The sequence below is a fragment of the Macrotis lagotis genome, chromosome 1, assembly GCF_037893015.1.
Source record: "Macrotis lagotis isolate mMagLag1 chromosome 1, bilby.v1.9.chrom.fasta, whole genome shotgun sequence".
Taxonomy (NCBI): Eukaryota; Metazoa; Chordata; class Mammalia; order Peramelemorphia; family Peramelidae; genus Macrotis; species Macrotis lagotis.
This window is the reverse complement of record NC_133658.1, coordinates 719,124,137-719,268,315: the sequence shown is the minus strand read 5'-3', so window position 1 is coordinate 719,268,315 and position 144,179 is coordinate 719,124,137. Positions and strand designations below refer to the sequence as shown.

The following is a 144,179-nucleotide window of genomic DNA, read 5'->3' as shown; positions in this document are numbered from 1 at the left end:
GCAGATAGCACAATAACTAAATGCTTTATGAGTCCACTCAGGATATCACTATATCAATAGTTGCCTTAACTGTAATAGCATCTTAACTGACAACTATATTAGAGATTTTTTTTAATTGGTCTAATATGATGGAACTCTCACAGGTACATATTGCATGACTTTAGACAAGTCACTTTCCACATCAAAAACTTGGTTTCTTCAACTGTAAATTAAATGTTCTGACCAAGATTTGAACAAATGTTCTGACATTTCTATGATTTTTTATTTATCCCTCTAGTAAAGAAAAAGCTAGTTTAACATGAACTCCTAAGAGCAAACAGCATCTTAATCTAGGTTTTTAACACTCAGCTCCATTTCTTAAACACCTATTCCATTTCTAGTTCTCATAAATATCTAAGAATTAGCCTTCATCCTTATGAATACATATATGGTTTAAGCTTGGGATTTTCATCTTTATATTATTGGGACCATCTGGAAACAGAGGTGACAAAATTCTAAGAGACAGGCTGCTTGCTTGTTCACAATTTTCTTAATTCAGCCTGAAGCTAAAAGGGATATAAATTTTTCAAGACAGTCTTTCCTTATGGGACTTTCAGTTCACAAGAAACTTAAGTTAAATACCTTGATGTGGAGGAATAGTTTTGAAACTCTCAGTTTGCTTTTTGGTTTGTCTATTAAGCAGAAACTCAAATGTAAAATTTAACATGGAGGAAAAGATTTTCTTGTTATTGACCTTAAAAAAGAATTTTCATATTTTAAAATCTAAAAGTTCTGTATATATGTGTATGCATATGTATATGCACACTTTTGTATGGGCATATGTACACATGTATTTATGATACATACATTTATATTATATATATTCTATCAGAAGGTAAGGAAGACTCTAAACTGATTTCTTTTTATGGACTATAAATCACTAATTCTAATATAGGTATATATATATACTTATAGACATTAATCATTTTTATGAATATTAATACTTGGAGGAAATGTAGTATAGTATAGAAGCTTTTAATCAAATTTCAACTAGTCCACTGTTACACAATAATTCTTTTATTCTTTCATGATTGCCTTTGTTTTACACTCCATGCTACAGCAGTTTTAAATTTTATATTCTCTTCCCTAAATTCCCAATGACTTGTTTCTTTCTTCTCAATAAACCTCATTTACTACTTTAGTAATAAAATGAGACCATCCATCTACCATGATCGCCATCTTTCTTTTTAATCTCCATTTCAAATCTCTAAAGCTAGATCCAATCACTTCCCCAAATTCTAGCCCTTAATTCTCAAGTTCTTGCTGGACATCTCCATTTGGATTTTTAGTGGCATGTCAAACTCAACAGAACAATAATGAATTCATTAGTTTCCCCCACTAAACTTGTCCATATTTTAATCATTCAACCAGTATTTAATAGGTGCTAGGCACTGTGCTAAGGCCTGGGAAAGAAAATCAATACCAGTCCCTGTCCACAGTCAATTGTGGAAAAGAAGACATAAATAACTATATGTGTATGTGTATTATATATTGAAATCAAATAATAATAATTAGTGATGAGAATGAAGATGATGCTGATGATGCTAATAGCATGTGTGTGTGTGTGTGTGTGTGTGTGTGTGTGTGTGTGTGTATGTATGAGTGCCTTAGGGAAAAGTCTGAGAAAAGCCTTTGTATCAGGGTCTCATGTTTATTCCCACAGTTTAGATTGGTCTCTCAATAGGATTTGGATTGGAGTGAGAAGGGACTTAAGGCAGCAGGCCCAATTAGAAGGCTATTAGAAAGTTCTAGTGAAGAAATGATGAGAATCTAACCTACTCTGAGAGTTGTGTGAGTCAGGAGATTAGGAAAGTTAGAATTGACATGATTTGTAGATATAAAATCTGAGAGTAAGTGTTTGAGGATGATACCAAAGTTGAAGTCCTGAATAACTAGGTCAATAATGATGACTTTGATAATAACAAGAAATCTGGGAAAAAGGAAAAAAGTTTGGAGGAGAAAGACAAATAAGAAAATATTCTTTAAACATGCTGAATTTGAAATTCCTCTGGAATATTTACTTTGACACATCAAAAAGAATCTGATTATTTGAGATTGCAACTCAATTAAGAGTTGGATTTATAAATTAGGCTCTCTCTCTCTCTGTGTGTGTGTGTGTGTGTGTGTGTGTGTGTGTGTGTGTGTGTGTGTGTGTGTATAACAATTAAACCCAAGGCAACTAATGAAATCTAAATAAGTTAGTGTAGAGTAAAATGTGAAAAAAGCTTGATACAGAGCCATGGGGGGATCCCATGTTAACAATTAAGACATAGGTGAAGAACCAACAAAGGGAATTGAAAAGGAATAATAAGACCGTTAGATGGAATACTTGGAGAGGGTATTTTGTATTGAAAGGCACCTAGCTGGGCAACTAATGACCTCAAAGGACTTTAGAAGGTTGGCTTCAGACTCAGTGAAAAATAAGAATGTATTGTGATTTGACTTCCCTGTATCTCACCTCCCTTTACTCCATTTCTAATGAATTCCTAAATATTATTGATTCTACTCTCATTCCTTCTTTCATATCTAATCTATTTTCTCAATGAACAGAATTGCTACTATGCAAATTCAAGTCCCCAACACATCTAGCTACAATTCATTGTTTGATTTCTCTGCTTCTAGTCTCTTCTCCCTAGTTCACACAGGTGCAAAAATTCATCTTTTTTTGTTACCTAAGTATTTTTCTAGGGTGAAATAAAATAGAGATAGGGGAGTAGGGATAGATTGCTATAGGAATCTAGAAGGTCATAAACCTAACATAGGTAGGTTATTGTCCTCAGCTTCCCAGAAAATGTTGACAGTCCCTGTCCCTATCCCTGCCCCGATTCACCCCAGGCATAAAAGGAAATAAAGATAATTTGAATCCATTCTGTTTCACTATTTTACTTTTCCCCAATATGTTGTTATCAGTTCTAACACATGCCATTGACTTATGACACCGAGTCAGTGGTCATGAACTGAAACCTTATACTTGGATTAAAAGCTCTGCATTTTGTCTTGTTGCTTTATAAACCAAGTAAAGAGCAACTGAATTTTTGATCTCACAAAAGTAGTCCTGTTCCACAGTGGATCAAATGCAGTCAAACTGCAATCACTTTGTATACAATGCTGTATATCACTTTCATTCACTGAGCTCATTTCACCCTCTAATAGGGGAAAAGACCCTCTAAGCATTAAAGGCAAATGTTACATTCCGGGACTTTTTCTTTTTCCTTCTTTTTTTTTTAAACCCCATGTTGTTTATGGGCAAGATTAAGATTCTTGGCTCTTGAGTAAAGGCTTCTCTCACATTTATTTGTTTTAGGAACATGTGCACTACATTTGTTTCCTAGGATGCAAATGGCTTGGACATGTGGTGACTAAAACTCTTTGCACCAAGAGAATTTAGTAAGATTCAGATTCCTTGGTATTGTGTTTTTACAGCATCATGGGAAAGAATATAATAATTAATGACTTGATCTTTTTCTTTGTTTCAAATCTTATTTTGGGGGTAGCTTCTCCTGGTTCTTTCTGAAACGTTGTTCTAATTGACATACTACATGGAAATGATCAAGAAAAATAGTAAATGCCCAGTTAATATCTTTGCAATGGATCTGTATTGACATGGCATAAGCAATTTTGGCATATTATTCAATGAAGTTATGAGATTGTTCTGTCTTTCCTGGTTGCTTCATCAACTACTAAACACAATTGAGACTCCTGAGTATGCTATCAGCCATGAATATTCAGCCGAAGCCAAGGTCTGTTTTCTCTGGTGACTGCCAAACCTTGGCAGTCAATCTATCTTAAGAATTGTCTCTGAAGCCCCAGAGAGACCAAGATAAGAAGAACCAGGTCCATTCCTTGAAAAAAAGTGGTGAGGGGGAAGAATGCCTGGCCCACAGATGCCGCAGAATAAAGGTCCATGTTAGAATTAATCCAAATAGTGCTTTTCTAGAAATTGTATTTCAGTGTTCTTCACCACTGCCAGTGGTCTGTAGTAGGAATCAGTATTTTTCTTAACAACCTTTCAGTATTTTGTTCTGTTTTAGATACTTGCCACATCACCAAACTTCCCTTGCTGTAGGCACAGTATGTGACCCCCAGTGGGCAGCATTGGTGACTATTCCCTAGTTCCTCAGCTGCTTCTGGCTTTACTGGTCTCTCCTGCAGCTGCCTGGAGGCCAACTAGAGACAGTACAGCTGTCACTATCAGCAGCAACATAAAATGAGCAAGATGGGTTTCCAGAAGTTTTCTTCTCATGTTCATTTTGTATAACATTTAAAACACACACAAACACAAACAAATCACTGCTTGTATTATTATAGAACTATTTACTTTTTTAAATACTTTGACTCAGTACTAGCAAGTAGATAATCAGTTCCCTTGAAGGCCAACTGTCAATCTCAAATTTTTAAAGATCAGACTTAAGATGTGGGCCACAAAAAAGACAGTGTTCATGATAGTTCTATGTTCCATCATCCAGAATGAAGTCTAAAAAAGACTTTGCAAAACTGGTTATAAGTAGAGAGTGAGAAATGACCATTGGATATTACCTTTAAACTAATCCACCTAATTAAGATGGAAGTTCTTTAAATAGGATCTGGAGATTTCTTATCCATTGATTTTTTTTATGATTTTGCTCATGAACATTAATTTCAAATTTGTGGATTTCATTTGTATTATTCTATTTTATTTTCCTTCCCTTTCAGAAGTAGAATAGGGTTAGAGGTAGAAAAATCAGAATGTCTATTTACAATGCATCCCTGCACATAGATCAAGTGTTCTGTGCATATTATGACAGAACTGTGAGCTATAGGTATCTATCATATCATCCCTTTATCATAACTTTATTAAACTGAATTAATGAAAAATTGTGATATATTTAATAATACATTATAGACAACTAGAAGCACAATGGATAGAATGTTGTACCTGGAGCCAGGAGAACTTGAATTCATATCCAACCTAATATACTAACTCATTTGTTTGACCATGGGCAAGTCACTCAATCTCCACCTGCCTCGGTTTTTTAATCTGTAAAATGGGAACAATAATAACATCACCCATGTTTGTTAGGAAGATAAAAGGATTTTGTAATCTTAAAGATGGGAATTCAATAAACATTTGTTAAGTGTCAGACACTGTGTTAAGTGAAAGATGTTAGTTATTTTGGCATAAGAAACTCCTAGAGAATGAATTTCCCCTAACCAATATAAGTTGGCACCTTCTTTACAATTAAAATCTTAGAGAATTTCCCAGAGTTCTTAAGGCTTAAGCGATTTTGCCCAGGATCACACAGATGGAATGTATCACATAGTCCCAAAAAGTTCACATTGATACAGCACCTTATACTTAGCCAGTTCAACAAAAGCAAACTATTTTTTTATCCTTAAAATTTAATGACACTGATTATATTGAACAAAAACTGTATAAACTTCATAGGGATAGATATTTTAGATCCTCAACAATTGTTGGAGATGCTTAGAATGATATGCTAAATATATAGACCATGACAAGTTGCTTTATAAGAATGAGTTCATACTTCATTCTATTAGAAACCAGGAGGGATGGGAATTCAGGGAAACCTGGAAGGATTTGCATGAATTGATGCTGAGTGAAATGAGCAGAACCAGAAAAGCACTGTATACCCTAACAGCAACATGGGGGTGATGATCAACCTTGATGGACTTGCTCATTCCATCAGTGCAACAATCATAGAAAATTTAAGGCTATCTGTGATGGAGAATACCATCTGTATCCAGAGAAAGAATTGTGGAATTTGAACAAAAAACAAAGAATATTACTTTTAATTTAGAAAAAAAAACTATCTTATTATGTAATTTTCCTATCTCTTATACTTTATTTTTCTTCCTTAAGGATATGATTCCTCTATCATCACATTCAACTTAGATCAATGTATAACACAGAAACAATGTAAAGACTAACAGATTGCCTTCTGTGTGGGGTAGGGGGAGGGAAGAAAGATTAGGGGAAAAATTGTAAAATTCAAAATAAATAAATAAATAAATGAAAAGTAAGCTATGTGAAGAATAATGGAAGGACCACAAGGAAAATGATAAATCAGAAGACCTGAAGATCATTGATGATGAGGAAAACAAGGTCAAGTGTTGAATATTAGGGTGTACAATGTTATTTTGAGTTTTACAAATCTATAATCCATTGAGTGAGCAGAACAGGAACTATATACCTTTAGAATGGAAGGAATTCTAGAAATCATTAAATACAATACCTTCATTTTACAGGAAGCAAAGTTTCAGAGAGAAGTTTCTTGATAGCTAGTGTAAAACAGGATTCCAACTCAAGTTTTCTTGAAATCAAAACTAATGCTATCCCAGTCCAGATCCAATTATACCTAGATGTTCTATGACCCCAGTCTCCTTCAGAATTAGGTATGATCCTTGTCTCACTGAGCACAGTAGTCTGCCACCTTTCTTGTTTATGTCTCTTGGTCAAAGTTAAACCAAACAGAGAAGAAAAGTTGGGAGTTTACTGATGGGGCTGGTAAAACCTAGCAGAAGAAAAGAAGTCAGAGAAAAACACTTTAGAAGTTCATGGTAGAGAAAAGAAATTCCACTCCAAGATAAATTTCTGGGAAATGAAGCCAAGGATAAACCTCACTACTCAGGGATAAAAAAGATGGAAGCAGGACATGCTTAAAGGTTATGGATACCACCATCTAATACACACACACACACACACACACATACACACACACAGACAAATAGTTAAACACAATCATCTAGACTCAATCTTCCTTTCTCTACACAATTCATATTCTTGCTCTCACAAACATACATCAAAAAGAAATCACAATCATAAAATCCACAGAGACAAGTGGGACTAAAAACTTTCTCATGTAAGACAGAATCATGTTTCTTGAGCTTTTTAGTTATTCATTATTAAAATTATTTCTCCTTTCCATACCTTAGGAGAAGATTTTCATGTATTTCAAATATAAGTTCTTGGCATTCATAACCCTTTTCCCCAACTCCAATCCTGTCCCACAGCATTTTTCACACAGTGCATTTAATAAATGCTTGTGGGGCAGCTAGGTGGCACAGTGGATAGAGCACTGGCCCTGGAGTCAGGAGTACCTGAGTTCAAATCTGGCCTCAGACATTTAATAATTACTTAGCCATGTGGCCTTGGGCAAGCCACTTAACCCCATTGCAAAAAATAAATAAATAAATGAATGAATGAATGAATGAATGAATGAATAAATGAATAAATATAAATGCTTGTGGATTAATTTATTGTGGTACTAACCAAAATAGATACAAACATAGAAAAGTAGACAAACAACAAGTAAGCAAATAGATAAATGCACAAATATAAAGAATGAATAAACAAATCAATAGATGAGTAAAAAAGTAAACAAAAAATGGACAAATACATGAATGAATGAATTCATCACCTGGTAGCCCACTTCTATTAACAAAACTCTATGAAGTTGGGTGGCCCTCAATAGGATAGAAAGGATGGCTGAGTGAAACAGTGCATTAGGTTTGCTGTCCAAAGCCTGGGTTTACTCTATCATAATCATAGACTCTTCTGACCTTAATTTCTATATGAATAAGATTAATATAACTAAGATTCTTTTTTTTCTCTGAACCTAATATCATAGGATAGAAATAAAATGTCTATGTGTCCGTGTCACATGATTTCAGATGTAGATTTGTATTGCTGAGACATAATATATACATGATTAATATTAACTAATTGCCAAATGAGGGGTCCAATGAGGCCTACCATAACTTCATAAAAATCATAGAATCCATTGAGTCTCTAAAATTGGAGCTGTTCCAGTTCCCCGAAGTCAGTGGGTTTTGTTATATAAATATGATTTCAAAGATTATTTGACCCAATTAAATCAAAATGTGATCTCTTGAGGATAGGTAATACTTTTAGGTTCCATGTGATTAGTTGGAAATAAGCCCCCAAAGATGAGTGACATTCCAAAAGAACACCCCAAAATTAAGCTAGTACTGAATTTCTCAATCATTTTGGCCTCAGAATAATTACATGGTCCCTTCTTTACATTGTGGGACAACGTAACTGTCAAATTTACTGGTATGTCTTTTCTCAAGGAGATTTAAAACATGAGCATTGAATATTAATTTTTTGTTCATCTTTTCACATTCAATTATCTGATGTGAATCTAGGAAAAAACTAATTCAATGCACATTTTAGCAGAGGATATCATTGTTATTATTATTATGTAAAATGATACAGATGATCCTAAACTAGCATATTTTTAAACTAAAATAGAATATCTTCTCCAAATGATAATCTGTTAGTAAAACCAACATGTACATTTAGCAGAATCCAATCTTCTTTACACCAAATGTATATTTATCTCAAAGCTAGTATATTTTTAGTCAAACCAAAAAAAATGTTTATCTTAACCACTGTTACTGTATTTTAACTAGTAGGTTTTCTCCAAATGTTTTCTTCCAACTATTCTAGTTATAAGTTGATTTTACCAGCAAATAGAGTATTTTTAATTAAAGTGGTTTGAAATCAGCAAGATTAGAATCTTATAAAAATAGAACTATTTCAAAAGAAAAAAACAGAAGCAATAAAACACAGAAAATAGCACCACTCAATAAAAGAACTAAATGAAATACTACATTTAGCACCACCCTAAATCAACTTGAAATGTGGCAAAATATTTCTTTAGGTTCCCCTAAGAATTCAAAGGCCCCTAGAATATCACTCCTCCTTTTTTTTCTATCCTTTTCTCTATGGTCATGATCTCAAAACAATGTAAACAATGCAAGATGAGAGGAGAGGACTAAATAATTTATGATTTTTAATAACAATATTTTTCTTTTATTTATTAATAATAAACTTTTTAGTAGAATTACCTGGGGTAGGAGCAATAGGGAAGGCAAAAGAAAGAAAAGCAAGAGGATAAATATTTATTAAGCATCTATTGTGTACTAGACATTGTACTAAGTATTTTGAAAATAATATCTCACTTGATCTCCACACCACTCTCATTTTATGGTTGAGGAAACTGAGGCAAAACAAGGCTAATGATTAGAGTGAATTTATAATTTTTATTTCAAAGATCTCTTTTCTGATCCTCTTCTCAATTTCTTATATATACTATCTTCCATCCCTATTACTCAACTAAAACTGCTCTTAAAGGTCATCAATGATATCTTTAAAAAAATCAAGAAAAGGAAGTTTAACTATGGCATGGGGAAAAATATTCAACAAAGATACAGCATTGATTCAGTTGGTCATAGTTTCTCTACCTTGAAGTTAACAATGTTGCCACAATGGTCAGTCTGAATGAGGAAACTTTGATTATTCTTTTTTGATTTTTCTGGTGTCTAGACCACCAGAATGCTACATTTATAGTGCAGAGCTTAATCCTCTGGACCAATCAAGTATCAAGATTCCAATAACTTTAAAGGAAAAATAAGGTTAACTTGTATACCAGTTTCTTTGAAAAAGCTAGGCCAGCCTATGTGATAGAGACCCTAGATAATTAGTACTCCTACTAAATGCCTACATCCAGATCTGTGTTTTAACAAAATATACTAGCCCCCAGGCAGGTCTCCCTTCATATTCAGTAGCTAAGTCTTCCTCTCTACCTCAATTCCTATTCCAAACTGGAAGTCTGCAGTTTGCATATTGATGAACCACCAAGGTTCTCTTCATTGTTAAATACAATGGATTTTTTTTTTCAGTTCTCATCCTTTTAGAATCACCATTTTGAGCCATCTTTCCTTTTCTGGACCTTATTAACATTCCTCAACTACCTTCTCCCTAGTCCTTTTGACCTCCTTCTGCAGTTGGTGAGTTCCTCTTAGAAAGGTCGTTTTAAGAAATGACCCAGACTAGCAATGCTTCATTTGCATGGATGCCACCCCTCTTTCATCCCTCCATTTTTTAAGTTCCATTGTAGAATGTTAGTTCCTTAAGCACTTAATAAATGTTTGGATGGCCCTATAGCATTTGACATTGCAAATTGCTCCCCTTTATTGGATGCTCCATCCTCCACTTTTTTTTTATTTACACTGATATTCTGCGATCTTTCTTCTGCCTGTCTGATCAATCCTTTTCATTATCTATGTTCATTATCTATCATTATCTATGTTCCTTTCCTTATAGCTAATTGTATCCTCAAGGATCTCTCCTTGGTCCATTTTTCTCCGTTTCCCTTACCTCATTACCTTATCATGAGATCATTTATCATCTCTACATCAACTACAAATGACTCAATAATCTTTATATCTAATCCGCATCACTCTCCATCTTTTGCAACACCAGTTACCTAGTGAACTTCTCTCTGGATATCACCTTTTTGAAATTATTCTGGCTTGGATTCAGCTAAATTCTAGTTTACATCATAATAACAAAGATATAGTAATTTAGAAATACTAGTTCAACTTCTACCTGTATACAACATAAGTATCTCAAATTTATTATGTCAAGAATTGAACTAATCTTAATTCCTCCTAGGATCTTTCCTCCTCTGTACTTACCTATTTCTGCCAAGAATTTTTCTAGGAACTCAGTCTCACAATCTAGGAGCCATTTTTGATTCTTCCTTTTCCTTCATCACATTTCCCCCCTTCCTATAGCTTATCTGTTTCAAGAATATCAATCTATTTTCACAATTTCTATTATCCATCTCCTTGCCAATTCTGTAATACCTACAATTTAGGGCCCCATAACCTACTATCTGGTCTCTAAACTAGCCTCATTTCCTTGTCTGAAAGTTTTCCCCTCTTAAATCAATCATCCATACCGTTAAAAACCAGCATTCCTTTTTTTTTCCAATTGAAATTTTATTTTATTGTTCCATATTCCACTACCCTGCTTTTCCTGTCCAATCCCTGTGACAGTGAACAATCTGGTAAAAGTTGTACATGTATAATTGTGTCTAATATATTTCTATGTTAGTCATGAGGCTAAAGAGGAATTAGAACTAAAGGGAGAGGAAAAAAAAACATGAGAAAGAAAGGGAAAAAATCACAAAAAAGTAGCTTTAAAAAAATAAACATAGTATGTTTTGCTTTGCACCCATACCTCACAGTTTTTTCCCTCTGCATGTTAATGGCATTGTTCATAGCAGGTCTGCCAGGATTGTTCTTATCTTGAACTGTTGAAAGGAGCTGTATCCATCCTAGTTCATCATCTCATAATGTTGTTATTAATGTGCATGATGCTTTCTTGGTTCTGTTCATTTCACCCAGAAATAATTGTGCAAGTCTTTCAGTGTTTCTCTAAAGTCCAACCTCTCCTGACTTCTTACAGAATAATAGTTCTACATAATTTTTTATTGATGGAAATCTCAATTTTCATCCATCCATTGTCCCACTACAAAAAGATCTGTTATAAATATTTGGGAGATGTGGGACTTCTCATTTTTTATGATTTCTTTGGGATATAATCCAAGTATTGGAACTGCTGGAACAAATGAGCCTGATCCCTTTTCTATATGACAGATTTTCTTCCTCTCTTTTTCTACATGGACAGTTTTCTTCCTCTTTGTATATAGTTTCAGATTGATCACCAGAATGCTGGTCACAACTCTACCAACACTACATTAATGTCCCAATTTTCCTACATTCTCTCCAATATAGATCATTTTCCTTTTTTGCCATCTTAGTTAATCTGATAGCTGTTTTAATTTGCATTGCTCTAATCAATAATGATTTGGAGTGCTTTTTCAAATGACTATAAGAAGTTTTAATTTCTTCATCTGAAAATTGCCTATTCATATCCTTTGACTATCAATTGGGGAATGACTTTTGATTCTGTTCTCTACAAATTTTAAAAATGAATCCTTTCACATTACCTGTAAAAATTGTTTCTCATCTTTCTACATTCATTCTAATCTTGACAGCATTAGTTTTATTTGTGCAAAGCTATTTAATTTAATATAGTAAAAATTCTCCATTTTATAATTTATAATTTTCTGTATTTCTTGTTTAATCATAAATTTCTCCCCTCTCCATAGATTCAAGAGATAAAATATTTCTTGTTCTCTAAATCAATCTATGGTATCACCCTTTATGTCTAAATCGTGTATCCATTTTGAGCTTATTTTGGTATAGGGTGTGCGTGGGGGGGTTATACCTAGTTTTTGCTATACTGTTTTCCAGTTTTCCCAGAAGTTTTTGTTAAATGGTGAATTCTTTTTCCAGAAGCTAATGTCTTTGCGTTTATCAAACAATAGATTACTATAGTCATTTACTACTGTTTCTTTTATACCTACTCTAATCCAATAGCCCATTATTCTATTTCTTAACCAATACCAGGGAGTCTGTTGCATTATAATAAGTTTTATATCTGGTACAAGTAAGTAACCTTCCTTTGCAGTTTTTTCATCAATTTCTTTGATATTTTTGATAAAAATAGGGAGTTTTTTGTAGTTTGATTCACATGGCACTAACTAAGCAATTTAATTTGGGTAGAATTATCATTTTTATCGTATTAGCTCTGTCTAACCATGAACAATTGACATTTTCCCCAGTTATTTAGAATTGATCATATAAAACTAATCAATCAGTCAAACAAACAAGAAAAACAATTCTACCCTTGTCACTCCTTGCTCAAAATGCTTCAATGATGGAAGTATAAGTCAAACAGTTCTTAATCACAAGCTTATCACGAATCAATTATTTCATATATCTTATATAGTAATAAATGTTAGAATGAATGCTACTCTTTTTTGAAATTCAAATAATCTGAAATAGTATTAATAGTGTCACAACACTGTATACTCTATATGTACTGCATATAATACTACATCCATATGATAGGGAAAGATGTTTCAATTTCACTCAGGTCAGAATCTATTTAGTGTATTGTGTCCAGCTCTAGTCTTCTCATTTTAAAGGAAGTATTGATATTCTATAATCAGTTATGACAAGATGGTCATTCCCTACAAGGAATGGTTAAAAGGGATGTGTATGCTAATGAGTCAAAGGCTAGAAAGTAGATCTGTCATGTAGAAAAGGGATCAGGCTTATTGTATGTATCGACTGAAAGTTAGAATGGAACAGATTAAAAAATTAGGAAACTACAAATTTTAATTCAAAATTACATGTTTATAATGAAATATATTATATATTTACATACAAATGCATATACATATAATATAATATATATATATATATATATATATATACAACCCCACCAGAAAGATATTCATAGTAACTGAGAGGTAATATCCATTGAATAAAATATATTTTTTCAAACATTATTTATATGGAACACATAGTAGATGGTTGTTTTTAACTTCAAAATCTATAATATTCTCCAAGTACTTTTGCATATATTTCTTCACACCCACACTCCAATCAAATGCTATTTCCCTTCAACCCCAACTTCTGAGTCATCACTTTTAATTTCTTTTGAAATCGAGAAGAACCACATATTCCTCTGCTGGATGTGAACAGTGAACAGCATTACTAAGTATATCAATTGAAAAAATAGGTGATGCTTATAAACATGATACATAAATACTTTCAAAGTAAAATGACTTGAACACTTAAAATATAACAGTTCAGAATATAAAGAAGTTTTCATTCTCAACATTATTTTTCTAGGCTAGTCATTCTAGAAACTCCATTTTCCAGAGTTCCAAAATAAAGAAGAACTTGAAGATACTGTCCTGTAACTCACATGTAAAATGATAGCAAGGATGCTGTTAAGATTTGTGTACTCAAATGTATGCATATAGGAATAAGTATAGGTTTGTATGCTTTAACTGTTAAATTATTAGAACACTAATAAATCTCCATTATATAGCATATGCAGAGTATTGTACTTGGTACTATAGGAAAAGAAGTGAAACATCATATATATATATATATATATATATGTATATATATATATATATATACATAATTACTTTAAAACATTTAACAAGTGACATTTCACAGAATGTAAATTAATATCATAGATGTGACATTCCCTATTCTGACTGCTCCCTGCTCTGAAGTGGAAAATGCGGGTGGGATGGCAGAAGGGGTTGTTTTTCATCCTTCATTGGCAGAGGTCTGCTACATAGAAATTATATGCAAACACAAAAAAACTAACAAATTTGAGATTTTTATCAGAAAAGTGTCCTGAAGGAGTTGGCAACTGGAACTCAGTTGTGAAGGATTTGAGGAATATAAGTTTGATGAAGAGATTGAGAAGGGCTTCCTAGAAGAAAATGTACTAAGGTATGGATTTGTGAATGAACAAGTCTGAAATGCTCAACAAGTTGAGTTTGACTACAGTCAAAGAAAACAAGTTAGAGGTGTGTTACAATCCAGGTCTGATTCAGACTGTTCCAGTTTGTTCAAGCTTAGGATGGGAAAGAAATGAGATAATTGTTACTATTTCACATTTACCAAAAGTCTAACAGAACATGGGGGAAAATGGTAGAGAAAAGCCAAAAAGTTGCCTGAGTTCGCCTCAGTTTCCTCAGAAACAACATTAAATCAAGCCCCCAAATGATTTCTGGAATAGAATCCACAACTCACAAAAGGAGAGAGGGATAATTTAAAGGAAAGATCTGCTTCACATGGGTAAAAGGAGAGTACAGCCTAGCCCAGGCAGGGTCTGGGCAAGCCAGCAAGAATTTCTTAGTCATGGCAAAATCAGCAAGCAAGACTCCATCATCCTGATGTCATAGCAGAAGAGGTCAGCCACGATTCATCAGGCAAATTGGCAATTCCAGATAGCCTAGAATAATAACACTAAACATGGCACACTGACACAATGGGCAAATCACCAGTCCCACACAGAAATCAGTGACCAGGTGCCTGGCCCCCACTCCAAGAAGTTTGGGAAAATGCTACCTGTACCCAAGGAGCAGAGTTCAACTCTAAAAGTAATGAAATAGGCAAGAACATGAGCAAAAAACAAAAAGACCTCTGAGTACAGAAAACAACTATGAGAACATATATCAAAATCTAAACTCAGAAGAGGTCAAGCAAAGTCTCAACTCCACCAATAGTGCAATAGTGACCCAGTTGTCTCATTTCTCAACATTTTCCTTTTTGTCCTATTAACCAATCTATCAGATCAGGTGTGAGGTTGCTCCTCAGAGTTTTTATTAAATTTGCATTTCTCTAAATTATTATTTTTTTCAAAAGACTATAGATGGGGGCAGCTAGGTGGCACAGTGGATAAAGCACCGGCCCTGGAGTCAGGAGTACCTGAGTTCAAATCCAGCCTTAGACACTTAATAATTACCTATCTGTGTGGCCTTGGGCAAGCCACTTAACCTCATTGCCTTGCAAAAACTAAAAAAAAAACAAGATTATATATGGTATTTTTAAAATTTCTTTGTTTATATCCTTTGATTTATCATTTGAGGACATTTATCAGTTGGGGAATGACATATCTATTTTAATTTGATTAAGTTTTCTAAATATTTGTGATATTTATTGCAAATAATCCCCCCCCCAGTTTTCTAGTACAATATATTAGGCACACAAAATGACTATAATAGTGTATTATTTGATAGACACAAAGACTTCAGTTTCTGGAATAAGAACTCACTATTTGACAAAAACTGCCAGGGAAAATTGAAAATTAGTAAGGTGGAAAATAATAAGCATAGAGCAGTATCTCATACCACATATCAAGATAAGGTCAAGATGGGTACATGATTTAGACATAAAGGGTGATACTATAAGCAAATTAGGAGAAGAAAGAATAGTTAGTTTACTAGTCAAATCTATGGAGAAGGGAAGAATTTATGATCAAAGAAGAGACAGAGGACATTATGAAATGCAAAATTGATAATTTTGATTACTTTAAATTAAAAAGATTTTCCACAAACCAAAGCAATGCAATGCAAGATTAAAAGGGAAACAGAAACCTGGGAAACAATTTTTACAGCGTGTTTCTGATGAAGATGTCTTTTCTCAAATATATAGAGAACTGAGTCAAATTGATAAAAATACAAATTAATCCCCAATGGATGAATACTCAAAGGATATGAAGAAATTAAAAATATTTAAAGTGATATAAAATGATCCAAATTATTATTATTAAAGGCATGCAATTTAAAAGAACTCTGAGCTTCCAGCTCACAGATATCAGATTGGTTAAAATGACAGAAAAGGGAAATGATAAATGTTGGAGGAAATGTGAAAAAATTAGAATAATATTACATTGCTGTTGGAGTTGTGAACTGACCTAACTCTTCAGGAGAGGAATTTGGAACCATGCCCATTGGACAATCAAATAACATGTCCTTTGATCCACCAGTACCACTACTAGGTCTAACCCAGAGAGATCATAAAAATGGATAAAAACATGTACAAAGTATTTATAGCTGCTCTTTTTTTTGTGGTAGTAAAGAATTGAAAATTGAGGGAATGTCCATCAATTGGGGAATGGCTAAACAAATTTTGGTATATTAATTTAATGGAAAACTATTTTGCTGTAAGAAATGATGAGTTCATGAATTTCAGAAAAACCTGGACTTACATGAAGTGATGCTGAATGAAGTGAACAGAACCAGGAGAACATTGTATAAAATATATAAAATAATAGCAATATTGTGCAATGATCAGTTGTGATAGACTTAGCTCTTCTTAGCAATAAAATGACCCAAGACAATTACCAAAGTTTCATAAGGGAAACTGCCATCTACATGCAGAGAAAGAGTTTGAATGCAAGTTGAAATTATTTTCACATTTTTTTCTTTTTTTCATGATCTTTCCATTTTTTCTGTTTCTTATTTCTCAAAATGACTAATGTGGAGGTATATTTAGCAAAATTGTACACATGCAACCTATATCAGATTGCTTACCATCTTAAGGAGGGGTGAACTGAGGAGGCAGGGAGGTACAATCTTTCCATGTAATAAAAGTATAACTATATTTAAAAATCTATTAATATCCTAATAAGCTTATCATAAATAGATATTCATCAAGAATATATATTTAGAAGCTTTAGCCAGGGGCATGCTAGTAAATGTTTAGCACTGTCTTTCAGGGAGGGAAGGGAAGTACTTCTGAGTTTAATCTGCATTATTAGTATTTTCTCCATCAGGTTCTTAAGCATAGACAATCAACAAAACAGCAAATCAAAAACTGTGTGTGGTCTGCTGATTTCTGAGGTATAAATTTAATAATCTAGAAATTTAACAATTGCATCTCTGAAGATAGTTTGAACTGGCTCTGGCAACCATTTTGATACATTTGTCATCAAGGCATACTTTATCATAAGAGTGGGCCAGTCTTTAATAGCGCCCGGAACTTAATAAATGCATGTTAAATTGAATTTTTATTATTCACTTACTGTTTCTGAAAGCTGTTAAAAATTTGAGTCCACTGAGGGAATGATTGCAGAAGTAGAGGATAAAAGGTCAAGAAATGAGACCTGAGAATATTCATGGTAATAATCAAGGGGTGAAGTGAGTGGGAAAATAAATAGATAAATTAGACTTAAAAATTTAAAAAAAAGTTTCATAGGAGAGAAAGAAAATTCATGATTTCCATAATTGTATCAGGAATTCTTCAAAACTAATGACTTTATTTTAAAATTAATTTGAATCTTCCTACAACCTATCATAGTGTTCTATAAATAATAGGTAGTAACTAGGCTAATGAGATATAATTGGAAATATTTCATTAAACAAACAAGTATTGTGTCTGCTATATTCTTGGGATTTGGCTCCATGCTGGAGATGCAAAGACAAAAGCCAAATATCTCAAATACTCTATGGAGAGAAAACAGGCACAAAGGGTCCACTTATCCTAGGAATGAAAATGGTTTTCTGTTGGTAGAGATAACTGGCCCCTCTCCACTGTACCTTCCCATGTCCTGCATCTAGGTGGAGATGCACTACAGGCAATAAGCAACTAGAGCTCAGTAAAGAGATGAAATGTGGAATTTCCTACACAGATGGCATAGTAGAATATAGAAGGTGCTGAATAAATGCTAGTTGACTGAATAAATGCAAGAGAAGTACAAAGTAATTGAAAAGATTTCATTTATAACTGGATGATCAATACAGGGCTTATAAAGGAGGCAGTCCTTGAAATGAGACTTGAAGGTAACTAGGGATTCATAGAGGGAGAGGGGAAAGGATAGAATCAGCATGTATCTAGCACCTACTGTAGGCTATGCATTGTGCTACAATTTCAAGCATGGAGAAAAGCCTTTACAAAAGCATGAAGGTGAGAGATAAGAATGTCATGTGGAGGAACCAATAAGTAAGTCATATTGGCTAGAATGTAGAGTAAATTAAAAGTGAGTAATGTGAAATCAGTCTTCAAAGAGAAGTTGAAAGAAGATTGCAAGCAGGTTTAAATGTTAGAAGAAATTGTATTTTATTTTAGAGGTAACAGGGAGTCATTCATTGAAGCATCTTGAGGAGAATGACATGATCAGACCTTGCGTTAGGAAGATGAATGAGTAAACAAAGCATTTGTTATGTGCTAAGCTCTGGGGACACAAATAGAAAAATAAGACAATATTTGTTCTCAATTAGTCTAATGAAAGAGACAACATATATTGAAAGTTTTTTTTTTATTTGATTTTGGCAAGGCAGTGGAATGAAGTGACTTGCCCAAGGTCACACAGCTAAGTAAGTATTAAGTGTCTGAGGTCAGATTTTAACCCAGGTCCTCCTGACTCCAAGACCAGTACTCTATCCACTGGGCCACCTAGCTGCCCCTACATATTGAAAGCTTCAGCTACAAGTCAGAGGGAAATGTTCTATAATACCTCTTCTTTAATGTCATTTCTATTTATAAAATCATCTAAATTTCTGATGTTGTATCATTTGATAGTGCCAAAGTTTTTGGTGAACGGAACTTTCTTTTCTAGGTCTTTACAAATTGTGGCTGTAGCATCTGCATCTATAGGCTACATATCCATCATGGTTGCTTCCAAAGATGGTGCCTGCTGCTTATTCCTTCAGGGTGCCAAATATTTCAGTTAGTCCGGTTTTCCTTTCCTATGAATGAAATTGGTTTTCTGTTGATAAGGATAACTGTCCCCTCTCTACTATACCTTCCCATCTCCTGTGACTAGGTGAAGATACACTACAGGCAACTGGAGTTCAATAAAGAGATGAAGTATGCAATTGCCTACAAAGAAAATGATACATAACCCTTTGGAAGCTAATGATATCACCAGGGCAATATAGTATTTAAAAGGAGAGAAAAGGAACAGAATCCTGAGGTTTCTCTCAAGCAAAAATGGTCTGAGAAATAGGTAATAATGTAGGGAAAAAAAATTGAAATGGAGTATCAGACAAATAGGATGGAAATTAGGAGAGGCATATCATGAAGATATGAGAAAAGAAAATCTAGGAGAGAGGGTTCTCAAAATTGTGAAGACCTAGAAAAAAAGGTTAAAAAGGTTGAGAACTGAGAAGAGTCTTTAAATCGTTTAATGATTAAGAAATCATGGGTAATTGTCAAAAGAGTAATTTTAGTCATATCCGAGGTAAGAAACCAGATTTCAAGGAACTGAGAAGTAAGAGTAGTATGAAGAAGTGGAGGAAACAGTTATAGATAACTTTTTTTTAAATAATGGTTTAGCAGTGAAATAGGAACCACAAAAAAAAAAGATATGGTGAAGGACATTGAGAGTTCAAGGAAAGAATTTTATTAAGAATAGAATGTGTTGGGGCGGCTAGGTGGTGCAGTGGATAAAGCACCAGCCCTGGAATCAGGAGGACCTGAGTTCAAATCTGGGCTCAGACACTTAATAATTACCTAGCTGTGTGGCCTTGGGCAAGCCACTTAACCCTGTTTGCCTTGTAAAAAAACCTAAAAATAAAGAGAATAGAATATGTTTATAGGGGAGCAGGAAAGGAGGTAGCAGGAAAAAAAATTGGGCAGTTGGATGGTGCTGTGGTTAGAGCACCAGTTCTGGAGTCAGGAGGACCTGAACTCAAAACTGACTTCAGACACTTGACATTTATAAGTTATGAAACCTTGAGCAATTCACTTAGCCCTGATTGCCTCACACCCAGGACTACCTCCAGTCATCCTGATTTATATCTGAGCATTGGACTCAGATAACTCTAGAGGAGAAAGTGAGGCTGGTGTATTAGCACAGCACCCCTTAGCACTCAAATCCAATTTGCAGTCTTGTTATGGTATCACCTCCTTGATGCTGTGATCTTTTTTGAGAATGAAGAACAAACATCAGCAGCAGCAGCAGCAGCAGGAATCAAAGATTACAAGGAGTAAAGGAGTGATCATAAGGGAAAATTTATGGAGGAGATGGGAAGGTACAGTGTTGAAAGAATAAGCAGAAGAATGAACCTTCGCAAGAATGAAGATTGCTTTTACCTCTGTGATGAGTAAATCAAGATAGAAGGTAGGAGATATTAAAGTAATATCTCATATAAAATAAAGGAAATGAAGCTCATGATGGATGACCTCAATTTTCTTGGACAAGTATGATGTCAAGGTCCTGTTTTAAAAAAATATTTTTTCGTATTACTACAATTTTCATGTAAAAGTAAATATAATTCTCCCTTCCCCCACAAATGGAGAGAAACCCCAAGAAAAAATAAAGTGACAGAAAAAGAGTGTAATTCAGTCTGTTTTCAGATACTGTCTTTGGGATGAATTGCATTCTTTATCATAAGTCCATTAGAGAAGTTGCTTCAATATTTTTTTATCTACAGTTGCTATTGCTAACTATATTTCCTTCCAACCTATTTCTTCCCTCCCCATTTATTCTATTCTCTCTCTCTCTCTCTTTTCATCTTGTCTCCCCTTAAAAGTGTATTGTGTCTGATTGGCCTCTCCATTCATTTTCCTTCTCTTCTATCACCTACATCTCCCTCCCAACTCCTGTCCCTTTTCTCCCATCCCTTTCCTCTCTTTTTTTCCTCTAGGGTAAGATAGATTTCTGTTCCTTATTGAGTGTGCATGTTATTGAGCCACTTCTGATGAGAATGAAGACACAGTCATTCCTCCTCACCTTCCCCCTTCCACTCCATTTCTTGACTCTTTTATGTAAAATTTCTTAGCCCTTTCTACCTCTCTTTTCCCTTTCTCCCAGTATATTTCTTTCTCACCCATTAATGCCATCTTTATAATATAGTATACCTTCATGTTCAGCTCCCTCCTGTGCATTGTCTATATATGCTCCTTCTAACTGCCCAAATAAATGAGAAGGTTCATATTAGTTATCAGTATCATCTTCCCATGCAAGAATATGAGCAGTTCAGTATCGTTAAATCCTTCATGATTTGTCCACCCTCTCTATGCTTCCCCTGAGTCCTGTACTTGAAGATCATACAACAGGAAAATTTTGAAAGTCCCCCATTTCATTGAATGTCCATCTTTTCCTCTGAAATATTATGTTCATTTTTGCTGGGTAGTTGATTCTCAGTTGTTATCCAAGCTCTTTTGCCTTTTGGAATATCACATTCCAAACCCTATGAGCCCTTAACATAGAAGTTGCTAAGACCTATGTAATAGCTTCATGATATTTGAATTGTTTCTTTCTGGCTGCTCGAAATATTTTCTCCTTGACTTGTGAGTTCTGGAATTTGGCTATAATATTACTGGGAGTTTTTATTTTGGGAACTTTTTCAGGAGATGAACAGTGGATTCCTCAATTTCTATTTTTTCCCTGTGCTTCTCAGATATCAGGACAATTTTCCTTCAAAATTTCTCTAAAAAAAAGACTAGGATCTTTTCCTAATCAAAACTTTCAGGTAGCTCAATAATTTTAAATTATCCCTTATAGATCTGTTTTCCAAGTCAGTTGTGTTTCCAATGAGATATTTCACATTTTCCTCTAGTTTTTCATTCTTTTGATTTTGTTTCTTGATTTCTCACAAAATCATTAACTTCCCTTAGCCCCATTCTACATTTGAAGAAATTATTTTCTTCAGGGAGCTTTTTTAATCTCCTTTTCCATCTGGACAATTCTGCTTTTTAGGGCATTAGAGCATTCTCCTCCTCCTTGACCTTTTGAACTGCTGTCTCCATTTGACTTAAACTGGTTTTTAAGATGTTATTTTGTTCATTTTATCTTATTTATTTTTCCAATTTTTCTTCTACCTCCCTTACTTGATTTTCAGAATCTTTTTTAATCTCTTCCACAGCCTAAGACCAAATGTTATTTTTTTGGAGGTTTGGGAAATGACTTTGTCATCTTCTGAGTGTATTTTCATCACAATTGTGACCAAAGTAATAGTCTATGGTCATATTCTTTTTCTTCTGTTGTTTGCTCATTTCCTCACCCTATAACTTGATTTTAATCTTTTTTTTAAAGGTAGAGCTCTGTTTACAGGGTGGAGGACCCACTTACCCAAGCTTTTGAGGGTTTTATAACTGTTTTCAGGGATACCCCCCACAGGAACCTCAATTCCTTCAAGGTCTTATGAAAGACTCTGACTGCTCTTCTGACCCTAAAACTGTGAGGAGGGTCTCTGCTCCACTCTGGCAGCGTTGGAGTCTCAGTGGGGTCCCAGACTGTGACCTGGACCTGAGTATGGGCAAAACAATAGAGTTCTATACCAGGGAGATCAGATGAGACCTCTGCTGTCTCCCCCCACTCCAATATATGGGCTGAGCTCTCTGGAGGCAACTGCTGGGTGGCTCCACAGGTCTGTTTCTGGTTCCCAGGTTGGGTCTTCACTAAGGCCTGCACTAATCTGGGCTCTGAGCTCATCCTGGGGTGACAGAGTTTTCTTTCTGATCTCCCAAGTTGGCCTTGGCAAGCCTTGGACTCAGAGGTCTGGAAACAGCCCTCACTGCCATGGACCCAAGCACCTCCAGGGACTCTGGTACCCATAGACTGTTCCTGGATAACTGACACTGCCTGGACTGTGCTGGGGCCCTTTTTAACCCCAGTGGAACAGACCCTTCCCAGAGATCTTTCAAGTTGCCTTGGGCCAGAAAATTGTTTCACTTAGTCTTTCTGTGGGTTCTGCCCATCTAGAATTTGGTTAGTTACAATTTAAAGGCATCTAGAAGGGTCTGAAAGAGAATTTCTGGTATTTCCTGCCATCACTCTGCCATTTTGGCTTGCCTCCCTCCCCCCAGTTTCTCAAGCTCTACTTTTGACATAGAAGGGACAGGATTTGATAAAGGTAGATAATGAAAAATGGAGAAGTGTTAGAATTGACATTATAAGAAAGACTATAAGCAACTTGCCAGGGAAGAGTGAAAGGCTGTTTTCCCAATTTTTTAAAATTTCCTCTAGAAGTGCTTAGCAGTGCAGAAAAAAAAATAATATGGGATTAATTCAGTTCTGAGGTTTGGAAAGGGAAGACTGATGATAGCACAAGGAAGAACAGGATTATAGAGCAGAGGATGATGTAAACTTTGATTGGTTAGCTATAGCATCAAGATTTCAGAGAGAAGAAAGTAAAATCATTGTAGAGGCAGAGGGTATAGGATGACTGCAATGATGACACTAAATCAGAAGAGAAGCACAAGGGGAAATGAAAGTATAACTCGAGCTTCCTAGATTGAGGCATTTTGGATGCTAGCTTTTGTCCTTTGTTACTACTGACGAGGACTGAAACAACATCACTGTGTTAGAGACAAGTACAATGTGTCAGACTATGACTGACCAGACCAATATAAGCTTGGAATGGTCTCCCACAGGTCAGGCACAAATAGTCCATATGAACAACTGGGATTGATTCTCTCAACTTGCACAGCTCACATTTCCTTTGAGCTGCTTCCATTTCATCTGGCTCATAGAGCACAGTACCTTCTCTGATGAGGGCACCCTGGCAGTCCTATGCCACTACCTCCCATGCTGCTCAATCAATTTCAAAGTTCTTAAGAGGGCCCTTGAGAGTGTCCTTGAATCACTTTTTCTGACACTTACCAACCCTGTAAACATGCCCTGTTTGAGTTTTCCATAAAAGTTTCTCTCCATAATAATGTTTGAATGCTTGGCTGGTTAGTTCAAGAAAGGACTTCAGTGTCTGGTATTTGCTACATATATGTAGGAAAAGGCTCCTGTTTGGTGGTTACAGAAGGGGAGTAAATTGTGATCAAATAGAGAATTTTCATACTCAGGCTTAGTCATAGACTTAGGAGTAATGATGGGATCAAGAATATGAACATCCTTGAGTGTGATCCATGGAGAGTAATAACATAGGCCATAGGTATTGATGGGTTGGTGAACTAAAAAGTTAGATGCTTGAATAAATATCAAAATGTCCATTAAAATTCCCAAAGTTAAAAGTGGGATTTGGACTGAAAAGAGAGATAAATCTGTAACTGAGCTTTTTTGAGAAAAGAAAAGCCACTTGGAGGCTGGTAGATAATATATTAGAATCGGGGCAAAGTTATATATATGTATGTAATGGATCAGAAAAAAAGAGATGCTGCTAAATGTTGGCAGAAGGTAGGGATGACAGAGATGGGTCTAGAAATATTACTGTGGAACACAGAATGTGGATATTCCTCCTGGTCCAGTATCTGTGCATGTATGAGTGAGTAGTCAGGTCAGTTTTTTAGAGACTGTGTCCTCACAATAAAATGGAGCAATACATGCTTATATATCCTATTTCCTAGAGCTGTTGTAAATGCTTTACAAACTATAAATGTAAATTGTAATTGTGTTAGAATTAAGAGCAGTTCTACATTTGACTTGTCAGTTGCTTTCTTGTTATCATTGATTTTCCTCCATTATTTAATTAATTTATTATCTCCCATAGCTTTCAAACCAAAATCTGCCAGTCTAGGTCTAAATTCTGAAGGTTTGCTAACAACAGGATTCTTAATTTGGTAATACAGTAAATAATCATGTCTCCCAATTTTGAGTCTGAACTAGTTTTTAATCATTGTAGGACACTTCAATAAAAGTGTCTCATCTCTATTATTTGCCCTGCTCTAATCTCATCTTTTGGATGCGAATTATAACTACACTCAAGAGATTCCCCTTCCAGGAACCACTTTTATCCAGAAGGACAAGATTTTAGATTTTAATGGGTGTCTGTGTGTGTGTGTGTGTAAAGGATTAAGACAACATTGCCAAGGATCATAAAAAATATAGAATATTTCTTCAAACCAACAGTTGCTTGAAGCCATTATCAAAATTCTATCTATTCATCATTTACATTTTAGGGAAGGAAGGAAGGAAGGAAGGAAGGAAGGAAGGAAGGAAGGAAGGAAGGAAGGAAGGAAGGAAGGAAAGAAGGAAGGAAGGAAGGAAGGAAGAGAGGGAGGGAGGGAGGAACAGATATAAAAAAGTCAGGAGATTAAGAATGCAGAGAACTTGGTTTGGAGAGTAAAGAAAAAGTTCAAAGGTAAAATTAAGGCTTTGAAAATGTAGTGCTTCTAGCATGACTTCCATTTGTGTGATTTTTCAAAGATCATTAAGGGAAATTTTTTGAGAGAACATCAAAATACATACAAAAATTTTTTTGTTTGTTTTTTAGTACCCTTGTTTATGGTTGGTCTTACTCTGGTCACTTGAGCTTATTAGAGAAGCTATGTGTTTACTTAATTATGTCTTTTCAAATAACCTGGAAATCAATCTGCTAGTATACATTTTTGTTTTAAATTTTATAGCTTGAAGATCGCTGTTCTGGCTATTGGGCTGCCTTTCCACTGAGACCTCAATGAATGAAGATAAAGAAAAGTGTGAGATGTGGAGGAAAGAATTTAAATTAAATCATACTAGAAGGCTTCAAACTTTTCAGAATCATAACTCAGTATATCAGAACTCTAAGATGGGGAAATAGAAGCTTTATCCAAAGGAAAGAAACAATAAAGCTTAGCATCTAATCACTAAGAAAAAATTAAAATAGAAAGTTGCTAAATAGAAGACTGGGGTAGGCTTATTCTTAGCTCCATATTTCAATGTTTCTGCCCTCTTTACTGACCTTTCACTAATGTCCCAGGGTCTCAATGTCCTCTCAACAGAAGAGGGTATATTTGTGCTTCTTCCAATAGGTACAGTTCATGATATTTGTTCAAGGCACAAGATTGCTGAATTACATGGTTGTATTCAAATATCCATTGCTGTAAATAGTAAGGGTAGTTCCGATTCCATTACTGTGAAATGAAAAATGGAGCTGATGGTTTAAAAAGACTGGGAAAGATTTGAGCACTGCAGACTTGAGCTCAGGAATGAGTAAAAGAGGGGTGGCTAGGTGGCATAGTGGATAAACCATAGGCCTTGGAGTCAGGAGTACCTGGGTTCAAATCCGGTCTCAGACACTTAATAATTACCTAGCTGTGTGGCCTTGGGCAAGCCATTTAACCCCATTTGCCTTGCAAAACCCTAAAAAGAAAAAAAAGGAATGAGTAAAAGAATTGCTGAGCATCCTCATGGTAAATAACTTAAATAAGCATGAAATTATTCACTTAACCAGCTTTTAGTAGCATTGTAAAGTGGGTGAAAGGGAGGGAAAATATGACCCTCACAAAAGATATCCTTAGTCAATCTTTTCTTCACCTTTGTGAGACAGGCTTACTGTTTTCTTGTATCTCTGTGTTTCCTTGTCTATAGCTCTGTGTGAGCCATATCTATATATGTTATATATGTTGCAATCAAATCAGGAATGAATGAATGTAAATAGCTTAAAATACTGTACATATCTTAAACCAAGAAAATTTGAATAGAAAATTATTGCAATAGTATGCTACTGGTCATTTTGAAATGTTATCTTATGTAATCATGCTCAGAAGACATGGTTTATTATAAATATAAATATATATAATTGCATTTTACATAATCATGATTGATAAATAAATTTTTAAAATTATACATTTTTATCCCTTTATTTTTTTAGAGTAACAAACTGGTACCTTCCCACTTTTTTGTTACTGTTTTTCTGAAAATTAATTGTAGCCTAATTGGAAATCAGAAGTATGTAGTAGCTAGTTTATAAGGATTGGAGAGAGCCAATTGTTAATTTTTCATTGTATTTATGCCTTAGAAATCAGCAAACATTTTGAATCTGAACTAGACTTAAGAAAGTAATGAAGAGACAATAATAATGCAGATTAAACTTAAAAGTGTGTCCTAAGTTTTCTGAGAGCTAGTTGTTAAATATTTGCTGTTCCTTGGAAATTCATCTATATTTGTTTATTTGATTTTCAAGACTGTCTTTTACTTACAGTAATCTAGAAGTTATAACTGATAGAGTGCCAAGCAAGAAAAAGAAAAAAGAGAAAGGAAAAAAGAAAGGAAAAAGAAAGAAAAGGAAGGAAGGAAGGAAGGAAGGAAGGAAGGAAGGAAGGAAGGAAGGAAGGAAGGAAGGAAGGAAGGAAGGAAGGGAGGAAGAAAGAGAGAGAGAGAGAGAGAAAGAAAACCCACGTCTGAAATTCTATATAATAAAAAAAAAAGCCTCCAAGAGGTGAGAGTGGCCCCTCAAAAGTTAACTATTGATAATTGTTTCCAGGAAGCTTCAATTCATCTTGAGTAGATGAACACTTGACCTCAAGGCCAAAGGAGCCTTTCACTCAACCTGGATCACCAGAGAATTAAGCCCAAATTATTAGTTTAATCGCTCCATACATGGAATGTTTCAAGATCAAAAACTTCCATTTAAATAGCATCTGTTAAGATGCAAATCTAATAACAGACTCTGGGTAGAGTGTTCAAGGAGGAGGAATGTTGGCTACAAGTTCTACTCCAATCCTAGAATTAGAGCTGGCATGAAGCACATGTATTTGTATTTCAAATTAAAACACATTATAACATGGAAATGCTTAAACCCATTTAAGCAGTAAACCTGCATAATATTAGTATTCATGCCATTGAAAATTTTTAAAAAGATGAACAAGTTCAAAAAAGATGCAAGTTTTTTCTTTTTTTTAAAGCCCTTTTTCTATGACATGATTTTATAGGTAACACTTTTAAATTGTTCTTATTGAACATTGCCTCCCATAACACATGATGAGCTAAATAAATGGTGTGATACATATTCTCCATACACTTTCAGAAAAGAAAATAAAAGACCGCTAGAACACAAAGCCCTTCCCATCTCAAACTTCCCATGAATTGTGTTCCTTAGAACAAGCTATGTCAGGTTACCCCAGTGTTATGACATTTCTGTGTTTGACATGACGGTGTCACAGGGTGAAATAATGAGGCAGAAATCCATGTTATGTAATTGTTTTGACTTCTGACAATGACTACATTTTGTACCGAGGTGTTTAGCACACAAAGTATTTTCAAGGAGATTATAATTAAGGTGGGGAACTCCAAAGCCTTCATCAGCCTGTAAGCTACTGAATGCTGGGGGATCGGTCTACATAGTCTGCTGACCAATTTAGCACAGTCAAAACAACAATTGTTTAAACATATGGTTACAATTTTAGAACCTGCAAACTAAAATTCAGGATAAACTCAAATGGAAAGCCTCAAAGCAACAAGCCTTTAACTATGAGGAAAGATGATATATTATGGCTTATTTTTTATAATGATTTTAAACTGGCCAAGGGCAGATTTCATCTTAATCAAATGACAGGAGAATTTTTCCTTATGTAATATTAGGAGAGGAAGTTCCTCAACTCTCTTCCCCCTATAAAATCACTGGTCCAATCATAAACCTGATCCTGAAACACAGAACACAGGAGTGAGTTTTGAAAATACAGTAACAGTGGATTTGCTATTTATTTTAGAGTGAAATTACTAATTTCATTCTAGAGATAGAGGATGAAGTTGATTACTTTTTTTTCAGATGAGTCATTTCATCAGGGTAGGGGATTCTTGAGAAGGAAATTCCTTCTACTATTGCAGCTTGGCATCTCTTCATCAATTTAGTAACTTAATGAGTTGCTGGGTATTGAGAGGTCACATAGCCATTGGCAAGACTTCAACTCAGATCTTTCTGTAGTTGAGGCTGGTTCTCCATCCACTCTACAATTTTTTAAATTGAACCTAAGTTGTGGAAAATTTTGAAAAAGTATTTAGGAGCAGGAGAGAGAAGTGAATTAAATGAAAATGTAACATATTAAATATACGTGGAGAAGAAACACTTTCTGTTTAGGGCATTAGTATTTTAATATCACCTTTAGAAATTCTACTGATATGTTCATACAATAATATTCCCCCACTAGTTCCTTTAGACTTTTTATAGTAATAGTTTACAGGAAAGAATGCCTTTTTGCAAGACTTCTAGGAGATAGATGATTGAGGTTTCAGGGGATTCTGACCTTTCTGTGACATCCATCCCAGGCCAGATAAAATACTTAATTGGTACATTCAGGTTTCCAAACAAGGACTTGTTATAAATGATCTCCCCCTTGCTTTTAGTCTCAAAATTGAAATATACCATGAACAAATATATATATATATATATATATATATATATATATATGTCACTTTTAGCATCTTTTTTGGTCCATAATAACAATAGTTAACTTATTATGAAGCACTTTATAATTGTCTATTTTATCCTTACAATAGCCCTTATTATCTATACTTTGCATATGAGAACACCATGGTAGAAAAATTAAATGACTTTCCCAAACTCAGAAAATTATCAAGTATCTGAGGTTGGATTTGAACTCTGATCTTCTTGATTCTAGGTTCAGTGATCTAACTCTTGAACCATCTAGATGCCCATATAATTAATCATGTAATGATAATCATTCTTTTGTAGAAAGAACACCAGACTTATAGCCAAAGACTTTGAGTTTGATCCTATTTCTTCAAATTACTATCTCAGTCTTTTCTATTGTATGTTTAAAAGGCAGTCATGATTTCATTTTTTGTTTCTGAGTCTCACACAAACAGTGACTGAATGAGTTTGGACTCTAACTTCCTCGAGAAAAGGTATACTTTCTGCACTCACTTTTTATTTCAAATGTATCTGGGTTTCACATAGGATTTTTCAGCTCCCCAAGCTGATCTTTTGAAATATTGCTACTTTCCCATTACCCTTTACCTAGAAAGTCAGAAATAAACTTATTGTAAAGTATAAATACTTGACAAAGCTTACACTTCACAGGTTCCCTTCTTGTTGTCAAGCCTTCGATGAAGTGCTAGGTTTTAGAGACTATGTCTTCAGAGTAGGAGAGATGGACAGCTGATTTAACTTGGTGGTGATTTTTCATCATACCATCTGTTTCTATTTGGGGTTTTCTTTCTTCCCTTATTATTTGTCAGTCTCCAGAAGTTATTTCAATTGCCTCTTTGCCCTTTATCCCTCCTCCTCCTTCCCTCCTTTCCTCCTTTCCTCTTTTCCTCCCATCTTCCTTCCTCTCTTTTTACTCTCTTCCTTTTTCACTTTTTCTTTTACTACCTTCCTTCCTTTCTCTCCTTCTTCCTTTTTTCTTCCTTCTTTATTACTACTTTCCTTCCTCCCTCCCTCCCTCCTTCTTTCTTCCTTCCCTTCGTTCCTTCCTTTTTTCTTTTACTACCTTCCTTCTTTCCTCTTCTTTCATTTCTTTCTCTCTCCCTTTCTTCCTTCCTTCCCCTTTTCCCTTTTCCCCTCATACCTTTACTTCAACTGAGCCAGAAAGTATGTTTATGGTGATATCGTGACCATTTACCTGAGCTATTATAGGAAGAGGTCCCTAAGGCAGGCCTGGGATCTTTCAGATATTTATTATCTCTCCCCAGTGACTACCCTGGCATCAAGAATTACATTCCTGTGGCTGGGGTAGGGATATCAATTTTTTCCCCAGCTCATGATAACAACCATGTGTTCCTAAAGAATTAATATGACACATGTGCAACAGAACACATGCAATAGCAAAGCTCCTTAAGTCAAGGATTGGCAAGCCATTGATCCATGGGCGAAATTTGGCCTCTAAAATAGCTCTGATCTTTTGGGTGGCTGAAGCAAGGTAGTACAGGGTACTTGGCCATATCATGAAACTAGATTTCTGTTTCTGGCAGAATCAAAGATCCATTCAAATGCTTTCTAAGAGATGAAACATGCTGCTAGACTTTGCTCTCAGGAAAAAAAACTGAATGATAGGTTTTGATTCATTTTTGTGTTCCTTCTTCATTTGTGTCTAACTTTTTGTGACATTGTAGGCTATAACATGCTAATACTACCCATTGGTTTTTCTTGGAAAAATTACTGGAGTGATTGACTGTTCCCCTCCCCCAGGGGTTAAGATAAATGAAGGTTAAGTGACTTGCCCAGGTAAGAAAGCTATCACGTCTCTGAGGCTGACTGAACTCATTTGCCTGACTCCAGCCCTTGTTCTCCAGATCCACTGGGCCACCTGGCTGCTCTGTTTTCATTAACTAGCAGTGTGGCTATTAACCAGCTTCCTCACCATTCTGTACCACAGTATCTTCTCCCCCAAAATGAGAGTGGTCCAAAGTTGCTTTCAAAATTCCTTTTCAACTCCAAAATTCTACAATTCTCTGACAAGTGAAAAGTCTAATTTAGCCTGGTCACAGTCTATCTTCAACCCATCCTTTAAATTGGACAGCTAGAATTAAGTCCACAGACTGGCATTGCTAAGATTTCCATAATAAAAGAGCAAACTGATGATAACACATTTTCCTAGAACCCTTACAACTTACTATATGAAGTCATAATTTCCACTTTTAACTCCTTAACCCTCTATGTCTCCCCTTCTCTTCCTCCCTCATGCAAATGTCCTTTGTGTACTATTTCCAACATTGTGCTGGAAAAATTTAATAAAATTGTATATAGACCAAGTTTGACTCCAAAGAAGAAACATGAGTGGTTATTTTCTCACCATTTTTGCAGAAGTAGAAGACAAAAGGTATGAAAAACCCATATAATGTCAGACATTCCTTGTGTTGTTTAATTTTACTGAACTGTTTTTTCTTCTGTTTTATTATAAGTTATAGAAGATGGTGCTCTGAGAGAAAGAGAAGAGAGGGAATATATTAGGAAATGGTAGAAATTGATAGAAAGTCAAAAGATATCAATAGAGTTTTTTAAATTAAGTGGAAATGAATGGGGACAGATTCTACTCCTATGTTTGATAATTTTGTACTGCTCAATCACCTGCACCTAATAGCTCCACTAACTTCAAGGTCATTATCAAAAGCAACAGTCCATCAAGAACAGAGATGAGTTTGTAAAACCACTTTAGGAGCCAGGACTTAAAGAACTGCATCTTCTAACATTGCTTCAATACTTCAGGGAGCCATGATTTTGTCAGCATCAGAAATCCCTTCTTTAGTTCAAACCACAATCCTACTTCCATCTGGTCTTTAGAAGTCACTGGTAACCAAACATTTCATTAGATGTGGTCAGCCTGAAGAGAAGGCTCTGTAACACTGGCCAGATTGGCAACCAGATGACAGATAACAGTCTGTCTTTCAGCCCAGGAGGGTCTGCCAGAGCTTGTGTTGACAGGGATAGACTTTGAGAACCCAGAGACACTTCCATGCCAAGGCTAGGATCTGAGAGTAGAACAGTCCTTGGTCTGGTGGTTGGGAAATCTTCGAGTGAGCAATTCCTTTTTGTGTGTAAAGAAATGGGAAAGTTTCTAATCAGTCATTGAAATATTAAATTTAAAAGCTCATATATGAAACTTAGGGAACTTATTTTTATAAAATATTCACTAGTCACTGGTTTGGGAAATTATGTGAATTCTTGAACTCTGCAATGTGCTAAGATATCACAATAACTTATTGAACAGTTTAGAGGTCCAAAATGGAATGACTATTTTTTAAGTGAAAAGAACATGTGAACCATGAGGCAAAACAAGAACTAAGAAGATCACTAGTCTCACTAGCATGTAGAAAACTTGGGGATTGGACTAAATGACCTCAAAGGTCCTTTCTGGCTCTAAATCTGTGACCCTATGATCCTAAGCAACAGTTCATAGCCATAGATGTCCACCATGAAAAACACCACTGATCTTGTTTTGTTTTGTTTTTTTAGCTTACCCTGCACACTTGGATAATCATGCTTTTAGTATACCTCTGGATACAAGAAACAATAATGTAAAGATTTAACAAGTAAAGGCACAATGCTGTATGCCTCAAGCTAGGTCCTCATTAGAACAATTAATGAATTCTATTAAGTGACTGCATTATTTGAATGCACATTGAATATTTCCATTAGGCTAAAATCAATTCCCATATTTTACACATTTATCATTTTTGAATAAGGTGAATTCAAATATTATACTGCTTCATGAAAATATGTTGTTAATCAGAAGATCTAAGTTATAAGTCTGTCTCCAATGTTTACTGCCTATGAGACCTAGTGGAAGTCATTTAGCTTCCCTAGGTTTCGGATTTCTCATCTGTCAGCTGAGGGATTTGGATTAAAGTGTCCTTTACAGTTATTTTGCATTTTAAATCCATAAAGGAATCATTTTGTTTGGCTTATGCTGAGATACATTGGTACAGGGAATCCACAATGTAGAAACTGCCTCTATCAATGAAAACTTAAGCTCTACAACTTATGTTGTTGTCATTCAATTGGTTCAGTCATGTCCAACTCTTGTGATCCCACTTGAGTTTTTTTCTTGACAAAGATAAAAAGTGATTTGTCATTTCCTTCTCCAACTCATTTTACAGATGATAAACTGAGAGAAAGAAGGTTAAGTGATTTGCCCAAGATCACACATCTAGAAAGTATCAGTGGTTAGATTTGAAGTCAGTAAGATGAGTCTTTCTGACTCCCCCTCCCAATCTAGCCACTGCACCATCTGGATGTTCCATCTACACTTTATGGCTTTAAAGAATTGTCTGAGATGCTGAGAGATTAAGAAATTTGATCAAAGTCATACAGTCAATATATGTCAGAAGTAGGATTTGAACCTAGGGCTCTCTATAACCTTATATTGCTGAGAAGAAAACAGGTGAGCCAGATGTATTGTCTGCAACCTAATGGTAGCTTATTTTGTACTCTCTCTTTCCACGTATGTCTTTGTATGTGTGTCTTTGTGTGTGTGTGTGTGTTACTCTACAAACTCTAGTTTGCTCTCCAAATAACTGATGCTGTTAAACATGCCAAGAATTATATGATAGGTAAAAACACCAGGGATACTGTTCAGAATTGTTAGATCAATAAAATGCATAAAATGTTGTACTTCTCACAAAGACCCTCTCAGTCTTTCGTGCTCTAATACAGAAGTGAGACTAATGAAAAAATTGAAATAGAGATCAAAAAAGCTTTTTATAGATTTTACATTTTCCCCCTGTTCCCTCTTTGTTTCACAAATCTATATAGATGTTTCATCTTCTATTTTGAGCATTAGCAATCTGTTTATTAATATTAGTAATTATTCCCTATAGGCACTTAAAGCATATTTAGGATTTTACATGCTGTAACCATATAGGATTTTATATTGTGCAGATGGTTGATTATTTAAAAAGGAGGGTGTGTTTGTGTGTGTGTGTGTGTGTGTATTTGTGTGTGTGTGCGTGTGTGTGTGTGAATAGAAGAAGGTCAGGATACATGGTAGAAATAAATAAAGGAACTGGTTAAAAGGAACATACATCAGTCCATCTGGTAAGTGGGAGCATATATTGAAAACAATTCATTATGTGCACATCTGGTTTGATAATATATGCAACTTTGGGTCATTTGGAACATCATTTCTATAATTATTCCACTCAGAGTAAAGAATTTCCTCTCTTTATTCTAGCCTATAGCTCTTGACAGAAATAAAAATGGGAGGGGGAGCAAACATGATTTTTAAGAGAATTTTAATTTTCAATGTCTTAAAGCATATCTTGATAACATATGAATGTTCCACTAATATATTCATAATACCATGCTAAAATGCCAGGAATGAAAAAAATGAATTTGAGTCTTTGATTTATGAACATATTATTTGAAGTTATTAATCCAAGGTTTGAGCTCTTAACACATTTTTTCCATAAAATTAGAATTGTTTTGAACTCCAAAGAATTCCATGAAACTGCACTCATTTTGTGATATAGAACTCTAAATTTTGTTACTGCATTATCTAATTTTGACACTGCCTCAGATGAACAGACTAGATAGTACAGACTTCATGTCTGCAATATATTGCTATATTGAGTTGTAGGAACTTCCTTGCTGTGGGGTGCTCTTCCCCAGGCACTAGGTGTAGGGCTTTTGTCTCTAACAGTTTTTCTGTGAAGGCTTTTGATTTCATTTTTAGCTTGTATGAAGTAGATAAGCTAATTTTTTTAAAGAAAGCCAACTTGGATAATTAGCAAGCTTCTTTTCTCTGGGAAGAAGAATTTTTCCTTCTTGTTCCTTCTTTATGACTCTCATTTGGCCTAAATTCAAGTTAGAAGCTGCCAACAGTGGAAATATTTTGGAAACATTTTTTAAGATCTAGATAAATGTGGCGTTTAGAATAGTAATGATAAAGATCCCCGAGCTCACTTCACCTTAAAGACTCCATCTTCTAAGATTAGAGATACAAGTCATTATTGTTGGGAATATGGAAATAACTATTACTCTACCAGAGAAGGTAAAAGAGACAATTCCTGTGTAATTTGAGAGCAGTTTTAAGCTTCCCCCTTTCTTCTCTCACATCTTTAAAAATATCATATTCCTTTTTCACTGAAAGGTCAAAATCTCACCCATGAGAGTTTACTTCTTTAGGTTAAGATATTGCCTTTCAGGAATCAGAGACAGATTCCCTACAATAAGAGGCATAATGGGCACATTCCTAAATTCCTCAATTTTAACAGAAATTAAGAGGTTACAAGGTTTCATGTGTAATCTGAATATATTTAGGTACAGTCGGGCTATATATCATAAGTTCATAGGTTTTAGAGTCATAAAGGATAATGGAGATTCACCCTCTTATTTTACAGTTGACCTGAATGGGACCCAAAATGTTTAAGTGACCTCCACAGTTACATAGACCTGATAGTAAAGGCATGTCTCCAGTCCAAGGATTCTCAGTTCATATTCAGTACTCTTTCTACAACACTATACCAATGATATAAGTAAAAAAGCTATGTGTTTTCTGGTGTTATCAAAATATTATAGAGTCCCACTTTCAAAAGTCATTCAACCTGAAATATGAAAGCTCCCTTGTTGCCAAAATATCTGTATTTAAGCAGCATCTGTGCTGAACAGTTATAAAGAATGATTCAATAGAGCATTTGTACTTTAGAATATTCCCTCCCATAAGTCAGGTGGGACAGTAAAATCATCTCTCTAACTGATATAGAAAGCTAAGCAGCTAGGCTGAAACTACTAAAGGGATAATTATTTGTTTCATTAATTCCACAATTGCGGTACCAACATCCATTCATCTACCCATACATATATACAGCATACGTGTAAAGGGACAGCTGGGGGTGGGGAGAAGAGTGTATAAGTGATGAACTTGGAATCAGGAAGATAAGTACAATCCTTCCTCAGATAATTACATGATTCTAGTTGAGTCACTTAATCATTCTCTTAATCTTTCCTCATCTATAAAATGGGGATAATAGCACCTGCCTCATAAGAATTTTGTGAGGATCAAATGAGATCATTATGTCATGAAGCACTTTTCAAATTTTATAATGCTATATAAATGATAGCCAGTGTTTCTATTCACATATTGTTAGTTATCAATAAGACAAGCAGCTAAATCATGGAATAGGGAAAATATAAGACTTGGGAATCAAGAGAAGTTAGTTTTTGTACTCTGTGACAATGGCAAAAATCATTTAGTTTCTCTCCTAATGATGATGAAGAACATGCAATAAATCTGTGAGGCAGAAAGGTGGAAGTTCTTGTCTATCACTATGAGGAGGGCACCAGCCTCTCTCTCTTTCCAAGAGTACCTATTGCCAACACCAACAAGCAGAAATTACCTAGACTTCTGGGAAAGAAACATTGCAGAGTTGACAATGCTTACAGGATGAGGAGTGAGACAGTCAAATGAGACCTTTATGGAGCAAAGTAATGCCACCCTAGGAAGTCTATTTCTCCTGTGAGTCTATGTTTCCATTGGGTTCCATTGTAATCTGTTGGTAACATTAGATGAGAAGTGAAAATTCACAAGATAAAACTATGGCGAAGTGTGGTGATAGGGCAGCAGTCCCTAATTGGGCAAGTTTATACACATGGCAATAAGAGGTGAGGTTCTGCTCTGCATCTCCTCCCTGCACTTCCCTGACCAGGTATAGGTAGAAGTCAACAGAAGTCAGAATTAAAGCTAAAGCTAGTCCAGATTGTTTACAAGTTTGGTATTCCTCTTCTTAGTCCCAATAGAAGGCTTCTTGTCAGTCTGCCCCCCTGGAATCAGTAAGGCTGGTGCCCTCCTCATATTCAAAGTCTTTTTTAAATCAAGTTTTGTACTAACAAGCTTAACTTCTGGCATATCCTTTAAAAGATTGTTTATGCTCTGGCTTATCATATATGGCTTCACAATGTGATTGACAAGATGGAACTTTGGCTTATTCCCAGTGAATTTTAGTACTTATTTTGCTTCAAAAAATCAAAAAACATTAGCAGAAATATTTAAAGCATATAATAAACTTTTGGGGTTTGTAATATATATATATATATATATAAATGTAAGACACGTAATTTCATGGATATGGGCATTCTGCCAATGCTAATAATCACCTACTGGTACCTTCCCAGACTGGACAATTCTTGTTTGTCTGTTCCTATGGCTTCTCCATAACTGTCTACTATGCCAGAATATATATTCCCCTATATCTTGAATAGTTCATCAATTCTGATATATATGTTTGAGCCATCTGTTAAGCCTCATTTTCACTATATGATTTATTTCCTTTTTTTGTCTTATATATTGCTAATGATGTCTCCTAGAAACAATATTTATATTTATCTACATGATGATTTTACTGATCTTCAGGTATAATAACTAACCCTTGTAAAAGATAAATTAGGTCAAATGTTATGATTTAATAGACTAAACCTAATTTGCCTAATAATCATTATTTCCTTTCTGCTCCTCTCTTCTTTGGTTGTGCTATTAAACTTAATATGTATTTTTAAAATGTTTTATTTTGTCAAGGTTTTAATTTTACTTGATAATTGTAAAATAGAAGTGATGGTGTACTGAATTTATCAATCCTTAAAAGATTGCAGAACTTCCTAAATGGGAATCACTCGGCTAATGCCCAAACTATCCAGAGGCAGAAAACCAAGTAGTCAAAAATGTCTTTTTATAGTTATAGATATGGCTATGGATATATATATATATATATATATATGTATATATATATATACATATATATATATATATATATATATAGTTATAGATCAGATTTAGATATAACAGGCTGGCTCATCTTTGTTGCTTTTAATGATCACAGGTTTCTCCCTGAAACAAAGTTCCATCATTTTAAATATAATCTTCTTGTAATGATTGTGATGTTACTTTCTTCAGTCTCCAAAATAATTAAAGTTCAGTATCACCCAAAGGATAATCAAAAAGTTCACAGTTGGTACTAATAAACTACATCACATTATTAGCAAAAAAGAGTAAGCCACAAAAGTGGCTTAAATAATATCAATCCAGAATTATATGATCTGATAAATTGGATTGTCATACAACCAAAGCAAAGGACATTGGATGGAAAACCTATCTGTTCTATAACACATAATATTAAACACATAATGTTAAAAAAAACTCAAGGAAACCTCCCCCCAGTTCATTAGGTGGACCCCTTATGTGGAAGATTCAGAAAAAATAAATGAAAAGAGTTATATTGAGTTAGAAGCCATGATTGAGCTCTATCTAGTATCACTGATAAGAATAAGTAAATTGTGGAGAGTGGAAGAATTGAAGAAATGATTAGCAGCTTTTCTCAAATTGCTTTTATTTCATGCTATATTTATTTTTTAAACAAGAAAGAATACAATGAGAAAGAAAAAAGGAAAATTTCCCATGGGGATATTTTCAGAAAGTCATTAAGAAGCATATATCTAAATGGAAATTATAGCCAGAACATGGAAATGACTACAGAAAGGTATCAAAATATAATGTTTCTCAAAAGTTTAATCTTGGCAAAAAGGATATCTTAAGAGAGTACTCAAAACTGCATATCAGTCACTTTGTCAACTAAGAAAGAAATTAAGACTCCTAGGTATCTCCCCCTATGTAAATTACAAACTTAGGAAAATGTTGATCAGGATATTGGAAAATTTGTTCTACCAGAAAGAGATCAGATACAATTGTACAAGGATGATAGACTTTCAGGAACATTTGGGCAATTTAATATTATGCAGCCTTTATGGATAGGTCATAAAGAGGTTAATAATTTTCCCTATTCTCTGTTTTTACATTAAAGTTTCAACTCTTTCCCAATTCAACTGTGGTCACTACCTTAATGGTCACCACCTATAGGATAGAGGTAAGATATTAGATAATAAAACTCAAAAATGTCTAATCTATATTTTCTGTCAATTTATTTAACCCTATATTTTAAGTTTTTTTATAGTTTTAGGGTTCACAAAGGGCATATATAAAAATGCGCATAATTTTTCCATTGTATGATTGATTTGGGGGGAAAGTTAGCTGTCACACAGGCTTAGCAACTCCTCAAAATTTGGCCAATTTGCAGTTTTCTCGATGAATGTTAAGTCTGTTATAAAACCTAAGTGGCGGACAATTTGCATTTACAACTGGCAAGGGAAAGGCAACTTAATACTTTTCACAAGCAAGGGATATTTGTCAAAGACCAAAACATGAACTCTATTGGCATGAAGCAGAACTATTTTTCAAACCTCGTGGTAGCTGAACTACAAAAGATTTTAGATTCGATAGTAGCCAAAGACTAGCTTTTTTACGAAATAGAGTCTATAAACATTGGCTTCAAATCTCCTAGAATGATCCCTCATCCTACATATTGAATCCCTTTAAAGTGATTTGATAGATGCCAGGAAATTCTATGAGCCGGACCTAATGACATGTGGATTAAAGAAAATAATATCAGCACGGAACAGTGGAAAGAACATTGATTCTGGAACCTGAGTATGCGGATTCAAATCTCAACTATGCTGCTTCCTACCTGTATGAACTTGGGTAAGTTGCTCCATCTTCTTAGAGATTAGAAACAAAAATCTCTCTCTACTCCAAGTCTATATTGTTATTATATAATGCTTTCTCAGTTTTAGAACTGAGGTAATCTGGGTCAATATACTCAGACCTTTCTAAGCTCATACTGAACCCTAACTAGGTATTGGATTTCAGTGCCAATAACTCATAAAACTGATCTCCACCCCACCATGACTGATAAACATTTGTAGGTATTTATCAGAGTTCTTGTTGTTTGAGAAAGCTGAGATTCATCTGTAAAATGAGTCTACAGATGCCAGTTATGTGACCGAAGAAAAATGAATCCCCACAGAGAGATCTCCTAAAAGGCCATTGAAGACCCTAGATCTCCTAATCCAAAATGCTCCACTATTAACAACCTGGATGACCTTGAGTAAAAATAGTTAGCATTACTATAAAATATTTTAATAGTTTAAAAATATTTAACATAAACAAACTCATTTAACCTGTTCAACAATTCTGTAAGGAAAGTATTATAGGCATCTGCAATTATCCTCTTTTTTCAGATAAGGAAACTGAACCATAAGGTGATTAAATGACTGAATGATGGTCATGGGTAATAAATATCAGGGGTCGATTTGAACCCTAATCTTTTTTAATTAAAATGTCAAACTCTGGGCAGCTATGTGGTACAGTGGATAGAGCACCAGCCCTGGAGTCAGGAAGACCCAAGTTCAAATCCAGCCTCACACACTTAGCCTAGCTGTGTGACCTTTGTCAAGTCACTCTTAACCCCATTGCTTTAAATAATTTTTTTAAATGTCAAACTTATTGATTTCAATATAGTTCTGTTCTCTGCTTCAGTTTTATATAAAATGATGATGATGATTGCATTAGATGGCCTTTAAGTGCTTTCCAGATCTAATGCCATGATATTATGAGCTATATACTATGTTTGGAAATGCAAAAATGAACAAAACACAAAAATGTTCCCCTCCCCCCAAAAAAAGAAATGTATCAAATTTAATGTACCAATAGGATTCAAAAGAATAAGGCCATCTACTCAAACAGAATAAAACTTTTATTGGTACCAGAGGACTTAGATTCAGCAAAGCTAGTTAAAGCCATTGACTCTCTCCTTTATTATAATATAAAACTATTCTCTGTAATGTACTCTGCTGTTCTCTCAGAATAATTTCCATTTACTGCAATTATTCTCCATTAAACACAATTCCTTAAAAATGAAAACATCAAAGGAGAAATATTTTTTTCTGACCTCAGTCAATGATTAGTGGAAATATTGAGGTTAAGCCCATCTGTTTCTGTAAGTCCTTCTTTCTATTCCTCTTCTTTATTCTCTTTCTTTCATTTCATCCCCCCTATCTTTTAAATCCTTTTCCTCCCTAAGGCAATCAGAGCATTTTGGGAAAGGACATCCCATAATGATTTGCTCAAAGCTTTGAAAGGAATTTGCATGCAGAGTTTAAGAGAGTGGATGCCACTTCTCAGTGGGAGGCACCCTTCCTTGGGGCATTTTGGAATGGCCCCAGATGCTGAGGGGCTCAGATAATGACAATTTCTCAGAAGACCCAATAGTTTATTGAAAGTTCTTTTCTCTAATTGTTCTTCTCTAGACCTAGACCTTGGATGATTGCCCAGTAGGCAAATTAGAGTCTACATACTATTTCTTACTTATTTAGATATTTAGTGAAGAATAATAGTATCCTCTATATTAAATAACAAAGGTAAAAGCATATGAAAATCTTAATTCTTTCCTTGAGCTAAGTAAAAAGAAGTTGATGTATTCCAAGGTTTATTCAAAACACCTCAGAGCAGAGTCTAAGGGTTTCATTAACATATTTCTTAACAGCCTTGCATTAACATTATCACCCACATACTGATCATGGCAAAATAAATACAAATACTCCCTAACAAATGTTCCTCTAAGGAATACATGGTTTGAAATTATGTAACTTTGTCAGAATAGTAAAAAACAAACTTTACTTTTTATTTTTTAAATTTTTACTTTTAGAATTGTCTTTGCTAATAATATAGCTAACGAAAGCAGATAGGTAGTTCAATGGCTAGAGCAGCCAGGCCTAGAATCAGGAATATCGAATCAGCTTTGTGACACTGGACAAATCACTTGACCCTCTGTTTCCTCATCTGTAAAATGAACTGGAGAAAAAGATAGAAAAATACCCTAGTGTCTTTGTTCAGAAAATCTAAAATGAGGTTACAGAATTGGGCATGACTGAACAACTAAAAATCTGTTAAACTGAAATGGGAGGTAATAGTAGAGGTACTCCATGGAATAGGAAAAGAACTAGATATGAACTTAGATGCTTTCAAAATATCTGGTTCTGCTTTTTACCACTTATGTAAATTTGAGCAATGTAGTCACTATCTCTGAACGTGTCTTCTTATCATTAAATTTAAGAAAATTGATTCAGTGATCTTTAAGATCTCTTCTAATTCCTATGGATATTTAGAGAAATTATGGGAATTTTGGTTGGAGGTAAAAAAGGCAAGGTTTCCAGATTCATCAGATCTAAATCAGTCATTTTTAAACTTGAATTCATTTAACATAGCACCTAGGAGCATTCTTCAAAAGTATGATCTTGCTCCCATTCCATTTAGGCACCTTGGAATTTTTACTATGTAAAATCTCTGGAAAGATTTTTAAAATTTTTAAACAGTATTTGTATTTATTTTGTTAATCATTTCCCAAATACATATTTTAATTTGACATTCCTTTTGTTAAAAAAGGATTGAGTTCCAAATTACCTTTCTACCTTCAATGCTTGCTGCATCCCTTGGCAAGGTAAAAAAAATATGATAACCACTATACATGTGAAATCATACAAAACATATTTCCATATTACCCATATTGCAAAAGAAAACACAGGTGGGGAAAGAAAAATGAAGAAAGTGAAAAAAAATATGCTTCCATTGCATTCAGAGGTCTGCTTTCTCTCCTGAAGGTGGATAACATTTTTAAACTCAGGTCTTTTCTTTCACAGTTGTTCATTAATTACAATATTGCAATTTTTCTATAAGAAATTCTCCTGGCTCTGCTCCCTTCACCTTATATCAGTTCTTGACTTACCAGACCTTTGTGAAACCCTTCTGCTTATAATTCTTAAAGCACAGTCATCTACCAAAATTGGTTCAGTCTTCCCCAATTGCCATGTGTCCCTTCGGTTTCCAATTTTTTTGTCACTACAAAAGAGCTGCTAAAAAATATTTTAGTAAAAGTAATCATTTCCACTTTTCTTTTATCTCTTTGAGATAAAGACGTAAGAGTGATATTAATGAGGAAAAGATTACACACCATTTTATTGACTTTTGTACATAGTTCCAAGTTCTGATTGGAACAGTTAACAACTCCACCAACAATTAACTAATTTTTGTATACCTCCATATCACTCTCATAATAGCATTGGTACTCTTTAAGAATGAAGAACAACAACTTTAGTAGTAGTAGTAGTAGTAGTAGTAGTAGTAGTAGTAGTAGTAGTAGTAGTGGTAGATAGGTAGTAGTAGGAATATATTAGTTTCTTTTTAAACTTTACATTATACTTTAAGAGATATGAAAACTGTCCTCTTCAGATCTTATATAAGATATTATTTCTTTGTTAAGTATTGTACATTATTTTATTGAAATCACAAGTCTAGGCTAGAGTTAAAGTAACATCAGAGTCCATAGAGCCCAATTTTTTAATTTTACAATTGAAAAAATGAGGTCAAGGAAATATAAGTTACCCAAGGCAACACAAAGTTTTTTTTTTATGACTTATCCTTCTACTAGACCTTAAACTTATGACGTCAGGGATCATGTCATCAAATTTTATGTCTTTCCTACTGCCTTGTGTTCTGTTAGCAAGAAAAATGCTGAAGTGACTATGGAGAAAGGAAGATCATTGTGAGGGAGGTTAGGGGCAGGGAAATAAGAACTAACAAGTTTAGGACAGAATTTTTGTCATTGTTAAGGTTACGATCTGATAATTAACAAATATTTCTTAAACATCTATTATATCAAATATTGTTCTGGGTATTAAAGATACATTTTTTTAAAAAAAAGGAAAAGAAACAGAGAGAGAGAGAGAAAGAAAGAAGGGAATTCTGCTCTGAAAGAGTTTACATTTAGTTAGGTGAGATTATGTATATATCTGTGTGTGTGTTTATGTGTACATATATGGATGAACATATATAAATATGACTTGCAAGAAAGCAGAAAAGAATATTTCTAGAATTTCTTTAGTCAATTGTTCTCCAAGGGAGACTTTGACTCCTAACTAAGAATGAAGTAGAAAATTGAAGCCATGAGTCTGACCACTCAGTTATCAGAAATGGTATACCAACTAGTCTAAAGGAATAAATTTAAGTTCAAGCTATATTCTTGATCACTATCTCTTTGATGAGAAAAAATGTACCAAACTCTATAGCCAAATGTTTGACTCCCTTTCCTCCCCAATACCAAGAACACAGAAACATTCACACAAAGTGATTATCTTCTTTTATTATTTTGATTTTTCCAATTACATGTTAGGAAATTTTTCAACATTTCATGTACTTGAATAATTATAAGTTGCACATTTTCCAACCAACCTCCCTTCCCACCTCCCTGCCCTCATTAAGAAAGTCTGATATAAATTGTTCATGTACATATATATTATATATTAACCATTTTGTGTTTGAGTAATTAGTACTAAGGAGAAAGATGGAAAACCATGGAATAGAAAGGCAAAACATGAAAAGCTTTTTTTTAAATCATAGTATCCATTCAGATTTTGTGGAGTTTGTTTTTTTTTGTTTGTTTGTTTTTTGCTTCGATTTTTCTCTGGATGTGGATGGTGTTGTCCATAATAGGTCTTTCCAGTGTTGATCCTGCTCTCTGAACTGCTGAGAGAAGCTCCATCCATCATAGTTGATCAATTCACAATGTTGTTAATGTATACAATGCTCTTTTGGTTCTGCTCCTTTAACTCAGCACCAGGTCATGTAATTCTTTCCATGCTTCTCTAAAGTTTGACCAACCATGGTTTCTTATAGAGCACCAGTACTCCATAAAATCCATATACCATAACTTGGATAGTCATTCCTCAAAGACTAGACAACCCCTCAATTTCTAATTCTTTACCACTACAAAAAGAGCTGCTATATTTTTATATATGTGGGATCTTTCCCCACTTTATTATTTCTTTGTATGTAGGCTGGATATTGACATCCTAGATCAAAGGATATGATTGGTTTTATTGCTCTTTGGGTATAGTTCTATATTGCTCTCCAGAAAAGCTGGATTAGTTTACAACTCCACCAGTAGTGTATTAATGACCCAATCTTCTCACAACCTCTACAACATTGATCATTTTTCCTTTTAGCCATTTTAGCCAATCTGATACGGGTGAAGTGGTACCTCATAGTTGTTTTAATTTGCATTTCTCTAATCAATAATGATTTGAAACAATTTTTCATATAATTATATATATATATATTTAGGTATAGATAGATAGATAGATAGATAGATAGATAGATAGATAGATAGATGATAGATAGTGCTTTAATTTCTTCATTTGAAAACTGCCTGTTAATATGCTTTGATTATTTTTCCATTGGGGAATGATTGTAGTGTTATGAATTTTATTTAATTCTCTATATATTTTAGAAGTGAGACCTTTATCAGAACCTCTAACTGTGAACATTGTTTCACAGTTTTCTGTTTTTCTTCTACTCATGGTTGCATTGATTTTATTAGTATGAAAACTTTTTAATTCAATAAGTCTAAATTATCCATTTTGTAATTTATAATTCACTGTTTCTTGTTTTTAATAAATTTCCTCCCCTTTCCCTAGATCTGACAGATACAATATTTCTTTTTTTTTAAGGTTTTTTGCAAAGCAAATGGAGTTAAGTGGCTTGCCCAAGGCCACACAGCTAGGTAAGTGTCTGAGGTCAGAATTGAACACAGGTACTCCTGACTCCAGGGCCAGTGCTCTATCCACTGAGCCACCTAGCTGCCCCAGATACAGTATTTCTGGATCTGTTAATTGGCCTATGGTTCCTTTATGTCTAAATCCCTGTACCCATTTTGACTTAATTTTGATTGAGGGTTTGAAATGTTGGTCTAAATTTTGCCATACTATTTTCTAGATTTTTTTTTGCAGTTTTTCTTCAATAGTCAGTTCTTATCCCAGAAGCTAATATCTTTGGGTTTGTCAAATTATAGATTGTTATACTCAATTACTGCTGTATCTTTTGTAGCTATTCAAATGCCTTGGTACATTACTCTATTTCTTAACCAGTACTGGGCAGTTTTGATGACTATTGCTTTATAGTATAGTTTTCAGTCTAGTACAGCTAAGCCATCTTCCTTTGCATTTTTTTCCATCAATTTCTCTGATATTCTTGACTTTTTGGTGTTCTAGATGAATTTTGTCACTATTTTTTTCTAGTTCTGTAAAATAGTTGTTTGGTAGTTTGGTATGACACTGAATAAATAATTTAATTTGGATAGAATTGCCATTTTTTTTTTATAATAGCTTGACCTAACCAGGAGTAACTGACATTTTTTCAGTTCTTTGGAACTGATTTTATTTGTGTGAAAACTGTTTTATAATTGTGTTCATATAGATTCTGTGTTTGTCTTGAGAGGTAGATTTCTAAGTATTTTTACATGCTCTAGTTACTTTAAGTGGAATGTCTCTTTTTATCTCTTGCCCTTGGATTTTATTGTTCATTTATAGAAATGCTGATGATTTATGTGGGTTTATTTTAGAACCTGCTACTTTGCAGAATTTGTTAATTGTTTCAAGTAGTTTTTTAAGTTGATTTCTAAGGTTCTCAAATTTTACCATATCATCTGGAAAGAGTAAAACTTTTGCTTCTTCATTGCTAATTCTAATTACTACAATTTCTTTATCTTGTCTCATTGCTAAAGCTAGCATTTCTAATACTATTTTGAATAGTAGTGATGATAATGGGCATCCTTGTTCCACCCCTGATCTTATTGGAAATATTCCTATTTTATCCCCATTGCATATAATGTTTGTTGATGGTTCCAAATAGATACTGCTTATTATTTTTAAGGAAAATTTCAATTATTTCTATACTCTCTAGTGTTTTTATTAGGAATAGATGTTATATGCAGTCAAAGATTTTTTCAACATCTATTGAGATAATCATATGCTTTTTTATATATATGTTCAATTATGCTTAATGTTTTTCTAATATTGAAGCATCCATGCCTGGTATAACCTGATCATGATGCATTAACCTAGAAAGAAATTATATATTCTCTTTGCTAAAATTTTATTTAAGATTTGTGCATCAATGTTCATTAGGGACATTGTTCTATAATTTTCTTTGTTTTGGTTCTTCCTGCTTTAGATATCAGCACTATATGGGTAGTATAAAAGGAACTTGACAGAACTCTTATTTTTTAAATGTAGTTTATGTAGAATTGGAATTAATTGTTCCTTAAATGTTTGGTAGAATTCACTTGTAAATCCATCTGGACCTGAAGTTTTTTTCTTAGAGAGTTTATTGATGGTATCTTCAATTTCTTTTTTCTGAAATGGAGTTATTTAAATAATTTATTTCTTCTATTAATCTAGATACTTTATGTTTTTTGTAAACCTTCGTCCATTTCATTCAGTTTGTCATATTTGTTGGCATATAATTGAGCAAAATAGTTATGCCATATTGGTTGTGATTTCACCCTTTTCATTTTTTAAAAAAATTTATTTAAAGTATTGGAGTTAAATAAAGGCAAATGGGGTAATGTGGCTTGCCCAAGGTCACACAGCTATACAATTATTAAGTATCTGAGACTGGATTTGAAGTTAGGTCCTCCTGACTCCAGGGTTGGTGCTCTATCCACTGCACCACCTAGCTGCCCCATAGCCTTTTCATTTTTGATATTGGTAATTTATTTCTTTTTTTTAAATCAAATTAATCAAAGGTGTATCTATTTTATTTTTTCATAAAACAAACACTTAGTTTTATTCACTACATCAATAGTATTCTTGTATTACATTTTATTACCCTCTTTTGACTTTTCAAAATTTCTAATTTGGTAATTGGGAATTTTTAATTTGTTCTTTTTCTAATTATTTTAGTTTCATGATTCAATTTATTGATCTCCTTTTTCTCTTTTATTTATATAAGCATTTATAGAGATGTAAAATATTCCCTAAAAACTACTTTTGCTGTATCCCATAAATTTTGCTATGATGTCTCATTGTTATAATTTTTTGCATGAAATAGTTGATTATATCTATGATGTATTGTTTGATTCATTCTTTAAAATAAGGTCATTTAGTTTGCAATTAATTTTATATGTAATATTTATAGCAACATGATCTGAAAAGTGGGAATTTCTTATTTCTGCATTTGATTCTAAAGATTTTATGCCCTCATACATAGTCAGTTTTGATATTGGTGCCAGGTACTAGAGAGAAAATGGTAAATTCTTTTCAATCCCCATTCAAGTTTCTTCAGAAGTCTATCATATCATCAAAACTGCCTGGCACTGGGGGGTTTTTTTTGTCTTTTTTTTTAGGTTTTTGCAAGGCAAATGGGGTTAAGTGGCTTGCCCAAGGCCACACAGCTAGGTAATTATTAAGTGTCTGAGACCTGATTTGAACCCAGGTACTCCTGACTCCAGGGCCGGTGCTTATCCACTACACCACCTAACTGCCCCTTGGCACTGGTTAAGAAATAGAGTAATCGTGGCAGCTAGGTGGAACAGTGAATAGAGCACCATCCCTGGATTCAGAAGGACCTGAGTTCAAATTTGGCCTCAGACACTTAATAATTATCTAGCATTATGACCTATGTCAAGTCACCTAACCCTGTTATTTTGCCAAAAAAAAAAAAAAAAACAGCAACAAATAAAAAGGAATAGGGTAATGTATCAATGGATTAGGATAGGTTCAAAAGAAACTGTAGTAAATGACTACAACAATCTACTATTTGACAAACCCAAAGACATCAGCCTCTGGGATATGAACTCACTATTTAACAAAAATTGTTGGGAAACTGAAAAATAGAATGGTAAAAACTAGGCATAGATCCACATCTCACACCCTATACCAAAATAAGGTCAAAATGGGTACAGAATTTAGATATAAAGAGTGATACCATAGAAAAATTAATAGACCAAAAAATACTCTATATATCTGATCTATGGAAAAGGGATAAATTTATGACTAAACAAGAATTAGAGCATATAATAAACTGCAAAAATGAATGAGTTTGACTACATTAAATTAAAAAGATTTTGAATTAATACAATCAATGCTGCCAAAATTAGAAGAAAAGCAGAAAGCTGGGAAACAATCTTCACAACCAGGGTTATGATAAAGATCTCATTTCTGAAATATGTAGAGAATGCATCAAATTTAGAAGGTTACAAGTCATTCCCCATTTGATAGATGGTCAAAGGATGAACAGACAGCTTTCAAATGAAGAAATTAAAGCTATATATATTCATATGAAAAAAATGTTCCAAATGACTATTGATTAGAGAAATTCAAATTAAAACAACAATGAGGAATCATCTCACACCTATTAGAGTAGCCCAGATGAGAAAAAGAGAAAATGATCAATGTTGGAGAGGTGGTGGGAGGATTGGGTTATTGATGGAGAGTTGTGAATGGGTCCAACCTTTCTGGAGAGCAATATGGAACTATATCCAAAGATCAATAAAACTGTTCATACCCTTTGACCCAACAATTTCATTTCTAGGATTATACCAGAAGAAATTGCAAAAATTGGGGCAAGTCCTACATGCTCCAAAATATTCATAGCAGCTCTTTTGTATTGGCAAAGGCTTGGAAATTGACAGAATGCCCGTCAACTGGGGAATGGCTAAACAAGTTATGGTACATAAATACTATGTAATATTACTGTTCTATGAGAAACCATAAATGGTTGGACTCTAGAGAAACATGGAATGACTTACAAGATCTGATGCTGAGCAAAGGGAGAAGAGCCAAAAGAACAACATACACATCAATAACATTATGAGATGAATAACCTTGATGAAAGCAACTCCTCTCAATAGTCTAGAGAGCTGCTGTATTAGACTGGTAATGGTCTACATTATCCCCCAAACAAAACAAAACACACAGAATAAAAACACCCCTACAAAATCTGATGAACACTTTATAAAAATTATCTCTTAAGTATTTCTTTCATTTCATCCTAATTCCTCATGCCAAAAATTACTAATTTGCAAATATGTTTAAGAAAATATGTATGTAACATACTAACTTGACTTTTCTCTACTGAGGGGAAGGGGGTAGGGAAGGAAGGGTGGAGGGAATTTTTATAACTTGGAAATATACATGTACAAATGGATGAAAATTTAAAAGATTATTGAAAAAGTCTGTCATATCAAAGTTTTCCAAGATTTTATTCACCTTCTTTATTTCTATCTCATTTATTTTACAATTAGAATTATCTAATTCTGAGATAGGAAAGTTGAGGTCCCCTACTATGTCTCCTTATAATTCATTCAGCTTCTCCTTTAAGAATTTGTATGCTATTTAATAATAATATAACTTCATTACCTATGGTGCCTTCTAAGGAGATATAGATTCCTTCCTTATCCCTTCTAATGAGATTTATTTTCTTTCTTTTTGTGGGAGTAATGGGGTTATGTGGCTTTCCCTAGGTCACACAGCTATTAAGTATCAAATGTCTGTGATAGGATTTGATCTCAACTTCTCAATCCAGGGCTTGTGCTCTATCCATTGCACCACCTAGTTGCCCAATGAGGTCTATTTTTGCTTTTTCTTTGTTGGGCTTTTTTACTTTCCCTGAAGTATAATCTATTTTGCTCCAGACTTTTATCTTTACCCTGTATATAATTCTATGCTTCAAATATGTTTCTTGTAAACAATATATTGTAGAATTCTAGTTTTGAATTCATTCTGCTATTTGCTTCCATTTTATGAAAGAGTTTGTCCCATTCACATTTACAGTGAAGATTACTAATTGTGTATTTCCTTCCATGCTATCTTTTCCCATTAATACTTTCCCTTCTTTTCTTCTTATACCTCCTCATTGCTCCCTTTCCCCTTTAACTTTTCTTTTAAATTATAATTTTAACATTTGCTTTTACTTTTACCTTCTCCTTCCTTTTATCAGTTCCTTCTTCCCCTTTCTTTCCCTTTTCCCCCTACTTCCCCATGGGTGGGATGGATTTTTAAACCTAATTGAGAGTGTATGTTATTTCCTCTCTGGCCAAATCTGTTGAGTAGAATTTACTCTGTTCACACATTTCCATATTTCCCTCTACTATAATAGGTCTTTGTGCCTCTTCACCTGGTGTTATTTATCTACTAAAGCCTAGACTTCTCCTAGTATAGTCTCTTTTATGTCTTTAGTGTTTTAATCCTGTCTCGTACCTAAAACCTCTTTATTAAACCATACTCCTTTTAAGCAGCATCGCCTCAGTCACTAAGTACCCTCCCCCCCTTCTGTCATTAAAAATATACTTCTCAAGAGTCATAAACTACATAAAATTATTACTTATTTATATTACTCCATCTTTTCAAGTATCCTCTATGGACACAATTCTCATGAGCCAAAATATCATGCAAAGCCAAATTATTCCATGGCCCATTTATACCACCCCCATCAAGCATGCACCCTCCATTTGTAGCTAAAACATCAAGCAGTACAAATCCCATCAAGATCTTTTCATGTCCAGTCCCTCCAGTTGCTCAGAGTATATACTCTCTCCTCCATCTCTATAGTACTTCAACTGTAGCCCTACAATCCTCCTCAACCAAAATATTAGGTATACTCTCTCCCCCTATCCCTTTAGGAGTCCAATCATGGTACTCCAACCCTTGTTAACTAAAGGCAAGATCACTCCGTAATCTATTTATGTCCAATTCTTCAAAGTATGCTCCCACTCTCTAATACATATAAAGTATATAGTAAAGTAAGGTCACTTCATGATTTAATTATATATAGAACCTCTAAGTATTCTCCCTCACTCTGCCTCTTTAGAAAACACTACTCTCATAATTAGCATCATTTTATGTCTCATTTATATCTATATGCTCTAAATACAATCCCTTCAACTATATTCAACCCTTTAACTATCCAGGGAGAAATATAATACTCAAGAATTACAAATGTTATCTTCCCTTGTATGGATGTATACAGTTTAATATTCTTGATAGTGGATTTTTTCCCCTTTCTGTTTAACTTTTTATGCATCTCTGGAGTCTTGTATTTAAAGATTAAATTTTCTGTTCAGTTTTTGTCTTTTACCAAATTTTGGAAGTTCTCTATTTCATTGAAAATCAAGCTTTTGCCCTGACAGACTATCCTGAATTTTACAGGGTATTAATTCTTATATTCCAAGGACCTTTGCCCTCCAATATGTCAAATTTCAGGGCCTCTGATCCTTTAATGTTGAAGCTGAGAAATCCTATGCAATTTTGATTTGCTTCTTCTGTATTTAAATTGTTTCTGTTTGCTTGCTTTAAGAATTTTCTCATTTATTTGAAAATTCTGAAATTTAAAAATGATAGTCCTTAGAGATTTTTTTCTGGGATCTCTTTCTGGAAGTGTTCTGTGTGTTTGTTCAAGGATAATGTTGTCTTCTTAATCTAGTATATTAGGACAGTTTTCCATGGTAATTTTCTGAAAGCTATTTTTCAAGCTTTTTTTTAATTCAGACTTTCAGGTAGCCCAATAATTTGAAAATTTTCTCTTCTGGATCATTTTCCAGATTGTTTGTTTTCCAAAAAAAAATGTTCTTTAAATTTTCAATAATTTTCAGTCTTTTGATTTTATTTGATGGAATTTTGGTGTCTTAATAGAGAAACTCTATTTGTCCAGTTATAATTTTTAGGGTTTAACTGTCTTGTATTCATTTTGTGTTTCCTTTGAATTTTGCTTTTTGATAAGTTTCCTTCCCTTTTACAGCTGGTTATTTTTACTTTTAAGGGGGTTTATTTCTTCAGTCGATTTTTTATACTTCTCCTGCATGGCTGTTTTCCACTTTTCTTCTTCCTCTCTTCTTTGGTTTTTAAATTCTCTTTTAAGTTCTTCCATGAGGTTTTGTATTTGAGTCCAATTCATCAATTCCTTTAAGTCTTCCTATGTAGGTAATTCATCATTGCTTTCTTCTTCTGAGATGACATTTTTATCACCCTTATCTGAATACTAGCTTTCTATGGTAATACTCTTTTTGGTTTTTTGCTCATCTTAATAGCTGAGCTATGCTCCTGAGGTATAAGGAGTATAGTCCTGAACTATTTGTGCTGTGACCAGAAACTGATCCCTGACTTATTGCTTTTCAAAGTGTTGCCTATGCAGTTCAGGCATTGTCTAAGCAGTGGTTTGCTCCCTGCCCAGTCCTGTCTGTTGCCCAGTGTTCCCAGGACTCAAACATTTTCTGGGGTTGGGACCTTCTCTGCTGGCTTGCTATCTAGTTGAGTGAATACTGGGCTGATATCTAACTTCCTGGACCTAGGCTGCTGTCAGGGTGCCTTGACATGGGTTGTACTGTGGCTAGAAACCCCCTACTGGCTTCCTCACTCTCCCATCTGGCTGGGTTCTGCTTTCCCTTTCCCCCAGAGACCATCACTGAAAATCTTCCATAATGTCTAGAGTTGAAAACTTGTTTTGCTCTCTTTTCTTTGTGGGCTCTGTGGCTTTAATATCTGTATATAGGCTTCATTTTTTTAAACAGGAACAATTTAATTATTTGACTTTGACATCCAGAATCCATAAGAAGCTTCTAAGAGCAACCCATATCTAGAATCATAAAAGTAAAGAACATTTTACCAAGCAAAGAAAATATCAATTTTAACTGTGAAATATTTCACATCATCAAACACTCATTTTGGACCTCTTCCTAAAGTCTCACTTTGTTGCAGATTTTTCCTACCCTTTTCAAATCCTTAAGAGTTTTCTTAAATGGAAAGAGCTCTTTGTTTCAGAGTCAGGGAACCACAAGGCAGACATTATTAAAAAATTAATGAAAAAGCATTTATCCAATTCCTATTCTTCCTAAGATCAAAATTCTCTGCTTTACATTAGGGATAAAAGCTAAAGAAAGTTAATCTGTGGTCAAGTTGATACTTGGAGAAGGGGAAGGAAAGATAACAAATTGAGAGAGTTCACTATTAGTATGTCCAAGTTCTAAAAGTCATAAGAATGCACCAGAGAGGGGCAGCTAGGTGGCACAGTGGATAGAGCACTGGCCTTGGAGTCAAGAGTACCTGGGTTCAGGTCCGGTCTCAGACATTTAGTAATTGCCTAGCTGTGTGACCTTGGACCAGCCACTTAACCCCATTTGCCTTGCAAAAATCCTTAAAAAAAAAAAAAAGAATGCACTGAGTACTCTATAAAAAGTATCTCTTATGTATCTCTTTCCTTTACTCTAAATTCATCATACTGAAAAGGACTAATCTATAAACATGTTTATCAAAAATATGTATGTACAATGCTGACCTGACTGCTGCTGAGGGTATGGGGGTGGGAACGTAGGGTGGAAGGAAATTTTGTAACTTGAAAATACACATGTGCATATGGATGAAAAAATAAATATTTTTTTAAAAGAACTAACTAAAACAAAAGAAATAGTCAAATAACACATAGAAAAACTGAGAAATCCTATGAAGAAAATGGCCAAAGATAGTCTTGAAATTTATAGGTCCAATACAAGGGAAGGAGGGGGAAGTTAAACAGAAAATAGTTTTGAGATATATTTCAAGGTTAAATAGAATGGCACTTTAACCTAAATTCCAACATCTGAGAGTATTGATTCCTAGTTACTTCTTTTACTAATTTTTGAGCTGCAGCATTGCCTTCTACTTAACATTCATGTCCTAAGACATATTATCCAGCTTAGAGAATTGGTTTCTGTAAACAATATCTTTATTTTTATTTGTTTTCTAGTCATTTCCTTTCCAGGTGTTAATCTAGTCTTCCATAACTTTGGTCACAAGTTGGTTATCTGAGCACACAATAAAGTTGTCCTTATTTTGCACCTTTGCTGTTCAACCCCTTTGATAGCTGCTTCTAATGATGCTCTTTGGTTTGTCTGTCACCCAGAATGCATATCACTTATCTTTTAGATCATACTCTGGTCCCCAGGAGACACCAATACCTCCTTGTGCCCCTTCTCTGCCATCATTTTTGCAAGCAACCTTGACATACACACTGTGAGTGTCTGATCCTTCATATGATTACCAGTATGAATTCTAGAGCATCTAGTCTGCCAACCATCAGTCACAGCTCCATGGATTGTGTTTCCTCATATCTAGTCTCTGTGATAGAGGCTTCATCTAATGCTGTGTAGGTAAAGCTCCAGGAGCATGCTTGCTTCATGCTGCCATCTTGGCTCTAATAATCACATATAGTGATTATCAAAGAAAACCAAGATTCTCATAAACATCCATAAGAGAAGATATAGAGTAGACCATACCAGTCAACAGAAAGGTAAATAAGTCATTCTCTTTAAAATGAATTAACTCATTTCAATCTAAAAAAACAGAATATCTCAGATCTTACACTAAGAGGAAATTTCCTGAAGTCTCTAGGGTCTACAATCTGGAGTAAGAACATGATCAAGGTATTACTTCCTTTTTCAGAGTGACTTTTTTTTTTTTATACAGTCCTCCAGTAACTTCTCATGAATAAAGTCATAATGTATTCTCTTGACAGGAAACCAAAAGAATAAGAATCTCTCTTCTCCTGAATTCCATTTCTCAAATAGGTCTGAAGTTGAAAATTATCATTTTCTACTTATGAAGTTATATATTTTATATCATCTACATGTATAAAATATTTATGCAAACATATATACATATCTATATCAATAATATACACCATGAATATTTCTCTGTATATGTTTAGAGAGACAAAAACATAGATCTGTATAGATACACATACATTATATCCTTATATAATTATATTATGTATTTATATAATAGATAATATAGATATAGAAATGTATATATATATTTATCATACACAAATATAAAATAAATGACAATGTTGTTAAATACAATATTCACCCTTGTGTTGTCTACTATAGTCTATTCTGCATATCTTCTCTTATATATATGTCTATTGGTATCTTGATTTTCTTTGATAAATTAAATTTAGGGAGTGAAGGCACCAATAAAAACCATTCTCATTTTTCAAATCAAAGATATACTGGGAAAAAGTTCTATAATGACAGTATAGTACAAACTTGAACAAAGGACTAGTTCTAATTATGATAAAATTTGGACTAAACCTTACATTAAACCATTCGGACTGGAAGGGAACATCACCTGCATCCATAGTCCCTGGATATGAATGTAGTCAGCTTTCAGACCTGCACTGAAATTGCCTATCAACCAGCCTCTGGTTGCACAGATAACTTCCACTGGCTTCAAGATGCACAGAAGGCCCATCACAGAGAATAGAATGTGGTCCTTTATGTTTCCATAAATTACATAAAACTTTGACTCTTTCCATTTTTATCAGGAGGCATTTTAAGTAAAAATTTACAAAAGGGGAAATATGGTACTTGACCTGATATTGGTAATACCTCAATATCTATACACATTAATACAGGTAAAGAAGAGTTTATGTGAGAGGTTCTACTTAGTTTTCAATTTTTATTCTTTTAAATGGGCATATGATTTTAAAGTAACTTTTTTAATTTAACAAGAATGTAGATGGCCTCAAATAATGAAAATTAATGAAATGGTAACAATAATTAGGATAAAATCAGTAGCTTTCAACTCTCTAGGAAGATTCTTGAGAGACCTTTGAGAACATATTATGAGGAGAAGAGTCATATTTTTCTCTCTAGTGACGAAAGTAAATTAATACATATCTTTGAACACTGATATATAAATGAAGCACGTGTCATATTCAAGAATAGCAAGACACTTAATAATTGCCTAGCTGTGTGACCTTGGGCAATTCACTTAACCCCATTGCCTAAAATTTAAAAAGAGAATAACAATATTTAGAACCCTTATACCCAACCCTTCTACCAATCCCCCGGGCCAATTCATTAACAAAACCCATCATATATGTATGTATACACACATATATACATGCATATTGAAAAATTACCTTGTAAAATTAAAAAAAAAGGTTTCTCTCCTATGGTATCTTAGATTATGTTCTTTGGTAATAATGTTCATAATCAGAGGTGCCTAAGTCACTTCATGATTAGGATGTCCTCCTCCTCCTCCTTGCTGTTTAGTCTTTTAGTCATATCCAATATTTCATGACCCCCAAGGACCACCACACACCAAGCAATATTATCCATGGAGTATTCTTGGAAAAAATGCTGGAGTTGTTTACCATTTCCTTCTTTAATGGTTCATTCATTTTCAGAATCTCCACTATGACCTGTCTGAAGAGTAACCTTGAATGGTATATTTCATTGTTTCATTGAGCTATTCAAATTTCTCTGCCATGACAAGTCAGTGATCCAGAAGTGAGGGGAAATGCCCTTGGTGTTCCCTTTACTTATTCACATGCTATATTGATAATTTCACCTCTGTATATTTTGTTTTGTTTTGTTTTCTTTATGGGATCTCATTAAATGTCTGAAATGATGCATATGATTGGGATGGATGAAGTAGAAATAAATATGCCTAGCCTTTTCTAGCAGTTTGTCTATAAAGTGAAGTAAGATATAAGATGATAGATTGAGAAGGTGGCAGAATTTAATGAAGGTTTTTAATTATGGGGAGACTTGGGCATGTCTATAAAAACCTTGAAAAGAATCAGTTGAGAATGAGAGATGGAAATATAGAGAGAAAAAGGATGACTGAGGGGGTACTTTACCAGAAAATCATGATGAAGAAGATTAAAAACTAATATTTATATAGTACTACAAGATTTGCAAAGTATTTTATAAAAATTATCCTCATTTTATTCTCTAAACAATACTGGTGTATAATGCTAATATTATCCCAATATTACAGATTAAGAAAGGTAATGATTAAATTAATTGCCACAAAACTATTAAGTTCTCTGAGTCTGATTTTGATTTCAGATCTCCCTGACTCCAGAGTCAGTACTATACTTACTACAGAAGATATGAGGGCATGAGATTAAAACATATGTAAAAAGAGTACTTTTTGAGGCAAGATACTTACAAGGGTGATGTTTTGTAATTTTTTTCAATAAATAACAGCATCATATAATTTGAAAGTATAAGAGACCTCAGTGGTCAGCTAGTCTTACTCATACAAAGAAAGGAATTCCCACTATAAAATACTTAACAAGAAATTATCCCATATCTGCTGGAAGACTTTCAAGGAGGAAGAACCTGCCAGCTCTCATTAACAATATATTCCACTTTGGGACAGTTCTAATTGTTCAAAAATTTCCCCTGATGTCAAGAACACTTTACTGCCTCTATTCATTATTCCTCATTCAACTTGTGTCTTCAGGACAAACAAATGCCTCCTCCCAAAGTCAGCAGTATGAGACAATATTCAAAAGAGAATGTGACAGGAGAGGGAGATCTGGGAGGCTTCAGGAGAAAAGAAAAGACTTGGAATAGATTCTGGGAGAAAGAATGAATTAAACAAGAGCAAAAAGACAACTATAGTTTACATTTAAACACTGTTTTGCAGTTACACTATGCTTTACATCATTGAAAAGGAAAGAAATTAGAAAACGTATTTATTAAGCATCTGTGCTAGTTGTTTTACAAATACTGTCTCTATTATCCTGACAATGACCCTGAGAGATCAGTACAGAGTTAAGTAAGACTTATCCAAGATTACACAGTGTCAACTCAAGAGTAGGTAAGAGTAAATGTTAACATTTTGCACTTTGGAGATTTAACAGATGAGGAAGATTCAGAAAGGTAGTGATTTACTTTATATGATACTGCTAGTATGTGATTTGGATGAGCTTGGAATCCAAGAAACATCTAGTAAGGTGATGCATTTATGGTATTTATCTGACGGGACAATTCACTCTCACCGAATCAGCTACTAAACTAATGAAATAATCTTGGACTCTACCTATAAGTCCTCAAACCTGTAGCTGTTACCCCAACATACCCAGATGTGATGGATAATTTGCATTATGCATTTTAAAAAATAGACTGGGGTGGGGGGGCAATGTGCACCTACCTGTTAATATGCATATAGTGGATGTAGTGGAAAAGATTAGGTGGTAGATTATTTTGGTAATCACAAATGAGAGAATGCTATTTCATTGGTAGTGTAGTTATTTTCAAACTTTCAAGACCTCTTTCTGCTTTAAAGAATTTTTGCAAAAGTTCTGAAGAATTTTTATTTAATGGAAACAATGTTAGGGATTAAAATATACTACTATTATTATGAAAAAAATAATGACCCTGCAAATACCCTGAAAGAATCTCAGGGACTCAGAAGAAATCCCTGGGCCAGACTTTGAAAAATGCTGGATAAATAAACTTTGTCCCCCAATACAAGTCAGCATCTTTTTCAAAAAATTATAGTTTAAAAAGGTTTCTTAGAGCACTGAGAGGTTATATGATCCATCCAAGGTCACATAGTCAGAATGAGTTAGAACACAATCTTGAACTTCATACATCAGGCTGACTAAGGTAGAAGGGATAAAGACATGATGTTAGGTAAAAGCAAAAGAACAGGAAAGAAAGGACATGTGGGGAAGACATTTTTGAAGGAAAAATTGTTGGGACTTAGTAAACATAGGATATGTAAAGGACATGGAAAGTGAAGATTCAAAGATGATTCAAGATTAAGGTTCTAAAGCTTTCAGATGTAAGAAAGACTAAGTTTTGTCAATTTTTTAACTCTGTGTGTGTGTGTGTGTGTGTGTGTGTGTGTTTGTGTGGGTTATATTTTTTTATCTGAAGAGAAACCTGAACTCATTCTGCAGAAGAAAAATGCAATGCTGTGAGCAAAAATGAATCTTTAGAGATAAAAGGAAACAGGCAGAATGAGGGCAAGAATTTATCTCTCCAGGCAAATTTCCTTCCGCATTCTTTCTTTCTGAGGAATGTAAATGCCCATCAACCTAAAGCTAAACTGCTTTCCTATTCAAAGCAGACTTTTCTCAAGGCCACACACATCTGCCCTACAAACATCTACTCTTCCTGCTCCTTCCCTCATTCCCCCTTCCTAAGATACTTAGTCTAAAGAAACTACAACTGTGGAAAAATGGTAGTACTTGGGCAATGAGGTTTCACAATATAAACACCAATTAAATATGATTATATCATTTTGCATATGTACATCTGTCCCAAATTAGGAATACTTGTGAATGGAATACCATGAATGTCTTTGAAGTTCATTCCTGTTACAGTTATGCACAGGGGAGATCTTTCATTTGTTTACAGAGTGAATTGCCAGTTCCCCAAAAAGAGGGATATGGAGTAACCACTATGGTTTACATTATAGAATAGTTAATATAGATGAAAGGACTTCTTGAATCAAGTCATATTGCTTATATTATTACCAGTAGTAGAAAACAACATGAGTAAATCAAGGTAATGTAAATAAATTGAGGGTTATCAGGAGATCCTTAAAATAAAATAGTTTTATGTTCTGGAAAGGCAAAGAAGAAGGGAAAGAAAAAAAGCAGTTGTACTGTGCTTCTGTCTCACTCTCTTCCCTCCATGTAACTTAATGTACTGTAGTTCTGCTTGGGGGTAGGCTGGGAGAGGGAAGGGGTTGGGGAAAAGAAGGCCAAGGACTACAATTACATATTAATGGTAAACTAGGATCAAAGGATGAAAGAGGGGAGAGAGAATTTAGAACTGAAAATATTTTTAAATGATAAAGTAAAAAAGTCTATAAAAGTGAAAAATTAAAAACAATTAATGAGAAAGTAAAAGCTTCTACACTACCCCTCTAGCGACTATTTAGATGTCACACATAACAATTAGGTCTACAACAACAAAAGTAAAGACATACTCATACATAGCATCTGAGATTTCCTTGCCACATAAACCTTTGGAGTCCCAGATAACCGGGGGCTTATTTAGATTACCTTGATTTCATATAAACATAAACCCTAAGAAAGTCATCATAGATAGATTCAAGGTCTCTAGGAGCATGTATGGATCAAAATCCTCTCAAAACAATTGTTCAGGAACCCTGATTAATTAAAGCATTTACCTTTACTGAGCTGATAAGAAAGGACTTTTATTCAAAGCAAATCCATCAGAATGGCAAGGTTAAGTTATAAGATCATGCCATATAATCAATGACTGTAGTGAAAGGGCACACAACCTGGATATGCCTGTAGGAGACACTTCTAGGAACACGTGACTAGAAAACAAATGCTAAGGAGCATATTGAGGGCATACACAATAATTCATGTGCCCTGACCATATGCATCATCAGATAATTTACCACTCACACCTCAAATATTGTGGAAATGTTCATGCCCTTTGGTGATATCATCATACTATTCTATGTTGTTCTTGATTATGCCTCTCTCCTCTCGACTATCATTTGATTGTCTTCAACAAAATTCAGCCTCTCAATTTTCTGTTATTTTTCTCCTATTAACTACTGGAGTATAGGTGTCTATGAAGATTATAGTTCTTTTTTGACTCCTCACACAAATTTGTGTCCTCACACAAAGTTCTTAGACCCAGCCAACAAACCAATAAGATCAGTGTACTCATGCTCTGAGCTTTCCATCCCCTAATGAGAAGACTGTGTACCTCAAGGGAAAGCTTTGAGGAGTTAAACCAAGTGTCTTCCATCAGCCTCACAGCAATCACTTACATCTATATACCTGCATGAAGCATTTTCCTTCTCCTGCTGTCAGTCAGATCTTCAAATTGGGACACGAAGAACCTCAGGTACAAAAACGAGCAACCCTCCTTTCAACTTCACTCCTCCCATTTCCTGCTGTACCTGTCCTTTGTGGGTAGAAGTGTGGTGTCCTGTACTCAATAATGACCATTATCACACTTTTTCATATTCATCCCAGTGACTCCATACTACTATGGATCATCGTACAAACTCCATTTCTCACCCCTACCACTCAATTCCTCATTCCTACCCCCAATCCTCCTACTCTAGTTTCATCCTAACTCCACCCATCCCTTCCACTGTACCATCTGAGAAACCTGTTCCAAAGGCAACCACTTCTCTTCATCTTCAATCTATTCCTCTTTCACCCCTTCTACTTATTAGCTCTTACTGAAAGTCTGGCTTTCTCTTGGTGACAATGCCTAGCTTTCCATTAGTATCTGCACCTTTGTTCATTCTCTTAGGTGGCTGGTTGAGATAAGGAATTGAACTACTCTTTGCCAATTCCAATTCTTCCCCTTCCTCCATCATTCAGTCAGCTCTCTTCCTTTATGGTTCATGCTATTCATATTTACCACTCAGTAATCCTGTTGACTGCTGTCTACAGCCCCCTACCCCATCCCAAGTCATTAGTTTTCCTTTTTCAATGAGTTTAATACCTAGCTTACAATTTTTCTCCCCTCCCCTAATCATGCTGTCATACTAGAGGACTTCAAAATGCATCTTAATTCTCCCTCATATACTCGAATCACTCTTTTCCTCAACCTACTCACATCCCAAGGACTTTCCTTTGCACCAACCCAGTCACACACAAAGATGATCAAGTCCTTCATCTTGCGATCACCCATACACATACCATCTCCTTGTTCGAGAACTCTGAAATTCCCTTAACTGATCATAATCTATTGACTTCTTACCTCTTACTGTACAATATTTTACATAACTTTCCTTACATATATTCCCTTCATTTACACCATAACTACCAATGCCTTAACCCCTCAGTTTTTTATTTTGTTTTGGGTTTTTTTGGTCCAAACCATCTAACCCTGTACTAGCCACTCTCTTTTCTTCTTCCCATCTTGACTCCTTGGTAAACCAATTCAATTTAATAATGTCTTTCTCTCATGAATCCCTAACCCTTTATGCTATTTCAGATTATATCCAGTCAAACCTCCGCTTTGGATCAATCACACCATTCTTTGGATCAATCCCACCTATTCATCTGCTACCGAACAAAAATGAAGAAAAATTGCAAATCATTCTGACTGGTTCCACTACAAATTTATATAACATAATGTCAACTGGATCCTCACTGCAACCTATAAGATCTCCATCAATAACTCAGTATCCCTTTCTGCATGTGACTCTTCCAAACTTTTTGATACCTCTTCAAACATCTCAAGGCTACCTGTATCCCCAATCTCTTACATTGAGAACCTTGCCTCATATTTCATAGAAAAAAGAGGTCATTTGCTGTGACAACTCCTTCTTTCCTCTTTCTCATTTCTTACCACTCAAATTTCCTCTTCTTCACCCCTGTCTCAAATGATGAAGTTGATGAAGTGGTCTTGTTCTTTACCAAAGTTAACCACTATTCTTATTCAAGTGATCCCATTCCATTTCATCTCCTCCAAAAGATTGTACCCTCTGTAATCCTCTCTTCCTCTCTCTCTCTCTCTCTCTCTCTCTCTCTCTCTCTCTCTCTCTCTCTCTCTCTCTCTCTCTCCCTCTCTCTCTCCACTCTAAACTATAGGTTCCCTCAGGGTTTAATTCTAAGATCTCTTCTCTTCTCCCTCTAGACTACTTCACTTAATGATCTCATCAGTTCCCATGGATTTAATTATCATCTCTACATTGATGATTCTCAAATCTACCTTTTCTACTCCAATCATTCTGACCTCCAGTCTTATATTTTTGTCTTTCTGACATATCATATTGGATGTTGAATGGACATATTAAACTTGATAAACCCCCAAATAGCTCATGTTTTCCACTACACCTTCTGCCTATTCAAACTTTATTATTGCAGTAGATGATGACACCATCCTCTCCATCCCTCAGGCTCATAATCTAGGAATCATCCTGGATTCTTTACTATTTCTCACCCACCCACCCCAGTATCCAAGCTGTTGTCAAGGCCTGTTGATTTCATCTTTGCAATATCTCTTGAATATGCCCCCTTCTCTTCTCTGCCACTGTCACCACTCTAGTGCAGACTCTCCTCACTTCTCAGTTACGACAATAGCCTGATTGATTCCTGACTGCTTCATGACTCTCCCCTTTCTAATCCATTCCCCATTGAGCCACTGAATTTTTCTAAAATAAAGGTTTAGTCACATCAGCTCCACTCAATCCCCAATGAAAATATATAGACTCAATATATTTCAGTAATTGTCTATTGACGATGATGTTTGTCCTTCATTCTCAAGGACCATGACATCAGGAAGGTGATGCTGTGACAAGTATGTGAAATGGATATGAGTGAGGGGATGCTATGCTAAGTCATCAGGCTCACTTTCTCCTCCAAAGCATATGGGTCCAGTGACCAGATATGAATCAGGATGGGGACAGCTAGATGGTGTAGTGGATAGAGCACCTGCCCTGGAGTTAGGAGCACATGAGTTCAAATCTGATTTCATATACTTGATACTTGATTTCCTATTATCTCCAAGAGTAAATACAAAGTTCTCTGTTTGGTATTCAAATCCTCTTTAGAAGCTGGCCCTCTACTACCTTTCCAGACTTCTCACACCTTCCTCCCCAAAACATGTACTTCAATCCAGTGATGGCTCTTCTATGAATCATAGACTTCATCTCCTATCTCCAGTCATTCTCTTTGGCTGTCCCTCATGCTTGGAACACACTTCCTCCTCTACTTCAACTACTGGCATCCCTGGCTTCCTTTAAATCTCAACTAAAATCTCACCCTCTATATGTAGGAAGCCTAGACTCAATTCCTCTTAATTAAGTGCCTTCCTTGTTAATTATATTCTCTTCAACCTGTGCATTGCTTTCTTTGCAATACTTGTTTGCATGTTTTTTCCTCCCCATTAGATTGTAAGCTTCCCGTGGGCAAGGACTGTTTTTGCAACAATTTGTTCCTGATTCATAGTAGGTGCTTAATGAATGTTTATTGATTTAGGATAGAAAATTTTTTTAAGTCCTATTAAATCCTTGTCTATAAGTCTGTGTCCCCTTAATGTGAAAGATTACACTAAAAAATCCCAAAGGAGCTGTGAAGGGCATCCCTCAGGCCCAAGGGGTGGAGAAAGGTACTCCATGTAGATCATGCACTGGATACCTATTGTGAAAAAATAATTTCTCTTAACTATATGGTGTTCTTTGAAGAATACTAGGCTTCATATCAGATCACCTTGCCTTCCTAGTTAGAAATTAAAGTGTCTGTGCTAATTACAAATCTAGGAGAACAATGCTCAGGATATAAGAAGACCATCCTGCCAGGGAGAGACAAAAGAATTCAGGAAGAGATAATCTTTGTAGATCAGTTTCAGGTAGAGCTATTAAGCAAATTCTTTTCTTTAGACCAATATGGATGGTTAATGATTTTTTTCCCTATTCTTCATTTTTGGATAAATATGCCTGTTTCTTCATCAGTTTCCTTGTGATTATCTTTAGATGGTCTCCACCTATAGTAAATCCCAGAGAATAAAATGTCATGTCTAATATTTTTTGTAATGTGATTTTAACTCTATATTTTAAAGGTTCTTACAATTTTAGGGGTCATACTATTTGTTCTATACAAAATAAATGCTTAATATGCACAAGACCAAAAATGTGAATTGACAGAAAACTTAAACAATAGCAAAAGAACTTATAACTTATAATACTTATAATACTCAATAATTTTAATACTCTAGCAGAAGGGTTGATAATTTTAAACATCAGTTCCTGATGTAGTTTGTGGAATTACTAAATACTCACTTTGCATTTTTCTCTGGATCTTCATCCCCAAACAATTCATTCTAGTTTCATTTCTTCTGGCAAGGTAGGATAGACATTGAATTCCTCTCCCTGCCATTTTCTCTGATGAACCAATTTGATGCCCCTGTCACCAGGAAACTCCAGCCAAGGGATCCAAGATCTTCAGAACTCTCAAATTTACAAGGTTAACTCAGATGTTAGACACATCTATTTCAGGATTGTCGTTTGTTTATTTATATTTAAGAAAGAAAGAAAACAAAATCAGAAGCCTGGAGCCCAAGACATTACCTGCCTTATGATTAGAGCCTACCTGTCATTTCTATCAGAATGGAAATAGTGCATACCCCTATTTGGGGAGAGACTAAAATCTTCCTGCTATGCTAGGCAGATGGGAATTGTGGGATTAACCTACTGCAACCATTAGAAACTATAATCTTTAACTGGAGATTTCTGAAAACACTGTTTCTAATTCAACTTAGCCACGTGCAGCCTAATTTCCTATCATGCTATTTCCTCACCACAATTTCTTGTAATATATTACTGTGTCTCATTAAAATTTAAGTTCCTTGAGGGCAGGAACTATTTTTTCTTTTACTTGTATTTGACTTTCCATAATTTGACATTGTGGTTGATTTTAGTTAAGTATTTAATTATCTTTTCTAATCTATAGAATCTTTTGATTCCAATGTTGAGTATAATTTTATTTAGCTGTGATTTGTAACAGTTGTGTTTAGAATTTCTGCCTTTATATTTTTATTTATAATTTCCCTATGTCTTAATATGGGCTTATAAAAAGTCTCTGTGGTAATGAGATGTATTTCTTTAATGTTCTTATAATATTTATACAATGACTTGCACTATGGTTTTCAGGAATAATTGAAACATGAAAGAAGTTTTAAAGGCAAACAATGAGAATTTTCAATGAATATATTGAGAACTCTTTATACTATGATGGTAGGGTGAACAAGACTAGTAAAGCACCTACTCAGATACCAACTGTTTTACAAACTTGCATGCATTGAGCCTTTTATAATTTTCCCCCTCTATAAATGTGCCCAGTGATCAATGTGAAAGTGAAAATGGGTTACTAATAAAATTACTGGAATGCTTGAAATGGCAATAGTTAAATGCTGGATCTTTGAGGACTGGTTGTACTTCAATTGTTATGAGGGTGAGGGAGTCGATTGACCAATTAAATATGGTAATTAATAATTTTGGTCTTTTTCTATTTTTAAACTCTTTAACCATATATGAAGCACATATCTCCTATACCATCTGAATTCTCTTTTTTCTGGATTTGTATTTAAAGGCCACCACTACTATGAAGCCTTCCCTAAATCCCCTCAAATGTTATTTTTTCCTCCCTCTTTAAATTATTTTTTATTTACTGAAGAAGGTACCCAGAATTATAAAATTAGAATGTACCTCAGAGGCTGAATAGTCCAGCTTTTAAATGAAAAAGTAACTCCTCCATCACTTACCAATCAAGTAATAATTGAGTTTTTAAATGAAGCTGTCTAGTAATGACCAACTCAGTACTTCTAAAGACATCTTATTCCACTTCCAGAAAGCTTTAGTTGTTAGTGTCTTTTTCCTTATGGTGAGCCCAAGTAAATCATTGGGGAAGAATTCACTATTGGGCAAGAACTGCTGAAAAAAATTGAAAGGAATATAGCAAAAATTAGATTTAGACCTAAATGCCATACTATATAACACAATAAATAAAACACTAAACTTTATATTAATGGTCAAATCATAAACTAATTAAAAGAGAACTAGTTTGTATACCTTCTATATCTATAGATGGAGGAGGAATTCTTCATCAAAGGATAAAGGAGTCTGTAAAAGAGAAAATGAATAATTTCTATTCATGAAATTGAGAAATCTTAACAAAAAAAGAAAACACAACTAAGAAGGGAAGTTATTGATTAGGGATAGTATTTTTATTTAATATTTCTAAGATTCTGATATCTAAGGGATAGGGAACAAACACAAAGTTATAAGTCCAAGAAACATTTCCCAGAGGAGAAATTGTCAAAATATATGATCATAAAAATTATCAAAAGAAATATAAACTATTAAAATTATGTGAAATATTATTCTAACTAATAACAAATTAGAAATCCAATAGTTTTGTATATCCAAAAAACTGATATAGATAGAGATAGTCAATGTTGCATAGTTTTAGAAGGATGGACACTCTAATAATACATGTATTGGCTATTCTTCCTGGTAATGCAAATTTGATAAGCATGTCATATATCATTTCATCTGAATGATTCAGAAAAATGTCAGATAGCATATGCATTTTGAATTGATTCAGTTATTCTGCAAAACATTTTGGAGTTATGGAAAAACAAGTGCCAAAATATCCAAACTCCAGGATCCAGAAGTAACACTGCTATGTATATACACCTAAGAAAGTCAAGGAAGGGTCCATTTGTTTTTTTGCAGGAGCGAAGAACTAGAAAAAAATGAATGTTCAACTATCATGAAATGGCTAAATGAATTGTGGTACATAAAAATAATCGAATATTATTCTATTATAAGGAAAATTATGAGTATGAGAACATACATGAAGTAGAGAAAATTGAAATAAGCAGAAGCAGTAGAACACATAGTCAATGATGAGAGAATTGTAAATAGAAGGAATATTTTTAAAAATCAAAACTGAAGCTATAAGGATGAATATTGATCTGGAAAACAGAGATCTAGGAATTCACCTTTTTTCTTTTATATGAGAATGGAGGAATATGCGAAGTGGAATATTGAATAGTCTATCAAAAATAGTTGAAATATTGCTTCATTATTTTATTCTTTGGAAGGGTTCTTAGGGTGGGGAAGGGAAATAAATAAGGACGTGAAGATCATATTAAAATATATCAATAAAAAGTAAAAATAACTAATTTTTAAAATAAATTTCACCGGACTTCTGTGACAGAACCAAGATGTCAGCATGAAACTAGATTGCTACTAGAGCTTTTCCATACCCAACATTAAATGAAGCCTCTACATAGACATTAAAGCTACAGATACCACCAAAAAAAGACTGAAACAAGTTTGCAATTACAGACATTGTGGAGGATCTTCAGCAAAAGTCTGTCTCTCTTTGGAGGAAAAGGGCAAGTGAAACCCCAGTTAAGGGTTTCAGCAGGAGATTTTTAGCCACAATGCAGCTCAGGTCTAGAAGCTAGATAGCAAGCCATCAGGGTCCCAATCCCCCACAAAGTCTGAACCCTGGGAACACTGGGGTAAAAGACAGGACTGGATTGACAACAAATTGCTGCAGAGGTAGAGCCTGGACATAAAGGAGGAAACAAATTTCTGCATAGACAACACCTGGGCTGTATGGGCAACATCTTTTTCCATGCTAAGCCAGGGATCCCAGCACAAAAATCTCAGGACTATACTCCCTATACATCAAGTGTGAACTCAACAAACACAATAAACCAAAAAATCTAAAAGAGCTCTAACCATGAAAAACAACTATGCAGAGAGAAATAACAAAAATGCCATAGCAGAAGAATAAAACAGCGATAAATTACCTATATGGGAGGTCTCAAAGGAGTCTATGAATTGGACTCAAATCCAAAACCTCATAGAAGAGGTTAAAAAAGAATTTAAAAAAAACAAGGAAGAGAGAAAGAAGAAAAATGGAAAAAAGAAATGAGAGCCATGCTGAAAAATTATGAAAAATTGACCAAAGTAATCAATTCCTTTAAAAGTAAAAATATCCAGTTGTAAAAAGAATATAGCTCTTCAAAAAAATCAACTGACTAAAAAAGAAATGCAACTTATCTAAAACTCAAATCAACTAACTAGAAAATGAAAGTAAAAGAAATTCAGTAAAAAGAAATTAATCAACTAAAAAATGAAACAGAAAAGTTAACTAAAAAAAAAAAGAAAAACCTAAAAATTAGAATTGGACAAATAGAAATTAATGATTCTAGCAGACACCAAGATTCCATCAAACAAAATCAAATGGCTTAAAAAATTGAAGGAAATATAAAATACCTTTAAGGAAAAACAAATGACCTGAAAATAGGTCCAGAAGAGATAATTTATGAATGATTGTACCAGAAATCCTAGATAAAAAAAAAGAACCTGGAAAATATCTTAGATGAAATTATCAGGGAAAACTGTCCTCGTATGACTAGATCAAGAAGACAAAATAGTCCTTGAAAGAAAACACAGAACATCTCCAGAAAGAAATCCCAGGATTAAAACTCCAATGACTATAATAGCCAAATTCCAGAATTATCAATTAAAGGAGAAAATACTACAAGCAGTCAAAGAGAAGCAATTTACATAAAAAGGAAGCACAATCAGAATCATACAGGATTTATTCAGCTTCAACATTATAAAAACAAAGGACCAGGAATATGATATTTTAAAGGGCAAAAGACCTTGAATTACAACCAAGAATTTGCTACCTTTCAAAATTCAGCATATTCTATCAAGGGAAAAGATGGATGTTCAGTGAATAGAGGACTTCCAAAATTTCCTCATAAAAAGACAGAATTGAATACAGAATTTGATCTTCAAATACAAAACTCAAGAGATGCATAAAAAGATAAATGGAAATGAGAAAAAAATCCAATTATTAGTCAAGAACATTAAATTGTATAGAATCCTCCAATGAAGATAACACTCATAACTCTTGAAGTGTATTTCTCTTAGGAATGTAGTTGAAGAGCTTTTACTTAAAGAATATGGATATGGTTAGTTCTTATACATTTAAGACCAAAACGACACCACTATGTTTGAGGCAAATTGCACTGTACAGACAATACCTGTTCAGAATGCTCTGCCAACATGTCAGGCACAAATAGTCCAAGTGAACAACTGGTATTTGCTCTAAACTTATGTATCTCATATTTCCTTTGAGCTACTTTAATTCTGTCCTCCTCCAATGAGGACACCTTATGCTGGGTGGTCTGGTGCCAGTTTCTCCCATGCCTTACAATCAATTCTAAATATTTTTTTAGGTTTTAGCAAGGCAAATGTAGTTAAGTGGCTTGCTCAAGGCAATGGGGTTAAGTGGCTTGCCCAAGGCCACACAGCTAGGTAAGTATTAAGTGTCTGAGGCCAGATTTGAACTCAGGTACTCCTGACTCCAAGGTTGGTACTCTATCCACTGCTACACCTAGCCATCCCAAATTCTAAATTTCTTAAGACCTTCAGAGTGTCCCAGTACTTAGAGTATTTAAAGGTTCTATGCATAATTAAATTAGAAGTGACTTTACTAGATACCTAGACTTTGTAGTACAATGGGTCAGAGGGTGGAAGCTTACTTGAAAGGGTTGGACATAAAGAGATTATGAAGTGTTCTCTTAATGCTTATTTTAGTTGGCTAGGGTTTTAGTACCATGGCTGGGGTGCTGAAAGGATGATGGGAAAGAGTATACTCTTTAATTTTGGGGAGGGCTGTAGAGCTATGGTTGGAGTACTAGAGATAAGGAGGAAGAGAATATACTTAGAGGGACTGAACATGAAGACATTATGAAGGTATTTTGCTCTGCTTGACTAAACTTTGGCTATACTTGAAGGGAATATGCTTGGGGTAAGGAGTTATAAATGGATCATGAAATGATTTGGCTTTGCATGATACTTTGGTTCATTAAGAATTGGGTGTCCATTGGGAGTACTTGAAAATGGGATAAGGTATAAAATTATTATATTTTGATGTGATTCATGACTCTTGAGAAGTGTATTTCTAATGAGACAGAAGAGGGGAAGGTAGTTAGTGACTATTAGGCAATGCTACTTATCAGTCAAAAAAAACAATCAATTATCCTTTAAGAATAGTAGTTCTATCAGATCAGATAAAAGGAGTATATTTTAGCAAAAGAGATGTAAGTATAAGACATGGTTAAAACAATAAAAACATAAAAATAGAAAGACTATACTAGGAGAAGTCTAGGCATACCATGAGGTGAAAAGACACAAAGACCTCTTATATATAGTATAGGGAAAGAAGGGAGAGTATGAATACTGAGTAAATTCTACTCAGATTTAACCTAGAGAGGGAATAACATGCCTTTCCAATTGGATATATAAATCTATCCTACTTTAAGTAGGGAAGTGGGGGGGGAGAAGAAGGAACTGATAAAAGGGAAAATGAAAGTATAAGTGAAAGTAAAATTAAAGTTAAAATTTAAAGAAAAATTATAGGAGGGAAAGTGAGCAAAACATTGGTGAGGAGGAATAAAAGGAAAGGAAAGAGAAAAGCACAAATGGAAAAAGATAATGTATGTGTCCTTCAGTCTTATTTATAATTTTTTAAATTTATATTTATGGCAGTAGGATTAAGTGACTTGCCCAAGGTCACACAGCTAGGTAATTATTAAGTGTCTGAGGCCATATTTGAACTCAGGTCCTTGAGCCACCTAACTGCCCCTTGTCCTTCAGTCTTGAAGAAGACCATGTCATCAGGGATGTGACACCATGACAAGCATGTGAAGTGGATTTGAGTGAGGGAGTGCTTTGCCAAGTTACCAGCCTCATTTTCTCCTCTAGAGCCATCTGCATCCAGTGGCCAGAGATGAATCAGGATGACTGAAGATGACCCTGTATGCTAGGCAATCAGGGTAACATGACTTACCTAGGGTCACACAGCTAGTTACTGTCCAGTGTCTGAGGTGAGATTCAAACTCTAGTCCTCCTGACTCCAAGGCCAGTGCTGGCTGCTCCACCTAGCTACCAGAATTAGTAGTCTTAACTGTAAATAACAGAAGTAGATAACAGAATGGATGGAAAATAAAAATGCCACAATACGTTGTTTACAAGAAACACATTTAAAGCAGACATATATATATATATATATATATATATATACATATATATATGAATGGTAAAGTTAAAAGACAGGAATAAAATATATTGTGCTTCAATAGAAGTAAAAAATTCAGGGGAAGCAATCCTGATCGTAGACAAAGTAAAAACAAAAATAGATCTCATTAATAGTGATAAGGAAGGAGACTACACCTTCTTAAAAGGCATTATAGGCAATGAAGTTATATCATTATTTAAATTATATGCACCTAGTGGTATAGCATCCAAATTCTTAGAGAGGCTGAAAGAATTACAAGGAGACATAGACAGTAAAACTATAATACTAGAGATCTTAACCTCCCTCTCAGAACTAGATAAATTTAATCGGAAAATAAAATTGAAGGAAATTAAGAAGGTGAATAAAATCTTTAAAAAATTTGGATATGATAGACCTCTGGAGAAAATGGAAGACATGGAAGATGGAAAAGCACATACCTTTTTATCTGCACCTATACCAAAACTGACCATGTACTATGGCATAAAAACTACAATCAAATGCAGAAAGTCAGAAATGATACACATGCTTTTCAGATTGCAATAAAGATTTCATCTAATAAAGGAAAGATAAAACAAAAATTAATTGCGAACTAAATAACCTAACTTAAAAGAACGAGTGAATCAAACAACAAAAAATATAAATAATCAACCATTTCATGCAAGAAAATGGCCACAAGGAGATATTATATCAAAATTTATGGGATACAGCCAAAGCTAACTATTTACATGAATAAAATCGAGAAAGAGGACATCAATGAACTGGAGCATGCAACTAAAAAAGCTAGGAAATAAACAACTTAAAGATCCCCAATTAAATACCAAATTAGAAATTCTGAAAATCTAGAGATTAATAAATATGAAGCAAGAAAACCATTGATCTGATAAATAACACTGAGTTTGTTCTATTAAAAAAACAACAAAATATATCATCATCTTTTGGTTAATCTGATTTTACAAAAGAAGGAATACCAAATTGCCAGTATCAAAAATGAAAAGGGTGACGTTCCCACCAATGAGGAGGAAATTAAAAGATAATTCAGATCTATTTTGCCCAGCTGTATGACAACAAATTTGGCAACATCAGTGAAATGGATGAATAATTACAAAAATATAAATACCCATATTGACAGATGAAATAAAATGCATAAGTAACCCCATTTCTAAAAAAAAAAAAAGAAATTTGAATAAATAATCAATAAACTCCCTAAGAAAAAGTTTCAGGTCCAGATGAATTTAAAAGTGAATTCTACCAACCATTTAAGGAGCAATTAATTCCAATTCAAATAAACTATTTTTAAATTAAGAGAAGAATGAGTTCTACCAAAGTCTTTGTATGATACCATTATGGTGCTAATACTTCAACCAGGAAGAACCAAAACAAATGCAATTATAGACTGATATCCTAAAGAATATTGATGCAAAAATCTTAAATTAAATTTTAGCAAGGAGATTACAGCAGGTTATTACTAGAATAATATATCATGATCATGTGGGATTTATACTAGATAGGCAAGGATGGTTCAATATTAGGAAAACACTTAACATAATTGAACATATCAGTGAAAAAAACAACAGAAATCAAATATTTTCTCAATAGATGCAGAAAAAGCCTTTGAGAAAACACAATATTCATTCCTATTAAAAAAGTTTTCTTTAAAATAATAAGTAGTAACTATCTAAAGCCATCCACAAATATTATATGTAATGGATAAACTGGGAACATTTCCAATAAGATCGGGGTGAAACAAGGATGCCCATTATCACTATTACTACTCAGTATAGTATTAGAAATATTAGCTTTAGCAATAAGAGAAGGAAAAAAAATTGTAGGAATAAGAATTGGCAATGAGGATACAAAACTAACTCTTTGCAGCTGATTTGATGACATCCATATCCAGGTGAAGAAAACAAAACAAAACTGCATTAAACAAAAACTACAGTATGTGAATGAACACTATTTACTTTTTAAAAATTTCTCTTATGCTTTTCCTTCCTATCCCATGGTTTTTCTTTTTTTCCCCTTAGTCCTAATTCCTCATACAGAAAATGCCTACTATGTAAACATATTAAACACAAATGTAGATGTACAATGTTCACTAGACTGTTGGCCACTGAAGGGAGAAGTGTGGGAAGTGAGGGTGGAAGAAATTTGTATAACTTACAAATATACATATGGATTATTATTTAGAAATTTTAATAATGTGTAATTAGAAAAATAAAATCAAATATCAATAAGCAAAAAAGAAAAATAAATAAAATAACCCTCACTCAACTGAATTTAGCCTACCAGCCTAGCCTGTTGGTATTTTTTTGTATATCTTGATAATGTCATCCAATGTATTAATTATCCTGTCTAGCTTTCCATTAACAGAAAATTTGCTAAGTGTCTTAAGTATACTTTTATTTAAGTCATCCATAAAAATGTTAAATTTCACAAAGCCAAACTCAAATCCTTGAATCACTTCAGTAGAAATTTCCTTTCAAGCTGAGATCAAATCACTAATGTTGTCTGAATCTCATCATCCAACCAGTTCTGAATTTTCATGATTGTGTTATCATCTAGCACATTTTTCTCCATGTTTTACTCAAGAATAGCATGAAAGACTTTGTCAAATGCTCTGGCAAAAATCTCAATTAAACTTTGTATTACATTCTCTTGATGTTCCAGTCTAGTGACTGTTAAAACAACAGGATGTTAGTCTGGCATGTTATGCTTCTGATGGAGCATGTCAGCCTGTGATCTCTGCTTCCTTTTCTAGAGGTTCCATAGCCATCCTTTCAATATTTACTAAAATTTTTTCCAGGAAACCAAGTCAGACTCACTGTCTCTAGTTTTCATACTTCATTCTTTTCCCTTTTTGAAAAATTGGGGGATTTGTCTTTTTCCAGTTCTATGGTATTGCACTCACCCTGAGGATGTTAGTTAAATTCAGCAAAGGTAGGTAGATGCTTCCTTTTTTCTATATCACTTTGAGTGTAATCTCCTTATTTTTTTTAGGATTTTTGCAAGGCAATGGGGTTAAATGATTTGCCCAAGGCCACAACAGCTAGGTAATTATTATTAAATGTCTGAGGTTGGATTTGAACTCAGGTACTCCTGACTCCAGGGTCTGTGCTCTATCTACTGCACCACCTAGCTTCCCCTGAGTGTAATCTCCTTATTGACCATTTTTGTTCTTTTCTTTTTTTTAGGGGAAAAGGGTCATTAATCAAAATTAAGAATTGAACCAATCTTCCTTCTTTCTGCCATCAGTTACCATTCATCTAGTCCCTCTAAGCAATAGTTTTTGTCTTTCTTTGATATGCCTCTTTTTTGAAAAGTTCCTCAACTTATTCTGAGACATATGCTATGCTTTTGTATTCATTTTCCATGATTTTGCTTCTATATTGATTCTTTAACTCTAATTTGGATTCCGAGTTTCCTGTATATTTACATTAGTGATTGTAAACACTTCTCCTTTTTCTCCCTCCTTAGCATTTCTTAACAGACTTCTTCTCATCCCTCCTGGGCTAACTACCTCCATAGAATTTTGGCACATGGAATCCAACATATTCTTTCTCTGAACTCTGAAATCTCTTCAAGAATGGCAATTATACACAGCTCTCCTCTTTTCTTTCAAAAATTCTGTGTCAGAGAATTCATAAACTCCCAAAGTTCTGATGATGACTAGTCTATCAACCAGTTCCTTTTCTTGGTCAGAATTGGATGGAAAATAAGTATTCATTTATTTGCTGCTTCTATTTTTGAAGGTCAAAATTATTAAGTGAAAAATATAAAACTCCTGTTACTTAGGTCTACTGCTACTGAAACAACTCCAAAAAATGAAAAGTTCCACTTCTCATCCCTACCACCCACCTGTATACATTCTGAATCTTTCAGTTATATAAATTTCTTGAGGGCTAGTATGAGTTTTCTCTTTTCATCACCAGCACTTAGTAAGGGGGCAGCTAGGTGACACAGTAGAGCACCAGCCCTGGAGTCAGGAAGACCTGAGTTCAGATCTAGCCTCACACACTTAATGATTATCTTAGCTATGTGACTTTGCACAAGTCACTTAACCCCATTGCCTTGCAACCCGCCCCCCAAAAAAAACCCCAGAAAATACATAAAAGTAAACTGAGTGTCAGCACTTTGCTAAGTATGAGAGATAGAAATGCAAGCAAATAAGAGTTCTTTCTCTCAAGGAACTTATATTCTAATGGGGTTTGAGGGAGATGACACACAAAAATAAAGCTGAAGAATGTGATGGAGAAGTAGTAGAAGGAGCATGATATCAAAATCTAGGAAGTCAGAAACAAAGTTAGTTAAGGAATGAGAGTTGATTGGCCTGGACCCCTTCCCAAAATGGACACACAAAGAGGAACTCAGCCATGGCAGAAGATGGGTAGCATGAGAGTGGTATGTTCTAATTTTGAGAAAGCTACAGACACCAAGGATAGTTCCTGGGTTTGAAAGTCAGAAGTCATAGCATAATAAAAAATTGGTTAGCCTGGGATTTTCTCCAAAGTGGAGACCATAGGAGAAACTCTCTCCAAAATGGAGGTCAGCAGAGTGAAGGGATTTTCCAAAGTTAAGAAATCCAAGATGCTTGGGGAAGGTGCAGATTGTTGTACAGCAGAGAGATATAAAGGTAAAGCCCAGAAAGTCATAACATCTCCCTAAACCATTGTTATTTCATGTGGGCAGCTAAATAGCACAGTGGATAGATCTAAGTGGCCTTGAAGTCAGGAAGATGGGAGTTTGAATGCAACCTCAGACACTTGAAACTTTCTAGCTGTGAGACCTTGGGCAAATCACTTAGCCTTCATTGCCTCACACCCAGGGCCATCTCCAGCTGTCCTGATTCATATCTGATCACTGGACCCAGATGGCTTTGGAGGAGAGAATGAGACTGGTGACTTAGTACAGTCCCCTCCTCACTCAAATCCAACTCTTGTGTTTGTTATGTGCCTCACAGGTTTAGAATTGTGATCCACCCCTTCATTCCATCCCAGAATTTCATTCCATTCAGGCCCCCAGAGCCCAGAGAAGTGAATAGGGCTGCCTGAAGTCATACAGGCAGTCATATTCATCTAGTATTCTTGCACTTTCTAGTACAGTTAAATTTGCCTTAGAACAGGATGTTAAGATTTTCAAAACTGAGGTACAATATTGAGAGGTTTTAAGTACCAGGACATCATTCAGTCAGTCTCTTATCAGAAATATCTGCTAGAAGATAGATCAGACGCATGGTCTAATATCAAAATATTACAAAATTAAAAAATTAAATCTATGTAGAAATAGATTCCCACCCCTTTCCTTTCCCTGTTGTCCCACTAGGAATATACTGGCCTCTTATATTGACATTTTCCTTTAAATGAAAATGTAAGCCTTTAGAGTATAAAATCAGTGTCAATGTTGAACCTAGTTCTATATTAACCTTTTGTTGCTATTGCTGTTGATTTTATTAGATGACACAATAATATCAAGTAGCTTTTTTGGTAGGGGATTTTTTTGTTTGTTTTGGAGAGTGCTTCCTATCAATAAATCACTGGCACACTTTAATCTTATTGGGGAACTGACCAACCTGGAATTTTAGGGATTCCAACTTTTTTGTTTTGTTTGCAATAACACAGCTGCTCCAAAGTGGAAAGGAGGAAGGGAGGAAGGAAGGAAGGAAGGAAGGAAGGAAGGAAGGAAGGAAGGAAGGAAGGAAGGAAGGAAGGAAGGAAGGAATAAGGGAAAGAGGGAGGAAGAGAGGAAGGGAGGAAGGGAGGGAGGGAAGGGAGGGAGAGAAGGAGGGAGGGAGGGAGAGGAGGGAGGAGGGAGGGAAGAAAGGAAGGAAGGAGGGAGGGAAAGACAGAGGGAGGGAGGAGAGGAAAGGAAGGAGGGAGGGAAGGAAGGAGGGAAGGAAGGAGGGAGGGACAGAGGGAGGGAGGGCAGGAGGAAGAAAAAAGAAATGAAAAGTCTTTTGTAAAATCAATGTATGGCTAAAATAGTGAATTCATATTTGCCAGCACATTCTGTTTAAGGAATTCTGGTTCACAATTTTATTTATTCAGGACAGTTTGGTCTTTTTTTGTGGATAAAGGCCAAATTCTTAAATACTTTGCTACCTGTACCAGAATCTGAGGATTCTTCTTCTGCCATCTGGAGCATGAAAAGCTGGCAACCATTTGTGCCCACTCTGGAATTCCCAGCATTTTTTAGGTCAGCAGGAAGTCTTCGCTGGCTAGCAGGGTCATGGACAGATATTTTAAACTCTCAGTTCATGACCCAGGCTGTTGCTCAGCTTTTGGATTTTGAGGGTTTCCTTCTAATAAGCATCTGTGTTGGACAAGAGTAGACTCAGCCTCCTGAAGCTGCTCATGGAGAGCCCTTCCCTGGGCCTCTCTGCCCTGGAATTCATAGCAGACTCCAATTTGGATCTTATTAGTTCAGCTTTTTTTCTCCACCCACTTATAGCAGTTTTATATCTAAGAAGGTAAAGAGGATGCTGTTTCTTGATCCAGTTAAATAATTTATTATGTTTTAGTTTATGCAGGAACCCTGAGATGATAGTGAATGTTTACGTGGCTTTTTACCAATTACAAATCTTCCCCTTACAACAACCTTTGAGGTAGGTAATGTAAGAATTTTTAACCCAATTTCAAAGATGAGGGAACAGGCTCAAAGTAAAGAAACTTCCCAAAATATGCTTGGTATGTAATTGGTAGAAGGAAAATCCTAGCTCAAGGACTTCCAGTTCCCAATCAGAGCTCTTTCAAAAGCTAGAGCTGCAAATTATTTAAAGGGATGGAGTAATTAAGTAGAGAGACAGATCTTGACCTGTAGTCAGAAAGACCAGTCCAAATTTGGACTGACACTTGGCTGTGTGACCCTCTTCCATCTTAGTTTTCTCATCTGTAAAATGGGATTAATAATTGTATCTATATCCCAGGGCGGTTGTGAGGGTCAAATGAAAGAACCTTGGAGCTATATAAATGGTAGCTATTGTTGTTATTGCTATTACCCTAGAACCAGTGGCAAATGCAACTGAAAAGATATTTTTCTAAGAATACAGACTATAACTTCAAGTAGACTGGCAAGAAAGTCAGACAAATACTAGGAGACAGTGTATATGTGTATTTATTAGGGAAGTCAGAGGTACTCAATCCCTTGCCTTCCTCCCCTGATATCCACCCCCAAAACTTGCCTTTCTCTGGGAAAAGGTCTCTATATCAACCTTTGATAAGATGTGGGTTAATGGAGAACCACAAGGCACGAGATGAAAAGATGGTGGCCTCCAGTTCACACTGGGTAGAAAGAATGTTCTTCAAAGTGGAAGAAGCATGTCCCCCAGATATCAGTACCTAGGACACTGTCCCAGTCTTCTTAAAAGCTCTGGATAAAGGCCATCCACCCTTCCCCACTGTCTTAGTCTTCCACTACTCATAAGCTATTTGCTTCCATGGTGTTTGTGACAATGCAGTTGGATACTATCTCAAATGGAAGTCTGACCTGAATGGAATTAGCTGCATTCCTTTCTCAGTCTACTAATTTCCATGAAAAAAATAATAGCATTGATTTTTCTTCACTTTAGGAAAATAAAGCATTATAGTTCCAGACCATTGCTCATTTTCATTCTAAAAACTGCCATTATGGAAAGTTCTTTAAGACGAATTTATATCCTATTACTTCCCTCTTTATATATGTATATATGTTTCTAAGTATTATTTCTAGATCTTCTCAATCATGTAGTATTTTTTCAAAAGAATATTGAACCACCTAAAATTCTATTTTCCTTTATTTCTCAATCTTTAGATCTTATTTTTTCCCTGTGCACTCAGTTCTTAGTCAAGTTACTTTAGTTCTTTGTAGTTAACAAACTAAGAGAGCAATTTGAAAAAATCCTTGCATTGAGTTGCACAATATAAATGGGATTTGGAGAATATAGGTCTTAAATGAAAGAAATAAAAGTGATTAAAAAACTGGTAAGTTAAATCTATAAGAAAGACAAAGAGAATTATGATCATTTGACCTCATGAGCAGAAAATGGCATAAATGAGTCTGTAGGTCTATAAGTCTGTGAAAGGTTATTGTTTTCCATTCCATTGAGACCACACTTAGATCTCCATAGGGTTATAAACCTTTTGTTGTCATAGACCCTCTGGTCAGTCTAATGAAACTCTACAGATCGCTTCTTAGAAGAGGATTTTTTTTTAGGTTTTTGCAAGGCAAACGGGGTTAAGTGGCTTGCCCAAGGCCACACAGCTAGGTAATTATTAAGAGTCTGAGACCGGATTTGAACCCAGGTACCTCTGACTCCAGAGCTGGTGCTTTTATTCACTGCGCCACCTAGCTGCCCCCAGAAGAGGATATTTCTAATCCATAAAATAAAATACATAGGTTTACAAAGGGAACTAATACTCTTGGAATATAATCAACAAAATATTTTTTAAAACAAGTTATAGGTGCAAAGGTTAAGAACTCCTGCTAGAACCAATGGCTTAAACTATGTGACCCAAAAGATCTAGGTTATATTTTTAAAATGGAATTTTCAAGCAAGAAATCTGTCAAAACTAGAATAAGTTTCTGAGGACAATTTTTCAAGCCTACTTTAAGGTGTTTAATCATAGATTCATTTGCTTGAACAAAATCATTTGAGAAGTTCTTATCTGGTCTTAGGATTCCATCATTTTTAGTTTCCACAAGTGCATGTAAAAATTGCAAACCAAGAAATTGCATACTTTAGAAATCTTGAAAAGTACTAAGCTGGATGTTTCTTGATTACTTTTAATTTGTACATGTCATCTATTTGATGACATTTGATTAATAGCAAAATGTATAGAATAGAATTTTTTTAAAGTGCCACATCAAATTCTTCTCACATGTAGAGATTCAAAGACAAAAAAGTTTTTAATCAATGATAAAAGTTCTACTTTTTAAGAAAAGAAATATTCATTGTAATGAAATTGAAAATTATTTAAGTTTAGATACTATAATGACAAAATGTAAACATTGTCCATAATAATATTAATAATTATGCCTCTATAAGCTTAAAACTAGAATGCAAAGGGACATCAGAAATTATTTAATTCAATCCCTTCATTTTACAAATGAACAAACTAACCAGGGAAGATGTGACTTGACCAATGTCAGACAAGTAGCAATTATCAAAAATTGAAATTGAACCCAGTCCTTCTGATTTTAGAACCAGTGTTCTTTCCAGGAGTTTTTCATAGTCATGTAAGGTGTATGTTTATCCATGTTATGTCCATAGGCAAGAGAAGAGCTGTGTAGTCCCCAGGGAATAAATATTTTTAAGTGAGGAAAAGGTTTCTTATTCTTCTTTGTCCTACTTTACTCTAGTTATTGCAGAAACAAACACAGACATAAAAATGTCTGGAACTGAAATCCCATAAGCTCCCACAGTTTTAACACAATCTAATCACTATTTGTGATGAACAAGGTTTCCTAAAGATCTAAAGACTTCTGCATGATGGTTTCCTAAATTTTATTTGTAATTTTAAAATGTATACTATTTATTTCTACCAGATATTTCCAAAATAAAGCAACACAGCTTTACTATTGACTTTTGTGTGATTAATTGATAACAGTTAGATCAAACACTGGGATATATTACCAAAAGACTATGAGGGCTTGCAAAGGTTTCTCAATGCTAAAAGTTCTATATATTATGAAAATAAATATTTATTGTAATGAAATTGCATCATTAAATGGTATGTGGTAATCTTGGCCACAAAAAAATATTCTCCCATTAAAACAAAACATAAACCAAAACAAGTATAAAAATTGAGACACAGGCCTACCTTGTAAACTGTAGAACAAGTATAGAAAAATGCAACCCACTCATTTACTATAAATGAATGGATGAATGAGTGACAAAGAATAAAAAAAGCATTTAAAAGCTTCAATCAAGATATATGCTAACTACTGGAAATATTAGCAGAGAATATAACCAGTATCTGCCATGAAAGAACTTCCATTCTAATTGGGGAAAATAAGTGCATTATAGGAAAGGTCAGTTGTAGGGGTGAGGGAAAACCTCTGTGGTCCTTGAGGTCCTGCAGCAGGATTTTGACCAAAATCAGAAGCAGGGAAGATTATAAAAAACATAGTAGTTTTGGGAATGAGGAGGCCTTAACAACCCAATTCCTACTTGAGTAAAACATTTCAGAAGACAGTTCAGTTTCTTATCCTAGGAAGATACCTTAAAGAATGCTAGTTTATCACCATTTCTCCACATCCTCCTTCCCCAAACCCCATTCTCACACTTGTCTCTTTACTACAGTTAACATTAATGGCTGGTGCATTTATATCACATAAATGATAAATAAGTTATATTTAGTGGTTAACTCATAGTAACAAAAAACTCTGTCCATGTCACTGGACCACTCAATACCCAATGCTTTCCCTTGTATCAGAAGTGATAGCATATGTATTCATTTCCCCAAGCACATCACCAAAGTTCCATCCTGATTTTCAACATCCTCCCTTGTGCCTTGCTCCCAGAAGAATATTATTAAACAGCTGACATCTGTGTAAGCATGAGCACACAGAGCATTTGTGTGAGTATCTCTGGCAAGGGGTTCATAGCAGCGCCCTCCTGACATCTGCTGGGACACAGCTGCATGGCCCAAATAGATTAGGTTACGGTAATATCACATTTTATCATTTATGGTGAGTCCTCATGCACAGCCTCATAAAGCATTCATTTTTAAGGGAAAGCATTCTGAAGCAAGACACCAAAGACACTAACTCTCTTCTTCCTAATAACACTTACTCTATTTCCTCCCGCTTTCTAAGAGCGCCATACCGGACAATAACACCCTCTTTCATCTCTAGCAAATTTTACTGGAATCCAACTTGCTAACCCAATTACCAACCAAATAACTTCAAGCTGTAATACAAACATGTAATTTAATGGCAAGGCACATTTATCAGGTAATAGATCCCTCAAATCTTCATTTTGCCTTCATTTTGTTTTGGTCACAGTATAAAAATAAATAAGAGTAATCAAAGACAATTCTAAAGGACTTGTGATGGAAAATACCATACACTTCCAGAAAAGGTACTATGAAGTCTGAATGCAAACCAAAGCTTACTATTTTCTATTTTTAAAATTTCTTTTATGTTTTATGTTTCCCCCTCATTTTTTTCTTTTTGTTCTGATTCTTCTTTCACAACATGATTAATATTGAAATAAGTTTAATGCAGTTATACATGTATAACCTATATTAGATTATTCTCTGTCAATGGCAGAAGGGAGGGAATGGAAGGAGGGAGAAAATGAGGATTTCAAAACTTTACCAAAAAAATGATTATTGAAAACTATATTTCCATGTAATTGGAAAAATAAACAATTTTTTAAAAAAAAATTAAAAAATAAATGAGAACCCCCCCCATTAGATTATTTCTTCCCTCTTCTCAAATGCATACAAAATGAATCTAAAAGACAGTAAATTAAGTTCCAAACCCAGCTGGTTGACCTTATAAATTCTATCAGCCAACTGGTCGCCAGTGTAAATAACACTCATTTCTCTTGGTGTCAAAGCCTTGTAAGTTTAGATGGAGCTAAGCATTGCTGCATGTGCTCTGTTCCCCTTGAGCAGGGGACCTCACGGATTGCTTCAGCTCTGGGTCTAAGGAAGCATACCTCATCTGGTTTACATTTCCTCCGGAGCCTGCTCTGGAGGCTAATGGCGAGATTTCAGATTACTTTGCTAACAGTATGGACTAAGTGATGAAAATCCCAGTGGAGTTCCAACTTCCTCAATATTTATATATGTCTGTAGGGCAATTGTGAGTTAATAATCTTTTCCTGAAACCACTTTATATTTAACAATTATATCTGGCATTATTTTCTCTTTCCCAAAGGAAATTTCCTCAGGTTTATTGCTCACATATCTATAAAGTGGTCACTACAAATGTGATAAGATTGCATGGTTTGGGGCCTTATTTAAATTCATTTACAAACTAATCATAATTTTCTGCAGTTATTTTGGTATCTCTCTTTTAGGAGACATTTGAAGCACAATTAGAGAATTGGATTTTATTTGAAAGTTCTTGATCATAAACAACCCAATTTAAAACAAAGAGCCAGAAAATTTTCTGTGGCTTATTTCTCTTCTCGTTTCTGCTTGTTTTTTAGGTTGACTGTATAACAACACACACACGGGGGATTTAGTTAGTTTGGTTTGGATCCTGTTTGGGCTACTAATAATAGTAAATGGTCCAGATTGCACAATCTTCCTCTCCTATGAGATTTTGCAGGTACTCATTTAGGGTCAGAGACTGATGGTCTTGAGTACTTTATAAGGAGCTCATCTCACCTACATAAAATTGTTCAAATTACAGGGTGACCTACTGAATTATGGCCTATTCTTCTTTCAAGATGGTCACTCCATTTTACTTAGTAATTTAATTTGAAAGTTTTGTGAGAGAGTTTGAAGAATGATCCAAGGAGTTTCCAAAAAGGCATCATTTGGGAAAATGGTTTTTCAACTCTTTTGTTAAAAGTCCCATGATTGTTGTGGTTCTTATAGTGGGTTAATGAATTTCATATGCCAAAAAAATGATGTTCTTAGTTTGGAGTCACCTATTTCAACATATCTTTCATTAGAGGTTCTTTATGTTCATTCATGAATACTTCTAACAGGTGCTTTGGCAACCCAGTGTGATAGGGGAAAAAGTTTTAAGAATCATTCAGAAAAATGCACTCTTGGCCTGGGGTCCAAAGAAAAGAATACTGGACCTGGCACAGTCACTAATTTTGTTACTAGAGACAAGTCACTCACAGTGGGATAATGCCTGACTCATTTTACTTCAAGATTGGTTACGAAGATGCCTTGATGCAACTATGATCTCATCAATGTGGCTACTTCCTCCAGTAGTGAAGATTCGAATTTATTTATACTTTACATCTGTGTGACAGAATCCCTTCTAATATAAAGTGGCTCTCCTCTAATTCTCCAGGGAACACAAAGGCTCTTTATTAATTATCCTTCTGTCTCTCAACATGAACCAATCTATCTTTTTTCTTTGTCATATTTCTTGGATGATATTTTATATTGATTCTACTGCACAACTCTTTATGAGTAAAATGCTGTAGTGTACCCATGCCAACCATGCATCTCTTATTGATTTTGGGTAATCTACAATTTTAAATCTTCAAAAAATATGGAATTGTATTCCATGATTCACAGACAAAGAGTTTACCCCTGTCCTGGAGGATGGCTAATGATCTGGATTACCAATAGTAGTACTACAAAAGAATTCTGGCTAATTGAGAAAAATAATTCACTATCCCCCCAAGACTCTTCCCCTTTTTCAGAGTAAAGAAAAGGTAATTCCTTGAGCTTCCTCAACCTCCATTGTAGAATCATTATGTCCTGATCTTTATGTGAAGGTAGACCCCAGAGCTCTTTCCTGGCTCCTCTAGTCTTATTTCTCTCTATATCCTTGATCTTATTGACCTTAACATTGCTCAGTTCAACTCATAGCTCAATACAGATGACCACCATATATATTCAGCCTTCATAACTCTCTGAATACTAGCACTCCATCACCAATGGCCTCCTGGACATTTACATCTGAATCTTTCTTAGAGTTTCTTAACTTCAACATGTCCAAAATAGAACTCATTATCTTCCCCTCAATTCCTATACCTCATTCAAGCTTCCCTATTTCTAAGCAAGGTACCAATAGCAAATTGATTGCAAAACTGTCAATTGCAACAACACAATAACTCCAGTTTCTAATCTCTTTTCTCCACTAACGTGGCCACCATTCTAGTTAAAGCCCTAATCTATCTTTCACCTGAAATATCTCAACCATCCAAATTGGTTTCTCTGATTGAGTTGCCTCCCTTTCCAATTTCTCTTCCATATAGCTGTCAAATAGATATTCCTAAAGCATATATATATATATATATATATATATATATATATATATATATGTATATATACATATATATATATTTTTTTTGATGCCTCTAGTATTAAATACTAATTCCTCTATTTGGCAATTTAAGTCCTTCACAATCTGTCACAGAACTATCTTCCTAGATCAAGGATTCTTAACCTTTCCACTGACAGGGGCTCATTTGGCAGACAGTAAAACCTATAGGCCTTTCAAAATAATGTTTATAGGGGCGGCTAGGTAGTGTAGTGGATAAAGCACTGGCTTAGAGTCAGGAGTACCTGGGTTCAAATCCAGTCTTGGACACTTAATAATTACCTAGCTGTGTGGACTTGAGCAAGCCACTTAACCCCATTTGCCTTACAAAAACCTAAAATAAATAATGTTTATAAATAATTAAAGGAAATAGTTAATGAAAATAAAGATGCATTTTTTCTGATCCAGGTTCACAGACCTTTCCCCCAAATCCTAGCCCATTATTAATAAGCCTTGTTCTAGACTACTTACATATTACATATTCCCTCCTACATTCAACATTTCATCATGCTGCCTCCTTGCTGGCCTCTACACACAATATTCCATCTTTGAACTATATAAGTTGTTCCTCTTGCTTGGAATTTTCCCTTCTTCCTAGTCATCTCTTAGAATCTTTAGTTCAGAGTGGCTAGGTGGCACAGTGGATAGAGCACTGGTCTTGGAGTCAGGAGTACCTGAATTCAAATCAAGCCTCAGACACTTAATTACCTAGCTGTGTGGCCTTTCACAAGCCACTTAACACCATTGTCTTGCAAAACCCTAAAAAAAAAAAAAAAGAATCTTTAGTTCAGTAAGTGCTACCCCTACAAAAGTTGATTGCCAATTCCTCAAGTTCTTAGTGAACTTGTATTTGTTTTGCGTATACTTAATTATGTATATGTCAGCTTCCCCAGGAGAAAGTAAACTCTTTAAGGTCAGGAGCAGAATTGGTTCCATCTTTGTATTTCCAAGTATCTTTCACAATGCCTAGCATGGTTTGAGGTAGACACTTAAATGTTTTGGTATGCTGGAGAAAATATTTTCTGAAAAGTAACTGTCCAATCAAGATTCTAAGTAAACTGGACACAAATAGTTATATAAAAAAAGAATTACAAAATATTTATATCAATTTGAAAGAATGTTCCAAGTCACTATAGAAAGAAAAATGCAAATAAAATCAACTAAATTTTCATCTCAGATAATTTCATCCAGATAATTAACAAAAATGACAAAAGATGAATTTAGTTATTATTGGAGAAGTTATAGAAAGACAGACAAACTAAGACATGGGTAATGGAGCTGTGAATTGGTCCAATTTTGGGGTGAAGTAATTTATATTTATATCAAGAAGATGCTAATGTCTATAACTTTGGTTTAAAGAGATCCCATAGCTGGGTGTCTACTCTAAAGAAATAAAAGATAAAAGGATCTCATATCCACCAAAATATGTACAGTAGCATTTTTTTATGCAAGCAAAGAATTGATGCCCATCAATTAGGAAATAACTAAAAAAATGAGGTACATGAATATAATAAGAAGCATGGGAAGACATATGAACTGATGCAAAAAAGGGAAATGGAAACAGTATATAACAGTATAAGTAAAAAGAGTAACAAAACAAAACAAAAGAAACAAACAAAAAAAAAAACCAAATGCTCCCTAATTGTAATGACCAACATTGACCCAAAGAAGAAATCTAAGAGTTCAGCTGTTTCTTCTCAGAGTTGGGGTTCCAGGCATAGAGTTCTAGATCAAGCAAGGAACAATAAGGATCACAGAAGATAAATAGCAATTTTAATTATACATAATTGAAAAATTCTACACAAAATCAATGCAGTACAAATAAGAAAGGAAATATTTAACTGGGAAAAATCTTTGCAGCACATTTCTCCATTTCAGGTTAATAAGAATGATAATGACAATATTTATATAGCTCTTTTAAGTTTGCAATGAAATTTACATACATTATTTTATTTGTTCCTCAGAGGATTCTTGTGAGGAAGGTACTGTTGACTCCATTTTATAAGCCAGGAAATTGAGGGTCAGAGTTCTTAACTGAACCAAATTAGTAGAGTTTGCTAGATTTCTAAAAAGCTATAATATCAAACATTTGTTGCTTATTCTTATTATTTCCCTATCAATGTTAAGAATAATAAGAGTTTCTCACATTTATATATTGTTTGGATGTTTGAAATTAATAAAAATACATTCATTAAGCAATTACTATGCTAATAAGTTTAAGAGTTACAAAACAATGTGTTAAGTAATTTAAAAGCAATCATGATTTCATTTGTTCCTCCTAACAGCCCTGGGAAGTGAGAGCTACTATCATTTCACCCCACCCACCTCCCCAAAAAAACGATGAGGAAACTGATACAAATATGGGTTAAATTGCTTTCTTAGAGTCACACAGGAAGTAAGTGTGTGATGCTGAATTTGAATCAAGTTTCAGTGACCCCAGATTTCACACTGGGACCACTACACCACCTAGTTACCAAGTACTTTCTTTACAACAATTCTCTGAGGGGGAGAATTTAAGTGGGCTTTGATCTCCTATCAATTTTTCATGAGTAGAACAAGTAATAGCTAGCATTTATTTAGAGAGTTTTAAGGTTTGTGAAGCACTTTATAAATATTATCTCATTTGATCATCACAATAAACCTGGAAGATTGCTGCAATTATTACCACAATCACCACTCCATTTTACAGATGGGGAAACTGTAGCAAGTACAGTTAAGTGACTTATCCAAGGTCATATAGCTAATGAGTATATGAGATAGGATCAGAACTCAAATTTTCCAGGCTATGCTACTGAGTTGCAGGTAAAGGTGTAAAATGAAGCTGGATGAATTTGGGATCATTTGTCTAGAGAGAGAAGGAATCTCAGAGGTCAGCTGGTCCAAGTATTTCATTTCACAGATGAGGGACAGGATCAGTAAGTGACTTTCCAAGGTTATAAAAGTAGTGTCAAGAATTTGAACCCAGATCCTTTAAACTCTGCCAAAATAGTGTTTTGTTTTGTTTTGTTTTCCATTCATCCATGGCAATAGAAATGAATACTCTGCCTCTCTAGCCAGTTACACTAAAAGCTGGTAAATTATAGTCACAGTTGAATATCTTACAAGCAGACATAATTAGAAGGTGATTTTTGTTCTGGAAGTTTTTCATCCTAACACTCTTAATAAGAGCCTAATTCTGCCTCTTGAGATTGTACAAACCCTCCAATTTTTGTTGGCAACATGTCATACACTCTAGTTTTACAATTCACTATATATTATTAAATTGACACATCATCCCAAATACCTTTTCTTTGCAATAATTCTTCAAATTAGAACAGAGGTGTTAAAGTCATATGACTGTTGCTTTTCTTCTTTTTCTCTTGAGCAATGGAATATCTCTGGTCCATAATGCTATTGATGGCAGCCTATGCTGGATGCTTCAAAGGAAGAGTAAATCAACTCACTGCTCATTATTGTACCAAGAAATGTGAGGGAATTTTGTTGAAATATTTTTTCTCACTATCCTCATCAATGATCATTTGCTACCCTGAAGCCTCAGCACTCAATAATTCTGATAATTTGTTCTCTTAGCCAATATAACTGCACCTGCCATGATTTTTAGGAGTGTCCAATTTCTTTCTGCATCTTACTAAACTATTTCCCTCAATGATATTTTGAAGCACCAGCAATAAGCTAGTAATTTCTATTCCTGTACCCTGGCATTTTCTATTAGGAGGTTCATTTGTTCCCTTTTCCATGGTGATGAACTCTATTGGATAGTAGAAACAGAGAGTCATTCTGCAGAGAGGGAAAAAAAAGGACTTGAGGACATCAAGTCTTAATGATTGTATGTTCAGATTAGGTCTCCCCACCAGAGAGAAGTAGGTAATTGAGGCAATTATCTGACTGGTTTAGATACAAGAGTTTTATGTTTTGATTTTATTTATCCAGATCTTTTCCTCAATTAAGGAAATAACTTAGCTATGGAGTCTTAGCTGCAAAAACACAAAGTCTGAAATATTTTGATATATCTGAAAAATGGGGAAGGGAGGATCTGGGAAAACTTGATGACTTTTTATTCTAAAATCTCCTAGCTTCTAAAAAGCATTCTCTGAACACTCTCATGATGATATTAAATTGATTCTATTTGGGGGTGAAAACAGATCCCTGTCTGACTCTCTCTCTCTCTGTCTCCCTCCTTCCCTCCTTGATCATTTCTCTAGCCCTATCTCTATATTCAGAAAGGAAACATTGTAATGGATAGAAAACTAGGTATAAAATTAGAACAATCCAAGTTCAAATTCTATCTCAGATTCTAGTCAAGGAACAATGGTCAAGTTTGAGCTTCATTGTTCTCATCTATAAAATAAAGATTCATAGTAGTTTCTAACTCACAGGGATGAAGTGAGGGTCAAAGACATAATGTTTATAAAGGACTTTCTGTAAAATGTTATATAAATGTGACCTATGTAAGCTATTATTATTATTTCATCCTTCCAAAGATATGTCTATTTTAGCTTTCTAGAAAAGAGATGAAAAAGAAAGGTTGATTTTCTCTATGCCTCTCAGTCAAACAACCTCATATCCAACCAAAAAACATTGCAATTAATATGATGTTCTGTTTTGCTTAACCTTGAGGATCTTAAAGATTCTCTTATCCAATCCCCTCATTTTACAATGTTTGGTTGTGACTTGCCTAGCTTACATATTTGAGTTTGGATTTAAACCTTCATCTTTCTTTCTCCGAGTCCAATATTTTTTCCATTGTCATGTGTATATGGGGGGAGGGAAAGGAAAAAAGAAAGGGAGGGGTGGTGACAGAGATGGACACAAGCAGAGCAATTTTGTTAATTCAATTAAATGCACATTTTTAAAAAGTATATAAAGGAAATGGGTAGTAGCTGGAGTCTTGAGCTTGTAGTCTGGAAAATTCAAGCATAATCTCAACTCAAACACTTAGTCATATGACTATTGGGCAAGTCACTTAAATCCTATATGTCACAATTTCCTCATTTGTAAAATGACTTCTAATAGTCCTAAAACTATTATCCAATGCGTTCTCAACTTCTATTTAATCTATTTTGTTCCTTGTATATCATATATGTATGTGTATATTGAAATGTTTGTGTATTTTGATCATTGAGTCCGTGACCTAGCTTCAGTTTCTTATCAGCCAGGTGGGTCAACTAATTGTTTGCTTCAGTTTCTTCATCTGTAAATAATTTAAAGAAGCCATTCACAAACCACTCCAGTATCTTTACCAGAAAAACCGCCAATGACCTTATGAAGAGTTAGGCACAACTGAAAACAACTAATCAACAATAACAAAGCTCATGATAAAAAAGAAAGAAAACAACATCCGGCCCTTAACTGCCTTAGAACCAAATGTACTCTAAGGTCTGTTCAGCAGCAAGGAGATTTCTGTGTACAATCTCTCAAGAGGATATAAGAAAGACAAGGTCCTGATGGGTAAAAAAAAGAACTTGTGTATCATCTCTGAATTAGACATTATACTTGGGTAAGATTTCTTTTTTCCCATGACAAGTTTTCCTACATGCCCAAATCTCACACACTTCAGTAATGGTTTTGGCATGTAGTACTGTACGGTTGGCTGGACTTGGACAGATAGCAGATGAGGCACTCTGGGGAGGTTCTCAAATTTATCTCACTTTGCAAAATAAAGAATATATTAAAGATGAGGGAAGAAACAGGGCTATACTAAAAAAATCCTACTTCAACTACAGGTTACCAGCAAAACATTAATTCTGGTAGGTCCCACCATGCTTGAAAGGCTTAGTAACAGATTGGATATCTGTCATTTGAGGAACAGCTTAGCTAAGTGGAGAAAGAAAGATTCTTCCCCAACAGAGTAGGGATGAAGTGACCATGAGCTGATGAATTTTGTTTAACCATAGAAGTTAATGAGGAACAAATTCTAAGTCCTGGAAAGATTAACCAACTATGTTGGTTAATGGAATAGTCACAGTGAAATTATGGATTCAATTCAATTCAATTCACTGAGCCTATATTAAAAGATTGTTAAGTTTCAGTTATTATATTTGGCATTGGGAAAACAAAAGTTCACTGTTAACCCCCCCAAAAAAGCCCAAATGGTCCTGGCTCTGCAAGGTTTCTACTCTCCTGGGAGAAAAGAACATGTACAGAAAATATATAATTTTTGTTGTTGTTGTTGTTCAGTCATTTTCTTCTCTTTTTGGGGGGGGGGTTGCAAGGCAATGGGGTTACACTAAGTTGTACAAGGTCACACAATTAAGTATTAAGTGTTTGAGGTTGGATTTGAACTCAATTCCCCCTGACCCCTCCAGGGTCAGTGCTCTATCCACTGCACTACCTAGCTGCCCCTGTTCAGTTATTTTCAATGACCCCATCTAGAGTTTTCCTGGTAAAGATACTGGAGTGGTTTGCCATTTCCTTCTTCAACTCCTTTTATAGATAAGGAAATTGAGTGTTAAGTGTTTGTCTGGGTTCACATAGCTAGTATCTGAGGTCAAATCTGAACTCGAGTCTTTATGATTCCAGGTCTGACATTTTATCCAATGTGCCACCAAGCTGCCCTTGAAATATAAAATATTATATACTATTAAATGCAAAGTGAGTTTAGTTTTGGGGGTAGACAGGAAGAAGAGAATCAGAAAAGGACTCTGTTAAGCTCCTAAAACCTTGAAGCATTCTTAGCAATCAAAAAGATGGAGGCAAGGAGAAAAAACATTCTAGGAAAAGGTAATAGTCTGAGAAGGTCCAGAATCAGGAGATGTAATATCAGATGGACAGAACCCTAAGAAGGACACTTTAATTATTGGATCATCTTGATTCTTGGGTCAATAATCACTTTGATTTACAACTTGATGTATAATTAACCTGTGAGTGAAGCATGAAAAATTAAGGGGTAAGGGGAGGGAGAGGGGAAGAGAGAGAGGGTGGGAGGGAGGGAGAGAGAGGGAGGGAGGGAGAGTGAGAGAGGGAGAGACACACGCACATATATGCTTAAATTAGCACACAGAGACAGAGAGTAATATGTAATCAGCCTGAAAAATATATTAGACGTTATCAACAAGTCAAAAAGTACATGCCAGTCACTCTGCTAAGCTCTAGGTCTTTATTTTATTTTTAATGTAACCTTGACTAATGTTTATGACACAGATTTATACTATAGATTCTGAATTCATAGTGATTCTGCATTTATAAAGGTAGTTATGAAATGACTTGTGCTAGTACCACTAGTTAGAGAGAAAAACTCTCCAACAACTGTCTAGGGGTTAAGCTTCCAGTCTTCTAGAAATGTTCTTGACTTTGTGCCCTCATACCTCAAACAAAAGGATGCCTGACAATATAAAGATAGGGTTGAGCACAAATGTCTATAAGAAATAAAGTAATTTATATAGATAGATAGATAGATACATACATACATACATACATACATATACATATATATGTATATATAGTGAATATTTATGGATCTTTTAAAACAAGGGGCTTTTAACCTTTTTTATGCTATGGACCCGTTTGTGACTCTTGTGAAGACAATGGACCAATTCTAAGAATAATGCTTTAAAATGCATACAACAAAATACAAAGTTTTACAAAGACGACTATAGAGAAATACAATTATCAAAATATATTTTTAAACTGACTCATGAACTCCAGGTTAAGATTCTCTATCTATATTTTAAAGAAATATCAATAGGACATAAGAAACCTAATTATGATAAATTAAAATACAGATGTACATAGTTAAAAATGTAGATATAGATACAAAACATAGCTATATGTGCTAATATGAATATGCAAGCTTCCATACAGAGGTTTGGGGTTTTTTTTGGTTTTGGTTTTTGCATGGCAATGGGGTTAAGTGACTTACTCAAGGTCACACAGTCATCATTAAGTGTCTGAGGTCAAATTTGAACTCAAGTCTTCCTAACTTTAGGGTCAGTGCTCTATTCACTGCACCACCTAGCAGCCCCCCATACAGAGTGTTTTAAAAAGAAATCCTTTGCTGATTTATTACAGCTATCCACCATTTTTTCTGGAATGTTTTCCATCTCTGTTCAGCATAAATGTGCTCTTGAAAAGCAGATCTATAAAATGAGAATAATACTATTTGCACTGTCTATTTCACAGGATTTTTGTTGGAAATACTCATTGTAGATCCACATGTGTCTGGTAGTATGCTACCAGTCACATGACTTAAAGTCAAAGAGACCTGAGTTCAAATTTAGCCTCAAATACTCACAAGTTATTTGACCCTTGGAAAGTCACTCAACTTCTGTCTGCCTTAGTTTTTTGAACCATTAAAATAGTGATAATAGTAGTACCTATCGCAATGGGTTGTCAAAAGTTCAAATGGAGTTAGAATCAAACAATATATTAAAGAATTATTTAAATGTTAGCTATTAGTAATAGTATCTATTATTATTTTAAAGCACCAGAGAAATATGAGATGTTTTATGACACACTCAACCCACTGTCTTCCACCCTTTCTACAGGTCAAGATCAGGAAGAAAAGGGCCATTTCAAACTTCTACAGAAAAATATAATTATATTTATGAGCCTTCAATAATCAGCTAAACCATTAGGAATAAAATAAACTCTTCATTACTTAAGCTTGTGAAAAGGATCAAGAATGTAAATAGTGTATTTGATTTTAGAAAGTATCTTATGTTTTGAGAATTTACAACACTGCAAACCAAATTAAGGAGTCACACTGTGAAGACATCGAAGTTGGAAAGCTGCTAACCCATTCAACTTCCCTGCTTGATTTTACTTTGAATTCCCTGCTGCTAATAGACAACAGAGTCCCTCACACTTTTTCTCTGATTGGATTAAATTGACTTTTCCATGTCCTCGCCATTTCTTTAACTCACCTCCTTCCCTAGAGTGATTGAGAACAGCTAATTTGCTTTTTTTTTTAAGACCTTAACTAAAAACTGAGCCAAAAAGGTGTGGAGAGGTGCAGCAGGAAGCCAAGGGGATATGGGACTTCAAGACTTTCCAATAGCTCTCAGAACAAGTGAAAATTCAATTGTTGTATTATACAGGAAAAGAGCATTACCTTGAATGCTTGGAACCAACCTTAAATATTGGAAGGAACTTAATAATTTTCCATGTTTCATTCATAGATTGCAATTTTGACTATACAGCAAGTTGTAAATCAAAACAATTATTGACCCAAGAATTCAAATGATCCTATAATTAAAGTATCCAGAGTTCATAGCTAATGGGTCAGAGGAGGTGGAAGCAGCAAAGGGAGTTAAGGAAAAAGGAAGATTGATTTTATACAAGTGCAAGTAATGTTTTTACCCTTTTTCATCATCTCCTCAGGGTATGATCAATCAATCCACAGGTATTTATTAAGCATCTGCAATGTGCTAGGAACTAAGCTGGGGATAGAGATCCAAAGACAAAAGTGAAATAGTTTCCACCTCAAAGAGTTCACATCCTATCATGGAAGAGATGTGATGGTCTGGTTTCTTCAGCTAGTCTCTATGTTCTCACAGCTGAAGCACATCACTGAGCCTTCTGAATTAGTCCTACTACTACCAATAGAATGATAATTTCAGTGAGCAGCTTCCTCCCATCCACCATGACCTACTATGAATGCTATGACTGAGATCAAGGTAGGAAGTAACCAAGAGAAAAATGTAGGATAAGAGGAGCACAAGGCAAGGAGTACTGAGGGGCCTATCAATGGAGAACCCCTAGCATCAAATATTCTCTTTTGAAGGAGAATATTTTCTTACTTGGCTAGATGGTTCACCACCAACCCTCAGGATAAGGTAACTTGGGATTCAAACTATAAATTCACATCTAAATGCCATGTTAACTGTCAGAGACCAATAGATGATCAGCTGTGATAATTTACAAAGCACCTTTCTTATTTCAATTTATTCTTGACAATTCATTGAGCAAATACTTTTTTCACAGTTTGTCTGCATCTACATATAGATGTTCTTGGTTCTAGATGGAAAATTCTCTGGACTTTTTTTTTCTCTACAACACCTGTCCATCTAGCACATGCCCTCAAAGATCAGGACTTTCTCAACATAAGAAAAACAACAAATCACCTCATTTAATTCTTTCTATTTTAAATTTCATTTTATTTATATGTGTTGCAGACATTAGTGATCCTAACAAGTATACTGCTATGATATTATGACACAAAAGAGTCACCAAAGAAACCAAATTGGTGTCCACCATGTAACAGCCCTAATAGAAATTGAATATATGTAAGCTTTTCTTTCTATTCCTGTATTGTTTCAATTACAAGGAAATCTATGTGATTTTGCTTGTGAGCAGATGCTTATTTTCAATTAGTTTAGTGAAGTGAGATAAAAGAGGAAACTCAAGAGGGTGAGAGGTCTTTTAAAAAAATAAATTCTGATAATACAATCACAATCCTCCTGCTTGTCCCATTGTTTAGAACTGATGATGTAACACCAACAGATAACAGAAACCAGAACAACCTTATTCCTGCCTTGTCTCTGCTTCTCTTTTAAAGAAAATTTAACAGGATGAAACAAATATGACTGATAGATTATTGAAGTCCAAAATAGATGAGGAAACAATAAGAAAGTGATTTGCTGTTTTAAAAGGATTCAGGTATCCTGATTCAAAAGGATTATATCCCAAGTTATTGTATGAAGTTGCAAATAGGACTGCAGAAGAGCTTTTGTGGTAATGTTTGAAAAGAGATAGAATATGGGAGAGTTGCCAAAAGACTAAAAATAAGTAATTGTCTGCTATTTTTGAAAGGCAAGAGAGATGGATTCCAGAAAGATTAGTGACCTTAACATTAATTCTTGATCAAATTCTAGATCAGGTGATAAAACAACTGTTTGAGAGGATTTTGCAAAGGGGATAGTAAACATTTTCTTTTTTTGATAGGGTTTCTGGAATGGTGGAAGGAGAATGCCTTAGACATGTTACATCTTTATTTTATCAAGATACCTGACAGGTTTTCATAACTTCCATATGAACAAGATGGAAACAATGAAGTTGAATGACAGTACCATTAGCTAGAAAAATAGTTCAATGAATAACCACACCCAGAATAATGATTAATAGATCAACATAGATCTAGATAGAATCTCCTACATATATCTTTGGAAATCTGTTTTTAGGTCATATATTGTTCAATATTTTTATCAATGACTTGGGCAAATACATTGAAGGCATGCTCATAAAATTTGCTGATCATATAAATAAAAAGGGTAGATTATTCATTTTAGGACAAACACGGCCTTCAAAAATATCTCCACAGCTGGAAATAATATTTCAACAATTGCAAAAGGATATGCAATTGAGATAAAAGCTAAATGCTGCTTTTAGGTTTCAGAATTCAGTTGCACAAATGAAGACTAGGGCATGCTCAATATGAGTCAATAGTGTGTCATGGCTACAAAAATATACAATCTTATCCTTCTCTTATAAAAGTATGTTGTCAGGTCAAAAGGAGTAATAGTCCCATTGTACTCTGCACTGTTCATACTACATCAATAATACTGTTCTTCAATTCTTGGCACTCAATTTAAGGAATATCATTGACACTGACAAATTGGAGTTCATCTAGAGGAGGGTGGATAGAATGATAACAGGTTTGGACTGTGTCATTTGTAGAATGGTTGAAGGAACTGGTGATGGTTCACTTCAAAAAGAGAAGATTTAATGGAGACATGATAACTGCCTTCAAATAGCTGGAAGACTGTCATGAGGAGGAAGATGAATGAGACATAATTCATGGGGTCCCAAAGGGCAGAACTTGGACCAAGTGGTAAAAAATTTAGAGAGGCAGATTTGGGTCACCCTAAAGAAGAAATTTCTGATAATTAAAACTCTCCAAAAATAGAATGGATTGTTTCAGGAAGCAATGAACTGCCCCATTAGAAATGTTTTAGTGATTCAGCATGATTTCCTGTCAGAGAAAAAGTCATGAAGTTCTTTCTGGTGAGGAGGTTGAGCTAGATGAGCTCTGAGTCCCTTCTAACTTTTCAAGGCAGTAGAATCATAGAACCAGAATCTAACTAGATGTTAGAGGTCATCACATCCAATCATCTCATTTTACAAAAAAAAGAAAACTGAAACCTAGTGGGAGTTAAATAGTTTATTTAAAGCTACACAGATAAGAAATGACAGGATGGGGATTTGAACAGAGTACCCCAAATAAAGCAATCTTTCCAATGTAATCTATACTGCCTTCCTAAGATTCTCTGCTTTGGGGTGGCTAGGTGGTGCAGTGGATAGAGCACCGGCCCTAGAATCAAGAGGACCTGAGTTCAAATCTGGCCTCAGACACTTAATAATTACCTAACCATGTGGCCTTGGGCAAGCCACTTAACCCCATTGCCTTGCAAAAAACAAAAACAAAAAAAAAAAGGATTCTCTGCTTCTATTCTAAAGTGGTAATGATATGAAGGGAAACATTTGGGATAGATCAATTTAGGTGTGTTGGATGAGATTTTATAGGCCAAGAAAGGCCTTTTTATATAATTGAGGGAAACTTTTCAAAGCTGCTCCATATGTTCAAAATAGCATAAATACAAAAATGAAGAGAAGATCCTCTAAAATTTTAATTAAGAAGATTTCAAGGACTGGATCACTGCCATCCCTAAAAATTCAAATAATTCAGTCCTCCGGGTCAGGAACAAAAGCGTTATGTACATCTTACCCAGATGTGTGGCAATGATGGTGAAGTGACTCACCCAAGGTCATACTGCTTGTAAGTGGCAAGTATCTGAGGCTGGATTTGAACTCCTGTCCTCCTGACTTCAAGACCAGTCCTCTATCCTGGGCTAACAGTTGTTTACCCTGGTCAAGTTTTATAGTCCAGTCCATTGATATTTTATTTTGGTTCTGCAATTACATATTATGAAAGTTTTTCAACATTCATCCACATGCATATGCATATTTTTGAGTTATATAATTTCCTTCCACCCTCCCTTCCCACCCTCTTCCCCTCAGTGGCAAACAGTCAGGTGAATATTAGTACATGAACTTTTAACTGGAACCTGAAGAAAGCCAGGTAGGGAAGGAGGCAGAGACAAGGAGGAAAAACATTGTAGATATGAAAGAGAGCTTATGGAAATGTACTGAAGGGGAAAATGGAGACCATTGCATTGGGTGAAAGGTGGGGAGGCAGAGAGAAAGGTGAAAGAATTTTGGAAAGGTAAGAGACCGCCATATTAGGAAGGATTTTGAATATCCAAAATGGGGGGGTGTAAATTTGAACCTAAAAGTAATAGGGAATCACTTTTAGCTTATTAAATAGGTTGACATGGCCATAGCTGTGTTTTAGAGAAATTATTTGACATCTGAGTTGAGGATAGACTGGGGAGAAGAGAGGCTTGTGGCAGGGAGACCAACCAGAAGGCTATTATAATATATGCCTGCATAAGGTAATGAGGTCCTGAACCATGTGGTATTATTGAGAGAAAAAGGCATAATGTGAGAGATATTATGAAGGTAAAATCGACAAGGTTTAGCAAGAGAATAGCAATAAATGGTGTGAGAGAGAGAGAGAGTGAAGAGGCAAACGAAATTTTGAACTAGGATGACTGGGAGGATTATGGTATCCTTGGCAGTAAAAGGGAGATCCAGAAGTAGAGCGGTTTGGGGTTGAGCTCCATATAGTTTATAGCAAAATGATATAAAAAATAATGAGAAGGGGCAGCTAGGTGGCATAGTGGATAAAGCACCGGCCTTGGAGTCAGGAGTACCTGGGTTCAAATCCGGTCTCAGACATTTAATAATTACCTAACTGTGTGGCCTTGGGCAAGCCACTTAACCCCATTTGCTTTGTAAAAACCTAAAAAAAATAATGAGAACTGTGGGGATCATACTCTGCCAATCATGACTTATTTTAACAATATATATATATATATATATATATATATATATATATGCATATATATATATATATATATATATATATATATATGTATGTATGTATGTATGTATTTCTGATTTCGTCTGTCTCTGGTTCCTGTTTTAAGGGAGAATGTATGTGCCAGGCCACCTAGCAGCAAGGAAGGTAGGAAGGTTCTCTTATCTAATGATCTCATACTCATTTTGTTTCACATCTCTTGGGAGTAATCTGTAAAGCCAGTACTACAATACCACTATGGTGTCATTGCTGTAAATACTCCCTCTAGTGGAACTCCCTGCCTATGTGACTTCTATTCTCATTCTTGGTCAAATACTGAAAAAAAAAAAAAACTGAGAAACTTTCAGTTCTATTAACATTGTATGAATATCCATTGACCTATGAACTGTCTGTACTTTGCTCTATGTCACTAACCCATCTTTTGTTATGGTCATGTTTCTCTGATGGCATCTTTTCCTGAGATTTTCTTTGAATGATTTTTTTCCTTGTATGTGTTGTAGCCTACTCAAGCCCACCACAAACCTAGGAGATATATTGGATTCCTCTCTATCTCTTGTGGCTCCATCACACATTCAAACTGTTGCCAAAACCTGTTAGTTTCAAACACTTCTGGGGTAGAGCCAAGATGGCAGCATGAGGCTAACATGCCCCCAGAGCTTTTCCCTACCAAAAAAAAAAATGAAGCCTCTATTCTGATATTCACACTACAGATCCCCTCCCAAGAAAAAGAGAAGATTCAAAGAAGTTTTCAGTTGTAGACATTGTGGAGGATCTTCAGTGAAGGTCTTTCTCTTTGGGGGAAAAAGGAAAGTAAAGTCCAGGAGGTGGGAGAGTAGGAAAGCAAGCAGGAGGCTCTTAGTCATGGTACAATCCAGGTCCTCACAGCTTGACAACAGTAGGGGTCCTGGCTACAGATAGCAAGACATCTGAGAAGACCCAACCCCAAACAAAACCTGAATTCTGTGAACACCAAAGTAAAAGACAAGACTGCATCAGAAACAAACCACTGTTAAGTCAGAACTTGGACATAAAGGAGGAATAAAACCTGTGCAAAGGCAAGGCCTGGACTGCATAGGCAACATCTTGGCCAACAACAAGCTAGGGATAGACTGGGGAGCATCAAAAAAAAAAAAAAAAAAAAGCTTGAATCTATACTCCCTATATACCAAGAGCAGAGCTAAAACAACAAAGATGAGTAAAAAAGTTAAAATAACACTCACTATAGAAAAATACTTTACAGGCCATTTCTGAAGAAGAAAGCAGTGAAAAATCACTCATAGGGGAATTATGTAAACAGTGTATGAATTGGACTCAAATACAAAAGCTCATCAAGTATCTTAAAAAAGAATTTAAAAACTAAAGAAGAGGGGAAGAAGAAAAATGAGAAAAGAAATGAAAGGCAGACAGGAGAATTATGAAAAATTGACCAAAGAAATCAACTTTACTAAAAAATAAAAATAACCAACTGGAAAAGGAAATACAGAGTTAATTGAAGAACATAAAAATCATAAAAAATTAGAGTTGAACAAATAGAAACCAATGAATCTAAAAGACTATAAGATTCTATCCCAAAAAAAGGCTGAAAAAAATTAAGGAAATGTAAAATACCTTTTAGGAAAAAATGAATGACTTGGAAAATAGATCCAGGAGAGACAATCTATGAATCATCTGACTACTAGAAAACCTAGATCAAAAAAAAAAATCTGAAAAACATCATGCAATAAATTATAAGGGAAAACTGTCCAAATCTACCAGAACAAGATAACAATATAACCATTGAAATAATCCACAGAACTCCTACAGAAAGAGACCCCAGGATAAAAACTCAAGGACTATAATAGCCAAATACCAGAACTCTCAAATAAAGGAGAGAATATTGCAAGTAGGAAAAAAAGAAAACAATTCAAATACAAAGGAAACACAATAAGACTAACAGAGATCCTATCAGCCTCAACATTGAAGGATTGAAAGAACTGTAATAACATATTTCAAAGAGCAAAGGACCTGGGATTACAACCTAGAATGTACTATCCTGAAAAAATTCAGCATATACTGTCAGGGAAAAAAGATGGATGTTCAATTAAATAGAGGACTTCCAGACACAAAGACTGAAAATGAACAGAGAGTTCAATCCTCAGATACAGGACTTAAGAATTGTATAAAAGGGATAAATGAAAAAAGGAAAAGAACAAATAAAACAAACAAAAAAAAACAAATCTGGGTCCAGACCATCAAATTTTATACAACCCTAAAAGGGAAGATATAACACTTATTATTCTTATTATTACTTCTCTTAGGATAATTAAAGGGTAGAATATAATTGAAGAGAATGGACCTAAAGGATATGGTATAATTGAGTTTTGTCTCTATTGAAGAGGTCCAAGATGACATCACTATTTTTGAGACAAAAAGCCCTGAAGAAAAACAAATTACCAGTCAAAAATGTAAAGGGTGAACTAACCACCATTGAGGAGGAAATTAAAGAGATAATTTGGAGCTACTTTATCAAACTGTATGCCAATAAATTGGATAACCTAAGTGAAATGGATGAATATTTAAAAAAATACAAACTGCCCAGATTAACAGCAGAGGAGATAAATTACTTAAATAATTCCATATCAGAAAAAGAAATTGAAACCATCAATAAACTCCCTAAGAAAAATCTCCTGGTCCAGATGGATTTACAACTGAATTACCTCAACATTTTAGGAACAATTAATTCTTATTCTACATAAACTATTTTAAAAAATAGGAGAGGAAGGAGTTCTGCCAAATTCCTTTTATGACACAAACATTGTGCTGATAGCTAAACCAGGAAGAACTAAAACAAAGAAAATTATATACCAATCTCCCTAATGAATATTAATGCAAAAATCTTAAATAAAATTTTAGCAAATTATTACTAATATAATACACCATGATGAGATAGGATTTATACCAGGTAAATAGGGATGGTTCAATATTAGGAAAACACTGAGCATAATTAAACATATCAACAACAAAATGAACAGAAATCATATGATTATCTCAATAGTTGCTGAAAAAGCCTTTGATAAAATACAACATCCATTCCTATTAAAAATACTAGAAAGTTTAGGAATAAATGAAAGATTGGGACATTGATGCCTTGCTGCTTGTTAGGGGTTCCAATCTTTCAGGAGAGCAATATGAAACTATGCCCAAAGAGCAATAAAATTTCTCATCCCCATTGATCCAGCAATTTCTATTCTAGGTCTGTATCCAGAGGAAATTATTTAAAAAAGAAAAAGTTCCACATGTTCCAAAATATTCATAGTAGCCCTTTATAATGGCAAAGATCTGGCAATTGAATGGTTGCCCATCAATTGGGGAATGGCTAAACAAACTATGGTATATGAATACTATGGAAAACTAGTGTTCTATAAGAAACTATAAATGGTCAAACTCTAGAGAAGTATGAAATGACTTACAAGATCAGATGCTAAGTGAAGGGAATAGAACCAAGAGAACGATGTAGACATCCACAACAACATTGTGCATTGAGCAACCTTGATGGAAGCAGCTCCTCTCAGCAGTTCAGAGAGCTAGGAAAATTGAATTAAACAGGCTATGGACAGTTATCCCCATCCAGAGGAAGAAAAAATGTCATTCAGAATCTGATGAACACTATAATAATTTTTTCTTATGTATCTCTTTCCATTAATTCTAATTCCTTATACCAAAAATAACTGATCTGTTAACATGTTTATCACAAATATGTATGTACAATGTTAATCTGATTGTTTGCTGCTGAGGGGAGGAGGATGGGAAGGGAAGGTGGAAGGAAATTTTGTACCCTAAAATATGTATGTGCATATAGATGAAAATAAATTTAAATAAAAAGAACAAAAACTTAGTTTCACCTTTACAACATCTCTCTTATGGCCCCTTCTCTCTTTTGGACATTGCCACCACTCTAGAGCAGGCCCTTTTCATTTTACGTTTTGATTACTATAATACCTGGTAGATCCCTTGCCTCAAGGCTCTTTCTCCTCCAATCCATCCTACATTCAGCCCTTAAAGTAATTTTTCTAAAATAGAGGTCCTTTCAAAACCCTCTCATTACTCAATAAATTCTAGCAGTTTCATATTGCCTCCAGGAACAAATACAAAATGCTCTGTTTGGTTTTTCAAAGTCCTTCATAATCTTGCCACCTCCTGCCTTTCCAGTCTTCTTACACCTTACTTCTGAACACATATTCAATCTAGTGATCTTGGCTATTCCATTAACAATATTCCTTCTCTTTGTTCCAGGTCTTTTGTCTGATTGTCTCTCATTCCTGGAAAGCTCTCCTTTTGCTTCTACTACTGATTTCCAGGGTTTCCTTTACATTTCAACTAGAATTCCACCTTCTCTACAAAACCTCCCCAACCCTCTAAAGTCCAGTGCCTTCCCTCTGTTCCTGAATAATTATATTCACTTTGTGTGTGTGTGTGTATGTAGATAGATAGATAGATAGAGATAGAGATAGAGATAGAGATAGAGATAGATGATATAGATATAGATATAGATATAGATATAGATATAGATGTAGATGTAGATGTAGATGTAGATGTAGATGTAGATAGATGATATAGATATAGATATAGATATAGATATAGATATAGATGTAGATGTAGATGTAGATGTAGATGTAGATGTAGATGTAGATGTAGATGTAGATAGATGATATAGATAGAAGATATAGATATAGATATAGATATAGATATAGATATAGATATAGATATAGATATAGATATAGATATAGATATAGATATAGATATAGATATAGATATAGATATAGATATTTGTTTGTATACTGTCTTACCTATTAGATTATAAACTCCTTTCTGGCAGGGATTGACCTTTACCTCTTTTTGTATCTCCAGCACTTAACACAACATCCCATAATAGACAATTAATAAGTGTTGAACTGGTTTCTCTGTTCTATGACTCACAGGACTCTAATGTCACCAGAAGAATATTGCTGTTTAAAAGATATATTAACTGTTTTTTAGGAAAGCCTGAGAACATTAAAAACACTGCAGTTTCTCAAAGACAATCTAATCTCTTTAGCCTTCCTCTTGTTATCTCTGGGCAGAGTTAACTGTTAATTTTCAAAAGATAAATTGATGGGCAGGATCTATAGGCCATTGCTCCAGCTGTCTAATTGTCTATCATATTCTGAACAATGGTCACCCATCATTTGTTCCTCCTCCCCATGTGGAGAGTTACACCAAGTGCTTTTGAGTGATTATAGTTCTCATTTAAAAGTTTCTATTATGTTTCAATGCTTTCTTCAAACAGCAGATTATCATCCATGAACAGAAACAAAGGAAAGTTTCTCACTATTTAGAGAAAATTGCTCTTTAATTTGAATTTTGTATTATATATTCTCCATAGCTATCATATACACATTGGGAAATGTGTGTACACATACACACACACACATATACATATATAATATCCTTTTTTATAACTGTTTTATGCCTTCCTTCTTACGAATTCAAAGGGCCAAAAGAGTTTTATGTAACCAAGGACATTTATTTACAATTGATATATGCATGATAGACATGGAGAAGAGAACTTTTTAAGGCATCTGTTTATCAAACCAAATATTTGTTTATAATTAATAAAAAAGTACATTGGGATTTTTTATTCTTTATTTCTTTTGGTTACTCTTGTGATTATAAAGAAACAATATAGAGTAAATTAAAAAGGAAAGCTTAACTGGTCTGCTGCCATTTCCTTATTCAGGATACATACAATACAACTGTAAATTTTTTAAAATTTTATAAAAATAGCAAATTCTTTATAAAATTTTATATTTGTTGATGGTTTTGGGTCTTAGGAGTAAAAATGATAGTTTTTTATGAAACACAATCAGTCCTTTGAACTTCAATTGTGTCACTTATAACAGAGACCTCCTCTATATAAATTTATTCTATCTAATCCATCTGCTTTTCCAATCTTTAGTATTATGAGGGACATTTCCATTTCCTCACCCAGCAGATCTAGGTTCCATGATGCTCAAGTCCAAATTTATGGAGTCATTTTCTTTATGAAAATAGCTTATGCAAAAAAGTTGTTTGCAAATATTTGTCATTTTTAAAGATCTATTTTTTGTCCTTATTCCATAATCATCTTTAGGTGCCCCCAAGATAAATTTGTCTAGTTACGTCTCTTAGAAATTTTCTTTAAATTTGTTTCCTTCTATTCTTTTTCACTTTTATGAGATATTCCTACTGAAAATCTCATTATTCTTCTCTAAGTTTTTACAATTAAGTATATGAACTAAATGGTTGTTATGCATAAGTATCATATCTCTACTGCTGAATAACACAAGAACTTCTCTTGGTTTCTGGGGCTCTTCACCATGGGACACACTTGTTGATAGAACACCCTAGAATATCCCTCTGCAAGTCCCATCTCCTCTCTCTCATAGGTAAATCACTCCTAGAGACTCTATTTTGTGGTAGGTCCCAGCCTGCCTGTTTCCATTCTTCTCCTGGTCCTATCTTTGAATTTTGGACTTCAAAACTTTGCCTCCAAACCAGGTAACTTATCCCTCCTCTTCTTTAAAACCTATCTGCTCCCTTTTATGTGTGATCTTCCTCTTTAAAAATGGAAGTCCTTTGATGAAAGGGGAATGTCTTTTTTGCTTCTATTTTTATTCCTAGCTCATAGAACAGTGCCTCGCATGTGATAAACACGTAACAAATGCTTGGTTGCACCCTTCCTTTCTTCTTTTCTTCCCTCCTCCCTTCTTCCCTCCTTCCCTTCCTTCTTTCTTCACTTTTCTTCCTTGCTTTCTTTCCTCCCTCCCCTATCTCTTCTCAAGATGAAGAGATCGTACATGGGGGCTAAGCCAATTTCTAAGATCTTTTTTTAGTTTCTTCATCTTCATCTTTGCTTCATGTCAGTGGTCAGTGGTGCAGAAAAAGATGATTTGTGAATAACTCCCTTATCAGTAACAAATCATTTTCTTTTCAGTAAGGTAATTAATTTCATTTTTGTTCTATTATGTGTGTTCACAATGCCCTGTGCTCCCTAATTATTTTCTTGAAGAAATTATACTATGACACAAAGGTGTGAGTTTTATTTATAGTCAATAAGCTTTTGAGCTCTCTCATATCTTCCTCCATATGGATTTCCAACATATGTTTCTCCAGTCTCTGCCATGTCCACCTGTGCAACAAAGTCACTGAGTATAAAAAGCATGTGATAATTAAATTTGGACAATCTTGTCAAATTCTTCACAGATTTTATTTTATCTCATTCTCCACAAGTGTTGGTGCATACGTTGCAATTATTTTCAAGATGTCCTTTTTTGCAAATACTCATCATGAATACTTCAATATAAGATGACCAAGTTTCATGAAAAGATATTTATTGCTATCTTATGAGACACAATAAAACCAACTTCATTAACCCTTTAGTGGTCTTTCTGAGGGGAAAGTGAGTCATCCTTTTATTTAGCTATCATTTCTTTTCGTTTTATGTATATATATATATATATGTATGTATATATATATATACATATATATATATATATGAAATAGCAAGAATGTGTAGACAGATAAGATTTCATTCCTCTAAGAAATATATCTACTCCTTGCTTTTTTTGGATGAGGATCTAATATTTAAGAGTATCCACAGCTGTACATACAGATGTATATATCTTTATGCATATATGCATATATAGAAACATTAATATTGTGTCATTTATACATATGTGTATATGTATGCATATGTGCGTTACTAATTATATGTATGAATACATATATATTTGTGCATAGTATAAAAACTGACTTTTATACCTTATGCTATATTTTCTACCATTCACTCACTAATACCACAGAAATTGTTTGTAAAGGCTCAAGGAAATTTTTCACTGGTTGTCACAATTGAAATATTAATCATCAAGTAGGCAGTCTGGTAGGAAGCTTTTCTATAGTTATCTAGGTCAGTAATCAGACAGCAGACACAGCCTATTTCAGGGACATATTGGAAATCTTTCCAGCAAGGTAGACCCTGTCTTAACTAAATTACTGAATCTTTGTTTCATTTTTCACTAAACCTTGCTAATTTAGACATAGATTTTTTTCCAAAGAAAGAAACAAAGGAATGCAAACTATATCTCAAATGTTTACTTATGAGTACCCTGAAAGAACCAATAGCAAAGAGTTTGATATTCTTGTGCTAGTAACATTCATCAATTGATTATAATAGCTATATATCACCTTCATAGGAAGTATGGTTTCCCATCTTGGAAGTAACAAAAATAACAAAAAATTTTAATCATGAAGAAATAGGCCATAGCAGTGATCAGAAAATGTATAATGTGCCAAATGAAGGAAGGGGAGTTTGAGTGATGTGCTACCATAGGAAGTCATTGATAGGCAAATGAACAAATAGTGGACATTGTGAGCTGAGCAAAGCAGGCTGAGGGCTAACAATAAAATCAAGCAATGGGACAGGAAATGATTAGAATTCAGGAATATAGAAGTGTCTGATGGTATATGGAATCAGAAGTCTGTGATGTTCCCTTATTTTCTTTCCTTTTTTACACCCTGCTTCCTTTCTCTCAGTCAACTTTCCTTTCCATTTTTCCTCCCTTTTTTCATGCTACTTCAGGACCTGGACTACCATTTTCTTTGTATTTATATTTCCAGTGCTTAGCACAAGTTTAATAAATAAGCAAGCATTTCTAAACAGACAAATAAATAAAGCTAGTCATTTTTAATAATTTCTTTTCCTTTTTTCTACTTTCCTCCCCCTTTCTTTTTTTCTTTCTTTTTATTCTTTCCTTCCTTTGTCCCTCCCTCCCTTCCCCTCCCCTCCTTCTCTCTGTCTCTCTCCTTCCTTTTTCCTTGGCTAGTTAATGCCATCAAGAGCATGGGATTGTTCGTGGCACCTACTATGGTGTCAGGCACCTTGTAGAAACTCAATAAATATTTTATATTATGATAGAAAAGGGACATAAGCTGAACAAGTGGAGGAATATGTGAACAAGGTACTATGCAGGAATTCTTATGTTGTATTTACCATACCAAAAGATGCTCTTTGGATGACAGACATACTTATATTTTAATACATTTTTAAATGAAGGTGACTCCATTTTCCATTTATGTTTTTCTAGTGAAATTCTACCTGCTGAAGTCATTTTGAAACATATGGAATTAATTTTCCTCACACCTGGCTATATTTAATTTGCTATGAGAGGTTCCTGACTGTGTTATGTGACCTATTCCCATGATGATTAAGAGTTAAATGTGTTTCCTGCTTTCCTAAATTCCAAATAGACTGAATAAAATAATCCATGGATCCCCAAATGTAATATCCTGAGTCTAAACACACATACAGATTCAAAAGACTCAAAAATAAGCATGTGACTGCTTTCTATTAACTTTCAGCTGGAAGGAACAATAATGGGGAAGGGCTTATGAAATAGAGGAAAGGAGAGAATATTTTAATCTTTCATCCTGTGGACTCAACTAATACAGTAATACAACTGGGGATGCAAACAGATATGTGTAAGTTTAAGACACCATTCATTTATCGATTAATTCATTTTTAATGAGGTACATTTTTATACATTCATATAATATTTAGTGTGATTAAAATGATCTTTAAAATATAAAGAGTAATAATGGTAAATGTCATTTCTTCATCCCAAGCTATCATTTAAAATAAAAGAGAAAAGAAAATAATATCATCTACAGAGTTCATATCAGTATTTTGTTACTGCCTTTCACACTTGCTAGTAGCCCTTCAATTAAATTAAATGTTATGTCAAATTTAAATTAAAATTTTAGTATGACTCTTAGAAAATATCTGAGCATTTATCCAGTTAAATAATAGATGGGTTGTTACCTATTATGGCAGAGTGAGTTTTGGAACTGGAGGTTCCCTATTGTGATAAAATCACAAATTCAAGCTCATTCTAGTCTCAGAAAAAAAAGGTCACAATATATAGATATACAATGACAATGGGAATCTGAATACATTGGTCTATTCTCTACTTTCCACTTTTTATTTCCATTACCTTGGGTTAGTTGCTGAACTTCTATAGGTCTCATTTGACTTCTTCCTCAATGTGACAGTCTAAAGCATATGATCTCCTGAAGCCCATTTCTGCTATAAGAGACATGACACTATCTTCTGAGAAATTCATGTCTTGGAAAGAGAACAGAATGGAAATCTGGGAGAACCAGATTAAAGGGCTCAGATAACTAGCTTTATGGGAAAATAGATTTATAGCTAGAAAACTTTCAGAGATCATTTGGTCCATTCTCCTCTGTTTACACCTCATAAGCTTTTTCTGGATCATAAGGTTATAGATTTCAGTCTGGAAGAAATCTCAGAGCTCATCTAGGATATTGCAGAAGAAACTGAGTTTCAGCGAGTGAAACTGAGTTTCCTACAGAGACTGAGATAGACTAAAGCAGAAATAGGTTTAGAACCTCTGATTCCAAACCCAATATTCTTTATTCATAGATCTTTGGCAATTTAAGATTTAAACCCTCTATCTTCCTCATCTATTAGACTTAAGAACCTTTTCGGTTCTAACATTCTGTGAGTTGTGAATACTGACATTGACTTCAATACTCCCAAAGGTGAGTGATTTTCGTTGTATGGATATATACCCCACTGACCCAGATTGCAATTTATATGACCATTAAATAGCATCCTTTGTGAGCTGCTAAAAATGAAAAAGTCATCCCCTTGTGACCAGCCTTCTAATACTGAACTTCTCTGAATTTAACTAGGCTAGTCCTTAGATAATAGGATCATAGGATCATAGGATCCATCCTAAAAGCCCTTTCCAGGTTGATGGAATTTATCCATACTTAATGCTCTCCTGGCTCACCCTTTTTACTTATGTATATATGTATGTATGCATGCATGTGTTTGTTTGTGTTTTCTTGTTTTTAACATTCATTTAAAACAACTGAGTTCCAAATTCTATCCTTCCCTCCCATTCTGCCTCCACCCATTGAGAAGACAAGAAAGATTATCAGTTATTCATGTGAAATCATGGAAAACATATTTCCATATTAGTCATGTTGAAAAAATAAGCAAGAAACATAAAGAAATTGGAAAAGTATGTTTCTATCTATACTCATAGTTTGTCAATTCTCTGGAAGAGGATAACATTTTTCACTCTTTGTGCTTTGGAATTGTCATGAATTATTGAATTTATCAAAATAGCCAAGTCCTTCAGAGTTAGTTATCATTACAATATTACTGTTACTTTGTAAAAATGTTCTTAAGGATCTACTTTCTTCACTTTGTATCAATATAAATCTTCCCAAGTTTTTCCTGAAACCATTCTGCTTGTCATTTCTTACAGCATAATAGGGTTTCATAACAATCATATACACAACACATGCAACCATTACCCAGTTGATGGGTATCCCTTCAATTTCCAATTTTTTGCCACCACAAAAAGAACTTCAATGAATATAAATATTTTGTATAAATAGATCATTTTCCATTTTTTTTTAATCTTTTTTGGGGTACAAGCCTAGTAATATTGCTGGGTAAAGGGTGAGAAAAGTGATTATTTTTAACTAATGATTTAGGGATATGTAGAGTTCTCCTCTTTTTTCTAAAGTCCTGAATTTTAAAAAGTTCAGTCTCTTGAAAGACATTACTGATAATTGGATTGGACTAATTTTTGTGTTCAGATCCCACAGGCTGGATTTGGGCAGGGTGTAAAGATAAATCTCTCTCCAAGAGTACCTTGGTGTCACTCTCAGTCCCTCATTGAACACCTGCTCTTTGTATATAAACTGTAAATCCATTGCCATGATTGTCATTGGTCTAAGAGAGAGACAGCCAAGTGATCATCCTTTTATTAATAACATACTAGCCTTATTGATAAAATGATTGCTACATATAACTATGCCTCTCATAGTTTAATAGCCACAAAAGGTACACCCAGTTTTCTAGTCTTTTGAACATAGTTCAAAATTGTTCTCTGTGATAATTGGACCAATTCATAACTTTCCTGGCCCACTCTTTGAGAACTCCAGGTCATCTCTATCTCCAAACAAAAATAAAAGTCTTTAGACTTTGATCAGCTGAATAATATTCATCACCTTCTTCCCTAGTTCCTTTCTTCTACACACACACATACACAATGAAGGATAACAATAGCAACCTCTCAATCAATAACTTCTTCATTAACAATTAAATATTTATTAAAGTCTACTACATACCAGATACTCTGTTAAGTGTTGGGGATAGAAAAAGGCAAAGACATACTTTCCCCTCCTTCCTGAGAAGGTGAGAATCTATATAATCCAATGAAGATCCCAACATGCAAACAAATACATACAAAATAAATTATACATGGGACAAATAGAAAATAATTAAATAAGGAAGATACTAGAATTAAAAAATTATGAGGAAGTCTTCCTGAAAAAGATAAACTTTTAACTGAGAATTAAAAGAAACCAAGAAGTCAGTAATTAGAGATGAGGAGAGATAGAGATAGAGACAGAGACAGAGACAGAGATAGAGGCAGAGACAAGGACAGAGAGACAGAGATAGAGACAGAGACACAGAAACACAGAGACAGAGAGAATACTAAGGATGAGGAATAGCTAGAAAAAATACCCAGAGCCAAGGGATGAAGTGTCTAGTTCAAGAATATGTGTTGGGAAGTAAATGTAGCATAGGAGGTGGTTAGGTTATAAAGGACTTTGAAAGCCAGAGAATGTTTCATTTATTTTTGCTGGAAATAGTGTCACTTGAGTTTATCGAATAAGACATGAGTGAACTTATATTTAGTAAAAATCACTTAAATGGAGGATGGATTAGAGTGAGGAGAGACATAAGGCAGGCAGATCCACCAGTGAGCTATTACAATAATCCAGTTTTGATGATGCCTAAACTAGAGAAGTGGCAGTGTCAGAAAAGAAACAGGAGAAGGGCATTCAAGATAGGCTTCAAAGGTGAAATAAACAGGTTTTGACTCAAGATTGGATATGGGGGTATAAAAGTAAATGAGGAATCCAGGATATTGTGAATCTGAGAGGTTAGGCAGATGGTCCTCCTTGAAAACGAAGGAAGAACCACAGCAATAGGGTAGGTAGGCAGAGGAAGAATGTAAGGGGACCACTAATGAGTTCCTTTTGGACATGTTGAATTTAAGATGAACATCCAGTATGGGGGTATTTGAAAGGCATTTGGAGATGCAAGAATGGAAATCAGTAGAGAGTTTGGGGCAGAAAAAGATAGATTTGAGAATTGTTAGAATATAAATAGTAAATAATATTTATGAGAGCAAATGAGATTACTAATTGAAGTAGTTTAGAGGAAGACGTGAGGGGACCCAGGATAGAATCCTGAGGGATACCTTTAGTTAGTGAATATGACCTGGAGACAGAAAATGAATAGTCATATAGGTAGGAGGAGAACCAGAAGAGAGTGGAGTCCCAGATGGAGGAGAAAAGGGCCATTTGATTTGTTGGCTAAGAGACTATTAATAACTCTTTTTTGGTTCTTCACAAGGTGTCCACTTTTCATTCCTGCCTGGATCAGGGTAAGTCTTTTCCAGTGCCCACTCTCTTGCCAGGTCCCAAGGTAGATGGTTCCTATTTATTCAGCATATTTTACTGAATCTTAAGATTCTGAGAGATTTCCTCTACTTTCCCCTCTCTACTTTCCTCAGCAATCATTGAGTCAGGAAATGCAAATTAGCCTGCCTCAACAAGAAAAAAAAATATGAAAATAAAATTGTGATTGCTGGAGGGACAGAGATAGCAGCTGCTTCCTGTTCAACTACTTGTAATTCATAAGCATAAGAATATAAGTAGTAGAAAGTAGCCCCAAAAGGATAAAGATTCTTAACCTACTACAGAAGGAATATTATAGATATTCTTATTCACTATGATAGAGGGGAGACAATGGAACTGTTTATGAAATGCCAAGGTAACAACACTATATAACTAAGAGTATTTTGAATCCCTGATAAATAGCCTTCTATATGTCTGGGACAGGTCATATGAAAAATGTTCTCAGTTATGTAATAGAAACAGGGAGGAGCAAAGGAGAAGATCACACTAGCATCTGGTAGTTTTTTTTTTTTACTTTAATTATTTTTACTAAGTAGATGTTAAGCTTCATTATTCAACCAACTGAAAGACTACACGTGCTACCAGTCTTTGAATTTTGTACCTGAGGCAAAGTCCAGTCTTCATGCTCTAGTTATGTCTCTTCAAGGAAAACTGATGTCCTGTGCCTAAGAATAATTCCTAGGGACAAAGAGGGAGAAAGGCACCAATGATTTTTCCCCATTTTTGAAGTAATCTCTTAGGACCAAATGTCCTCATTCCTCCTTGTAACAAGGTAGTTGGGGTTAGAGAGGACCTGAAGAGAAATAATACCTATAGAAAACAGAATATTAACAGTTGACCAGACTAAGTCATCCACATTGCCTAAGCAACTTTCTTCTTTTCTAGAAATAAAGCAGTATGCTTACTGAAAGGGTATGATCTTTTACTTTAATTAGTTAGGCACATTCATATGAATCTTTGAGAAGAAGGGTTTGGTTCTTTGTACATTTGTAAATTGCCTTTGTTATCATAGTTTCTGTGCAGCATTTCAAAAATCTCAATAAGAGATAATAAAGACAGGGTGAATTTTAGGGAAGGATGTAAAAAATGGATTTTCTCTCTCTCTCTGTCTGTCTATCTCTCTCTCTCTCTCTCTCTCTCTCTCTCTCTCTCTTTCTCTCTCTCTCTCTCTCTGTCTCTCTCTCTCCAACTTAACTACCTCCAAAAACAATTCTTCTTTGATCACATTTGCTACTCTCAAGGGTCTGAAAATTCAACACTGAGACAGTCATAAAAAAGGCAATAAAAAAATTTTAAAAGTGCAGACTTTTAAAATAGTATTAAGAAAGGCATTGTTTCCTGTAGGTAGAAAGGCAATGACATAAAACCTTGGTTAGGAGCAAAAAAAAGCCTTTAACAGCTGGCATGGAAATTACCACATTATTTATTACTGTTATTAGGTAAGATCCTTATGCCATGTAACTCAATCGAGACTAACACGCATACAATTGGATAAGATGAAAGTCTGGTCCATTATTACTAATTTGTCAGCTCTTTATCCATTAAGTAACTGCTTTGGGGGATTGTAAAATGCAGCACATAGACAGCAAAAATAGATAGCATCCCCACATTCTTCAATAATGTAATGAATATCAGCCACTGTCAATAAAAGGCTCAGCCACCTGCTTAGCCATCTTTCTGTTATAAGGCTTAGGAGGAGAGCCAGTATTTATTTTTACTTTTGCTCTATTGGCATAGTACAGCATCTCACATAGTGTTGGAATCAGTCAGAAGCCTAGATTTCCTTAGGGACTTATAGTCATGCCAATGCATGATGCTTGATGTTAGACTTTTCATATAGGTAACAGTTGACCACAAGACCACAGGAAAAAAGTTACAGTAACACTCCAAGAATTGCCCAATCATTGAGAGTTTAATTAAATGACAACTTCAGATCACCCAGTAGCATGTGTTAAAGGTGGGATTTCCACATGAGACATCCTAACTATAATGACTGCTCTGATATCTACTTGCTATAAAAATAGAGAGGGACCAATGAACATAATTTAACCGTTTCTTGATTACACAGGTATGAGTATTTATTTTTATATTGTGATGACAAAATTGAAATATTTTTACCCTTAGACCCCTTAGCCCATATTGTGAATTTCTGACTATTTAATATGTAATTTGGAGTCTTTATTTTCTCTTATCTCTCTCTCAGAAAAGGCAATGTGGCCTATAATAGGAAGAATATTGGAAGAAAAGTCAGGGGACCTAGGCTAGATCACAGTATTGCCACTAAATGACTAGGTGATTTGAGGCAAATGACTTGCCTTCTCTAAAACTGGATCATCATGCATAAAATCTGACTGTTGAACTGGGCAGCCACCATCTTTTATCTCTGAGGTTCCATGTACTTCTATGTCATCTATGATAGCAAGAAATGAAAACTTCTTGTTGAAGTGAGTCTGTCTCTAACATCCACTCATACTCTAACTACAAATCTGCTATATGGCCTTAAAGACCAGATACTAAATTTATTAGAATATCCATGCAAAAATTAAAGAGTTCTCAATGAGAAGTGCCTTGAGCTTCCCTCTTTTGGATAAGTACATGGTTTTATATCATATATGTAGTCCATAGACTACTAGGAAAACCATGCCAATTTTGAGTTGTTCTGGAATCAACATTCATTCAGAACCATGCTTCATTAGCTCCGTCACTGTGCTAACTTTTATCAGACAGCCAGAGGACATATTAGTTCAAAAAATTCAATCAAAAAAATTCAATCAACTTCATAGTGAATAAAGTGAAAAGAAAAAATTTTGTCCCCTACTCTCAAAACACATGGGAAGCACAAATATAGACAACATATGTGACCAGAGGAAGAACATGTATTAAGTGTTATCAAAGAGGAGTAGATTCATATGGAGTACAGTGATAGGCCCAGGTGAAGAGATGACTAGATGAAAGAGGAAAATCATGCTGGAATTAAAAGAATGGGTAGAATTTCAATGGCATAACAACTTTACTGAGTTTTCCAAACTCAATAAAATCTAGCTATAGTTTTTCATATCCAGACTTATCTTGAATTATTCCAATCTCAATATGAAAAATTTACTGAGCTAAAATTGTTCTAAACACTGATAAATAAATAGATAGATAAATGATAGATGATTGGTAGTTAGATGATAGATGGATAGATAGTGATAGATGATAGGTAGATGATAGAAGATAGAAGATACATGTGTGTCAGCTATATTTTCATTACGTTCAGTGTAAATATGTATATATATATATATATATATATATATATATACATGTATAAATACACACACACATACATACATATATACATAGGGGTAGTTAGGTGGCACAGTGAATAGAGATCCAGGTCCAGTCAGAAAGAGTAATCTTCCTTAGTTTAAAATTGGTATCTGACACTTATTAGATATGTGACCCTGGGCAAGTTACTTAATTCATTTTGCCTCAGTTCCATTATTTGTAAAATGAGCTGGAGAATGAAATGACAGTATCTTTACCAGGAAAAATCCCAAATGAGTTATGATACCTAGGATATGAAAGAAATAACTCAGCAACAAAATATACATACAACCATAAATACATATACTTTTCATGTACCTTCCTTATTTGTGCTCTTATTTATGACATAGACACAAACATACAATCTAATTCTATAATCCTCATTCCCTGCCCCCAACTCTTATCCCTACCAATCTACATGCAATTCATTTTCCACTCTTCTCCCTATACAAACACAAAACATTCTTCAAGACTCAACATAAAGTTTATCTCCTTTGAAAAACCTTTTTTGACTAACCTGACCCATACTGACCATCTTCTGAATTTCTAAGGCATTACTTATCCACACCACTCATTTGTCACTAACTCCAAGCTCACTTATATTGTTACCTTTTTATCTTAAACTTCTTTGTACCCTATTGCCTTCTACTTTCTCACTCCTTCCTATCTTCCTCCTCCCTTACCAGACTAGTGTCCTAAAATATTTGTTAATAAAATTGAAGGTCAATAATTATTAACAAATAAGGATTCTCCAACATTTGATTTTGAAATATTGTTTCTGTTAGTGCCTGATCAAAATATAAACTCAGAGAGCTACATTATACTATTTTCAAATTACAATATATTATTCATCAATATAATCTTTCTTGGGCCTCAGTTTCTCACTTCCTAAGCAATGAAGTAGCTGGACCAGATTATCTTCTAACATTCTATATTTTAACATTTTATAACTCCATGATTTTTATGTAGTGAATGGATCATTAAATAATATTAACTTTCTACCCTACAAATGACTATAGAGCTAATTGTGAATAAAAAGTAAATCATTTAAAGATTCTCACCCTAATAGATTAATTGCTGTTCAGACCTCACTCTGAACAGAGCAAGCAAAAGAAAAAAAAACTCTTAAGCTAAGATATCTATATTTTCATGTTCTACAACAAGATGATTTTTAAAAGCATTGAGTTTCTAATGTCTTTTACATTATAGCAATTTTCAGTGAAATATTAGCTAAATTATTCAAGGTGGACATTTGCTAGAGGATTTTTTTAATGAAACTTTACTCACAAGATTTAAAGATATTTTTTTCAACAGACAAGAATGATGCTGCTATAATATAATACATGAATGTGGGTGGTTGGAAGTGGATAGATAGTTCTAATAAAAATCATTGGGATAACAAAAGGCTTCCTTTTTTATTACTGAACTAGAACCATTTTGATTACTCAATGGTTTTATTAAATATAATCTTTCAACTAATCCTTTTATAAAAATTTTGGTGACAATGGAACACTGTTAGCAAGAACTATATATACATATATATATATATATATATATATATATATATTTTATTTTACTTGTTTTTGTACAAATTTATATTTGTACCTCATTTTTTAAAAGCATCTAAAGGGGCAGCTAGATAGCACAGTGGATAGAGCACCAGCCCTGGAGTCAGGAGTACCTGAATTCAAATCTGACCTCAGACACTTAATAATTACCTAGCTGTGTGGCCTTGGGCAAGACACTTAACCCCATTTGCCTTGCAAGAACCTAAAAGGGAAAAAAAGCATCTAAAACTCAACATATGCAAGCTCCTTGAGGAAAGGTATTACTTTTTTCATTTTCATATCTACAGTGCCTAGCACAGTATCTTGTTCCTATAATAGCACTAGTTTAAACAACTGCTTTGAATTGAATTGATATATATTAATATATATATATATATATATTTCAATATGTCATTGGATCATGATATCATGAATATGAATACTCCTTCCTTTGGCACCAATTACAATGAATCTGTGACTTCTTATTCTGTGTGAATCTTGCTTTTGTTCAACAATTTTCCAAAATCCCTCCTGTAATGTTTAAAACCTTCCTCTTGATCTTCTTTTTAACATTTTGTGGGAATCAGAGGATCATTTTTTCTATATGTATTTTTTCCTTTGCTTTTATCTCATGATGGGTCAACTTCCTTTACAAAATACATTTCCTTAATCAAAGCCTTGAAACCACTTCTTAAGCATGTCATCACTGGAAATAGGCAGCAACCAATCTGTACTCAACATGAATATCTCCATTGCATTCTGAATAAACCAAAAATTATATTACTTGTAGAGAAATTCTGCCTATGTGTGAATACTGAAGGAGGGAAGTGGGGTTGCTTAGGTAACAGAAAGTAGCTTGGAGTCATTATAAACACTAAACAATTCTCAAAATTTTAAATAGATAAGTAGACAGTATAGATATGTATATACAGGTATATGGTCATTAAATTCATTGTCATAATGAAGTCAAACAAAAAAGTCTATCCAGTGAAGAGCAAAGAATTGTCAATTAAATTGCTTAGTCTGTAATAAGCAGTAAATTTAGTCAAGTAGATTAACACACACAGTACATCCATACAAATAGTTAGGGTTTTGATCATTTCATAATGCAGCATATGTGGGTTTATATTTATATATCTATATGTATATACATGTCTATGATTTATTGGCTTTACAACCCATAATATGACTAAATTTAATGCTGCTTCAAGACCATATAATTTCAATAACCAATCTTTATTTTTCATTGAACTGATTACTTGATGTATTTGAGGAAATAGACAAGTTGTTTTTAAAAACTTATAATTCCCCCACACACACTTCCTTTTTTAAAAAATTGCTCTCTTCTTTCTAAAAGAGTTTGTATAGCTAAGAATCTCTTTTTAAATGTTTTTTTTTCTGACTACAGTATAAAATTATCAAAATCCTAGCTAGCATGGTAATGAGGGTTCTGATGGAAGCGATTTCTCAGTCTAAGTAATGCTATGGTCTGGTGGCACTATCATTATGTATGTAATTATATCATATCATCATTAATCACCAATTATAATAGATGAGAAGATAAAAGTTAATGATCCAAATCATAAGAAGAACAAGAAAGATTTATGTGATATTTAGCAGCTGGTAGAGTTGGCCCAAGTTTGGAAATTCCAGTAGATCTCAAGACTAGTTTTCAAAAACTTAAACATTTTCATACATTATATGATATATAACTATGGATACGTATAAATATACACATATTTATTATGTATATACATATACATAGGTATACCTATAAGTTACTGTAGTGGTGGGGAAGAGGGAAAAATAATAAAGAGAATCAACATAAAAAGCAAAAATTCAGTCAATCAACAAGCACTTCTCACCCATTTGCTATGATCCAGGTGCTGTGCTAAGTGCTAAGAGTAAAAATAGAGGCAGAAAGATAATCTCTGCCTTCAAGGAATTTACAATCTAGTGATGGAAAGATAAAACATAAAAGGAAGCTTAGAAGTGGGAGAGGAGGCAGCAAAATGGTTAGGAGTCATAGTGGAGAAAGATAGTGGAGCCAACAGTACTTCCTGAACAATGATGAAGACATTTGAAGACCTCATTAAATCAGAGGTTTTGAGAAGAACCAGCCTATCAAATGGTGAGAAATTATCATAAAGGAAGAACCATTCAAAATAGTCTTGAAGGATGGGTTGTGGTTCAGCAGATAGAGCTTCAATATCAGGAAGAAAACTTCATGGGATTTCCTTGATATCTCTTATACAAAGAATACTTTTTTTAAAAAATGACCATTTTGTGCCTGTTATTTTTTCTTTACCCAATACTAGAGTTTGTTAAACTTTTTTAATCTAGGTTTGAGATTGGAAGAAAATGATAAACTTGGAGGTCTTTCAATAGTTAACAAAAGGAAGTTTACTTAGCTATAACGAAGAAGAATGTTTACCAAAGGACACTTCACCACTTAGATTAGATACCATATCCCCAATATGGGAACCAATCTAGTCAACAGGGTAGAAGATGCCTACTCATATGGTCTAGGAACTTTGACTCCACATGAGTAGGCCTTCATATGTCCTAGATGACTCATGAATCTGTGTCATAAAAAGTTCAATTTTGAGGCTTAACCCCCTGGGTCAATCAAGTTCTGAGGAACTCTTTTGTCCTTTTTCAAGTTACTAAAAAATTGAGGATATTGTTCAGCATGAGATTTTAAAATGATATGTAATGACTAAAAAAATCCAGTACCTATATAAAGCCATTTAATTCTGGTAAATATTTATTAAATATTACAGCAAAGTTTAGATAAGACAGACTCCTTAACTTGCTGAGAATACTGTCTGCCTAGTTTTAAGATTTAACATAAACAAAGAATCATAAAATACAAAGTAATACTTAAGAATATTAGAGCACTGTTCAGACCAGTCATTATGTGAATGAATATACTTCCTCTAATTCCTTCAATTATGTAATGTTCCTTTTATTTCCCAGTTGGTAAAGACCTCATTCCTTATCCTCATGCCATCATACAAGACTTTTCTATTGCTCTAATGAACTTACTGTTGCTTTATTTTTTGTTAGAAATAAGTTTTAGTAATGACTTTTTTATATCATCACAATTTCCCAAATTATTCTTCCCCTTCCTCCCAGAGAACCCTGTCATATAAGGAATGGTAATTTGCAGAGAAAAAAGACAAAAAGAAGAGGGGGAAAAAATCAGTTTAACTCATCAATATATTGAAAAAAGGGAAAAATGAGCTGTGTACAACACTTGTGAGACTCCCACTTCTACAAATGGGAGAGATGGAAGTATCCTCTCCCATCTCTTCTTTTAAATCATGCCTATTTTTATAACATTGCAATATTCACTTTTGATGGGGGACAATATTTGATCTTTCTGTTTACCTTATAGTAGTCATTTATATTTTTTTGTTCTGCTTAAAAAACAATATTTTAATGTAGGATCCTGCTATGGCTCCAATTTATTTGCCCATTTCCAATAACTTTCCTCTCCAACCTGTTTTCCACATAGCAAACAAAATAATCTTTCTAATGCAAGAGATGTGTGGTTGAGCTATGCAAACTTAAAAGATGGTTTGGTAAACTAGATCATCTCATCTCCAAGAGAGACTGTAATTTCCACTTTTTAGAAAACTGCCAGCATTTCCAGGAGACTAAGAAGAGAGAAACTGGAAAGAGATATGACCACCATGGCTTGGTAGTATTTATCTTCAAGGGGGATATTGGACTGGAATTATATGTCTCTACCACACCCCAAATATTTGTAATCTAGGGTACAATTACAGGTTCACCATAAAAGGCACTTTCCTTGATCATTCTAAGGGGGAGGATAGGATTTAGTTTATATTCACCAGTTTAGTTAACTCCTACCAAATGCTGGTTAACAAAAGACCTTCTTGAATAGCTAGTCAACCACTTTATCAAAATAAGCAGTAAGTAGAAATCAAGGCAGTTGTACATATTAGAAAAAAACCAAAGAATACACTTAAGAGTAAATGAGATCTTCCCTCCAAGGTCGTATCTTAACTCAAACCAGGAAAAAGGACTGTTCTTCAAAGGTCTGTGGGATTGCAAGTACTGGAAAGTAAAGAATCTGTTAAATGTCTGTTTCTCTACATATCTGAGGTTCTGAAGACTCCTAGTAATCATTCAAAAGTCCAGATTTGGCTTTCAACTCTTTCTTTTTTGAAGTCTTTCAATCATATAAAGTAAATCCCTTCATGCTTTTTCAGGTATACAATTTAGCATCTAACATTCTCTTAGCCAATTGGAAGTCATGCCTCTTTAATTTGGCAGTGTCTGTATAGGTAAGTCTAAAAACTTTTTCTATTCTAATTGATTTGTCAAATCATCCTATTGTTGTAATATAAATATATCATAAAAACTAATGCATAAAAAGTTGAAAAATTGTCCAAGTATTATTTTTTCTTTTAATTCCTAGATTCAAAACAAAAATGGACTCTGCTGTATGGAGAGTGCTGAGGTCAGGCACAATGGCTATGATAATGGCCATGGGAATGATTATAGGTCATCTTAGACTTCACTCCTTGTACATGAATTTCCTTCTCTCACTTCTATTCAGTTGCATCTGTAGTCTTCATGCCTCAAATGCATTCCCTCCTCATCTTCAACTCTTAGAATCCTTCCTTCCAGAGTCACAAAGGCAGTAAATGCAAGAGGCAGAATCTGGTCTCTGTCCTTGGAAGTCCCATACTAGTCACTACCACATAGGCTTGATCTTATCATTTTTTTCTCTTCGAAATCACTTTAGGTAACTTTGCATTCAGATATCTGCACCAAAGTTATATACTACCAATGGACTATAAGCACTTGGAGAATAAAAGCTATTGCCTATTTTGTCTTTATATCCATCCCCCTCATCACACCTGTTGAACTGAAGTGAATAACAAAGGAAGGGAACAAAAAGGAAATAAGTGTAATTGGAGAAAAATATTTTGAAAGAAATTAACACATATTAATTTGTATGCTATATAAACAATCAGAAGAGAAAATTACATTAGTGACTTTTTCATAGGAAATACGTTTCTAATTTTTTTAAAAGTTAGCTACCATTAGCTAGATTCTCAGTGAATAGTGTCAGCATGATCAAAATGAAAACCCTACCTCAGACACCTGACTCCGTGTAAGTCACTTCATCTTTATCAGCCTTAGTTTCCTCATCTGAATAACAGAAACAATATAGTGTCTACCTCCCAGAATTGCTGAGAGGATAAAATTAGATAACATTTTCAAATTGTTTCACAAAACTTAAAGTGATATATAAATGCTTGCTATTATTATCTAGCATTATTTCGGTTGGATAGAAAGTATATTACAATGACCACCAAATGTATAAAAAATTAATTTTTCTTTCCCTTCCTCTTAGGAGTCCTTAGTAAACGAAGCTCCTGAAACTCATTCACCCAAATCAGAGTTCTTGAGTATCTATTGAAAAATCTTATCATTTTTATTACCCAGTTAGTTAGTCACATTATCACAATCCTCTTCATTTTCTTCCTCTTCTTTTTTCCCCTCTTTTTCTGTCTAAAACCTCTTAGAGACAAAATCTGAAGGTAAAACAAAGTCAAGAACACCTCTGTTGGGGGCAGCTAGATGGCGCCAGTGATAGAGCACCAGCCCTGGAGTCAGGAGTAGATGAGTTCAAATCCAGCGTCAGACACTTAATAATTACCTAGCTGTGTGGCCTTGGGCAAACTACTTAACCCTATTGCCTTGCAAAAACTTTAAAAAAAAAGGAAAGAAAGAAGGAAAAACAGAGCGCACCTGTTGAGGAACTTATATATGTGAAAGAAATGAGAGAGCTAATAAAAATGTTCCCAGACATATTTTATAATCTTTAGATAAATTTTGGTATTTGTCCTTTTAGTCCTTAGTGAAAGATCCTTTCTCCCTGCTGGTCTGGTATTGTCCAGGGAAATTTGCATAACTGGATATTTTGCAGAACTATGACAGAGAGGGAAGGGGAAAATATTGAGAGAAAAAGGAAAAAAAGGGTAGTTTGTAATAGGAATGAATATTGAGTTGGATGAGGTAGTAAGTCTGTAAAATAATTCATTTTAAAATAATGGCTATTTAGAATTCCAGAATGCCCAGCTAGTGTTCTTAAAAGGTCTTGTTCTTTATCTCCCATCCCCTATACCATCAACCTGAGGAGTCACTAAGTAGTAATGATAACCTATATGTCCACACCAGTGCTGGGGGTAGAAGAGACTGAAAAAAAGAATGGCAATCTGATTTTTTCTCTAAACCTAGCATTAATTTCACTCCTAATTTCCTTTCTTGAGCAACTACAAAGCACCCAGAATCTCAACAAAGATGAAATAGAATATTAAGATCCTTAAACCTTTGCTAATCAGTAAATCTAGTCCTCTCATTTTATAGATAAGAAAACTGAGGGTGGAGAGGGTTTTTTTTTAGGTTTTTGCAAGGCAAATGGGGTTAAGTGGCTTGTCCAAGACCACACAGCTAGGTAATTATTAAGTATCTGAGACCGGATTTGAACCCAGGTACTCCTGACTCCAAGGCCGGTGCTTTATCCACTACGCCACCTAGCTGCCCCAAGTTGGAGAAGTTAATAATAACCCTGGTCTGTACAGTTAGTATGTGAACAGGAATTTGAGTCAGTCTCTTCCCCTCACATTAGAAGTCCACTTCATCAATTGGATGGTTCCTACTAAAACCTCTATTTTCAGGAGGCTTCCCTGTCATCATTACTCTCCAGGAAATACTCCTGACCTCCTTAAATTTTCTTTTGGGGGCAGAACCAAGATGGCAGCTTGAAGGCAGGAATTCCCAGAAACTCATTCCCTCCGAAATTCCAAAAGCCATCAAATTATGACTGTAGCCAAAATTTTGAGGAGCAGAACCAACAGAAAGATTGAGTGATACAATTTCCCAGTCCAAGGCAAGTTAGAAGTTCTACAGAAAAGGTCTGTTTCACCAGGACAGGGGGGTTGGAAAAAGCCGCAGCCACAGTGTAGCACACAGGCCAGGGATCACTGGGAGCAGCTTTGAAGGGGGTGGTGAGAGAACTCTGCCCCACCAGAGTGAGTGCGGGGCAAGAACTGGCCTGAGAGCAGCCCTGCAGTGAGAACCTACAGCGGGAATCAGGGAAGTCAGCCTGTACCTCCAGAACATAGCCCACAGACAGTAAGACAGCTGGGGAGACTGCAGATGTCTCTCTGCTCTTCCTGAGGCAGGACTCTGCTATTTGTCCACACTCAGATCCAGGTCACAGTTTGGACTCCCATAGCACCATAGATGAGCAGAGATCCTCCTCACAGCTCCAAGGCAGAGGGCAGGGTCTGTGGTCATTTACATATCAAAACACACGCAAGAGAGCAGTCAGAGCCTCACATAAAACCTTGGAGGAAGTAAGGTCCCAGTGGGGTGTCCCAACCCCCCGCCCCAAAGCCTTGGAAGTACAATAAATGAGTCATAAGCTGAGGAGATGTGCAAAAAATGAAAAAGAAGAATCTGACCATAGAAAATCGCTTTGATCACCTGGGAGATTCAGAAGATGACAAAATCAAAGCTTCTATATCAAAACACTCCAAGAGAAATACAAAATGTGCTCAGGCTAAGGATAAGTTCAAAAAAGACTTTGAAAAGCAATTAAGGGTTGTAGATGAAAAATTTGGAGGAGAAATGAGAGTGATACAGATAAATCATTAAACCAAATTGGCAGCTTGGTGAAAGAAATACAAAACAATACTATTATCTCATTGGAAAAGCAACCAACCTTGAAAACAAATCCAGGAGAGATAATTTAAATATTATTGGGCTACCTGAAAGTCATGATGAGGAAAAGAGCCTAGACTTCATTTTTCAAGAAATAATGCAGCAAAATTGTCCTGAGATCCTAGAAGCAGAGGGTAAAATAGAAATTGAGGGAATTCACCAATCACCTCCTGAAAGAGATCCAAAAAGAAAATCTTCCAGGAATATTATAGTCAAATTCCAAAACTCTCAAGTCGAAGAAAAAAACTAGAAGCTGCCAGAAACAAACAATTCAACTACCATGGCTCTATAGTCAGGATTACACAGGATCTGGCAAGTGTCTACATTAAGGGCTCATAGGGCTTGGAATATGATAGTTCAGAAGGCAAAAGATCTTGGTTTACAACTGAGAATCACCACTCAGCAAAACTGAACTTCCTCTTTCAGGGGATGATATGTCCTTTCAATGAAACAAGGGACTTTCAAACTTTCCTATTGAAGAGCTGAACAGAAAGTTTGATCTCCAAGTACAGGACTTGGGAGAACCATAAAAGGGGTGGACAAGAAGGACTAAATATGTGGAACTTAATGATGTTGAACTGTTAGTATTCCTGCATGGGAAGAAGATACTGATAACTCATATTAACTTTTTCATTTATAAGAGCAGTTAGAAGGAGCATATATAGACAAGGCCGAGGAAGGAGCTGAATATATTGGTATAATATAGTAAAAAGATGGAGTCAAAGGGTGATAAAGGAGAATAATGGGAATCACCACTCAGCAAAACTGAACTTCCTCTTTCAGGGGATGATATGTCCTTTCAATGAAACAAGGGACTTTCAAACTTTCCTATTGAAGAGCTGAACAGAAAGTTTGATCTCCAAGTACAGGACTTGGGAGAACCATAAAAGGGGTGGACAAGAAGGACTAAATATGTGGAACTTAATGATGTTGAACTGTTAGTATTCCTGCATGGGAAGAAGATACTGATAACTCATATTAACTTTTTCATTTATAAGAGCAGTTAGAAGGAGCATATATAGACAAGGCCGAGGAAGGAGCTGAATATATTGGTATAATATAGTAAAAAGATGGAGTCAAAGGGTGATAAAGGAGAATAATGGGAGGAAGAGAAAGGAGAGGAAGAAGAGGCCAAGATATTTCACATAAGAGTCAAGAAAAAGCTTTTTTCAATAGAGAGGAATGGGAGAAGGTGAGTGGGGATGAGTGTGCATTCATTCTCATCATAAATGGCTTAGAGAGGAAATAACATACATGTAATAGGGTATAGAATTCTGTCTTACCCTAGAGAAAAGTGAGGAGAAATAGATGGGATAAGGGAGAATGGGGGAGGGGAGAGAAGAGGGGAATAGGTGATAGAAGAGAGGGAAGATCATGTGTGAGGGCTCAGATATAACACACTTTTGAACAGAGACAGGGTGAAAGGAGAGAGAGAGAGAGAATAGAGTAAATGAGAGTGGGAAGGAATAGAGTAGAGGGAAATACAGCTAGTAATAGCAACTGTGGAAAAAAATATTGAAGCAATTTTTTTGGTGGACTTATGATAAAGAAGGCAACTCATCCCAGAGTCAGAGCCATTGGAATCTGAACGGACACTTTTTTGCTTCTCTCATTATTCTTGAGATTTCTCATATTCTGGGGGGGGGGGGTGTTATGTTACTCTCATTACAAGATTATTGTAATAATATAAAACAAATACACCAAAAAAAACTTCCATATCTTCAAATCTTCCCTCTCATCCTCCTTTTCAGTTTGCTTTTCTGTATTGTCTTTTTTCCATTTGAGTATAAGCTCCTTGAGGGCAAGGACTGCCATTCTGCTTTATTTGTATTCTCAGTGCTTAGCACAGTGTCTAGTACAAAGTAAATTCTTTAAGAAGTGCTTATTGACACAACTCTTCCTGACTCAAAGTTCAGGGTTCTGTCCACTATTCCTTGTTTCATTTCCTAGATGAGAAAACTAAAGCCAAGGATTGCCTGCAGACTTAAATTCAACAGAAGTTTTAATTTCTGCAGGTCTCAAGACACCATGTTGGATTCTCACAGTTTTCCATAATGCATGTCTCACTCTGTGAAATGCATAGACTAGAAGGAGCTACACTGATCTGATATGTCTAACTAGTGAGATTCTGGACAATAGTTTTAAGCTAAAGATGCTATATGTCTGAGGGCAATGCTGTGTTTGCATCCCTGTTGTTCTGTTGAAGCTCTTTTTCTATTTCATTTTATCCTCTCTTCCCTACTCCTTTTTTCCTTAGTGTCCCTTTCCAGTGTTTCTAAAACCAGATTGGGGCTCTAGAAGCCAGTGATCTAGAAAGGAACTATAATATTTTGCTTTGTTTTTTTTTTTTTTGTTGTTGATTGAAATTTAAAGAGATTTATTCTGGAGGAAAGGTGTATCTGAAGGTTTCTTTTATTGCCCTTTTGGAATTGTCTATCTGTCCTATATTTGTGACACATCTGACTCTGTCCCTTTGTATTTTATTTGAACAAGTTTCCTTTTAAAGAAAGAAGCATGGGAGCAGTTAGATAGCACTGTGGATAGAGCACCAGCCCCTGGAGTCAGGAGTACCTGAGTTCAAATCCAGCCTCAGACACTTAATAATTACCTAGCTGTGTGGCCTTGGGCAAGCCACTTCACCCCATTTCCTTGCCAAAAAAAAAAACTCAAAAAAAGGAAGCATGGAATTGTGGCTAGAAGAGGAAACCTTGTATTCAGAAGTATCTGGGTTCAAGTCTTGTTTCTGGCAAATATTAGCTGGGTAACCCTGGGACTGTACCATAAATTCTCAGTATTCTTGGTAAACAAAGATTTTGGATTGCACCCAATCCAACATGCAACAATAAAGGTAGTATTCCCTTCGTGGAGTTCTTTATACCCATGAAATTATGACTTCATTTTCTATGCTTTTAAAATCTGTTCATTTAATTCTCAAGGAAGAAAATTATATTTAATCCTTCTCTTAGCATTATAGAGACATCTACATTAAGAAGAGGTCTAATTTATTTGGAGACAATCCTTCTTCAGATAAACTTGCAGATCTGATGGACTTCTACAATTCAACAAATTAAAATACTTCAAGTACCCAAAACTGTTCCGTTATGGGTATAACAATGACAGAAGTAGAAAAAAATGATTAAGTTGAAGTATGGATCAAGAGGAATAGGAGAGGGAAAAAAATGAAGGTGTTGAGAAAAGTGAAGAAGAATGATCAAAAGGGATAATTATATAATGTCAAGATGAAAAGGTGCAGTGCAATTAGCTAATAAGTTCAAGCCCTTGCTCCCTCAGTGATTGGGGGAAAGTAAAATTCTTTTACAAAGATATCAAGGCAACAAGATTCTAGGGAGAGTAGTTTCACCCCATACTTGCAAAGGATTTTAAATTGAGCAGCAAGGACAGGGCTTACTGAAGATAACAAGTATACCCTAATGGTTATCATCATCTTATAACTAAATCCCATTTGTTCTTTGTCAGCTATGATTCTGCTAAATATTGCTACTAGAGAGTATCTGGATTAGAAATTGGGATATAAATAAAATTACAACAGGGTATGTTCCTTTAGGTATGATATTCCATGGGCAAAGGAATGATGTTTATTTGTGAGAATAAATATTTAGGGAAATGAAAAAAGTGACAAGAAAATCAACAAAATTGAAATTTTCCTATGAAAAATGAAAGTGGAACGAATCCACAAAATTTAGTCCAGACCAAAATTAATTTCCTAACAGGAATGCTTTTAACTATTTTGGAATAAGAGAACTGATAGCTATTGGAGTTATTGTTAAGGCCTAGCTAAGATAGACTATGCCTAAGCCACTCTACTCATTTTTAAATCTGTACTCTACGATTCATTTAACTTAGTTTACATCAACTCAGTGCCAGATTTCAGAATAATCTATAGAATGTAAAGATGTTCACACAGCAATATAGCCCTGGAGAAACATAATGGTTTTAATGAGTAGAAAATCAATTAGGAGTTTTGACACATGGTGATATGCTTAAGCAATTTGATCTCTCCCTAACTAAGAGCCTCTGTTTTTCATGACAATGAAACTGAATCCTCCATTTTAGATTTTCTGCCTGGATTTGTAGCAATGCTTCTAATAGCAATCTTTTGGCTGATGTTTCTTTCTATGGAAAGAAAGCATTTGAACCTTTGTTAGAAGCAGTGATCTGAATCAGTGGTAATTATGCTTGTATGGCTCATTGGCCTGGTATCTTCTTGTTGTTGCTTAGAATATAAATAGTGTATATATTTAGGAAATACTTTAACTTTTTTTAATTCATTATTTTTTTTACATTCATCCACATGCATGTGTAATATTTTTGTTACAAATTTCCTTCTACTCTCCCTTACCACCCTTATCCTCTCAGCAATGAACAATCAGATTAACATTGTACATTCATATTTGTGATAAACATGTTCACAGATTCATCATTTTCAGTATGAGGAATTGGGATGAAGGGAAAGAGATGCAAAAGATATATTTTTATAAAGTATTTATCAGATTCTGAAGGGTTTTCTTCAATTTGTTTTGTTTTGTTTTGTTTTGATTTTCTTCCTCTGGATGAGCATAGTGTTGTCCATAGCTGGTCTAAAACAGTTGTCCTAGCTCTCTAAGCTCTTGAGAGGAGCTGCCTCCATCAAGTTGATCATTTCACATTGTTATTGCTAATGTATACACTGTTCTTTTGGTTCATCTCCCTTTGCTCAGCATCATATCCTATAACTCATTCAATACTTCTTTAGAGTCTGACCATTTATGGTTTCGTATAGAACAATATTATTCCCTAGTATTCATGTACCATAGCTTGTTTAACCATTCCCCAATTGATAGACATCCCCTAAATTTCCAATTCATTGCCACTACAAAAAGAGCCACTATGAATATTTTGAAAATATGGAGCTTTTTCCATATTTTACAATTTCTTCTGGATATCAGTCTAGAATTAGAATTGCTGGGGCAAAGGGAATGAAGAGTTGTTTTTTTTTCCTTTTTGGGCATATTTCCATATTGCTCTCTGGGATGATGGGATCATTTCATAACTTCCATCAGCACTACTGTAATGTCCCAATTCTCCCACAACCTCTCCAGTATTGATCATTTCCCCCTTTTTCTTTACTTGGCCAATTTAATAGATGTGAGGTGATACCACAGATTGTTTCAATCTGCATTTTTCTAATCAATAATGATTTGGGACATTTTTCATATGATTATATAGCTTTAATTTCTTCATTTGAAAACTATCTATTCATATCCTTTGTCCATTTATCAATTGGGGAATGACTTGTAACCTTAGAATTTGATGCAATTCTATATATATTCTAGAAATGAGACCTTCATTAGAACTTCCAGTTGTGAAGATGTTTTCTCAGTTTTCTGGTTTCTTTCTGATTTTGGCAGCATTGATTTTATTAATGCAAAACATTTTTCTTTTAATATAGTCAAAATCATTCATTTTGCAGTCTATAATCTTCTCTCATTCTTGTTTGGTCATAAATTTGTCTCGTTTTCATAGATCTGATGTATTTCTTGGTCAATTAATTTATCTACAGTGTCACCCTTTATGTCTAAATACTTATTTTGGTAGAAGGTGTGAGATGTGAGTTTATGCCTTGTTTTTGCCATACTATTTTCTATTTTCCCAACAATTTTTGTAAAATAGTGAGTTCTTATCCCAGAAGCTAATGTGTTTGGGCTTGTCAAACAGTAAATTAGTGTAGTCATTTACTACTGTTTCTTTTGAACCTATCCTAATCCACTGATCTATTATTCTATTTCTTAACCAGTACCAGACAGTTTTGATGACCATTGCTTTACAGTATAGTTTTAGATCTGGTAGAGCTAAGCCACCTTCCTTTATATTTTTATTTCATCAGCTCCCTTGCTATTCTTGACCTTTTGTGGCTCCAGATGAATTTTGTTATCATTTTTAATAATTCAGCAAAATAGTTATTTGGTAGTTTGATTGGTATGGTACTAAATAAGTAATTTAATTTGGGTAGAATTTTCATTTTTATTATATTAGCTTGAACAAACCAGGAGCAATTGACATTTTTCCAATTATTTAAATCTGGCTTTATTTGAGTGAGAAGTGATTTAAAATTGTGTTCATACAGTTTCTGGGTTTGTTTTGGGAGGTAGATAATATTGTCTGCTATTACTTTAAATGGAATTTATCTCTTGCTCGTGGGCTTTGTTGTTCATGCATAGAAATGCTAATGATTTATGTGGGTTTGTTTTATATCCTGCTACTTTGCTGAATTTAATGTTTAAAGGAGTTTTTAGATGATTTTCCTCAGGTTCTCTAAGTATACTATCCTATCATCTGCAAAGAGAAAGATCTTTACTTCTTCATTGCCAATTCTGATTCCTTCAATTTTTTTTCATCTCTTATTGCTAAAGCTAGGAATGGTGACAATGAGCCCTGTTTCATCTCTGATTTTATTGAATTATTATATTACATATAATATTTGTTAATTGTTTTAAATAGTTACTATTTATTACTTTAAGGAAAACTCCACCTATTCCTAAACTTTTTAGCATTTTTAAAAGGAATGGATGCTGCATTTTATCAAAGTGTTTTTAGCATCTTTTGAGATAATCATACGATTTCTGTTGGTTTTGCTATTGATATGTTCAATTATGTTGAGTATTTTTCTAATATTGAACCATCCTTTCCTACCTGGTACAAATTCTTCCTGATCATATTGAATTATCCTAGAAATCGTTTGCTGTAGTCTCATTGCTAAAATTTTACTTAAGACTTTTGCATCAGTATTCATTAGGGAGATTGGTCTATAATTTTCTTTGTTTTGGTTCCTCCTGGTTTGGGTATGAGCACCATGATGGTGTCATAAAAGGAATATGGCAGAGTTCCTTCTCCTAATTTTTAAAATAGTTTATATAGAATAGGAATTCATTGCTCCTTAACTCCTTGGTAGAATTCACTTGTAAATCCATATGGACCTGGAGACTTTTTCTTGGGTAGTTAATTGATGGTTTGTTCAATTTCTTGTTCTGAAATGGGGTTATTTAAGTATTTTATTTCCTCTTCTGTTAATCTGGGAAGTTTGGATTTTTTTTAAACATTCATCCATTTCACTCAGGTTATCCAATTTATTGGCATATGGTTCAGCAAAGTAGTTCCACATTATCTCTTTAATTTCTTCCTCAAGGGTAGTTAGTTTACCCTTTTCATTTTTTATACTGGTAATTTGGTTATCTTCTTTCTTTTTTTTAATACCAATCAAAGGTTTGTCTATTTTATTGGCTTTTTCATAAAACCAACTTCTGGTTTCATTTATGAGATCAGTGGTTTTCTTGCTTCTAATTTTATTACTCTCTCCCTTGATTTTCAAAATTTCTAATTTTGTATTTAATTGGGGATCTTTTATTTGTTCTTTTTCTAGCTTTTTTAGTTGTATAACCAATTCATTGATCTCCTTTTTCTCTATTTTATTCATATAGACATTTAGAGATCTAAAGTTTTCCCTCAAAACTGCCTTGGGAGCATCCCATAATTTTGGTATGATATCACATTAGCATCATTTTCTTAGATATAATTATTATTTCTATTATTTGCTATTTGATCCACCCATTATTTAAAATTAAGTTATTGAGTTTCCAATTATTTTTGGTTTCCCTTTCCATGACCCTTTATTGCATGTAATTTTTATTGCATTATGATCTGAGAAGTGTGCATTTATTATTTCTGCCTTTCTGCATTTGATTATAAGATTTTTACACCATACTATATATGGTCAGTTTTGGTATAGCAGCCATGAACTGCCAAGAAAAAAGATATATATGCTTTTTTATCCTCATTAAGTTTTCCTCAGAGATCTGTCGTATCTAAGTTTTCTAATATTTCATTCACCTTGTTTATTTTGAGATGTGATTTATCTGCTTCCGAGAGAGGGAGGTTGAGGTCCACCATTATTAACGTTCTGCTGTCTGTATCTCCTTGTAATTCACTCAGCTTTTTCCTCTAGGAATTTGGATTCTATGTAACTAGGTGCTTACATATTTACTAATGATATAGTTTCATTACTAATGGTACCTTTTAAGAAGATGTGGTTTCCTTCCTTAGTCCTTCTAATAAGATAAAATTTTGTTTTTACTTTATCTGAGATCAGGATCACTATCCTGATTTTTTTATTTCAGTTGAAGAATGATGTATTTTGCTCCATTCTTTTACCTTTACCCTATGTATATATCTCTCTACTACCAATGTGTTTCTTGTAAACAATATATTTAAGGGTTCTGGTTTTTAAATCAATCTGCTATCTGCTTCTGTTTTATGGGACAGTTCATACCATTCACATTTACAGTTAAGATTACTAATTCTGTATTTCCCCTCATGTTACATTCCTCCATTTCTATTTTCATCTTATTCCTCCTCAACAAAATTTTACTCCCTTTCCCCTTTGACTTTTCTTTTAAAATTTAACTTTCAGTTTATTCACTTATACCTACACCTTCCCTTTTATTGGTCCCTTCTTTCCTTATCTTTCCCTTCTCCCTTCTCCCTCTCCCCTATAAAGTAGGATAGATTTTTAAACCCATGTGGAAATGTATCTTATTTCCTCCCTGGGCCAACTCTATTGAACAGAATTTACTCAGTGTTCTCAACCTCCCTTCTTTCCATTTAAGATTATGAATCTTTGTGCCTCTTCATCTGGTGTTTTTTATCACTCAAGTATTATTCATCATTATCATCAATACAGCCTTGAAGTTTTTAATAAGTTCATAGTATTATCAAAGTACCATCACAAATTGATTGTTTGACTGCTTGATTGTTTGATAGGCAGCATTGTCTCAAAGTAACTAGTTACCCTCCTCTCTTCTGTCTCATTAGAAGTACAATTTTCATGAATCTTGAATTATGTCAAATTAATATCATTTTTTTACCTTACCCCTTTTCAAGTACCTTCCAAGGGCACACAATCCTATTGAGTCAAAGTACCATCCAAAGATAAACCCTTCCCTCCAAGTCTATTTTTCCCCACACTTTAAACCCCCTCCCCACCCAGGGTACTTAACCCCTTCTTAAAGAAAGTAAGGTTTAGGTCCAACCCTAACTTAATTAACTATAAGAATCTCAAAAGATACTAAGTTCTCGGAAGCTCTAAAGGTCTCACTGGAGAATTTTTAAAATGACTGTGGGGGAGAAACTGATTCAGGACTGCCTAGTTTATGATGCCCTCATCAGAGAAAGTGCTAAACTTTGTCAGCACAGCAGAATTAAAGACGGTCAAAGGATACTGAAACACTTACATTTAGAGTTCTGCTTATGTTTAGAGTTAGACCTCTACTTTTCATCAGGGCTGTTTGTCTCAAACATGGAGCTCTTCAGTGAAGAGAGACAAGACCCAACTATATCCATATCCTCAAAGTCCAATCTCTTCAATTATATTTGACCCATTAATTGTCCTAAGAGAAGTAAAATTCTCAAGAGTTAGAAGTGTTATATTTTCCCTTTTTGAGTTGTATATAATTTGATGGTCTTAACTATCATTTGTTTTGTTTTTTTCTTCTTTTCATTTACCTTTTTATGGATCTCTTGAGTCATGTATTTGTCAATTAAATTCTTTTCAGTTCTAGTCTTCATGTCAGGAAATTCTGGAAGTCCTCTATTTCATTGAACATCTATCTTTTCTCCTGAAAGTATAAGCTGAGTTTTGCAGTGTAGTGAATTCTTGACCGTAATCCCAGGTTCTTCTCCCTCCAATATATACTATTCCAGGTCTTCTGGTATTTCAATGTTGAGGTTGATAGAGCCTATGTGAGTCTAGTTGTGTTTTCTTTTTTACTTAAATTGTTTTCTTTTTGCTGTTTGTAGCATTCTCTCCTTTATCTGAGAGTTCTGGAATTTGGCTATAAGAATCCTTGGAGTTTTTATCCTGGGTCTCTTTCTGGAAGGATTCTATGTATTCTTTCAAGGGTATATTGTCTTCTTATTCTAGCAGATTTCAACAGTTTTTACCTGATAATTTCCTGAATGATATTTTCTAGGATTTTTTTTTATATAGGCTTTCTAGTAGTCCAATGATTCATAGATTATCTTTCCTGAACCTAGTTTCTAGATCATTTGTTTTTCCTAAAAGATACTTTATGTTTTCTTCAATTTTTTCAACCTCTTTATTTTGTTTGAAATATGAATAGATTCATTGGTTTCTATTTGTTCAATTTTAATTTTAAGGGTTTTATTTTCTTCAGTTACCTTTTGTTTTTCCTTTTTTAAAGGTGTTGGAAAAAATCTGGTCAATTTTTCATAATTTTCCTGCATGACTCTCATTCCTTTTTTTTTCCATTTTCTTCATTGGAGTCTAATTCATAGACTCTTTTGAGACTTCCTCTGTGAGTTATTTTTCACTGATTTTTTCTTCCAACATGGCATTGTTATTGTCTTTATTTGCAAAGTTGTTTTCTATAGTGAGTACTCTTTTAGGTTTTTGCTTATCTTTCATGTTTTAGCTCGGCTCCTGGGGTATAGGGAGCATAGATACAAGCTTTTTATGCTGGAACTGGGGTCTGATCCCTGGCTTGTTGTTGGTCAAGATGGTGCCTATGCAGTTTAGGCCTTGCCTTTGAAGAGATTTATTTCTTTTTGTGTCCAGTTTCTGACTTAGCAGCATTCTATTCCCAGCCCAGTCCTGTCTTTTGCCCTGGTGTTCCCAGGGTTCCCTTCTGGCTGGCTATCTAATTGCCATAACCTCTGCTATTGTCAGGCTGTCAGAACCTGGACTGCACTGTGGCTAAAAGCCTTCTGCTGCCTTTCCTGCTCTCCTGCCTCCTGGGCCTTACTCCTCTTTTCCCCCCATAGAGACAGATCTTCACTGAAGATCCTGCACAATGTTAACCAAATGAAAACTTCTTTGGATCTTCTCTTTTCCTTGGTGGGATCTATAACTTGAATGTCAGTTCAGAGGCTTCATGTGTCTTAGGTAGGTAAAAGTTCTGGGAGCACATTAGTTTCATGCCACCATCTAGGCTCCACCCCAGAAGTGTCTATTATTTTCTTTTAAAATTTTGAGTTCCAAATTTTCTCCTTCCTTCCTATCACCCCTACCATTTATTTCAGAAGGTAAAATATAATACCATTTATACATGTGAAATCATGCAAAATAATATTTCCACAAAGAGCAGAGCCAAGATGGAAGAATTAAGACTCACTTGAGATCTTTCAATTTCTTTTCTAAACAACATTAAAATAAGGCCTCAAAAAGTTTAAAGCAGTAGAACCAACAAAAAATGGGGTGAAACAATTTTCTAGCCCAAGATAACTTGGGCAGCAGAAAAGGCCTGTCTCACTGGGGTAAGGGTGGAGTATCATTCAGTTCACGTTATGCCCAAGCAAGCCAACAGCAGCCCTTGAGGTCAACTGAGTTTCTGGCTTATGGAGTTCTCAGTCCACATATGGTAAAGAGGTCAGACAACTTAGTCAGGAAATGACAAGATATCTTTTGTTTGCACTGGGGGGCAAAACTTTGTTGCAATGCCCATATGTAATCCCATAGTCCCAAGGTGAGGAAGAACACTAGCAGGGGAGGGACTCTGGCTACATTCAAAAATGGAAAGGAGTACTTGTGAACATTCATAAACTAGAGCACAGGAAATAACCACACCTTTCCTTAGAGCATACAACCTTTGAAGAACTGAAAATTTACAGAACCTCAGAATAACTCTAAACCCAGCAGCAAGAAAAACTTGAAAATAGAGACAAAACTCCTTCTACCTTAAAAGCACAATCCAATTATAACATAAAGTTGAAATAAAAAAAAATAGTCCAGGGGTGGCTAGGTAGCCCTGGAGTCAGGAAGACCTGAGTTCAAATGCAGCCTCAGATACTTAATAATTACCTAGCTGTATGATCTTGGGCAAGTCACTTAGCCCCATTGCTTTGCAAAAAAGCAAACAAACAACAACAACAACAACAACAATAAATAAATAGCCTGAAAAAAGTGAGCAAACAATGAAAATGAACCTGATCATAGACAGTTACTACATTGAGAAGGAAGTTCAAACACTAGTACAAAAAAAAATCAATAAAAGGACAATGCAAAAGCTCAAAGAAAAATTTGAATTATCTCAGACCTGGAAGAATTCAAAAAGTATTTTGAAGTTCAAGAAAAAGAGGTAATGGCAAAATTGAGAATAGGAGGTAATTCAAGAAAATCTTGAAAAGAGACAATAGTATAGTAAAGGAAGCACACACAAAAAAATAAGAAAATAATACCTTAAAAACAGAATAGACCAAATGATTAAGGAGAAATAAAATCCACTGAAGAGATGAACTCATTAAAAAAAAAAGCAGAATTGGACAAATGGAAAGAATAGGTACAAAAATTCTAAAGAAAAGAACTCTTTAAATATTAAAATTGGGTTACAGCTAGGTGGCATAGTGGATTAAGCATCAGCCCTGGAGGCAGAAGGACCTGAGTTCAAATCTGATCTCAGACATTTAATGTTTTCCTAACTGTGTGACCTTGGGCAAGTCTCTTAACCTCATTGCCTTACCAAAAAAAATGAATCTACAAATCACCTCCTAAAAGATGTCAAAATGAAGATTCCAAGGATTATTATAGCCAAATTCTAAAGCTCCCAGATATAGGAGAAAATATTGCAAAGAACCAGAAAGAGATCATTTCAATATCATAGAGCTACATCAAGGATAACACCAGATTGAGTAACAAAACATTAAAAGATTGGAAAGCTTGAAAAATGATATTCCAGAGAGCAAAGGAACGAGGATTATAAACAAGAATCATCTATCTGTCAAAACTGAGTATGATTTCTCAGGAGTGGGGATGGAGGGGGAATGGAATTTAAATAAAGGCAGAGGATTTTAAAGTATTCTTGATAAAAAGATCAGAGCTGAATAGAAAATTTGACTTTCAAATACAAGACTCAAGAGAACAAAGAGAACCAGGAATGAGAAATCATAAAAAAATCCAATGAGATTAAACTGTTTATATTCCTACATAGTAAGATGATGCTCCTAAGAACTTTGTCATTATTAGAGTACACAGAAGGACAGTACATAGATAGATATCATGCATGTGAGTTGACTTGATGGGATATTATCCAAATAATAAAAAATTAAATTAAATTATAGGAGGAGAAAATGGGATATACTGGGTGAAGGAGAAAGAGATTAAATTATTTCACATAAAATAATCATGAAATAGAGGAAAAGAGACTGCAAGCAATTCTTGAACATCCTTTCAATACAATAATATGCACACTCGGTTGTATATGAAAATGGGTGATAATAAAAGGAGGGGATGATAGAAGAGAGGATGGTTTGGGGAGGAGTCAATGGTCAGAAACAAAACACTTTAGGAGTAAATATAAATACCATTTGGGGCACCAACCTATAAATTTTGATATATAGTTTCATTATCAATATTTAATGAATTGTTGATTTTTAGAATAATTTGTTTTGACAACTCTGTCTTTAGGATTAGATTATTTACTATCCAACTTATTTTAAAATTTTATTTAATATTTTATTTTATCCAGTTACATGTAAAAACAATTTTCTTCCTCCCTTCCCATACTTCAAATTGTGTCTTCCTTTTTTGAGACAATTCTGAGAAGAGTTAAGTGTATTCACTACCCCTCACCTACCTCTTCTTCCTCTTTTCTGCAAAAACTCATCATCCCTTCATATTCAACTCACATCTGTGCTCCTTGTCTCTATGTCTCTGACTCATTCTCTGTCTCTGCTTCTCTGTATCTATCTTTGTGTCTATTTCTGTGTCTGTCTGTCAGTGTCTCTTGATATATCTAGATAGATAGATAGATAGATAGATAGATAGATAGATAGATAGATAGATAGATAGATGATAGGATAGGATAGATAGCTGTGTCTATATTCCTTCCAACTACTCTAATAATTAGAAAGTTCTTTTGAGTTACAGTATCATTTTCCCATGTAGGAATATAAACAGTTCAACATTTCCCTTTGCTATTCCTCAGTTCATTTCATCAGGAGCATTTGAAAGTCCCCTATTTCATTGAATGGTCGTCTTTCCCCCCCAAAAGACTCTAAGTAATTAATTCTTGGTTGTAATCCAGGTTCTCTTGCCATTTGGAATATCATCTCAGTTTCCAATTCTTTGCCACAACCAAAAAAAAAGCTGCTTTGAATATTTTGGAACATATGGGACTTTCCCCATTTTTTTATTATTTCTTCTTGATATAGCCTAGTATTGGTATTGTTGGGTCAAAGGGTATGATGTTTACTCTTTGGGCATAGTTCCCTATTGCTCTCCAGAATGTTTGGATCAGGTCACAAGTCTACCAATAATACATTAATGTCCCAATCTTCCTACAACCTCTCCAACTTTGGTAATTTTCCCTTTTTGTCATCTTGGTCAATCTGAGAGGTGTGAGGTGGTACCTCATAGTTATGTTAATTTGCAATTTTGTAATCAATAATGATTTAGAGCATTTTTTTCATGTAATTATATCTATATAACTCTAATTTCTTTCTTTGAAAACTACTTGTTCATATCATTTAACCATTTATTAATTGGGGAATGACTTACAATCTTAAAAATTGTTCAATTCTCTCTATATTTTAGAAATGAAAACTTTATCAGAACCTCCAGCTGTGAAAATTGTTTTCTAGCTTTCTGTTTTCCTCTAATCATAGCAGCATTGGTTTTTGTTAGTGCAAAAACTTTTTAATTTAATTTAGTCAAAATCATTCATTTTGCAATTTATAATGTACAATATATCTTGTTTGGCCATGATTTTTCCCCTTTTCCATAGATCTGATGACAGATTTCAATCTGTTAATTGGTCTGTTTTTGCCCTTCTATAGGTCTTAATCCTGTAGCCATTTATTTCCTGCCTAGTTTTTACCATATTATTTTCGAGTTTTCCCAACACATTTTTGTCAAATAGTCAGTTCTTTTCCCAGAAACTGATGTTTTAGGGTTTCCCAAACAATAGAATAGTATACTCATTAATTACTGTTTCTTTTGTACCTATCCTAAATACACTGGTCTGTTTATTTCTCAACAAGTACCAGGCAGTTTGGATTACTGACATTTTATAGTATAGTATTAGATCCATCACAGCTAGGTCACCTTCCTTTACATTTTTTTCATCAGTTCCCTTGATATTTTTTATTTTTTATTGCTCCAGAGGTACTGTTCATATATTGAAATGTTGATTTATATGGGCTTATTTTTTATCCTGTCACTTTTCTGAATTTGTTCATTGTTTCAAGGAGTTTTTTAGATGATTTTCTAGGTTCTCTAGGTTTACCATCACATCATCTGCAAAGAGTGAAAATTTTGTTTCCTCATTGTCAAGTCTAATTCTTTCAATTTCTTTTTCTTCTCTTATTGCTAAAGCTAACTTCTAATACTATATTGAACAGTAATGGTGATAAAAGGAATCTTTGTCTCACCCCTGATCTAATTGGAAATGCTCCTAGTTTATTCCCATTACATATAATATTAGTTGATAGTTTTAGATAGGTAATGCTTATTATTTTAAGGAAAACTCCATTTGTTCCTATAGTCTCTAGTATTTTTAATAGGAATGGATGTTGAATTTTGTCAAAAGCTTTTCCACCATCAATTGATATAATTATATGATTTCTGTTGGCTTTGTTATTGATATGCTCTAATGTGTTGAGTGCTTTCCAAATATTTAACCATCCCTGCCTATCTGGTATAAATCCTACCTAATCAGGGTATATTATCCTGAAAAACTTGCTGAAATCTCATTGCTAAAATTTTATTTAAGATGTTTGCCTTGGGGCTACTAGGTGGCACAGTGGATAAAGCACCAGCCCTGGAGTCAGGAGTACCTGGGTTCAAATCCGGTCTCAGACATTTAATAATTGCCTAGCTGTGTGGCCTTGGGCAAGCCACTTGACTCCATTTGCCTTTCAAAAACCTAAAAAAAAAAGATGTTTGCCTCAATGTTCATTAAGGAGATTGTTCTATGATATTCTTTATCTATTTTGACTCTTCCTAGTTTAGGTATCAGCACCATATTGGTGCTAAAAAAGAAATTTGGAAGAACTCCATTTTCTCCTATTTAAAAAACAGCTTATGTAGAATTAGAAATAAATGTTTGGTAGAATTCACTTGTCAATTCATCTGGACACAGAGACATTTTCACAGGGAGTTTATTGGTTTCTTCGATTTATATTTTGAGAAATGGAGTCATTTAAATATTTTGTTTCTTCTGTTAATCAAGGTAGTTGTATTTTCATCCATTTCACTCAAGTTATCAAATGTAATGGAATACAATAGAACAAATAGCTCTGAAACATCTAACTTGCTCCTCATTGATGCACGACTTCACCCTTTTTATTTTTGATATTGATAATTTGGTAATCTTCTTTCTCCTTTTAAATAAGATTAACCAAAGGTTTATCTATTTTATGGTTTTTTTATAAAACTCAGTTTATTTTATCTGATCAACAGCTTTCTTGCTTTCAATTTTATTAAACTGTTGATTTTCAGAATTAATAATTTGAAATTCAATTGGAAATCTTTAATTTGTTCTTTTTCTATCTTTTCCCATTGTATTTTCTCCTCTTTATTTTATTAATCTAATCATTTAGAGATATAAAATTTCCCCTAAAACATGCTTTGGCTGCATTACATAAATTTTGTAATTTTTCTCATTATTATTATTATTTATTTGGATTTACTTGGATTGATTATTTCTATGATTTGTTGTTTGAACCACTGATTCTTCGAAATTAGCTTATTTAGCTTCCAATTAAATTTTGGTTTATCTTTCCATGGCCCATTATTAAATGTAATTTTTATTGCATCATAACCTGAAAATTATACATTCATTATTTATACCTTTCAGCATTTGATCATAAGATTGTTATGCCCATATTAGTACATGGTCAATTTTGGTATAGGTGCCATATTCTGCAGAGAAAAACTTATATTCTTTTCTATTCCCCATTCAGTTTTCTCCAGAGGTCTATCATATCTTAGTTTTCTAAGATTTTATTCACCTTCTTAACATCCTTCTTGTTTATTTTGCAATTATGATTATCTACTTCTGAGGGGGGCAGGGAATGAGGTCCTCCACTATTATAGTTTTGCAGTCTATGTCTCCTTAATTCATTCAGCTTCTTCTCTAATAATTTGAACACTATACCACTAGGTGCATATATTTTAATGATGATATAACTTCAATGCCTATGGTTCCTTTTAGAAGATGGAGTTTCCTTCCTTATCTCTTTTAATGAGATTTTTTGTTTTTGATTTGTCTGAGATCAAGATCACTACCCAGATGCTTTTACTTCAGCTGAACTATAATATATTTTGCTCTGGCCTTTTAACTTTACTCTGTGTGTATCTCTCTGCTTCAAAAGTGTTTCTTATAAACAATATATTATAGAATTCTGGATTTTAATCCATTGTGTTATTCCCTTCTGTTTTATAAGAGAATTCTTCCCATTCACATTTATAGTTAAGATTACTAATTCTATCCATGCTATCATTCACTGTTTGTACTTTTCTCTTTCTTTTCCTCTTATTCCTCCCCATCAAGAATTTTCTTCCTATCCCCTTGAACTTTTCTTTTAAATTTAAACACTGTTCACTTTCATTTTTTTACTTTCACCTACTCTTTTATCAATCTGTTCCCTTTTCTTGCCCTTTCCTACTTCCCTATAGGATAGGATAGATTTTTAAACCCAATTAGGAATATATGTTATTCCCACTTTGGGCCAAATCTATTGAGTAG

General features: G+C 34.5%; 1 long non-coding RNA gene across 1 annotated transcript; it reads right to left on the bottom strand.

The window, feature by feature from the left end:
* Window positions 1-28,583: 28,583 nt before the first annotated feature.
* On the bottom strand, window positions 28,584-136,218 carry LOC141523667 (uncharacterized). The gene is made up of 7 exons (XR_012478551.1): window positions 135,982-136,218; window positions 135,711-135,866; window positions 67,359-67,409; window positions 67,052-67,220; window positions 65,571-65,777; window positions 31,645-31,770; window positions 28,584-28,858 (listed from the first exon to the last, which is right to left on the bottom strand). It is a non-coding gene; the product is annotated as an uncharacterized LOC141523667 (long non-coding RNA).
* Window positions 136,219-144,179: the final 7,961 nt, after the last annotated feature.